The sequence below is a fragment of the Dendrobates tinctorius genome, unplaced genomic scaffold, assembly GCF_039654945.1.
Source record: "Dendrobates tinctorius isolate UK_male_01 unplaced genomic scaffold, ASM3965494v1 ptg000058l, whole genome shotgun sequence".
Lineage (NCBI taxonomy): Eukaryota > Metazoa > Chordata > Amphibia > Anura > Dendrobatidae > Dendrobates > Dendrobates tinctorius.
Window position 1 is genome coordinate 384,961 of NW_027361726.1, and position 121,896 is coordinate 506,856.

At 44.9% G+C, this 121,896-nt stretch overlaps 1 protein-coding gene and 1 long non-coding RNA gene across 3 annotated transcripts; one reads left to right on the forward strand and one right to left on the reverse strand.

Annotated features, from left to right (window-relative positions):
* Positions 1-50,769: 50,769 nt before the first annotated feature.
* Positions 50,770-51,188, reverse strand: LOC141092051 (uncharacterized). Its single transcript, XR_012232673.1, has 2 exons — positions 51,051-51,188; positions 50,770-50,899 (listed from the first exon to the last, which is right to left on the reverse strand). It is a non-coding gene; the product is annotated as an uncharacterized lncRNA (long non-coding RNA).
* FRMD6 (FERM domain containing 6) lies at positions 50,998-120,629 on the forward strand. Of its 2 annotated transcripts, XM_073577905.1 has the most exons (15): positions 50,998-51,341; positions 58,926-59,012; positions 88,638-88,880; positions 88,956-89,046; positions 95,875-95,954; positions 98,109-98,185; positions 98,876-99,062; positions 99,422-99,577; positions 100,126-100,191; positions 100,610-100,678; positions 100,980-101,154; positions 113,668-114,003; positions 115,566-115,685; positions 116,787-116,878; positions 116,975-120,629. In XM_073577905.1, exons 3-15 carry the CDS (start codon positions 88,782-88,784, stop codon positions 117,254-117,256), a joined length of 1,830 nt encoding a protein of 609 aa, XP_073434006.1. In that variant the 5' UTR covers positions 50,998-51,341; positions 58,926-59,012; positions 88,638-88,781; the 3' UTR covers positions 117,257-120,629. The 2 variants fall into 2 exon arrangements, with proteins under 2 accessions (XP_073434006.1, XP_073434007.1); XM_073577906.1 differs by lacking the exon at positions 58,926-59,012.
* The last annotated feature ends 1,267 nt before the right edge of the window (positions 120,630-121,896 follow it).

Here is a 121,896-nt window from a genome sequence, read left to right on the forward strand (position 1 = left end):
AGAGCCACGGCCCCTCGCCGATTAGATTCCTATCCTCTGGTTTTCTCTAGGAAGTGCATCTGTTTCGGAAATGCAGACTAAACATCTGGAAGAGGCAAAGACACAGGAGAAAAGCAGGAAAGGCTTTTATTTCACTGCAACAAATAACACGTTTCCTGGGAATTTATATCCAATGTTGACTTTCATTTGGAAAACCTGCACATTCCTCATGTCAATAAATGGGGACTCCAACCTCTGGAAAAAATAGGAACGCATTTGTATTTTGCCACCATTTTCATGCCAATGCGCAATTTATGCCTCAATATGAGAACTTTTGTTGACCATTGTTAAGAATTTTTAGAGGTAAAAAATGAGGATCTTTAAAGGAAAGGTCTAAATTGGACACAAATAATGAACTACAGGAGTATAGCTGTAGGAGAGACCATCCCTCAACAGTGCAAGTCCATGGCAAGATGGGTGACCAGTGCTACCTGTAATGGCTTTCACCTATTGCCCATGTGGGACGGCAAACTTTTTTGGAAATTATTAACTGAGATTTTGCTAATTCTTACGGGTGATCACAGATTCTAATAGACTGGGGCGCCATTAGAGGTCAGGACAGGGAAGCACGGAACCTTCTGGGGTCCTGCAGCTGAAGGCTAGGAAGCTGGAGTAGCCGTGGAGTCTAGCATGTCTCACAGGAGAAGTTTAGATCACCGTGGAGAGCACACAGACCTGAACCCTCCCCGAAACTGAAGTGACGAGCCATGCTAATGCGCTCCAGCGTGGAGCGCACGGGGATCTGGAATGAAAATATGGCATATTGCAAAAGGTCACATCCTAGGGTCCTACGCAAAATAACATATGGGCAATAATGTATTCATTATGTAGAGCCCAAACATCTGGTAATTATCATAAAAAGCAAAAGCATGATAGAACATATGTCTCAAAAATAAATACTATTTACCCAGAATAATAATTTATTATACCAACAATATTTAAAAACCAAGCAAGATAATTGAGGAAATTAAAACCATATCAAAGCGATCCATATATACCTAGCAGGGTATATATACAGTGTGTGTGTGTATATATATATATATATATATATATATATATATATATATATACAGTGGGGAAAAAAAGTATTTAGTCAGTCAGCAATAGTGCAAGTTCCACCACTTAAAAAGATGAGAGGCGTCTGTAATTTACATCATAGGTAGACCTCAACTATGGGAGACAAACTGAGAAAAAAAAATCCAGAAAATCACATTGTCTGTTTTTTTTTCATTTTATTTGCATATTATGGTGGAAAATAAGTATTTGGTCAGAAACAAAATTTCATCTCAATACTTTGTGATATATCCTTTGTTGGCAATGACAGAGGTCAAACGTTTTCTGTAAGTCTTCACAAGGTTGCCACACACTGTTGTTGGTATGTTGGCCCATTCCTCCATGCAGATCTCCTCTAGAGCAGTGATGTTTTTGGCTTTTCGCTTGGCAACACGGACTTTCAACTCCCTCCAAAGGTTTTCTATAGGGTTGAGATCTGGAGACTGGCTAGGCCACTCCAGGACCTTGAAATGCTTCTTACGAAGCCACTCCTTCGTTGCCCTGGCGGTGTGCTTTGGATCATTGTCATGTTGAAAGACCCAGCCACGTTTCATCTTCAATGCCCTTGCTGATGGAAGGAGGTTTGCACTCAAAATCTCACGATACATGGCCCCATTCATTCTTTCATGTACCCGGATCAGTCGTCCTGGCCCCTTTGCAGAGAAACAGCCCCAAAGCATGATGTTTCCACCACCATGCTTTACAGTAGGTATGGTGTTTGGTGGATGCAACTCAGTATTCTTTTTCCTCCAAACACGACAAGTTGTGTTTCTACCAAACAGTTCCAGTTTGGTTTCATCAGACCATAGGACATTCTCCCAAAACTCCTCTGGATCATCCAAATGCTCTCTAGCAAACTTCAGACGGGCCCGGACATGTACAGGCTTAAGCAGTGGGACACGTCTGGCACTGCAGGATCTGAGTCCATGGTGGCGTAGTGTGTTACTTATGGTAGGCCTTGTTACATTGGTCCCAGCTCTCTGCAGTTCATTCACTAGGTCCCCCCGCGTGGTTCTGGGATTTTTGCTCACCGTTCTTGTGATCATTCTGACCCCACGGGGTGGGATTTTGCGTGGAGCACCAGATCGAGGGAGATTATCAGTGGTCTTGTATGTCTTCCATTTTCTAATTATTGCTCCCACAGTTGATTTCTTCACTCCAAGCTGGTTGGTTATTGCAGATTCAGTCTTCCCAGCCTGGTGCAGGGCTACAATTTTGTTTCTGGTGTCCTTTGACAGTTCTTTGGTCTTCACCATAGTGGAGTTTGGAGTCAGACTGTTTGAGGGTGTGCACAGGTGTCTTTTTATACTGATAACAAGTTTAAACAGGTGCCATTACTACAGGTAATGAGTGGAGGAAAGAGGAGACTCTTAAAGAAGAAGTTACAGGTCTGTGAGAGCCAGAAATCTTGATTGCTTGTTTCTGACCAAATACTTATTTTCCACCATAATATGCAAATAAAATGAAAAAAAAACAGACAATGTGATTTTCTGGATTTTTTTTTCTCAGTTTGTCTCCCATAGTTGAGGTCTAACTATGATGTAAATTACAGACGCCTCTCATCTTTTTAAGTGGTGGAACTTGCACTATTGCTGACTGACTAAATACTTTTTTTCCCCACTGTATATAATAAGTGCATAGTCATAAAATCATGATAAGGTATATACAATGACATCCTATCAAATAAGTAAAAGAATATATAAATACACAAAATAATGAATATATAAATATTATAAAAGTGAAGAAAGTGCAGTGAACACACTGAAGTGTAATAAATGTAGATGGCTTGAGGACACTTGATTTGATGACAATATAGAACTTAAAAACAAAAAAAAAGTTAGAAAATAGAAGGAATAAAAACAAGAAAAATAAATAGAATTATAAAAAAAGAACTATAAGAAATGTATAGGCACTTATGGTTCGTGCTTTCTATACTACACTTTACCTAGGTTGCAGCGTTGCTCATCACTTCCGTTTACGGTGGTGCCCGGATCTGGGTGCATTCCACGGTGGAACGCATGGGCACTTCCGTTTCCCGCTTTCTATTCTGTGCCTTACTTAGGTTACAGCACAGCATGTCATTTCCAGTTCCGGGGGTTCTGCGGTGGCGTGTATTTCACCACGAAACGCATACCACTCGTGAAAGGAATTTACATGTGTCAGATTTATGTTATTTGCCATTATTTTGTTAGCCTTCCTCTGGTGATTTAGCTTATAATCATATGTTGCTTTGTCCAAGAATGAATTAATTATGCCACATCATTTTTTCTGGGAACCTTTGATTCATTATTGGTTTGTGTGACATATAAATGAGCCCCTCGTACTCCTTGTGAAAGCCACTAGGCGAAACGTGCATTGGAGTCACAGGAGCCACGGGGTACGGACTACTGGTATATATTTTTTACTCCATCATCTCTTCCCCCTCTTTTTACTTATGCCTTTTATATATAATACATGTTTGCAATATTTCCCTAAAATCAATTCATAGGCTACTTTTATGGGGCTTGCTTAAGTATGATTTTGTAATTTAGTCCTTGTACCAACTACAATTATCAGTGTGCTAAGGTTTCTGCATATTTTGTCATTTTGTTTCCCTCTTTTTATGTCATTTACATTTTAATATCATGATTTAATAAAAATTCTATATTTTATATATTTTTTTTCTCATTGGGTTTATTCACTCATTTTGAGTAGGTTTTATTATTGTTTTCAAGTGAATATCCTTATTTATATCCTAGTCTCATTTACAGTTGTGGCCAAAAGTATTGACACCCCTGCAATTCTGTCATATAATACTCAGTTTCTTCCTGAAAATGATTGCAAACACAAATTCTTTGGTATTATTATCTTCATTTAATTTGTCTTAAATGAAAAAGCACAAAAAGAATTGTCCTAAAGCCAAATTGGATATAATTCCACACCAAACATAAAAAAGAGGGTGGACAAAAGTATTGGCACTGTTCGAAAAATCATGTGATGCTTCTCTAATTTGTGTAATTCACCTGTGGCACCTAACAGGTGTTGGCAATAACTAAATCACACTTGCAGCCAGTTGACATGGATTAAAGTTGACTCAACCGCTGTCCTGTGTCCTTGTGTGTACCACATTGAGCATGGAGAAAAGAAAGAAGACCAAAGAACTGTCTGAGGACTTGTGAAACCAAATTGTGAGGAAGCATGAGCAATCTCAAGGCTACAAGTCCATCTCAAAGACCTGAATGTTCCTGTGTCTGTGTCTGTGTTCCTGTGTACCGTGCGCAGTGTCATCAAGAAGTTTAAAGCCCATGGCACTATGGCTAACCTCCCTAGATGTGGACGGAAAAGAAAAATTGACAAGAGATTTCAACGCTATGTAGTGCAGATGTTGGATAAAGAACCTCGACTAACATCCAAACAAGTTCAAGCTGCCCTGCAGTTCGAGGGTACAACAGTGCCAACCCATACTATCCATCGGCGTCTGAATGAAAAGGGACTGTATGGTAGGAGACCCAGGAAGACCCCACTTCTTACCCCGAGACATAAAAAAGCCAGCCTGGAGTTTGCCAAAACTTACCTGAAAAAGCCTAAAACGCTTTGGAAGAATGTTCTCTGGTCAGATGAGACAAAAGTAGAGCTTTTTGGGCAAAGGCATCAACATAGAGTTTACAGGAGAAAAAAAGAGGCATTCAAAGAAAAGAACACGGTCCCTACAGTCAAACATGGCGGAGGTTCCCTGATGTTTTGGGGTTGCTTTGCTGCCTCTGGCACTGGACTGCTTGACTGTGTGCATGGCATTATGAAGTCAGAAGACTACCAACAAATTTTGCAGCATAATGGAGGACCCAGTGTGAGAAAGCTGGGTCTCCCTCAGAGGTCATGAGTCTTCCAGCAGGACAATGACCCAAAACACACTTCAGAAAGCACTAGAAAATGGTTTGAGAGAAAGCACTGGAGACTTCTAAGGTGGCCAGCAATGAGTCCAGACCTGAATCCCATAGAACACCTGTGGAGAGATCTAAAAATAGCAGTTTGGAGAAGGCACCCTTCAAATATCAGGGACCTGGAGCAGTTTGCCAAAGAAGAATGGTATAAAATTCCAGCAGAGCATTGTAAGAAACTCATTGATGGTTACCGGAAGCGGTTGGTCGCAGTTATTTTGGCTAAAGGTTGTGCAACCAAGTATTAGGCTGAGGGTGCCAATACTTTTGTTTGGCCCATTTTTCGAGTTTTGTGTGAAATGATCAATGTTTTGCTTTTTGCTTCATTCTCTTTTGTGTTTTTTCATTTAAGACAAATTAAATGAAGATAATAATACCAAAGAATTTGTGTTTGCAATCATTTTCAGGAAGAAACTGAGTATTTTCTGACAGAATTGCAGGGGTGTCAATACTTTTGGCCACAACTGTAGGTGTTATATTATTGCTCCTGAATATGTGCTGCATAAAGACAGGAGAGCATGAATCTCTCATGTCTGGGAGACTTCATAGTAGCTGGTCTTTATCCACTAGCCTAGAGACGTCTGAAAATTAGAACCTGCAGAGGAGAAAAGTGATGAAAGAATCAGCATATAAATCATATAATGGCCAGAAAGTGTTATCCCTCATGTATACACACGACAGCTTATACTAAATGCCACCTGAGACGATCTGTACGTTTAAGCGATCAAACACATTGCAGAGTCCTGTGTATGCATTGTCTGTGTTGCAGTGCATGAAGACCATATGGCTTCTTAGTCAAGAACCTTATGGCCTCTGTGGCACCATATCAGCTCTACAGAGTGTTGAACAAGGTTCTTCCCATGAATATGGCATTCAGTAGTTCAGGTCAATGGAGATGAAGCAGTAAGGTTCCTCTAATGGATGGAGCCCTCCTGGCCACTGGATCAAACAGAAAGTAATCTGGCACCCACAGTTTAACTTATATCTATCAGCTGTCTTTGACCACTTTTAAATGAAACCAATAGGGGAACAGATGAAAAACATGGCTGTCACAGATGGCAAATAATCTTAGGCTAGCTTCACACTAGCGTTTGGCAGGGCTGTGGATGGCAGCCTACTTCCTTCTTTCTTCCTCCGTTATGCCCCGCACACTGCCGCACCTCTTCCTTCAGCTCTGCCTATGTCTGCATGCGTCCTGTGTACCTATTTTTAACATTGGGTACCCAGGCTATGCGGATGTATGCTGACGCATCCGCATGCGTCGCTTTGACGCTGCACCGAACGCAACAAAATGCCTGCGGAGCTGAAGGAAGGTGCAGCAGTGGGCGGGGCTTAACGGAGGAAGAAAGAAGGAACCCAGTTTCTATACATGGTAATTCACACTAAATCCCACCCTTCCCAAATCCGTTGTTCCACCCAAGAGGGCAGGAAGGAGGAGAAAAAAATGAGGCCTCCAGGAGTATGTTAGAGAATAAAGAAGATTTCAGCCAGGAGTATTGCTAGCTAAATTGCTAGAAACTCATTGACAGGAGACATGTTTAATATCTGCGGCAGATCTGTGTCTCCGTTAGGACAGGACTCGGCTGGGAGCATGGAGTAAACACTAATCCTTTAAGCTGCAATTACTTTTAATTAAACCTTTCAGTGTTGTCAGCAATTACCCGTTATGAGAGATGCAGTTAATGAGGTCAGTGCACTAAAATCATATCGTAAACTGCCCACGACATTTTGGAGATGTGAGAATTATCTCCGGCTCCGGCTTTGGAATGTGCTATTTAGCAAAGCTCATATTGCTGGCGTCCACTATATTCCTGGCTCGTTAGGATCTTGCCTTTTTATAACTGGACATGTGATATGTCAGTACCCAGCTCTCTGTTCCCGAGCTGTTGTTTTTTCCCTTTGGGTGTCTATTTTCAAAAACTATTCCAAGCTTATGTAAGAGCATAGGCATGAGGCTATTTATCAGCATCCCCAGGCTATATGGCTCCTTACTGCGGGTTTGTGACCAGATGGCATCTCCATATACTGCTGTATGGTAGGAATATTACCCCTGGAGGCAAAGCTACAGTTCAGGTGCCCCATTGAAGTCTATAAATGCCCTATTTCAGCTCCTCAGAGGCTGGATGAGGGATAGGAAGAGTAGGCGGCGGCCAATGTCGCCACTGTAAAGGAAAGAACAAATCATAGTTTTTTTTCTTGAAATTATAATCTACGGTACCTTTTTTTTTTTTTTTCCAATGTCTGATGAAACAACTGAACTTTAGGCACTAACGTTAGTGTCTTAAGTGACGGAATTTGTATACGGCTATTTATGATTCCTGACGTGTTTTTTTTTTTGTTTTCTTTCGTAAACACTTTTATTCCCCTAAACTATAAAAATTCTGGTTGGTGCTTTGGAGAGCACTTATGTTGTCATTCCTCTGTTATTTGTATTCATGAATAAATTTACAAATTTGTCAAAGGGGCTTGTCCTTACTCACTGATTTGTTAATGTCAGTGTGTGCATGGATACACCTACTACTGATAACACCCAATTATCCCTTTATTCATATATTTCCAGGGTGAATAACACAGGAACAGCACAATCCACATCATTTTGAACAACCGTTCTAAATCTCAGCACCTCTGTCACCAAGTAATGGTGTTTAATCCAGATGAACCTTTGTGGTTTACGCCTCATTTCCTCACCAAGAGCAAAGATCTTTGTTCTGTTATTAAAAAGAAAACTCTTCTTAAGGTGTAGGAACGTGAGCCGACTGGGGGGTGACCCCTTTCTTCGCCGTGAACAGACTGAGACGGAGACTGAAGTGTGTCCAACAGATCCTCTTTATTGGCCATACTATTGACGACTGCAGCAACATACAGGAGCAGCTAGACACTCTCCGCACACAGGCCCGGGTACCTTTGCTTCCTTCTTACTTCTGAATGACGGCCCTCGCGGCTCTTTCACTGCAGCTGCCCTAGGCCTATCCACTACAGCGCTTCGCCTGCCCGAGTCCGTCTTGTCTCTCTGTCTGCGGCTTCCACTGTCTCTCCGTCTGCGGCTTCTCCTGTCAGGGTCACCCACCTGACTGTCTCAGATGTCAGTCCCTTCTGGAGCTTCGCCACAGTACTTCTCTTACTCTTCTCCTCAGCTCCTCTCCCTGGACTGAACGCCTCTAGAACTTTCTACCTGCCTTTTTATCCCCCTTCTTAAGGATTCCTCCCAGAGTTCCTATAACCCCGCCCCCCATGACTTGTGCGGTTCCTTAGCCATAAGCTGATGTTAAGTTCTCTGCTCACAACTCTCTCTACTCCCATCTTTCGCCCAAACTTCAGTATTGCACCTATCGCCACTACTTCAGCTGTCTCTCATCTATAAATACAACAGTCACTCTATACCTTTACCTTCCCACTCCAGACAGGTCCGTACGTCAGTCCACCTCCCCTACAAAGGCTTCTTAGCAAAAGTGTTTAAACAAGTGTAAGGGGAGGCCAGGACCGTAGTCGTGACCAGAGACATGCATCTGCATCCTGACCTTCCCCTACAGAAAACTGTATTCCTCTTCTCAGCATACCTGCATCTCCAGGTTCAGCTCCCCCCAGGCACTTTCCAGGTGGTGACTTTCCCTCTTCCAGGCGACCCCCAGCAATGGTGACACAGTCCCGGATAACTTTAACTTGCTCTACTTAATACTTCACACGTTATATGCACAGTTGGCACATCATGGTATTCACTTGTTTCCTCATATTTCTCTGCCATGCTGTCGCTTCTTTGCAGTACACACCCAGACCAGACCGTCCTAGACTGCTCCCCAATTCCTTCCTGGCCGAACCCTGCCATGATGACAATTCCTTCTGCCCATTTCACCCCAGACTCAAAATCATCAGTCACCAGGTTTGGTTGCCTCTGGTAATGCATCCGGCCCGACTGTACTGTTTTCATCTCCTCAATCCAACCAACTCCTGCCCTAAAGGCATCCGACCAGGCGATGAAACGCCACATCCTTTCCCTGTTCTGGGCCACTGCTATGATGCACAATGGCCATGGATAACGTGGGCTGCAGCGATTTAATGTTACGTGGCTGCCAAGCTGTACGGGCCTATAGCTCATGTGGACACTTCGGGCACCCTGGTCCTGTGTGACCTAACTTCCTAGAAACTCCTGTCTTACCACCCAGCAGCCCCTCCTGCACTTAACCCTCTATATACTAGCTATAACTTATTCTAACTGTGCACACTAGTATGCCCCCACCTAGTAGGGTAAGTGTAGTCCCCATCAATAAGAACTATACTACTAAGGTGCCATCCTCTAATGTCCCAAAGGATGCACCTCACTTTCCCTAAACTGTACATAGACATTAGCACACATCATCACATTACGTTAAAGCAGGGGTGGGGAACCTCCGGCCCGTGGGCCACATGCGGCCCGCAGTGGCTTTTCATGCGGCCCGCGGGTAGGTCCCTGGAATCCTCAATGCTCGGGCGGCTGCTGTATCCTGTCAGCTGCCGGCCCTTTAACCCCCAAGTGCACGGGCACGCAGCGTTCATTACAAAACACTGCCTGCCCTGCACATGATGATGACGTTGTCTGGGTGGGCGGGGTTAGCATCTGGGTGGGCGGGACTAGCGCCCAATGCTCTCCCGTCCACATGTCCCGGAAGAGGAGATGCTGCCAGAGAGTCAGCGATCTCTGTGAGTGCGTGCCCGCAGCTCTGTGCCTCCCTTGGGATCTGTGCCCTCCAGCTATGTGCCCACCGTGATCTCTGTGCCCCCAGCTTTACTTCCACATGTGATCTGTGCCCCCCACCTTTATATATATACCCCATGATCTGTGCCCCAGCTATGTTTCCACATGTGATCTGTGCCCCCCACCTATATATACCCCGTGATCTGTGCCCTACAGCTATGTTTCCACATGTGATCTGTGCCCCCCACCTATATATACCCCGTGATCTGTGCCCCCAGCTATGTTTCCACATGTGATCTGTGCCTCCCACCTATATATACCCCATGATCTGTGCCCTTCAGCTATGTTTCCAAATGTGATCTGTGCCCCCACCTATATATACCCCATGATCTGTGTCCCCAGCTATGTTTCCACATGTGATCTGTGCCCCCCACCTATATATACCCCGTGATCTGTGCCCTTCAGCTATGTTTCCACATGTGATCTGTGCCCCCCACCTATATATACCCCATGATCTGTGCCCCCAGCTGTTTCCACATGTGATCTGTGCCCCCCAACTATATATACCCCGTGATCTGTGCTCTCCAGCTATGTTTCCACATGTGATCTGTGCCCCCCACCTATATATACCCCCTGTGATCTGTGCCCTACAGCTATGTTTCTACATGTGATCTGTGCCCCCCACCTATATATACCCCCTGTGATCTGTGCCCTAAATCTATGTGCCCCCTCAGCTGTTTCCCCATGTGATATCTATGCCCCCTGTGACCTGTGCCCCCCATGATCTCTGTGCCCCCAGCTATGTGCACTCCTGTGATATCTGTGGCTCCCAGCTTTGTGCCCCATGTTATCTATGTGCCCACCTGCTATGTACCACCTGTGATGTTTGTGCTCCCATGTGCCCCCTGTGATCTGTCACCCAAAGCTATGTGCACCCCTGTGATCTTTGTGTCACCTCTCAGTGATCTGTCCCCCCCCCCCCCGGTGATCTATGAGCCTCCCCGACGATCCCTGTCCCCCCTGGTGCTATATATCCCCCCACAGCTGCTGCATTTACCCCAAAATTGCTGTATATACCCCCGAGTACTATATATCCTACCACATGTGATATATATAGCCCCCAGTGATGGAGAAGCAGCTCCAGCCGTCACATTAAGGGTGAGTTATCGTAATTAATTGTTAGCCTGAAAATTACCCCGGTATATTTAGTCAATGTACCCACGTATGCAGAAAATTTCTGCATGAAAACCGGTCTCCTTCCCAGAAAACGCGCGGTTTTTTCCACGCGTTTTTGCGTGTTTTCCGCGCGTCCCCAGTCTCATAGAAAATAGCTAGAAATGCGGATCTTTCCGCAAAATTAATGAGCATGCTACGTTTGTTACTGCGATGCGTTTTTTTCGTGGAAAAAAACGCATCAATATGCACAAAAAGTGCGGAATTCATTAAAATGAATGGGATGCTTCTTTTAAGCATTTTTACTGGTAAAAAAACGCAAAAAAAACGCTTACGTGGGTACACAGCCTCAAGGTGATCATTTTTGTGTGGCCCTCGAATGATGGTAGAAATTTCCAAATGGCCCCCGGATGGAAAAAGGTTCCCCACCCCTGCATTAAAGGAACACAACACAATGTAATACAATTCTCCAAAGAATGGTAACACATGTATGAATGTGGCAATATCATAAATGTGAGCGATAATATATATTACTATGTAGCAGTCACGCAAATATTAATCATAGACATTACCAACATTAGCATATATAAACATCAACACATGGAAAACAATTAGGCTATGTGCACACGTATGCAGAAAATTCCTGACTGAAAACCGGACTCCTTCCCAGAACACGCGCATTTTTTCTGCGCGTTTTTTAAGCATTTTTTTCCGGAGCATCCCCAGTCTCATTAAAAAAAAGAAATGCGGAATTTTCCGCGAAATTAATGAGCATGCTGCGTTTTTTACTGCGATGCGTTTTTATTTGTGGAAAAAAACGCATCACTATGCACAAAAAGTGCGGAATTCATTAAAATGAATGGGATGCTTCTTTTAAGCTTTTTTTAAGCATTTTAATTGGTAAAAATGTGAAAAAAACGCTTACGTGTGCACACAGAAAAGAAGCAAGGAGGTAATTCTTTCTCACCCCCTTACACTAGGAAGAATAATGGAGAATATCGGATATTTTAACGCAGGTTCAGTTTACTTTAGTGTTTCACTAAAGATATAAGGGCACGTACTAAATACAGAGGTGGCTTATAGCAAAGAAAATTACCAACTAAAATATGCAATGTAGAAAAAACAAAAGCAAGGGGCTCTAAATACAGGGTCGGAGCATCATTGCCGCCACGTCGGGCTCCTGCTGTGTTCAGGGTCCCTTTCACCACCTTTTTCTGGCATTTTGGCATTCTTAAAGGGAGATTTTCAGTAGGATTTCACACCCCAAACTATTTATATACTCTTGTAGCTCTTTCAAAAGCGAGTCGAGCAATATCTTTACATGGCCAGTCCCATACTATGTTACTTTGAAATCAACATTTGAATTAATATGTAAATGAGGCTGAAGAGCTATTTGTAGGTCTGAAGCCTCCATCACTCCAGTTCTATTCCCCGACCAGCGCGCCTCCTCTTGCTTCACTGATTTGCTACTTTGCCTGAAGTCATGCACAGAGGCCGTCAGTAATGGAGGAACGGACTTTTCTTTGAAAAAGCTACATGCACAGAAACATACTTTTGGGTATGAAAAACAGATTCCCTTTAAAAATTGTAAAAATCTGAAAAGATGCTTATTCTTTTTTTATCTTTACATTTTTCACCGATTATTGTTTAAAAAAATGTGTAGAAAAATGAGACAAACATTATTTGAATAAGCAAACAAGAAAAAAAAAGTTACAGCTGTTAAACCCAGCCAAAAAAAAAAATGAAAAATGTGCCTAATCATCAACTGGGAAAAATTAATAACCCTGACTTGAACTGGTTAATAGTGTTGAGCGACTTTTGTTTTTTTAGGGTCGCGTTTCGTTTCATGAAACCCGACTTTTCCAAAAGTCGGGTCGAGCAAAATCGGCCGACTATAGGGAAAAGTCGGGGTCGTCCCGTAACACAAAACCCAATGTAAGTCAATGGAGAATTAAAGTCGGCAGTGAGAGGACAGGAAACACACCAACAGTGCCCATTTGAATGCCAAAAGCATAAATTCTTGTTACTGAAGCTTGCCAACCTTAATTAACTTCATAATACTAGTTACGCACTGAAAAATGGGGGTTATTTGGTTACAGTTGTGGGGGGGAGGGCTGGCTCCAGGTTTTCGTGGGCCCAGGGCCAAAGAGCGCCCCTTTAACACATACCACAACTCATGATGCTCCGATACGGCAGAGAAATAGCAGTATAGTACAATGAAAAATACTTCACTTCTTACATCTCATGACTGATATCCATTTTAAATTCTCCAATACCTCCAAAAACGGACAGTATATAACTCCATACAGTATTATGGCCAGCGCTTAGTGTGCTATACAGAGTAATGAGGCCCATATATTTCTCCATACGGAATCATTATTCCCATATAATGTTTCAAACCGTATATGATGAGCTCCACATAATGCTACAGTATATGTTGGTCCCAATGGATGAAGCTCCACTGTCTTATGGGCCCAAATAATGCTCCATATATAATGGGCCCCATTTCTACTGCTCTAGTGTATAATGGGCCCTGTAAATGCTGCTCCAGTGTCTGATGTCCACCTTTGGAATGCTCCAGTGTATGGTGGGCCCCATATATCATTCACCAGAGTATAGTGCTCCCCAAAAATTGTTGTCCCAACATTGAAAACAATTACATAAGTCTCCTTGCTAGGGAATCCCTGCACTACTCTGAACTCCTTGTCGTCCCCATCTTCCATCTCACTGCACTTGGCTGTTTAGGCCCTCCCACCGGCAGAGACACTTTTGCGTACTATGCGGTGCCCTGTGCCAGTGCCATCGCCCATGAGTATGCCCCCCACCTGCTCAAGGAACCTGCACTTTCATCTGCACCTTCCTCTTTGTCACCGTATAAGGTGGTAGAGTATGCGGGAAGGGGAACCTGAGTTTCCTCTGGGTCAGATTCTGGCTGTGTAGAGTGTGAGGGGAATGTAGTGGTCTGGGTGAATGTACCAGCAGCATCATCCAGCAGTGGCTGGGCCTCAGTGCACTTGTGGCGTCCCCAAGAGTACGGTCACCACTGTGGCATTGCCTTCCTCCTAGGGAGTGTGTTGTCAAGCTTGGGAGCAACGAAGGATCTCTCTAGCAGTGAAACCAACACACAACACATTTCCCACTCCAGGCCAGCAGGGAGACCTCTGAACCTGACTGCTGAGGAGCTGCTCTCTGTGGTCGGGAGGAGGTAAGTTAGGGCACTCTGTGCAGGGAAGGGGAAGTGTGTGGACGTGAGAAGGGGAGCTGGAGGATGAGCAGAGTTAAGGCTCACTCCTAGCTGGAGCGCATGGTCCGGATTCCAGTCTCCGAGTTTGTAGGGACACTGACGTTCCTGCAGCAGAAACCGGGGGAAGTAGCAGCTATAAATGCTCTGTACCCAACTAAGGCTCGGAGGCCCCAGCATCGATGTGTGCGAGGCAGAAGGAAAAGGCTACAGTTGTCTGCCATACAAGTAAAGTCTGAGGAACATCTGTTAAACAGGAGGCGTTTCAGTGAACCACGGTCTTGTGAGTGCTTCCCCCACAAGCGCTAGAAAGGAGACGTTCAGGAAGGTACATGTTGGCGGAGTGTTGGAAGGGAGCTTTCCATTCTGGTCCCGGAGGTTGGCAGAGGTCCTGACCCGAAGGACACAGCACGGAGGCAGGCATCTGTGTAACCTGCAGACTGTGAGTAAAGCTTTGGAACTGCACGCTCTGGTGTCCTACAGTTATTCCAGCACCGCTACATCTGGGTACCAGCACCTACACCGCCTGTGCCTTTCCCCCATCACTACATCTACACTTCCCTGGGACTCCAGCTCCACCTGTGGGGAGCTTCACCATCTTTGCTGCACAACACCATCAGTCCCAGAGGATCTGCATGCAGCGTCGGCCTAACATCTATGTTGCTGAACACCACAGGTGGCGTCAAACTATATAAACTCTTTACCATTATACCACGCCATTTACATGGGCGCCCAGGGCCACCGTCCGGGTCACCGCTGCTGTGATACATCCCACTGACACCGGCCCGGTACCGAGTACCCCACAGCCCTGGGAGGGCGACCCATATGCCGATTGCTGATCGGGCGGCGTTATTCCCACGAACCTCCAAACAGCGTCCCTGAAGGCAAAGTTTTTGGTTTCCGGGGGCAGTATGATTGCAAAGCTGAACCTTAAAGGAATGTCCAAAAGGGCACCACCAGGAGTGGAGCCTGTGGCTTAATTGGACTGCACCCGGGAAACCACTACCATACAAGCTACAGAAAAGATGGACAGATTGCAAGCTTTGTCGATTCTGTGTGTGGTGTGGTATGTCCGTTTGTAGTTGTGCTAGCGATTTCTCAGCTTTATTCCGTTAACGACCAAGACTCCGGCATGGCCCCGCGGTACGCGTCAAGCTTACTAGAGGGATACGCGAGGCTGTGGCACGTGGGGTCGAGCAATAACAGGTCTAGCATTCCAGTACATGTCCGGGGCTGCATGCACGCTACACTGAAAGGACCAGCTTTTGTCGCTTACAGGTGCAGATAACCTGCTGAACTCCGTTAGTGATGGGGATCTGGGATTCAGATTATTCCCCGCGAACGATGATTTCCCAGTAAGTTCAGGTCAACCGCAATTCCGGAGTTAGGCCTAACCGTCATTCCTGAAAAAATTACGTGTCCAAACCACAGGTGCTGTAGCTTGCTTAACAGCTCGGCAGCCATTCTCAGGCCCAGTGTAGAAAGTTGATAAAGGGTACAGTTTCACCGGATAACACGTATATATGTAGCCTAGTTTACACATTAAAAATATATGTCTATAGATCAGGAGGCAGACTCAGATGTTCTCAGGTCCAGTATGGATTTGACCAGATTGTACAAAGTTGAGAAAGGGTACTTTATCACTGGATAGCAGGTATATATAGCATAGTTTAAACATGTAAAATCTCCGTGTTCTCTGTATGGATTACACAGCAATCTAAAAAGTGGAAAAAAGGAAATGCATTTGAGGCGTACACAACTATATACTTTTGGTGTTATTTTTAAATCTTCATATATATTTCTGTCTCAGTAATACAGTCCAGCCTCTCCGCAATAGGAAATGAGATGCATACAATTAGTGACATAAAGGCTATTGAGTGCAGAAATCTAGGAATTATTATTCACGGGAAAAACTTCCGTCACAATTCTCATAGGCGATGCTGACCCTCAATTAATTTGTGTGTTGAGACAGTGAAAACATTTTTTGTGAATAAAGTCTTGCTGTATCGCACTTCCGTTGATTCCATCACTGTTACTCATCTCAATCCAATTTTTATCACAGGGAGCGATGTAAACATGGTGCTCACTGGCTATCATGATCTGTCACGTAACTTTGGAGTGCAAAAGACAGAAGCCACAGGCCGTAGGCGATTCTATTTGATTGGCATGAGAGGGCACATTTTGAAATGTGCGCCGGAATGTCACACGTTTGTGAGTAGGAAAACTGTGAAAGCTGATGATAAACCACCACTGCATGTAATTGTGAGTCGACGTACATAAGAAATGGAAGCCACTGATCATCTGGAGCTAGAGCCCGGCCAGCAGGATAGGGCATAGCTACATCTTAACCATCATCTTTGAGTTCAATCAATTTGTAGTGGCAGTCCCATTGAAGGATTTGACAGCCCAGACTACACAGCGGAGGAGCAGGGAGAGGTAAACATTGCAAATGCTGGGGCCCTGCCCAAGCAAGGGGGGCACACTCGTGGGCGTCGGTACTGGCACTGGGCCCCTCATAGTACGGCGGTGTGTCTGACGGCGGGTGTGCACCACCACTGTTAGTGCAATCAAGTGTCTCTATGAGGGACCCTATGCCAGTGCCCGCGCCCAAGAGTCAGTCTACCCACCTGTCCAGGGCAACGGCACTCGCACGGTTTTGTGCGCTAGGTGGTTACCCCGGCCATGGGGGGGCCGCCCACTTAGGGAGGTTTACAAAGTGGCATATGTAGATGTGGGTCATTCAGCTGCTGCAAAAGGCGAAATAGGTCAAGTTCGCAGAATAGGAGGAGGACCAAAGCAAGCCATTTTTCTGGCAACCTATGTGTCATCAAGGGAAGGTGGGACAAAATCCTTGGAAACCCATGCATAGTTCATTTTAATGAAGGTTAGATCATCCACATTTTGGGTTGACAGACGGGTTCTTTTTTCTGTCAGGATTGATCCAGCTGCACTGAAGACTCTTTCTGATAGCACACTTGCAGCTGGGCAAGCAAGCTCCTGTAAGGCATATTGTGCCAATTCAGGCCAGGTGTCAAGTTTAGCGGCCCAATAGTCAAAGGGGAATGACCTGTGTGGGAGAACATCGATATGGGAGGAAAAGTAGTTGTTAACCATAGTTGACAACTGCTGTCTCCTGTCACTTTCCATCGATGCAGTATTACCAGTTGTGTGAGCGGTCCGTGAAAAATCAGTCCACAACATTGTCATGAAACCCCTGTCTCCAACGCCACTTCTGCTGTGTGCACCACGAACACCTCTGCCAAGCTGCCCCCGGCCCGTACGGCTCGTGTGAGAACCATCACCGCTGCTGTGTGCTGGGAATGCCTCAACCAACCGGTTAACCAGAGTTGCTTGTTTAGTAGCCAATATTAGGTCAAGGTTCTCTTGTGGCATGATGTTTTGTAATTTGCCTTTATAGCGTGGATCCAGGATGCTGGCCAACCAGTAGTCGTCATCGTTCATCATTTTGGCAATGCGTGGGTCCCTTTTTAGGATCTGCAAGGCATAATCTGACATGTGGGCCAATGTTCCCGGTGTCAATGATGCACTGCGAGTGCTGGGTGGCGGAGCACTTTCTGGCAAATCCACATCCCTGCAGTCACACACAAACCCTGTACCAGACCTTGCCACGCCAACATTTTCACTTGCCCCACGAGATGCATCCTCCTCCCCTAAGTAATCATCCCCATCATCATCCTCCTCCTCCTCTTCTTCCTCCACCTCGTCCAGGAGAGGTCCCTGAGCAGACAATGGCTGAATGTCATCAAGGATTCCCTCCACCTCTTCCTCCTCGTCAATATTGGCTGCAGACACCTGCTCCTTAAGGTGCGTCAAAGTTTGCATGAGCAGACGCATAAGTGGGATGCTCATGCTTAGGATGGCGTCGGCTGCGCTTACCAGCCGTGTGCATTCCTCAAAACACTGAAGGACTTTACAGAGGTCTTTCAGCTTCGATCACTGCACACCTGTCAACTCCATGTCTGCTCTCAAAGTGCCTGGCCGTGTATCCTCCCACAAATGCATTATGGCCTGCCTCTGCTCGCACAGCCGCTCAGTGCAGGGTGGAGTTCCACCTTGTTGCAATGTCGATAATGAGGCGGTGGTTGGGAAGGTGGAGCAATCGCTGCAGCTTCTGCATACGAATGGAGTGTACAGGCGACCGGTGGATGTGCGCGCACAGTCTTCGCACCTTCTGGAGCAGGGCTGTTAACTCCGGATAATTATTGAGGAAGCACTGCACCACCAGGTTCAAGGTGTGAGCCAAGCAAAGTATGTGGCTGAGTTTTGAAAGGGCTTGCCACAAAATTACGGCCGTTATCACTAACTACCTTGCCTGCCTCAAGATGTACACTGCCCAGCCATGACTCAGTTTGTCGCTGAAAGTACTCGGCCAGCACCTCGGCGGTGTGTCTGTCGCCCAAACACATCATCTGCAACACAGCCTGCTGACGCTTTCCACTAGCTGTTCGATAGGGGGACACCTCATGTGCAACAGTGGCAGCTGCAGATGGAGTGCTCGTACGACTGCGCTCTGTGGACGAGCTTTCGCTTCTGGAGGAGGAGGAGGAGGGTCGAACGCCTACAGCCAACTGTTCCCTATACCGTGGGCTAGGCAGCACTGTCCCACCACCGCTGTCCCCTGTGGACCCTGCATCCACCACATTAACCCAGTGCGCAGTGATGGACACATAACGGCCCTGGCCATGCCGACTGTACCATGCATCAGTTGTGAGGTGCACCTTTCCACTCACTGACTGCTTGAGTGCATGGACAATGCGGTCTTTCACATGATGGTGGAGGGCTGGGATGGCTTTGCGAGAGAAGAAGTGGCGACTGGGTAGGTCATAGCGTGGTACTGCATAGGCCATGAGTTCGCGGAAAGCTGCGCTTTCCTCCAACTGATAGGGCATCATCTCTAACTAGATTAGTTTGGCAATGTGGGCGTTCAAACCCAGTGTACGGGGATGAGAGACTGAGTACTTTCTTGACCTACTCATAGTGTCTCGGAGGGTGAGCTGGACTTGAGAGCTGCATATGGTGGAAGTAGCGGTGGACAGGGCGGACTGAGAGAGGGTTGATGATGGTGATGGAGTTGGTGTTCTTTCTGATGGCCTAGATTCAGTCTTTCGTTGATATAACAGTGGGTTTCCCTGACTGCTGTGGCCTTGCAACGACACCTCAACATTTGCTGCTGTGCTAACCGATGGGCTTACAGTGGGGGAAACAATGTAGCGTTGCTGACTACCTTCTTTGTGATCAGTTGCACATGTGGTACTTGAGGTTTGGTGTTGTGTCCACGCTTACAAGTGCAAGCTGGTTAAATGTCTAAGCATGCAACTGGTATTCAAATTTTTCAGATTTTTCCCTCGGCTAAAGGTCTTTGCGCACTTCTTACAGATAACCTTGGCCTGATCATGAGGATTTTGTTCAAAAAAGTGCCACACTGCACTCTTCCTACTTTTGGCAGACATTTTGCAGCCTAGCACGCTGTGATATTTTGACCCTCTGGACAAGCTGTCCAGCAACTCTTTTGATTTTTGGAACCTGTCTTTGGAGTGCTCCGGGCCTGCCAGATAACAGCTGTTGCGATGTCGATGTCTGCTGGGTATGCTCCTCCTCCTCATCTGAGCTATTGGAAGCAGCACCCTCTTCCCCCAATGGATGCCAATCTGGGTCAACAACTGGGTCATCCATCACCTCCTCTTCAATGTCATGTGCACCTTCCTCTGTGGCCTTGTGGAGCCAGACGATGATGCAGGCTCAACACCTCCTGCATTTGGTCCTATTTTGCTTTTGCCACTACCATCAGATCCACCACCAACACCATCATTACCAGCTGCCAACCCCCGCCCAATTCCATGGCCTCTTCCACCAGCCTTCCTCATTTTTGGTAGAAATGTAGACAAAATCCAACAAACTATATAGTAATGTAAAACAAGGTACAAGGTGTCTATAGGACAGGGGAGATTTTGAATTTCTGCACACACTTGTGGACACTGGACACTTTTGGATTGTGTGAGGCCCACTGAATATCACAGTGCTATGTCACAGGCTGGATGTCGCAGGTGTAAAAAATGTCACTAGAGGATAACGGAGATTTTGAATTTCTGCACACACTTGTGGACACTGGACACTTTTGGATTGTGTGAGGCCCACTGAATATCACAGCGCTATGTCACAGGCTCGATGTCGCAGGTGTGAAAAATGTCACTAGAGGATAACAGAGATTTTGAATTTCTGCACAGACTTGTGGACACTGGACACTTTTGGATTGTGTGAGGCCCACTGAATATCACAGCGCTATGTCACAGGCTTGATGTCGCAGGTGTGAAAAATGTGACTAGAGGATAACGGAGATTTTGAATTTCAGCACACACTTGTGGACACTGGACACTTTTGGATTGTGTGAGGCCCAGTGAATATCACAGCGCTATGTCACAGGCTGAAATTGGCTAGTGTATGACAAACTACAAGGTGTATATAGAATTGGGCAGAATAGGAATCTCCCTAGAGTGTAGGTCTGTAAGAACGGAACAAGTCCTCGACTTATCCTTACAGAACGACACACAGCTTCACTGTGGCCGTGATAACAGCCGTTACACGGTACTGAGAGAGGAGTGGGCACGTACACGGCTGTCCGGTGTACGTAAAATTGTCAAGCTCCGTGTTTTTTAAGTATACGGACTGACACACGCTGTCTCTCTATAGTTTTGAATGTGATCAAACAGCAAATATATTTAACTGTTTGAAAACTAGACAAAACTAGAAGGTGCAGGTCTGTAAGAACGGAACATGTCCTCGACTTATCCTTACAGAGCGACACACAGCTTCACTGTGGCCGTGATAACAGCCTATACACGGTACTGAGAGAGGAGCGTGCACGTACACGGCTGTCCGGTGTACGTAAAATTGTCAAGCTCCGTGTTTTTTAAGTATACGGACTGACACACGCTGTCTCTCTATAGTTTTGAATGTGATCAAACAGCAAATATATTTAACTGTTTGAAAGCTAGACAAAACTAGAAGGTGCAGGTCTGTAAGAACGGAACATGTCCTCGACTTATCCTTACAGAGTGACACACAGCTTCACTGTGGCTGTGATAACAGCCGTTACACGGTACTGTGTGAGGAGTGTGCACCGCTGTATGGTGTAAAAAAATGCACGCTCAGTACCTCACCAGGACAAAAAAAAAAAAATTGGGATTGCTTTTAAAAAAGCAGTTTGCAGAGCAGTGGGTAAACAGCAATGCAGCCGTCAGGAAGCCTTAGAAGGCAGCCTAACAACCAACACCGCTGATCCAGCAAAATATAGCCTCCACTTGCACTGCACACACAGTGACTGGTGTGTTGTACAGGCAAAATCGCTAGCAGCAGAAGCAGTTTTTGGTGTCTTCTTCCCTGCCTAACGCTCTCCCTACAAAATCAGCAGCAGCTCTCCCTATTCTGAGATCAGCATGAGTAACATGGCGGTCGGCGTGCACGCCCTTTTATACCCCCTGTGACGCCCATCAAAGCAAGCCAATCACTTGCATGCCCTTCTGAAAGATGGTGGTGACCCCTGCCTATGTCATCACGTTGCCCACAGTGTCCGTGGATCCTGATTGGCTGAAAAAGAGTGCAAAACAAACTTTTGAAACGCGACTTTGGCGCTTAAGTCGCTGACCTCGTGGCCGACGTCATCCTAGGGTCGGGTTTCGTTTCATGAAACCCGACTTTGCCAAAAGTCGGTGACTTTTGAAATTTTTCGACTCGTTTCGCTCAACTCTACTAATAACACCTCTATATACAGTAGATAACACAGGATCCGCCATTCACAATAGGTGATATCACAGCTCACCTCCACCTCCTCCTCCTGTACAATGACTGATAACACCTCTCTATACAGTAGGTAACACAGGATCCACCATTCACAATAGTAACTTAGTATTTAGGTTGAAGGGAGACTTTCAGTCCATCTAGTTCCACCCATAGCCTAACATGTTGATCCAGAAGAAGGCAAAAAAATTCCCATGCGGCAAACACTAAGCTCCACATTGGAGAAAAAAATTCCTTCCAGACTCCACATACGGCAATCAGACTAGTTCCCTGGATCAACGCCCTATCAAGGAATCTAGTATATATACCCTGTAATATTATACTTTTCAAGAAAAGCATCCAGTCCCTTCTTAAATTTTAGTAGTGAATCACTCATTACAACACTGCTTGTATGCAGGGGGTGCCCGACATTTTTGTTCCGCTTGGCCCTGTGTTGCCTCACACAGGGAGTGCTCTGCGTTGCCTCACACAGGGAGTGCTCTGCAGACCAACTACTCTGTGTCTGTGCAAGACCAAAACTGACACACCCAAACTCTTCCTGCACTTTTCCTTCACTCCAATCTGTGGCCATAGGCCACTTAGAAGATCTGGGCTGGAGGAAACAGACCGGACCCCACTACCTTCCTGCAGTCCTTTTCAAAAATAAAAGCCCATGCCGGGTTTTCCTGAACAAGCTCCTTGATCAAAATAACTTGACCAGGTTCAAACTTACTTTTATTCTGCCTTGTGACTCAAAGGCATGCAGCTGTGACCACAAGGCAACCCAGCGGATCTAAGGCCTCTTTCACACATCAGTTTTTTGCCATCAGTCACAATCCGTCAAAATGTTAAAAAAACGGATCCAGTGAAGATTGCAAAAAACTGATGCACCGGATCCGTTTTTTGATGGAGCCGTTGAAGCTGGAGCTGTAGGAATTTAAAGGAACAGGATTCTAGAGAGAGAAAGAGAGAGAGAATCTCAGTTTTAAAAGACGGAATCCGTCACTGGATTCTGTTTTTTTAACGGACAGGGATGGATCCTACGCCCATAGGTTTCCATTATAGCCAACAACAGATGGTGCTGGATCCGTCGCTGTCTGACTTTTCGACACACAAAAAACGTTACTTTGTCCGTTGTCTCCGGCTGACGGACAAAGAATTTCCGTCGGATGACAGATGAAACGTGCGGCCATCTGTCACAATTCGTCACTAATACAAGTCTATGAGAAAAAAAATCATTTGCTGGATCCGTTTTTTTGACAAAACGACAGATTGTGACTGATGGCAAAAAACTGATGTGTGAAAGAGGCCTCATACGCTTCAGAGCGCATCCTGGGGGACACATAGCGACCCTCACATATGACTCTGGTCATTGCCTCACAACCTCTATATACAGGAGATAACACAGGATCCACCATTCACAATAGGTGATGTCACAGCTCACCTCCTCCTGCAGTATAACGACAGATAATAACGCTATATACAGCAGATAACACAGGATCCACCATTCACAATAGGTGATGTCACAGCTCAGCTCACCTCCTCCTCCTGTACAATGACTGATAACACCTCTATATAAAGTAAATAACACAGGAACTACCATTCATAGGTGATGTCACAGCTCACCTCTTCCTGTACAATGACTGATAACGCTTGTATATACAGTAGATAACACAGGATCCACCATTCGCAATAGGTGATGTCACAGCTCACCTCCTCCAATACAGTAACCTTTGCTAAGGTCGCAGGCCATGCCCACAACACTCTTCCATAGAAGTCATTTAACCTCTCCAGTCTATTGTTTGCTATGGTGTATGTGGTTGCCGTAAGTTATAGCTCTAAATGTTGGTACCAGCAACTCCAGTAAGAAGGTCGCCCCGTCATCACATACAGAGAATAAATATGAATTCCATTAGAATTTTTTGTAAGAAACAAAATATGTGGAATTGAAGTATCACCATGGGACTTCCATGAGGGTAAATAATCTAGGCTGCACATTCCTATTGATATGGTCCTCCAGAAATGATATGTGATTAAGAACCTTTGCACGAGATGCTGCAGCCTAAGCAGATGGTAACAGAGACAGTTTTATCTGTTGTTAACTCCAAATAAAGCTTCAAGTTTTATCCAATTTGGATTGCTGGATTCTTTCCTTATTGGATTTAGCAGGGATCCCCCGCTGCCGTGCACTTGGGGAGAAAACTGTGGCACGGCCAGCGGACAATCTTCGTTCCTGTGTCCTGAATGAATATAGAATTAAAATCAACTAAGGCTGTGTTCACATGCAGCGGTTCTGCTGCGTTTTTTCTGCTGCAAAAGTGCTTGTTGCAGCTTTTTACAGTGTTTTTTTTTCACCTTCTCATTGGTTCCTGTGGTTGAAAAACCGCAGCAAAAACACTGAAAGAATTAATATGCCTCAGATTTAAGACATTGCATATGAACATAGCCTTAAAATGCACTGGTCACTTCTGGTTACTCCTCAGAAAAAAACTATCATGAGTGTGTACATGAGGAAAAACACAATTTCTGGCCATTATGCCATTATATGACTTGTATTCTTCATCAGTTTCCCCCTCAGCAGGCTCTATCTATAGTTGTCTCTGAGTTATTGGGTGGCGACCAGCTGCCATGATGTCTCCCATTCTCAGCACACACAAACATGAGGGATTCCTGTTCTTCTGTCTTTATGTAGCACATGTTCAGAAACAACAGCAGCTTGGAGGATATTGCACATCAGTGCTGAGCATTGTAGCTGTGAATCCAGGTCTGTGGTGAATTAATCACTTACTAGATAGTAGTAGCAACATGGAGGATATTACAGATCAGTTCTGAGCAGTACAGCTGTGACTGCAGCTATGTGTTGAGATAAACACTTTCTAGAGAGTAGAAGCCTGAAGGATGTTACAGATCAACACTGAGCAGTGTAGCTGTGAATCCAGCATTGTGGTGAGATAAATACTTACTAGCGAGTAGTGGCTTTTGTATGTCTTTGCCTCTCTTCCCCATTTTATAGACATTGCAGTAAAACTTGTTTTGACCAAGACTGAGTTTAGCAGTGATGAACTATTGATTTATGCAAAGTTAATAGAAATTACTGGGACAATTTATTTGATAGAAACAATCCAAGCAAAAATAATACATGGAGTTATCACTATTTAAATAGAGTTTCTGAGAATACAGTCATGGCCAAAAGTTTTGAGAATGACACAAATATAATATTTTCACATGATCTGCTGCCCTCTGGTTTTTATGTGTGTTTGTCAGATGCTTTTATCACATACAGAAATATAATTGCAATCATATTATGAGTAACAAAAGGTTATATTGACAGTTAGAATGAGTTAATGCAGCAAGTCAATATTTGCAGTGTTGACCCTTCTTCTTCAGGACCTCAGCAATTCTCCCTGGCATGCTCTCAATCAACTTCTGGATCAAATCCTGACTGATAGCAGTCCATTCTTGCAAAATCAATGCTTTTATTTTGTCTGAATTTGAAGGTTTTTGTTTGTCCACCCGTCTCTTGATGATTGACCACAAGTTCTCAATGGGACTAAGATCTGGGGAGTTTCCATGCCATGGTCCCAAAATCTCTATGTTTTGTTCCCTGAGCCATTTAGTTATCACCTTTGATTTATGGCAAGGTGCTCCATCATGTTGAAAAAGGCATTGTTGATCGCCAAACTGCTCTTGGACGGTTGGGAGAAGTTGCTCTTGGAGGACATTCTGGTACCATTCTTTATTCATGGCTGTGTTTTTAGGCAAGACTGAGAGAGAGCCCATTCCCTTGGCTCAGAAGCAACCCCACACATGAATGGTTTCAGGATGCTTGACAGTTGGCATGAGACAAGACTGGTGGTAGCGCTCACCTGGTCTTCTCTGAATAAGCCGTTTTCCAGATGTCCCAAACAATCGAAAAGGGGATTCATCAGAGAAAATGACTTTACCCCAGTCCTCAGCAGTCCACTCCCTGTACCTCTTGCAGAATATCAGTCTGTCCATGATGTTTTTTCTGGAGAGAAGTGGCTTCTTTGCTGCCCTCCTTGAGACCAGGCCTTGATCCAAGAGTCTCCGCCTCACAGTGCGTGCAGATGCACTCACACCTGCCTGCTGCCATTCCTGAGCAAGCTCTGCACTGCTGGTAGCCCGATCCCGCAGCTGAAACACTTTTAAGAGACGGTCCTGGCGCTTGCTGGTCTTTCTTGGGTGTCCTGGAGCCTTTTTGGCAACAAGGGAACCTCTCTCCTTGAAGTTCTTGATGATGCGATAGATTGTTGACTGAGGTGCAATCTTTCTAGCTGCGATACTCTTCCCTGTTAGGCCATTTTTGTGCAGTGCAATGATGACTGCACGTGTTTCTTTAGAGATAACCATGGTTAACAGAAGAGAAGCAATGATGCCAAGCACCAGCCTCCTTTTAAAGTATCCAGTGGTGTCATTCTTACTTAATCATGACAGATTGATCTCCAGCCCTGTCCTCATCAACACCCACACCTGTGTTAATGGAGCAATCACTGAAACGATGTTAGCTGGTCCTTTTAAGGCAGGGCTTCAATGATGTTGAAATGAGTTTTGGGGGATAAAGTTAATTTTCTAGGCAAATATTGACTTTGCAAGTAATTGCTGTTAAGCTGATCACTCTTTAAAACATTCTGGAGTATATGCAAATTGCCTTTAGAAAAAATGAAGCAGTAGACTTTGTAAAAATTAATATTTGTGTCATTCTCAAAACTTTTGGCCATGACTGTACAAAAGGATCTTCTGTCAGATCAAGCACCCCTCGTGACCATGGTTGTATCGTGAATTGCAGCTTTGCAAAATGATTGCTGTAGTATCAAATACATCCTGTGGACAAGGAAGGCTCTGTTTCTGGATAAAAAGCAAAAATATGACGGGATCTGACTGCTCCTTTAAGTCCATAGTTGTGAAAGTGGTTACTGTACCTCTCACCTCCAAACAGTCATATTCTCTAATTTTTTAGGGTTTTGAAGTCACCAGTCAAATTATAAAGCGTTACTGGTGGCCCGTAGCCGTGTGATTCATTGAGGTACATACACTCACTGGCCACTTTATTAGGTACACCTGTCCAACTGTGTGTTAAGACTTAATTTCTAATCAGCCAATCACATGGCGGCAACTCAGTGCATTTAGGCATGTAGACATGGTCAAGACAATCTCCTGCAGTTCAAACCGAGCATCAGTATGGGGAAGAAAAGTGATTTGAATGCCTTTGAACGTGGCATGATTGTTGGTGCCAGAAGGGCTGGTCTGAGAATTTCAGAAACTGCTGATCTACTGGGATTTTCACGCACAACCATCTCTAGGGTTTACAGAGAATGGTCCGAAAAAGAAAAAAAATCCAGTGAGCGGCAGTTCTGTGGCCGGAAATGCCTTGTTGATGCCAGAGGTCAGAGGAGAATGGGCATACTGGTTCGAGCTGATAGAAAGGCAACAGTGACTCAAATTGCCACCCGTTACAACCAAGGTAGGCAGAAGAGCATCTCTGAACGCACAGTGCGTCGAACTTTGAGGCAGATGGGCTACAGCAGCAGAAGACCACACTGGGTACCACTCCTCTCAGCTAAGAACAGGCATCTGATGGCTACTTTCAGCAGGATAATGCGCCATGTCATAAAGCTCGAATCATCTCAGATTGGTTTCTTGAACATGACAATGAGTTCACTGTACTCAAATGGCCTCCTCAGTCACCAGATCTCAATCCAATAGAGCATCTTTGGGATGTGGTGGAACGGGAGATTCGCATCAGGGATGTGCAGCCGACAAATCTGCGCCAACTGTGTGATGCCATCATGTCAATATGGTCCAAAATCTCTGAGGAATGCTTCCAGCACCTTGTTGAATCTCTGCCACGAAGAATTGAGGCAGTTCTGAAGGCAAAAGGGGGTCCAACCCGTTACTAGCATGGTGTACCTAATAAAGTGGCCAGTGAGTGTATATACAGTATATCTTCCAAAGCCGCTGATGCTTCTATTTGAGCGCGCTTGGCCTGTCTTCAGAAGCTGAGTAACACATTTCAGGGATTATGCAGTATATGATTTCATTCTAGAACGTCTGCTCCTTTGGCTGTACAGTTCAGATTCTGGATGTGAAAAAAAGAGACGCAAATAATCCGATCTAATGACATCACTGTAATGAATATTTCACACCTCCAGACATTATATTCAGAGAGAATTCAAAATGCACATTCTCCGGGGGCGACTCATGTTCTAAAGGGAAATGTACCTTAACCTCAACACATAATGCTGAAATACTAATACCTGCTGGTTATAAATGCTTATACACTCGTGAATATTCAGGAAAATTATACGTTTAAAAGTATAAACATGTAAATTGTGAATTGCATTTGTATTCAGCCCACATGAGCCAATACTTTGTAGCACCTTCTTACATATGCTTGCGGTATCCCCTACATGGTATGTGGAAGGAGGTGCTCTGGTCAGATGATACCGAAGTAGAACTTTTTAGGCTAAGTGCAAAATGCTATGTGTGGTTGAAAACGAACATGGAACATCACCTTGAAAACACCATCCCCACCGTCACACATGGTGGTGGCAGCATCATACTGTCTGTGGGAAGGCTTTTCATTAGCAGAGACAGGGAAACTGGTCAGAGTTGATGGGAAGATGGACAATGACCCTAAACATACAATACTTTTGTAGGACCACCTTTCGCCGCAAATACTGCTGCAGTCTTTTGGAGTCTGTATCTCCAGCTTTGCACACCTAGAGTTGACATTTTGCCCCTTCTCCTTTGCACACTCACTCTCGCTCAGTGAGATTGGATGGAGATGTCAGTGAACAGCAATTTTTGAGTCTTGCCACAGATTCTCAGTGGAATTTTGGTCTGGACTGTGATTGGGCCATTCTCACCACATGAATATGCTTTGATCTAAACCATCCATTGTAGCTCTGGCAGGATGTTTAGGGTTGTTTTTCTGCTTGAGGGTGAAATTACACCCAGTCTCAAGTCTTTTGCAGCCTCTAATACGTTTCCCTCCAGGATTGCCCTGTATTTAGCTACATCCATGTTCCCATCAACTCTGACCAACTTTCCTGCCCTGCTGGAGAAAAGCCTCTCCACAACATGATGCTGCCACCATGTGTGATGGTTGGGATGGAGTTTTCAGGATGATGTGCAATGTTAGCACACATAGCATTTTTCATTTAGCCCAAAAAGTTATCCTATGGTCTCATATGTCCACACCCACTTCTTTCACATACTCTTTGTATCCCCAAACTTGCAAACTGCAAATGGAACTTCTTATAGCTTTATAAACTGGCTTTCTTTTTGCCACTCTTCAATCCAGGCCAGATTTGTGGAGCATAAGACTAAGGCTATGTGCACACGTCTGGAATTCCCGCGGAAATTTCTGCGGGAATTCCGGAATTCCATGCCGCGGGAAATATGCGAGAAATCCGCATTTTCAATTCCTGCGTATTTCCAGAGTTAAAACTTCACGAAACAATCAGTGACCTCAGGCAGACCAGTCAAAGAAAACACTTTGGCAGCCGGCAAAGGCGCTCAATCAGTGAAATCCTAGGTGCATAGCTCCCTGGGAAATATGAATATGCAAATAAAGTCCATGGAGCCTCATTTAAGAGTCTCAAACATGGTACTAGCCAGATCTTCCTCCAGGGATGGACCCAACCAAGGAGTGGCTCCTTTCGGAAACCACCATTACCACCATATTAAGTGGCCCTTTAAGTCAATATCCAGCTCTTTATGAGTTTACAGATATGACAAGGGAAATACCAAGGCCAGGTATCCATCCACAGACAGCTGTTTCGGGGTGTTGCCCCTCATCAGTGTGGAGTAGGATTCTGGCTGGGTTGGAGCGATGCCTAGTAGACCAACATCACGAAACAATCACTGACCTCAGGGAGACCAGTCAAAGAAAACCCTGCGGCAGCTGGCAAAGGCGCTCAATCAGTGAAATCCTAGGTGCATTGCTCCCTGGGAAATACGAATATGCAATATAAAGTCCATGGAGCCTCAATTAAGAGTCTCAAACACGGGACTAGCGAGATCTTCCTTCAGGGAAGGACCCAGCCAAGGAGCGGCTCCTTCAGAAACCACCATTACCACCATATTAAGTGGCCCTTTAAGTCTATATCCAGCTCTTTAAGAGTTTACAGATATGACAAGGGAAATACCAGAGTTAAAACTAGCATATTACAAGTGTAATTAGCTTGCAGAATGCTAGCGTTTTCCAAGCGATCTGTAGCATCGCTTGGAAAACTGATTGACAGGTTGGTCACACTCGTCAAACATACAGTTAGGTCCATATATACTTGGACAGATACAACATTTCTCTAATTTTGGCTCTAGACATTACCACAATGAATTTTAAACAAAACAATTCAGATGCAGTTGAAGTTCAGACTTTCAGCTTTCATTTGAGGGTATCCACATTAAAATTGGATGAAGGGTTTAGGAGTTTCAGCTACTTAACACGTGCCAGCCTGTTTTTAAAGGGACCAAAAGTAATTGGACAATTGACTCCAAGGCTATTTCATGGACAAGTGTGGGCAATCCCTTCATTATGTCATTCTCAATTAAGCAGATAAAAGGCCTGGAGTTGATTTGAGGTGTGGTGCTTGCATTTGGAAGGTTTTGCTGTGAAGGAAACATGCGGTCAAAGAAGCTCTCCATGCAGGTGAAACAAGCCATCCTTAAGCTGTAAAAACAGAAAAAAACATCCGAGAAATTGCTACAACATTAGGAGTGGCAAAATCTACAGTTTGGTACATCCTGAGAAAGAAAGAAAGCACTGGTGAACTCATCAATGCAAAAATACCTGGGCGCCCATGGAAGACAACAGTGGTGGATGATGGCAGAATAGTCTCCATGGTGAAGAGATACCCCTTCACAACAGCCAACCAAGTGAACCACACTCTCCAGGAGGTAGGCGTATCAATATCCAAATCTACCATAAAGAGAAGACTGCATGAAAGTAAATACAGAGGGTTCACTGCACGGTGCAAGCCACTCATAAGCATCAAGAATCAAAAGGCTAGACTGGACTTTACTAAAAAAAACAACTAAAAAAGCCAGCACAGTTCTGGAAGAACATTTTTTGGACAGATGAAACAAAGATCAATCTCTACCAGAATGATGGAAAGAGAAAAGTATGGTGAAGGCGAGGTACAGCTCATAATCCAAAGCATACCACATCATCTGTAAAACACAGCGGAGGCAGTGTGATGGCTTGGGCATGCATGGCTGCCAGTGGCACTGGGTCACTAGTGTTCATTGATGATGTGACACAGGACAGGAGCAGCCGAATGAATTCTGAGGTATTCAGAGCCATACTGTGTGCTCAGATCCAGCCAAATGCAGCCAAACTGATTGGTCGTCGCTTCATACTACAGATGGACAATGACCCAAAACATAAAGCCAAAGCAACCCAGGAGTTTATTAAAGCAAAGACGTGGAATATTCTTGAATGGCCAAATCAGTCACCTGATCTCAACCCAATTGAGCATGCATTTCACTTGTTAAAGACTAAACTTCAGACAGAAAGGCCCACAAACAAACAGCAGCTGAAAACCACCGCAGTGAAGGCCTGGCAGAGCATCAAAAAGGAGGAAACACAGTGTCTGGTGATGTCCATGAGTTCAAGACTTCAGGCAGTCATTGCCAACAAAGGGTTTTCAACCAAGTACTAGAAATGAACATTTTATTTACAATTATTTAATCTGTCCAGTTACTTTTGGTCCCTTTAAAAACAGAGTGGCACATGTTAAGGAGCTGAACATCCTAAACCCTTCATCCAATTTTAATGTGGATACCCTCAAATGAAAGCTGAAAGTCTGAACTTCAACTGCATCTGAATTGTTTGGTTTAAAATTCATTATGGTAATGTCTAGAACCAAAATTAGAAAAATGTTGTCTCTGTCCAAATATATATGGACCTAACTGTAGCGTTTGACTAGTGTGACCAACTGTTTGCTATTGAGGCTGCCTATGCAGCATCAGTAGTAAAAAGATATAAAGTTTAAAATAATTAAAAAAAAAAAAAGCATGTTATTCTCACCTTCCGGCGTCCCACGCAGCGCTCCCGAACCTCGCAATTTTCCCGGCAAGTCCCGTTCCCAGGGATGCCTTGCGACGATGACCTTTGATGACGTCGCGGTCTCGAAATGTGTCATCAAAGGTCATCGTCGCAAGGCATCCCTGGGAGCGGGACTTGCCTGGAGCATCGCTGACGCCTGGGGACGCTGTGTGGGATGCCGGAAGGTGAGACTAACACGATTTTTTATTTTAATTCTATTTTTAACAGGGATATGGTACCCAGAGCCTGGAGGAGAATCTCCTCTCCCCCAGACCGTGGGTACCATCCGCAAATGTTCCACTTACTTTTCGCATGGTGGGCATAGCCACATGCGGAAAGTAAGCAGAACAGTGCATTCCTATGTGTGCGGATTTTCTCGCGATTGCACATGCTGCATAGACTTACAGGTGCTTCTCAAGCAATTAAAATATCAAAAAGTGAATTTATTTCAGTTCATCAATACAAAAAATGAAACTCATATATAGAGTCATTACAAACAGAGTGATCTATTTCACGTGTTTATTTCAGTTAATGTTAATGATTATGGCTTACAGCTAATGAAAACCCAAAAGTCATTATCTCAGTAAATTAGAATACGTTATAACACCAGTTGAAAAATGATTTTAAAATCCGAAATGTTGGCCTACTGAAATGTATGTTCAGTAAATGCACTCAATACTTGGTCGGGGCTCCTTTTGCATCAATTACTGTATCAATGCGGAGTGGCATGGAGGAGATCTGCCTGTGCACTGCTGAGGAGTTATGGAAGCCCAGGTTGCTTTGATAGCAGCCTTCAGCTCGTCTGCATTGTTGGGTCTGGTGTCTCTCATCTTCCTCTTGACAATACCCCATATATTCTCTATGGGGTTAAGGTCAGGCGAGTTTTCTGGCCAATCAAGCACAGGGATGCTGTTGTTTGTAAACCAGGTATGGGTACTGCCAAGTCCTGCTGGAGAATTAAATTTCCATCTCCAAAAAGATTGTTGGCAGAGGGAAGCATGAAGTGCTCTAAAATTTCCTGGTAGACGGCTGTGCTGACTTTGGTCGTGATAAAACACAGTGGACCTATGTATGGGGAAAAGCAGTTCGTGGGGTTGCAGTGAGTAACTGGAGACAGACAAGGGGTTAACAAGGATTTACTGAACTGGCAATAACAACTAGTACTCCACGCAGGGAGAAAAAGACAATCAAAAAAAGAATATATAAAACAAGACAACTTATCGGCTGCAGTTCTGGCAGTGGTAAGGCTGGAAAATCTCTCGGCGGCATCTCAATTGATGTACAAAGTCTCTGGCTCTGCTATGGACAGTGCTGATGGATTCAGTTCTTCTTGACTTGGGTACGTGGAAACAGACCTTTACGTGGATTCCTCAAAAATGGCGCCGGGCACTGATCGTGAGTACATGCACAGGCCGCAACAGCCCGCGTTCTTACGGAATAGTCTCTGATCAGTTTGTCTCAGGTAAAACAGGGGTATCCAACAGTGCGGGAACAGATGGTAACTTAATAGCATCACGAGAAGTCTTAAGGTCAGCACATTGAGGTATGGGAAAAGTGGAGTTGTCAACTCGAGCAGCGGAGAGGGAGTCAACCGTCTCCTGTCACCTTCCCGTCAAGTTTGGCCCGTTCCTGCACTCAGGTCTCCTCATATACCCCGCACCCCCTGCTGTTTCACAGAAAGGACTCTCCCTTTCAGAGGAATACTCCCCCGCCAACAGTGGTGACAGCCCGGATAGTTCCAGCCTTAAAGGGCACTGCATACTGCTGACTCCGTCTCGACTCATCTTCTTACACCTACACCAGCATATGACAGGGCTCCCCAAACCATCACTGATTGTGGAAGCTTCACACTAGACCTCAAGCAGCTTGGATTGTGTGCCTCGCCATTCTTCCTCTTTGACTCTGGGACTTTGATTTCCAAATGAAATGCAAAATTTTCTTTCATCTGAAAACAACACCTTGGACCACTGAGCAACAGTCCAGTTCTTTTTCTCCTTGGCCCAGGTAAGAAGCTTCTGGCATTGTCTATTGGTCATGAGTGGCTTGACACAAGGAATGCGACACTTGTAGCCCACGTCCTGGATATCTGTGAGTGGTGGCTCTTGAAGCAATGTCTCCAGCAGCAGTCCACTCCTTATGAAACCCCCCAATTTTTGAATGGCCTTTTCTTAACAATCCTTTCAAGGCTGCGGTTATCCCGGTTGCTTGTTCACCTTTTTCTACCACACTGTTTCCTTCCATTCAACTTTCCATTAATATGCTTGGATACAGAACTCTGTGTACAGCCAGCTTCTTTACCAATGACCTTTTGTGGCTTACCCTCCTTGTGGAGTGTCAGTGACTACCTTCTGGACATTTGTAAAATCAGCAGTCTTCTGTAATCTGTAATGTATTTACACAGTGACTGCACCAGCAGAATAGTGAGTGCAGCTCTGGGGTATAATACAGGATGTAACTCAGGATCAGTAATGTAATGTATGTACACAGTGACTGCACCAGCAGAATAGTGAGTGCAGCTCTGGAGTATAATACAGGATGTAACTCAGGATCAGTAATGTAATGTATGTACACAGTGACTGCACCAGCAGAATAGTGATTGCAGCTCTGGGATATAATACAGGATATAACTCAGGATCAGTACAGGATCAGTAATGTAATGTATGTACACAGTGACTACACCAGCAGAATTGTGAGTGCAGCTCTGGAGTATAATACGGGATGTAACTCAGGATCAGTAATGTAATGCATGTACACAGTGACTGCACCAGCAGACTAGTGAGTGCAGCTCTGGGGTATAATACAGGATGTAACGCAGGATCAGTAATGTAATGTATGTTGTACACAGTGACTGCACCAGCAGAATAGTGAGTGCAGCTCTGGGGTATAATACAGGATGTAACTCAGGATCAGTAATGTAATGTATGTACACAGTGACTGCACCAGCAGAATAGTGAGTGCAGCTCTGGAGTATAATACAGGATGTAACTCAGGATCAGTAATGTAATGTATGCACACAGTGACTGCACCAGCAGAATAGTGATTGCAGCTCTGGGATATAATACAGGATATAACTCAGGATCAGTACAGGATCAGTAATGTAATGTATGTACACAGTGACTACACCAGCAGAATTGTGAGTGCAGCTCTGGAGTATAATACGGGATGTAACTCAGGATCAGTAATGTAATGCATGTACACAGTGACTGCACCAGCAGACTAGTGAGTGCAGCTCTGGGGTATAATACAGGATGTAACGCAGGATCAGTAATGTAATGTATGTTGTACACAGTGACTGCACCAGCAGAATAGTGAGTGCAGCTCTGGGGTATAATACAGGATGTAACTCAGGATCAGTAATGTAATGTATGTACACAGTGACTGCACCAGCAGAATAGTGACTGCAGCTCTGGGATATATTACAGGATATAACTCAGGATCAGTACAGGATCAGTAATGTATGTACACAGTGACTCCACCAGCAGAATAGTGAGTGCAGCTCTGGGGTATAACACAGGATGTATCTCAGGATCAGTAATGTAATGTACAGGTGCTTCTCACAAACTTAGAATATCATCAAAAAGTTAATTTATGTTCTTCAATACAAAAAGTGAAACTCATATATTTTATAGAGTCATTACAAACAGAGTGATCTATTTCAAGTGTTTATTTCTCCTTGTGGAGTGTGTTAATGACTGCTTTCTGGACATCTGTCAAGTCAGCAGTCTTCCCCATGATTGTGGAGCCTACTGAAATAGATTAAGGGACCTTTATAAATGCTTAGGAAGCCTTTGCAGGTGATATTTGTTAATTATTCTAATTTCCTGAGATAATCACTTTTGGGTTTTCGTTGGCTGTAAGCCAAAATCATCAACATTAACAGAATTAAACACTTGAAATATATTACTCTGTTTGTAATGATTCTATAGAATATGAGTTTCACTTTTTGTATTGAAGAACTGAAATAAACTAACTTTTTCCCGATATTCTAATTTTGTGAGATGCACTTGTGTATGGGTGCCTGCAATCCGATTGTCCGGTGCAATAGCAGCATGTTGCGATTATTTTGACATGCCGAATCGCAGATGTGAGCTGCACCATAGAGAAACATTGGGGTGAGTGCAATACGATTTTTATCAGATTGCGCTCCTCCAATTGCATCGCAAGTGGGAATGAGCCCTAATAGTCATCCTGCGGACAGATTCTCCCCCTAAGCTGTGGATCTCTGCAGCTCCTCCATTAACTATGGGCCTCTAGGCTGCTTCTCTAATATGTGCTCTCCTTGCTTGGAATGTCAGATTTGGTGGAGGACCCAGTCTTGGTAGGTTTGCAGTTGTGCCATACTCTTTCCTTTTTTAGATAATGGATTGAACAGCCCTCCGTGAGATGTTCAGAGCTTGGGCTATTTTTTTTGTAACCTAACCCTACTTTACTCTTCTCCACAACTTTATCCCTGACCTTTCTGGTGGGCTCCTTGGTTTTCATGATGGTGTTTGATCCGTAATGTTTTCACACAAACCTCTGAGGCCTTCACAGAACAGCTGTAGTTATACTGAGAAGAAAATCTACCCAGGTGGAAGCAATATACTAATTATGTGACTTCTGGGGGTTTTGGTCACTCAGGATTTTATTTAGAGGTATTAGACTATAGGGGGCTGAATATAAACGTAAGGTGCAATTTTCAGATCTATATTGTTAAAATAATTAGAAAACCACATATCATTTCCTTCCACTTGCTACTTAGTATTATCACATAAAATCCCCATAAAAAACATTGTCTGTGGGTTTAACATTAAAAAATATGGAAATGTTGTTGGGGTATGAAGACTTTTTCCAAGCACTGTAGAGAATAGATAGATTGATATTAGGTAGAAATATAGAAATTCTGATTATTCTGATTAATTTTGGGGAGACAAGAACAGAAAAAAATCTTCATGGTTGTTTTGGTGTTTTCAGTGATTCCCATCATTTAATAATGATTACATCGTAGTGTTTGTCGCTTTAAGTATAGAAATAAGAGAATTCTGTTTGGTGTTAATAGTACAATATGTAACTGTGTCATTTCTAAAATTATTTTCCATGATGTGGTGTATCTAAGCCTGTCGCATGTGATACTGTCTGATCTGCTGTATCAAAGCATACGTGATGCCAGACTTAGATACACAATCTTAGATTCACTATCTCACCTTAATTTATCACACTTGACAATGTGTGATACTGTGCCGCTGACCATTGTACCTAAGCCTGTGGGGAAGGTGACTTGATGGACAGACTTGACTGGAAGTAGGAGGGGACGATTTGTGCACTACAGACGGAGATTGGCAATGACAGAAAGGTAACAGCAGGGAAAGACAGAAAAGGGAGTGCAGTACCTAGAAATGACCACAAGATGGCAGGGGGGAGTAGTTCAGGACTCAACAGCAGCTTAGGGCTTGAGAAACGCTTAGTCATGGGGGGGCGGGGAGATAGGAACCCAGGAGGGGAATTCCCGGTGAGAGAGCGGATAAATAGGACTGGTTGGGGTTCCAGGCAGGCTAGTCCTGGGAGGAGCAGAAGATGGAGAACAGCGAAGAGCTCGACTAGGGGACAGACAGGAAAGAGACAGTCAGGGGGGTGGCCCTGACCTGACGGACCGCAGAACAGACGAGGCCCCGGGGGTACGGATTGGACGACGACCTCGAGCAGGTGAAGCGCTGGCGGTAGATTGGTCTAGGACAGCCCCAGCGAAAGATCCGCGAGGGACGTTACTTCGACTGGAGGAAAGGTGCAGGTACCCGGGCATGGAGACGGAGAACTGAAAGGAGGCTGCGGTGCGTGGTTGTGGTCGTCAGGAGGATGACGAATAAATCCGGAACTGTTACTATTGAAATCTGTCTCTGAAACACATAGGTAGCCATCATACCCGGCTCTGAGGCTGGAGGGTGTAAGAAATTGAGATCAGTGAGCTTCATGTTACATCTCTGATGCTTTCTGATGAGCCACTGTACTGTACTCACACTGCGGGGCTGGGTATCTGGCGCCTGCGCAGAGAGATAATAATAATAAATTTTATTTCTATAGCACTGACATATTCCGCAGCACTTTACATTTCAGAGGGGACTTGTACAGACAATAGACATTACAGCATAACAATAATCACATAGATTATAACAAATACCAAGAGGAATGAGGGCCCTGCTCGCAAGCTTACAATCTATGAGGGAAATCCAGTGTATGGGGAGCACAGCTCACTAGATGCTGCAGAGGGAGGAAACAGGAGGCGGGGGAGATAGATGCTCACTGAGCTGGTGCCAGATACCAGCCCCCCAGTGTGAATACATCATAACACACAGCAGGGCGGGATCTGGGGCCTCGCATCGAGAGAGCATTACATGAAGGCATGATGTTAGTTCCCAGACAGCGGGCACGGCGCATGCCGGAGAACTGTTGTCAGAGCGCAGGCGCCGGGCATGTAAGGAGCAGAGGAGACGGCGTAACAACGCAAAAGGGGGATGATGGACGGCTCTGAGATGCTGGACACCGGAGGAGAAAACACAACTCCCGGACACACAAGAGGTATGGCAGGGAATTTCTAAAAGTCTGTATTTCAGCGTTACTAGGGATCAGAAACATAAGAGCCACCTTCACAGAGTGCAGCCTTAATGCTGCTGAAGGTGGCTCTTTTACTTAAAAATGCCCAGGGGGATGACTGGCTCCCTTTAAGTAATGGACAGGAGTTTGGAGGCTGTTGACTGAAGGGTATCAGTGGGGATGTTGAAGTCATCCATGTCAGTGGAAAGAAAGTGAAGAAGCCAGGTAGAGAATTGATCAATAAAGGCAGTGGCCGGGCCCGGAGGTCGGTATATGACAGACACTTGGAGGGAGAGTAGATGCGGACAGTGGACATCAAAAGAGGGGAGAATTAAGGAGGGAAGAGGTGGGATTGGGTTAAAGGTGCAGTTAGAAGAAAGGAGAAGACCCACTCCTACACCGTGTCTGTTGCCGGGGCGAGGAGCGTGGATGAAATGGAGGCCGCCGTAACACAGCGCAGCAGGGGAGGCAGTGTCAGAGGGTGTTAGCCATGTTTCTGTGAGGCCGAGGAAGGCAAGATTGCGAGAAAGAGGTCATGAATCACATGAAGCTTATTGCAGATGGAGCAGGCATTCCAGAGTGCCCCAGAGAGAGGAAGCAGGGGGGTACCCCATTTTTCTCCATCCACCGTAACATCTCCGCCTGCACCTCTCTCACAGTCCAGCAGCTTGTCATGTTCACCCTACTCCACACTGTGTCATCACAGCAGAAATCCCATGTTTTACAGTTGTGCTCATGCTAAAATATTCTTTACTTCTACACACGGCAAAGTTAACAGCTTGAGTTTCACCATCTTCAATCTACTAATAATAACAACCTTTATTCATATATTGCAAACACATTTCACATAGCTTTACAAGTCAGCAGTTCATATAAAACAGTCAAAAGTTACTAAGTTTAAGATAATCAAAACAATTAAAGCAAAAATAATGACGACCCTGCTCTTCAGAGCTTACAATCTACAATGAGGTGGGGGTGACACAAAGTACAGGTGCTTATTTCCAATGATGGTACAACCATCTTGAGGAAATGGGGGTAGATAAAGGCTGCATGAGCTTTTTGGGTACGGTTGAGTTTGATGATGAATTATGTTCAGAGAAGTAGAGAATAAGCTATATATATAAAAAGGACTTTGATTAGGGAAAGTGATAGGTCGCCCTAAACAGATGTGTTTTTAGGGAGCACTTAAAAATGTCTAAGTTGTGGTTATACTCCTAATGTCATGGGGGACAAAGTGTAAGAGGTGTGTCATCTAGGTAGGAGATTGAACTGAACTGGACAAAGTCCAGATCAGGGGTGTTACCGTCTTTGTGTGTCTCAGAGTTTGAAAGTTGTGAGAGGCCACCAGGGCAAGACTGGGACAAAAAAACAGCCCTGCCACACAAACCCCACCAGCCCATATGCTATAACACTCCCCTCACACCCAATCAATGGATTTTGTAATACTTTGTTCTGCCCATCAATACTCTCTTTAAGGAGTTATTTGAAGAGCCATGTGTGAAGAGCACGCCATTGGGTACAATCGACCACAGCTCCATTTACAGGTGCTTCTCACAAAATTAGAATGTCATCAAAAAGCCAATCCATCTCAGCTCTTCAACACAAAAAGTGAAACTCATACTACACAGAGTCATTACAAACGGAGTGATCCATCTCAAGCATTCACCTCCGTCAATGTTGATGAACATGGCCCACAGCCAATGAAAACCCAAAAGTCATGATCTCAGCAAATCAGAATAATTAACAAAAAACACCTGCAAAGGCTTCCTAAACATTTAAAAAGGTCCATTAGTCTGTTTCAGTAGGCTCCATAATCATGGGGAAGACTGCTGACTTGACAGGTGTCCAGAAGGAAGTCATTGACACACTCCACAAGGAGGGTAAGCCACAAAAGGTCATTGCTAAAAAAGCTGACTGTTCACAGAGTCATGTATCCAAGCATAGTAATGGAAAATTGAGTGGAAGGAAAAAGTGTGGTAGAAAAAGGTGCACAAGCAACCGGGATAACTGCAGCCTTGAAAGGATTGTAAAGAAAAGGTCATTCAAAAATTTGGGGGAGATTCACAATGTGCCCAGTGTGGGGGAGATGCTTATCAAGTGCTGCGGTGTCATTTGCTTGTTGGGCGTTCAGCAGTTTTTACAAAGCACCTACCTCAATATAGGTAATTACCCATTCATATTAATTACTACATCTCCTCATATTAATTACTACATCTCCCTGTCCTGGCAGCAGCGAGAAAACCTTTTATCTTCTTAGCCTAATGAGGCTCTAAAAACTCTTTAATTTTGTAATCTTTGAATTCAGGGTTATGTGCACGCAGCTCAGATTTACTGCAGAATTTCTGTTGCAGAAATTCACACACACAAGTTGGCCTGTGCAAAATTTTCGCACATTGGTCGTCGGGGGCGCAGGCAATTTCAGAAAAAGCAAGCTGGTCAAATGTAAATGTATTTCATGAGCTGATGAACACAGACAGGTATTTATACAGTCATGGCCAAAAGTATTGACACCCCTGCAATTCTGTCAGATAATACTCAGTTTCTTCCTGAAAATGATTGCAAACACAAATTCTTTGGTATTATTATCTTCATTTAATTTGTCTTAAATGAAAAAACACAAAAAGAATTGTCCTAAAGCCAAATTGGATATAATTCCACACCAAACATAACAAAGAGGGTGGACAAAAGTATTGGCACTGTTCAAAAAATCATGTGATGCTTCTCTAATTTGTGTAATTAACAGCACCTGTAACTTACCTGTGGCACCTAACAGGTGTTGGCAATAACTAAATCACACTTGCAGCCAGTTGACATGGATTAAAGTTGACTCAACCTCTGTCTTGTGTCCTTGTGTGTACCACATTGAGCATGGAGAAAAGAAAGAAGACCAAAGAACTGTCTGAGGACTTGAGAAACCAAATTGTGAGGAAGCATGAGCAATCTCAAGGCTACAAGTCCATCTCCAAAGACCTGAATGTTCCTGTGTCTACTGTGCGCAGTGTCATCAAGAAGTTTAAAGCCCATGGCACTGTCGCTAACCTCCCTAGATGTGACCGGAAAAGAAAAATTGACAAGAGATTTCAACGCAAGATTGTGCGGATGTTGGATAAAGAACCTCCACTAACATCCAAACAAGTTCAAGCTGCCCTGCAGTCCGAGGGTACAACGGTGTCAACCCGTACTATCCGTCGGCATCTTAATGAAAAGGGACTGTATGGTAGGAGACCCAGGAAGACTCCACTTCTTACCCCGAGACATAAAAAAGCCAGGCTGGAGTTTGCCAAAACTTACCTGAAAAAGCCTAAAACATTTAGGAAGAATTTTCTTTGGTCAGATGAGACAAAAGTAGAGCTTTTAGGGCAAAAGCATCAACATAGAGTTTACAGGAGAAAAAAGAGGCATTCAAAGAAAAGTACATGGTCCCTACAGTCAAACATGGCGGAGGTTCCCTGATGTTTGGGGGTTGCTTTGCTGCCTCTGGCACTGGACTGCTTGACCATGTGCATGGCATTATGAAGTCAGAAGACTACCAACAAATTTTGCAGCATAATTTAGGGCCCAGTGTGAGAAAGCTGGGTCTACCTCAGAGGTCATGGGTCTTCCAGCAGGACAATAACCCAAAACACACTTCAAAAAGCACTAGAAAATGGTTTGAGAGAAAGCACTGGAGACTTCTAAGGTGGCCGGCAATGAGTCCAGACCTGAATCCCATAGAACACCTTTGGAGAGATCTAAAAATGGCAGTTTGAAGAAGGCACCCTTCAAATATCAGGGACCTGGAGTAGTTTGCCAAAGAAGAATGGTCCAAAATTCCAGTAGAGCATTGTAAGAAACTCATTGATGGTTACCGGAAGCGGTTGGTCGCAGTTATTTTGGCTAAAGGTTGTGCAACCAAGTATTAGGCTCAGGGTGCCAATACTTTTGTCCGGCCCATTTTTGGAGTTTTGTGTGAATTGATCAATGTTTTGCTTTTTGCTTCATTCTCTTTTGAGTTTTTTCATTTAAGACAAATTAAATGAAGATAATAATACCAAAGAATTTGTGTTTGCAATCATTTTCAGGAAGAAACTGAATATTATCTGACAGAATTGCAGGGGTGTCAATACTTTTGGCCATGACTGTATATGTAGATTGGTAAAACAATAAATTGGTTTGATAAGTAGAGGCCAAAAAATGTTTTCCGGTTGAGGTGGCACCCGAAGGTCATTGTGTCTTTCTGCAGGTTTATGAAAATGAATGTTTAAACTGTATTTAGTAATAAAATTGTAAATGTGTGGTTTGTTGGGTGTTTTCTTGCTGAAGGGAGCAAGTTTACCTTTCAAATGGTGTATCATGTATGTGTGTGGGGCGAAGTAATCACCAAAAAGGAGTGCATGTTTATAAATGGTTTGGTAGTGTGCTTTTGGGGTACTGTGCCACCTGCAGGTCATTTTTCCTTACAGCAGGTTTATGAAAATTAATGTTAAACTGTATTTTGTGATCAAATTGTGGATGTGATTATTTTCTTGCTGAAGTGGGCAAGTTTACCTTTCAAAAGGTGTATCATTTGTGTGTGTGTGGGTGCAGTATGAACGGGGATACAAAGTAATCACCGAAAAACAGTGTTTAGAAATAATAGAATAGATTTCAACTTTTGCATCGTGAGAATGAAAATTTGTAGAAAAAATGTTTCATACTGTTGATTTAAAATTTGCAGCACCACACAATTTATGAATTTTCTCTGCAGTGGGGGACAATCACAACCACAATACTGTATATCCCAAAATTGTGAATCTACTGTGTGTGTACCCTGCGACCACATATCCTGAGTGTACATAAGAATTTTACAGACTGAATTCAGTAGTGACCCTACTTCAGTATCTCCACAAGATAATAACTTGGGGAAAGGGGATTTGGGGCGATGCATCCATTCCTATATCCATCTCCCCTCGTTCCGGCAGTCCTAGACTTGTACTCTTACGGGGGCTGCTCAGACAAAGTCCTGATTTTGAGGTAAGTATCTTAGCTCTTTTTGGTGCCTCACAGCTTAGGATAGGTCATCAATGTCTGTTTGGGGGTGCAACATCTGGCAACCCCACCCATAAGCTGTTCCCGGTGTTAGCGGTGGCTGGAACTGCTCAGTTATGGAGCTCTGAAATTCACGTTTGCTTATTTTTTGTTTTGACCAGTTATGGAGCTGCAGGCGTTGACTAGTGGCCGCGGCTGGGTACTGCACATGCATCCCCTATTCCAATCAATAGGGTGCAGTACGTGGCCGCAGCCACTATCAGTAGAAAGAGCAGCTCCATAACTGATCAGTTCCAGCCTCTGCCGACAGCGGGAACAGCTGATCGGCAAGGGTGCCGGGGGTCGCACTGCCAGGGATCAAACATTAATAACCGCGCCTAAGGATAGGTCATCAGTGTTAAAATTCTGGACAACCCCTTTAAGAGTTTCCTCTGTTATTTCTTAAAAGTTAGCAGCTTTGCTTTTATCTCACGTGTACTGCCCATACTCTATAAGAAGACCTGAAAGAATTCCAGGAACTCACGGTCGGTCTTAAGGCCCTGCCATAATTCCCCCATGAGCTCAGTGTCGCATGCTATTTCAATTCGCAAGACTAATAATAAGCTTCCGTCATTGTTTTGTGTGGAGAATGGAAGGATTAATTAGAATGAGGGTACTCGTGTTTGTTTGGGTCTGAAGGTTGCGGAGAGACAACATAACTCCCACTACAATCTGTTCCATCAGAAAAAAGGTAACCATGCAATCAATTTTCCCCAAAGCTTTTTTCTGATCTGTTCAAACTCAGTGAATGTAAAATGGCTTTACGATTTTGAGTATTGGCTGAATGAACTGGGCTCCTCCACAGAACTGATCATCTTTAACCTTGCAACAGTTTTGATACATTTCAGTTAAAGGGGTTTTCTCGTCTTCATAAGTGGATATAATTACAATTTTCTTGTTAAAACAAACAACTTTGCAATTTACCTCTTATTAAAAAAATCTCAAGAACGGAGAGGTTTTTAATTTAGTTTACTGCCAAGAGCCTTAGTTACAGGCTGCAGAGGTGGCCGGTCAGTGTTGGTCGCTCACCTAGGCAAGGAGTGCAGCACTTACAAGGTCTTTGCTTCACTTAATCCATGTGGATCGCTGTGTAGGAGAGCGTAAGTGATGCCGCCTTGCCAACACACGAAGTGTCAAAAATCAGGAGCGCGCAATCAGGAACTTGGGGCGTTATGCGCTCCCGAAGAAAGAAAATGAGACCACCCCTTTAATGTGCTGTCATGAGTCCAAAATTGTGGGATAATTTTACCTAATCACCCTTGTCTAGGCAGATTAACCAGAAATGTGATCAAGTCATTCCCTGGTTCGCGAGACAAGCCTTCAAAAAACAAAATTATTTGCAAGTTTGCACTCGTGGGTGCTGCCAGAGAAGCCAACTTTACATTAGCGGCTGCAAGGTCTTGGACCGTCCTTGAGTCTCCTAGTTTATTAGTTCATTTTTAGATATTAGATTTAGTGGCTGGACCGCAGTAATTATTAGCCCTTGAAGTTTTGGAAGCCAAACACCAGCCCTGCACTTTGCACTTTATTCATGTTGCGATTTGCCCTAGAATTTCAGACAATGATTAGAGATGATAGACTGGTCGTCTATAAGTCTCCATGCCCCCCAAGACTGCAGTTATTAATTGTTAGCACCCTGGGGAGACTTCAGCTCCATTACTGATGGTCACATCCCACGTGTGGTTGATAAGAATCACTGGCATGTGTGGAATTACCCAAGTATTTCTAGGAGGGAGAGGAGACATTGTTCTCCTGTCCAAGAATCACAGCTGAAATCTGCTGCCACAAAGTGTCACAGGGGAGAAGGAAGATTTCTTTTTTTTACTGCAGTTGTAGCAGAGATCTAAATCTAGAAGGATGTCATAACTTTGCAGGGCGACCTGATAACTCAGTGTGAAAACGACGGACTGCGACTTCTGCTACATTGCTATGATGTTACATTTCCTGGAGATGGATTTGCTCTTTTCTGGGTCACACTTGGTTCGATTATAGCTCTATTTTCAATAGTGAAATCTGTACAAATAGTAATAATGTTTTGTGTAAACATTTACTTTCTGTATCTCAGATATTTGTAAACATAAATATATAACATTCAAATTAAAGTCTGAAGCCAGAAATCAGGGTGCTATACTGTCCCCCATGCTTTACACTGCTGCTCTGCATACACTGGCTGCTGTGTATAAGCTGCACAGGTTCACAAGCCTCCTGCTCAGCTCTCCATGGTTACAGACTATGAACGAATCCTGTGTAGTCTGATCCTGCAGTCATGTACACCTTTCCTCCCATTTCTATGCACAAGGACTTTGTGTTGTGTGCTCATTTTCTCGTTCACCTTTGATGTCCGATGAACTCCCTCTGCTGGTGAAAGGAGGTGGTGAAACTGATTTGAATGGGAGAAACCTGTCACCTGAACAGGTGGATTGCGATTGGACATCCGGAATCTCTGAGTGGTTATAAGGCAGCCGACGCCCTGTAGGGTTGCTGGTGATTTCTCTGCTCTGAGCTCTGGCCTCCAGTTCAGTTCCTGTCTTCTAAAGCTAAGTTTTGCTCTGTTATTGTTCCATGAGATTTTGTCTGATTTGCTTAGTTTTGTGTTCTGCCAGCCCCGGCAGGGGGTTCTGCTGAATTTCCATTTTAGTCCCTGATCGGTTAAATCTCTTTTGCTCTGTCTTCAGAATATATCGGAGTGCTGATATAGGGATTTTGAAGTCTAGTGACTTCAGGGCCGTTTTTCCTATCAGACGTGTTGGGACATTTTTGGTAGGGTTTTTGCGGATTGCAGCCAGCATCTTTTCTGTCCTTTCCTATCTAGTTAGTTGGGCCCCATCGTTTGCTCTGCCTGTATTTCTGTCTGTGTTTGTGTTTTCATCTGTTTTCACCGACAATACATGTTGGGGGCTGTCTATTGCTTTGGGGTCTGCTCTGGGGCAGTTTAGATTTCCCCTTTCTTTAGGCTTATTTCGTTTTCTGGCTGTGAAGAGGCATCTAGGACCACCGTAGGAACGCTCCACGGCTACTGTTAGTTGTTGTGAATAGGATCAGGGGTCTGCAATCCGCTAGCTACCAACCTCTCCGGTTTTCTGGACTTAGCTTGCATTTTTGTTTTTTGCTCCTCCGGTGACTCATTCATAACACTTTGACTAGAAAAGAAGAGATTTTTTCATTCCAAACCATTAACAGTGTTGCTTCCTTTTTCACTTTAGATGCAATGGGACAAAACAAAAATAATATCTGTGAACGTATACACAGCCTTTAAAGGAGATCTGTCAGCAGGATTTCATCCACCACCCTATTTCTATGTGCATGTAGCTCTCTAAAAGACAAGCTCAGCAACACCTTTACATGGCCGGTCCGTTCCTTCGTTACTGAGAAATCAGTGTTTGAATATACTGCTCAAAAAATAAGGGGAACACTCAGGGGCGTAACTAGAACTGATTGGGCCCCATAGCAAACTTTTAAATGGGGCCCCCTGAAAGACACACACCCTCAAAGACACACCTCTCCAGGAACTACATTTCCCAGAGGTCCATGTGGAAGGCAGCTCTGCAGAGAGCTAATAGACAGCGAGGGCTCAGGGAAGGGGCGGGACTGAACTAGTCTGAAGCAATACACTCTGTGACTGGCTGCAGTCAGGGAGGCGGGCCCAATATGTGCTTCGCTCCGCACAGCAGGTACAGAAATGCAGCGTAGTCTGCAAAATCATACTGTACATTTTTTTCCGCCGGGGCCCCGGATCCCCTACACCACTGGTCCCCAACCTTTTTTGCACCAGGGACCGGCTTCAAGCAAGACCATTCTTCCATGGCCCGGCAGGGCGGGGATGGTGGTGTGACAGGGGCGGGGCTTTGGTCATAAGGGGGGCGTGGCTATGGACGCGGTTGTAGTTTAGCAGTGCATACTTATCATTTAATTATAACATTTATAATGTGACTCAACTCACCATAGGTTTTGAATGAGTGGGAGCACCTGGCTTGTTTCTCTGTTTCAGTGGGAGCACTGGGCTACCTCTACTGATGACCGTCACTGCTAATGATGATTGGAACCTACAAGGAAATGGAGCATTGAGCACGTAAGAAAAATTGTACTGGAGTACTGTACATGCTGATTATTTTCTATTCATCAGAAAATGTATGTGTTTTTCCCCCCGTCCTGTCCAGCTCTGTGTGGCTCCCCCTGTTGTATGCATGGCTCCCCTGTCCCATCCTTGTATACATGGCTCTGCTCCCATCCTCCCATCCTTGTATACATGGCTCTGCTCCCATTCTCCCATCCTGTATACATGGCTCTGCTCCCATCCTGTATACATGGCTCCGCTCCCACCCTCCCATCCTGTATACATGGCTCTGCTCCCACTCTCCCATCCTGTATACATGGCTCTGCTCCCACTCTCCCATCCTGTATGCATGGCTCTGCTCCCACTCTCCCATCCTGTATGCATGGCTCCGCTCCCACCCTCCCATCCTTGTATGCATGGCTCTGCTCCCACCCTCCCATCCTTGTATGCATGGCTCTGCTCCCACTCTCCCATCCTGTATACATGGCTCTGCTCCCACTCTCCCATCCTGTATACATGGCTTTGCTTCCACTCTCCCATCCTGTATACATGGCTCTGCTCCCAATCTCCCATCCTGTATACATGGCTCTGCTCCCACTCTCCCATCCTGTATGCATGACTCTGCTCCCACTCTCCCATCCTGTATGCATGGCTCTGCTCCCACTCTCCCATCCTGTATACATGTCTCTGCTCCCATCTTCCCATCCTTGTATACATGGCTCTACTCCCATTCTCCCATCCTGTATACATGGCTCTACTCCCACTCACCCATCCTGTATACATGGCTCTGCTCCCACTCTCCCATCCTGTATACATGGCTCAGCTCCCATCCTGTACACATGGCTCTACTCCCATTCTCCCATCCTGTATACATGTCTCTGCTCCCATCCTCTATACATGGCTCTGCTCCCACCCTCCCTTCCTGTATTCATGGCTCTGCTCCCACCCTCCCTTCCTGTATTCATGGCTCTACTCCCACCCTCCCATCCGGTATACATGGCTCTGCTCCCACTCTCCCATCCTGTATACATGGCACTGCTCCCACTCTCCCATCCTGTATATATGGCTCTGCTTCCACTCTCCCTCCCTTGTATATATGGCTCTGCTCCCACTCTCCCTCCCTTGTATATATGGCTCTGCTCCCACTCTCCCTCCCTTGTATATATGGCTCTGCTCCCACTGTCCCTCCCTTGTATATATGGCTCTGCTCCCACTCTCCCTCCCTTGTATATATGGCTCTGCTCCCACTCTCCCTCCCCTGTATATATGGCTCCGCTCCCACTCTCCCTCCCTTGTATATATGGCTCTGCTCCCATTCTCCCTCCCTTGTATATATGGCTCTGCTCCCATTCTCCCTCCCTTGTATATATGGCTCTGCTTCCACTCTCCCTCCCTTGTATATATGGCTCCGCTCCCATTCTCCCTCCCCTGTATATATGGCTCCGCTCCCACTCTCCCTCCCCTGTATATATGGCTCTGCTCCCACTCTCCCTCCCCTGTATATATGGCTCCGTTCCCACTCTCCCTCCCCTGTATATATGGCTCTGCTCCCACTCTCCCTCCCCTGTATATATGGCTCCACTCCCACTCTCCCTCCCCTGTATATATGGCTCTGCTCCCACTCTCCCTCCCTTGTATATATGGCTCCGCTCCCATTCTCCCTCCCCTGTATATATGGCTCCGCTCCCACTCTCCCTCCCTTGTATATATGGCTCCGCTCCCACTCTCCCTCCCTTGTATTTATGGCTCCGCTCCCACTCTCCCTCCCCTGTATATATGGCTCCGCTCCCACTCTCCCTCCCTTGTATATATGGCTCCGCTCCCACTCTCCCTCCCTTGTTTATATGGCTCTGCTTCCACTCTCCCGGCTTCCCTTGTATATATGGCTCCGCTCGGCTCCCCCATCATACTTACCCTCACGTCGCTGAACTTCCCTCCCTGCATCTCGCGGCGCTTCAGCTTCTTCCTGTGCGGAGCGGTCACGTGCTACCGCTCATTAAGGTGCATGAATATGGACGCCACGCCTATGGGAGAGGAGTGGCGTCCATATTCATGACCTTACATGAGCGGTACACTTGACAGCTCAGCGATGGAATCTGGATGAAGCTGCCGCACCGACAGGGACCGCTATGCAGGGTATCAGCTGCTACACAGCCGCCGGCTCCCCTTATGTCCGCGGACCGGCAAGAGCACTGCTGCAGCCCGGTGCTGGGCCGCGGACCGGTGGTTGGGGTAATTAAATTGCACTACCGGGTAGCGCCGATCGGAGCAGGGAACCCGGGCGCCGGGCCCCAAATCAACCGCTCCGGCTGCTACCCCGGTAGTTACGCCCCTGGGAACACTTAAACAACAGAATATAACTCCAAGTAAATCAATCTTTTGTGAAATCAAACTGTCCACTTAGGAAGCAACACTGATTGACAATCAATTTCACATGTTGTTGTGCAAATGGAATAGACAACAGATGGAAATTATTGGCAATTATCGAGACACCCTCAATAAAGGAGTGGTTCTGCAGGTGGGACCACAGACCACATCTCAGTATCAATGCTTTCTGGCTGATGTTTTTGTCTCTTTTGAATGTTGGTGGTGCTTTCACACTTGTGGTAGTTTGAGACAGACTCTACAACCCACACAAGTGGCTGAGGTAGTGTAGCTCATCCGGGATGGCACATCAATGTGAGCTGTGACAAGAAGGATTGCTGTGTCTGTCAGCGCATTGTCCAGAGGCTGGAGGCGCTACCAGGAGACAGGCCAGTACACCATTAGACGTGGAGGGGGCTATAGGAGGGCAACAACCCAGCTGCAGGACCACTACCTCTGCCTTTGTGTAAGGAAGAACACGAGGAGCACAACCAGAGCCTTGCAAAATGACCACCAGCAGGCCACAAATGTGCATGTGTCTGCACAAATGGTTAGAAACCGACTCCTTGAGGATGGTCTGAGGGCCTGACATCCACAGACACATGACGTCAGCAATCACACCCATCAACAGAGCGGCTCTGTCGATGTGACGTAAGTGGAAGCCGCTGAATTGCCCTCAGGAACGGTCTGCGATTGTTCTGAGCCCACAGCAAAAAATTAAATATTCCTGGATAATCCCTTTAAAAACGTAACAAATCCAATCCTGAAATACTGCTCATTCTATCAGTTAATTTCTGTTTTTTTATTATCTTTTATCCCCCTGAGTGACAAACATGGGAGCGAATGATACATTGTTATTGTTCAAAAGGTAGAAGTTTCTTTTTCAGTCCTTCTGGGTGTTTGTTCCTTCCTAATAAAGCAAGTACAAAAAAAAGGAGTGGAAGAAAAAAATCATCAACATCATCATCAGAGCAGCAATAGTAATGCTTTCATTCCAGAGCTGAGATCTGGGAGGGAGGAAATGGGGGAGGGAGGATCTGGGAGTGTGGAAGTGCTCACACCGGTTCAGGCAGCGATCGGGAGGCTCAGCGGATCCGGAGGCTCTGGGGGTCGGGAGGCTCAGGCAGCGGATCCGGAGGCTCAGGCAGCGGGTCGGAAGGCTCAGGCAGCGGATCCGGAGGCTCAGGCAGCGGGTCGGGAGGCTCAGGCAGCGGATCCGGAGGCTCAGCGGGTCGGGAGGCTCAGGCTCTGCCTCACTCCAACTTTCTCTTCTCCTTGGTGTGAACCTCTGCTGGCTGCTCCGATGAGTCTGTAGGCGGACAGGCAGCCATCCAGCTCCTGCCAGGACTGAAGTAAGTGCCTGACTTCCCTTGCGTGCAGTAACTCTGCATGTAATGTGCATTAGTCTATGCTCCCCTATGACAAATACATGATTGTACATTACTACATCGCATTTATGGAGATGTAGCAGAGCTGGATCTGTCATATCGTGATGAATTGTAGGACACGATAAACTAGATTGTCACAATGCAGTGTGTTCAATGCATTAGTTTATGCACCCCTCACCCAATATTATTTTGTATTGTACATTTTATGCACCCCTGTGATACACCGACCCAGGTGTTGACAATTTCCATGATTGCCATCGGTATATACAGATGTAGCAGGGCTGAGGCTGTTTATCTTTTTCATCATGCACCAAATGAAAAATTCCACATTTTCCACCAACATTGGATGTCCGGCATGTTACACAGCACTGTGTGCTGGGCTCATACAGATGTTGCAGAGCTGGATTTGTCATTTAGCTCTTTGTGCCTATACTCTTATAGTGTAGAGTATCCCTGGATTTCCATTGTGTTACAAAGTGGCATGTTGTGTATGTGGCTCATTTCTGGATCCGCCACGCTTAGATTCAAAATATAGAATTATGCCCTTTGATCGATGTTGTGAACTTGCATTTGTGCCAGATGACAACTTCAGCTCTGCTCCATCTGCAGTGCAATACCAGATTTTCAGCACATTGCCAGGCCTAGCGTAAATTAAATGATGTCTTCCTATTCAGTTTTGCATAAGCAGTAATTGTGGGTTTGCTCCATGCCGCTGGGCAGTGTGCTCTTGGTGCAGCACCCACTGTGTGCCCACCATACATACTTGTTGATGCCCATCATACATACCTGTTGGTGCATCACTCAGTGTGTGCCCGCCTTACCCCTGGCAGTGCAGCATACGGTGTACGCACATCATACGGTGTGCACCCGTCATACATACCTGGTGGTGCAGCACACGTTGTGCGCCCATCATACATACCTGGCGGTGCAGCATATTGTGTGCGCCTGTCATACATACCTGGCGGTGCAGCACACGTTGTGACCCCATCATACATACAGTGCCTACAAGTAGTATTCAACCCCCTGCAGATTTAGCAGGTTTACACATTCGGAATTAACTTGGCATTGTGACATTTGGACTGTAGATCAGCCTGGAAGTGTGAAATGCACTGCAGCAAAAAAGAATGTTATTTCTTTGTTTAATTTTTTTTTAAATTGTGAAAAGTTTATTCAGAGGGTCATTTATTATTCAACCCCTCAAACCACCAGAATTCTGTTTGGTTCCCCTAAAGTATTAAGAAGTATTTCAGGCACAAAGAACAATGAGCTTCACATGTTTGGATTAATTATCTCTTTTTCCAGCCTTTTCTTACTATTTAAGACCCTCCCCAAACTTGTGAACAGCACTCATACATGGTCAACATGGGAAAGACAAAGGAGCATTCCAAGGCCATCAGAGACAAGATCATGGAGGGTCACAAGGCTGGCAAGGGGTACAAAACCCTTTCCAAGGAGTTGGGCCTACCTGTCTCCACTGTTGGGAGCATCATCCGGAAGTGGAAGGCTTATGGAACTACTGTTAGCCTTCCACGGCCTGGACAGCCTTTGAAAGTTTCCTCCCGTGCCGAGGCCAGGCTTGTCCGAAGAGTCAAGGCTAACCCAAGGACAACAAGGAAGGAGCTCCGGGAAGATCTCATGGCAGTGGGGACATTGGTTTCAGTCAATACCATAAGTAACGTACTCCACCGCAATGGTCTCCGTTCCAGACGAGCCCGTAAGGTACCTTTACTTTCAAAGCGTCATGTCAAGGCTCGTCTACAGTTTACTCATGATCACTTGGAGGACTCTGAGACTGACTGGTTCAAGGTTCTCTGGTCTGATGAGACCAAGATCGAGATCTTTAGTGCCAACCACACACGTGACGTTTGGAGACTGGATGGCACTGCATACGACCCCAAGAATACCATCCCTACAGTCAAGCATGGTGGTGGCAGCATCATGCTGTGGGGCTATTTCTCAGCCAAGGGGCCTGGCCATCTGGTCCGCATCCATGGGAAGATGGATAGCACGGCCTACCTGGAGATTTTGGCCAAGAACCTCCGCTCCTCCATCAAGGATCTTAAGATGGGTCGTCATTTCATCTTCCAACAAGACAACGACCCAAAGCACACAGCCAAGAAAACCAAGGCCTGGTTCAAGAGGGAAAAAAATCAAGGTGTTGGAGTGGCCTAGTCAGTCTCCTGACCTTAACCCAATTGAAAACTTGTGGAAGGAGCTCAAGATTAAAGTCCACATGAGACACCCAAAGAACCTAGATAACTTGGAGAAGTTCTGCATGGAGGAGTGGGCCAAGATAACTCCAGAGACCTGTGCCGGCCTGATCAGGTCTTATAAAAGACGATTATTAGCTGTAATTGCAAACAAGGGTTATTCCACAAAATATTAAACCTAGGGGTTGAATAATAATTGACCCACACTTTTATGTTTAAAATTTATTAAAATTTAACTGAGCAACATAACTTTTTGGTTTGTAAGATTTATGCATCTGTTAATAAATCCTGCTCTTGTGTGAAGTTTGAAGGCTCTAACTTATTTGCATCTTATCAAACCTGCTAAATCTGCAGGGGGTTGAATACTACTTGTAGGCACTGTACCTGGGGGTGCAGCATACGGCGTGCACGCGTCATACATACCTGGTGGTGCAGCATACGGTGTGCGCGCGTCATACATATCTGGCGGTGCAGCATACGGTGTGCGCGCGTCATGCATACCTGGCGGTGCAGCATACGGTGTGCGCGCGTCATGCATATCTGGCGGTGCAGCATACGGTGTGCGCGCGTCATGCATACCTGGCGGTGCAGCATACTGTGTGCGCGCGTCATGCATACCTGGCGGTGCAGCATACTGTGTGCGCGCGTCATGCATACCTGGCGGTGCAGCATACTGTGTGCGCGCGTCATGCATACCTGGCGGTGCAGCATACTGTGTGCGCGCGTCATGCATACCTGGCGGTGCAGCATACTGTGTGCGCGCGTCATGCATACCTGGCGGTGCAGCATACTGTGTGCGCGCGTCATGCATACCTGGCGGTGCAGCATACTGTGTGCGCGCGTCATGCATACCTGGCGGTGCAGCATACGGTGTGCGCGCGTCATACATACCAGGCGGTGCAGCATACGGTGTACGCGCGTCATACATACCTGGGGGTGCAGCATACGGTGTACGCGCGTCATACATACCAGGCGGTGCAGCATACGGTGTGCGCGCGTCATACATACCTGGCGGTGCAGCATACGGTGTGCGCGCGTCATACATACCTGGCGGTGCAGCATACGGTGTGCGCGCGTCATACATACCTGGGGGTGCAGCATACGGTGTGCGCCCGTCATACATACCTGGTGGTGCAGCATACGGTGTGCGCGCGTCATACATACCTGGGGGTGCAGCATACGGTGTGCGCCCGTCATACATACCTGGCGGTGCAGCATACGGTGTGCGCCCGTCATGCATACCTGGCGGTGCAGCATACGGTGTGCGCCCATCATGCATACCTGGCGGTGCAGCATACGGTGTGCGCGCGTCATGCATACCTGGCGGTGCAGCATACTGTGTGCGCGCGTCATGCATACCTGGCGGTGCAGCATACGGTGTGCGCGCGTCATGCATACCTGGGGGTGCAGCATACGGTGTACGCGCGTCATACATACCTGGGGGTGCAGCATACGGTGTACGCGCGTCATACATACCAGGCGGTGCAGCATACGGTGTGCGCGCGTCATACATACCTGGGGGTGCAGCATACGGTGTGCGCCCGTCATACATACCTGGCGGTGCAGCATACGGTGTGCGCCCGTCATACATACCTGGGGGTGCAGCATACGGTGTGCGCCCGTCATACATACCTGGGGGTGCAGCATACGGTGTGCGCCCGTCATACATACCTGGCGGTGCAGCATACGGTGTGCGCCCGTCATACATACCTGGCGGTGCAGCATACGTTGTGCGCGCGTCATACATACCTGGCGGTGCAGCATACGTTGTGCGCGCGTCATACATACCTGGCGGTGCAGCATACGTTGTGCGCGCGTCATACATACCTGGCGGTGCAGCATACGTTGTGCGCGCGTCATACATACCTGGCGGTGCAGCATACGGTGTGCGCGCGTCATACATACCTGGCGGTGCAGCATACGGTGTGCGCGCGTCATACATACCTGGCGGTGCAGCATACGGTGTGCGCGCGTCATACATACCTGGCGGTGCAGCATACGGTGTGCGCGCGTCATACATACCTGGCGGTGCAGCATACGTTGTGCGCGCGTCATACATACCTGGCGGTGCAGCATACGGTGTGCGCGCGTCATACATACCTGGCGGTGCAGCATACGGTGTGTGCGCGTCATACATACCTGGCGGTGCAGCATACGGTGTGCGCGCGTCATACATACCTGGCGGTGCAGCATACGTTGTGCGCGCGTCATACATACCTGGCGGTGCAGCATACGGTGTGCGCGCGTCCTACATACCTGGCGGTGCAGCATACGGTGTGCGCGCGTCATACATACCTGGCGGTGCAGCATACGGTGTGCGCGCGTCCTACATACCTGGCGGTGCAGCATACGGTGTGCGCGCGTCATACATACCTGGCGGTGCAGCATACGGTGTGCGTGCGTCATACATACCTGGCGGTGCAGCATACGGTGTGCGCGCGTCATATATACCTGGTGCAGCTGCAATAAGAGGAGAAGAGCAGGACAATATCCGACATCTCGTAACGCTGGGAGTTTGTGCATTGTTCATGTGTCAGTATGATTCCTGCCTGTGGGCATTACCATGTCTGAAGATCTGTCTGCAGGCTGGCAGGGCATGCTGAGAGTTGTAGTATAGCAGCAGTTACAATATTTCAGCCTTGGGTTATTTTTCTTTTTTTTTTCTTCCATAATTTGTCCAACAAAGTCCAGATTTTTTTTAGTGTTTTCTGGATTATACAAGGAAATTTCATGTGTTTGCACTTGAGAAATGTGTGACTGCCCGAAGTGGTTAACATCCAGCGTTATGACTCTGTGGTTCCCGGTCCCGGAGCCGAGCCTGTACATTTTCCATCCTGGTAACTATAGGATCGATTTGTTATTGTTGCCGTTTGTGACAAGAGGGACGGAGGGGACCTGGGCTCAGACACTGGAAGCGCAGCGCACACACGGAACGATGGCCGCCTTACTTAGTTGTATAATGGCAAAACCGTGAGGACGGAAACAGGCATTCGAAAACTGCAGCATTTGCGGTTAAACTGCCTGTCAGCAGTTGGCTTCGCCTTAGTCAGAATCTCAGCGTTGTTAGATCGTTTTCAAAATAAATGTGTGATGTTGCAAACACCGCCACTTCTGTGCACTGGTGGTTATGGTACACAAAAAAATGTTTGCGGTGTCATCAGTGTACCGTCTTTGTGTCCGTTTTTAATCTTCCGTGTGTCTGTTTTTACCATCAGTGTCATCAGTATACGGTCTGTGTCCATTTTCACCATCAGTGTTTGGTCAGTGTGTCAGTTTTTACCATTAGCGTATGGTCCATGTGTCAGGCTATGTGCACACGCTGCGGATTCTGCTGCTTATCTGCTGCGGATTTGGCCTCTGCGGATCCGCAGCAGTTCCACAGACAGTGTACAGTACCATGTTAGTCAATGGTATTTGAAATCTGCAGTGCACATGCTGCGGATTTTTCCCTGCGGAGAAGCTGTGGTTTGAAATCCGCAGCATGTCAATTCTTTCTGTGGATTCCGCGGCGGTTTGACACCATTCCATTGTCCAGGTGTCAAACCACTGGCCAATCTACAGGAAAACCACAGGTCACTTTACCTGCGGATCCGCACGGAAAAATCCGCAGGTGAATCCGCAGCGTCTGCACATAGCCTTAGTTTTTACCATCAGTGTTTGGTCCATATCATTTTTTACCAACAGTATAAAGTCCGTGTGTCCGTTTTTGCCATTAGCGTTTTTCCTGGATTGATAAATGACAAATCTTCTCTTTTATGCTTTGCAATGTTAAACACTGGCGGCACACGAACGGCAGAGTGGCGGCACACGAACGGCAGAGTGGCGGCACACGAACGGCAGAGTGGCGGCACACGAACGGCAGAGTGGCGGCACACGAACGGCAGAGTGGCGGCACACGAACGGCAGAGTGGCGGCACACGAACGGCAGAGTGGCGGCACACGAACGGCAGAGTGGCGGCACACGAACGGCAGAGTGGCCATAGGAGCTGGAGAAGATTGGAAGTTGGGACTACTTTTTTGTAGATTTTTTTTTTTTTTTTCTGCACCCGCCGATTTTGCTGCCACTCAGCAGGTGATCCCCAGGACGAGAATTTAATGGGGGGAAAATCTGCAACAAATAATTGCTCTTTCTGAAAAAGCACATACAATATAAAGTATAAAAATGTCTTCCTCAGGCATATTGTGATAAGTGTTCGAACATTGTGGATAGCTTTATAAGAAGTAGTATTATGCTAAATAGGGTGTGGACCACTGAAATGAGTTTCTAACACACCCACTATAGAACTGCTAAACAAGTTAGTTTACAAGAGGACATAATGATAGTAAAAGCAAATGCATTGTATAAATGTATTAAAAACATGATAAAATTAGATTATAACAGATAATATATAAAATATCTTAATGAATATCATAAAATTACAATATAATTATATAGCGAATTTAAGCGGTTATATGTGACTAAAATCCATTTAAAACACATAGATTGTAAAAACAGTGCTAATTAGAGTTATGGAAAACACTTTTATTTATTCATTTTTTATTTTTTTTATACTCAATGACTTCATTTAATCCGTGCGGATGTAAAGTCCCCATTTTAAAAATCCAATAGGATTCCTTGCGATTCAATTTCTCAGTACGGCTGGAGCAGTTCTCGGGAATTTGCTCAACTGGTGTAACTTTTATGTTGAATTGTTTGTTGTGCTTCAAACATAAGTGTCGAGACAAACTCTGTTTCATGAAGCCATTTTTTGCATTGTGTCTGGGGCCATTCATACGTGTTCTCAGGGACTGTGTCGTACGTCCCACGTATTGAACGCCACCGGCACATGTAATAACATATACCACAAATTGGCTGTCGCAGGATAATTTCTGTGTAATTGGGAAACATTCTCCCGTGCTGTAACAGTGAATCCCAGTCGCATTGTGATCTATGATTTTACAGCAACAGCACTTTTTTTGAATTACATCGCAAAACACCAGTTTTTTTGTTATTTTTATTCATTTTATCCATTTTTTTGTTAGATTAATTTTCTGTCCCCCCTCCCCGTGATAATTGTTTTAAGTGGCTGGGGGCAATAATGCCTCTTATAGTTTGTGCCCTACGGAACGTGATATTAGGTTTTTCTGGTATAATTTTTTTCAGATATACACCTTTTTTTCCATAGATACCAATATTTATTGAGTATCCTCCTAATATCATTATTGTTCCGAATGTATGATGTTATGAAATTGTATTGCCAGCTATTATTTTTCTTAATTCCATTATTGTTTTGATATATTTCATCCTTTCGTTTAAATAAACATTCGTCCTGCGTTTTTTTTCAAAATTGTTTCATAGGCACTCCAGGAATCCGATCCTACTCCCAGGATCTTCCAACACAGACCTTCCAGGACCTTGCAGGACCTTGCACCCTGAACCATTCAGGTACACACACTCTGACCATGTGACCAGACCTCAGTCACATTATATGGTTGTAACCACCCCCATGGATGGGCGGTACATGTGTGGGTAGTCAATTCCCGCCCTGCTCTCTGACTAACCCTATAAGCCCCCCTTATAAGTAATACACAAATACTTGTGGAACTATAAGTCCCAGCATAACCATATCATCTTGGCTTACAGCGCAGAGAACCTCTGCGACACATACCGGTCATTTACAATAATGCCAGTCCCTAATTCATCATAACTATACCTCCAAGCGCATCCTGAAGTGCATACACAGTGCCCCCTAGCTGTAACAGAGGTTACTGCATCACACCATGTATGAAAGGCCTCAATGTTTCGCTGCAGCTTAGCCCCTGATCCTAGAGGCTGCTGCTGGTTCCATACATCCGCCATATTAGCAGGATCACTACAGCTCTGAGTCTATGCACTCTGTATGTAGACAGTTGTCCCGTCCCCTTCGCCTCGTCCTTTGTGCATTTTCATACATAGTATATGAGTGGTGAACAGAACAACAAAAATATTGCATCCCTTTAAGTGTTAAAGGGATAGCTTTTTTTTATAATGAGATAATAGTCCAAGACATTAGGGCTTATTGCCAGAATATTAATGTAATGTAGCTAATTAAGGAAGGGAATTTATTATGGAAACCTAAGACCCCTGCAACGCCCTCCGCAAGAGAAAATAACCATTACACAGACTCCATTAAAAATAAACAGGCATGCAAATATCTTCGTAGCCGCTTTCCGCTGTCGCTAACAGATAAAGGTCCTCATTTAAAAGGGGTTGTCCCAACGTAGTGTACAAAAACATGGCTGGCTTCTTCCAATAACAGCGCCACCCCTATCTACAGGTTGGAACTGGTATTGTAGAATTGAGGTGAATGGGGCAGAGCTGCTGGCATCAGCCTGTACAGACATGGTACTGATAATGCATAATATATAAGGTGTTGTACTGATAATGGGGGATAACATGATGACAGGAGGCTGCTCTCTGCATGCAGCCGACCTTACTGAAAAGTGGCGCTTTTCTGGAGGTAATTGATCTGCTGTGGACGAGGTCCTGGGGAATGCCCAGGTCAAATTGAGGACAACTGCCCTTTTCTTAGGAAAACATTTTCTGGTTTGCTGCATCTTATATGCAAAGTGCCTGATGGGGGTAGTTGGAGGTCATTGGAATTGTCCTCCACAATATCTATTTTCCTTCAATTCTCCTGTTCCTTTCATTCTGTTGTATGGAGAAATGTCTGAATGGCTTTTATGTCTAGAGAAACATGTGGCCGAGGTTGTGGAGACATCACGGAACTTGTAGTTCCCAACTATTCCAGAGACTCCTTTTTACCCTCACCCCTGACCATGTTTTATACTAGGCGACATGACGCGCTTTGGGCTATTTTGCGGCTCCTTTTAGGACAAATGTCCCATGCACAATGGCAGAAGGGATGATTTATTAAGGGTAACCTTAGCTTTGCAAACACTGTATCTGTATGAAAAGAAAATATATATAGTTCAGCCAGATATTAACTACTAGTGAATAGAAAAATGCCTTTTTTTGTGGGCTCTTTTTATACGTTGTTCATTTTTGTTTCTTTTTCATAAAGAAGCATCCTCTAGGTATTGTGTAGTCTAAAGGGAATCGGACACCCCTCAAACTTTGCTTCAAAGACCAGTCTAGCGACACCTTTATATGACCGTCTGATCCTCCATTTTTGAGAAATTGGCGTTTGAATGGATAAACGAATGAGGCTGAAGTGCTTTGGGTATGTGGAAGCATTTCCCAAGCGTCTGTCACTCCGGCTCTATTCCACACCTAGCATCACCTCCTCTTGCTTGACTGTCGGCTCATTTTCTTGAAGTTGCTCAAGTCCTTCAAGTAGATAAATTGGGACAATTTGCGTTTAGCGTGAGTCTAAAAAAAAAAAATGCCCGCCACCATTTTACACAAAGCAAAAAATTGAATAGGTCAGAAGAAGCCCACATGGCCTCAAGCGCGGCCATATGGACTTCCTTATAATGCTTTGTACCTATCATATGACAAGATATAGCGCAGCCAATCAGGTGGGAATGTTATACCCTGTATAAAAGCAGAGGCAGGGAATGCGCAGCCTTTTTGTGGTGAATCTGGATAGTGAGAGGACGTCACAATTTAGTCATAGAGGTAGGAAGGAAGAAAAGGAGAGACCCATCAGTCAACTGAAGCAGGTCGGGGAGAAGCCGGCTTGGGACCATATTGGACTAATCAACCTTAGTCACTGGCCATGAAGTGCTAACCACTGAGCCACCGTGCCGCCCAGTTATCATTTCTCCCTCCCATGTGAATGGCCTAGTTGGTGTTTGCTGTGTTCTCTATTTCCACATGCACGGGCTGTCGTGTAGCCACAGGGCGCTGCTTGCTGGATTACTAAACGCTGAGTACACTGTCTCACTCACCAGGAATGTCAGTCATTTCCTGTTCTGAAGCTGCTGCCCCAATATGTTCAATCCAAACCCCCGTGTTTCCCTCTCTATATCTGGGATATTGAAACTTGCCTGAATTGATGACTTGTTCATTAAGAACAAAAGACACAGTTTGGAACAAATTCCGGACATTTTTATATGGTTAACGGGATAGTTTTCCAAGGGAGCAGAATTCTAATAGAAGCAATGTGGTTGTGGAATGATCGTGAAGGTTTTGATCAAGTTTCTCTAGTATTCGCTACTAAACTATGTTGGGTAAAAAAAGTTTTGGCTCAGGACACAAAAGCACTAATTACCGTAATGCCGCTGCACTTGTGTGGCATTGTGAGACTTGTAGTTCTTTTCTGGGAAGGGCCCTACACATGAAGTAAAGTAAATCCCTAAAGCTTTCTTATCAATATCTGATTATAGCAGATGTGTAAGTCCCATCATTATTAAACTTTATTACACCACAAAAAATGGTCATAATTGTATCACAATTTGCCCCTATTGTATATTTGAGAATGATCCTGGAGAATAAAAGTCTCAAAGATCGTGAGACTGGAGTCTGAACAAGTCCTGATGACAATACCAACCATATGAGGACACTTGTTACTGGCAGAAGACCATTTATTGTCACCTCTAACCGCATAAGAGCAATAGCCAAAGATGACAATCCAAAGTTGTTCCCATTCAATATCAGCAAGGGCATTTCCAGCACGATCTCTTATGGTGCTCCAGTCTGCTCTTCCAATGTCCTCCTTAGTGTACCAGCCTGTATGATTACATCTCCTCCTTCTGATGTCCCTGTCTGTCATTATGAATGCCCTCCATCCATCATGCTCTTTCATCTTCCTATTGGATGCCGCCGAGCCTAGCCAAAATGGTGCAGGAATGGTGGTGCCCCTATATCAAGGAATAGTGGAAGATATGGTTCTACTATGATGACATCGTCTTTAGGGAGTAAGGTCCTGGCAGGGCAATACCTAAATATGTACTATATCAATGTCTGCAGCTATTAGTAGATTACCAAAGGGAGGCGCGACGTGCAGCAGTATCCAGAGGAGACAGAAGGGAGTGACACAAATGGTCAAACACACTTTGTGCATCTGCCATCTTTGCAATGAAGATATAAGCACAGACAGTCGCTCAACTGCTCCATCACTGTCCATGCAAGGTTAACCTCTGTGGGTGTCTTGGCTGCTGGACCCCAACTAGTCAAACATTTTTCACATATTCTATAAGCAGTCTTATTTTTTCCTCAGCTCCATTGCCTTACAGGGCTGTGTCTCATCTTGAGATTTTGCCCCATGTTAACTTAATTCCTTTCTCTACCGTTAAGCAGCAATTTTAGGTCGTTTTTTTTTAACATTTTTGTAAAAATATTTACTTGCAAAACTTGTCGCCAACTTTAGTGTTACACACCTCTAACGGGTCTGGATTCCATTCCCTACACCCCAGTCCGCTACACTTTCTGCAAGTAGCACGGTGTGCTCCCATGTGTTGAACTTCCTAAGCCTCTATAAAGCTTCCCAAGACTCATACCTCTGTCTTGGTATTGAGTATCTCTGGTAAGTATCTCTGCTGGCTGTCTGTGGTCTGCAGGACGTCTCCTGATGGTCTGCGACTTCCAGTCCCCCAGTTAACTGTCTGTGTCCTGCGTGCATTACCCGTCTGCTGCACCGATGCCCTTGTGCCCACTCGGTCCTTGAGCTTAGAGGATCCACTTTACCTAATGAGCTCCTTCTTGGAACCTATAGATGTGAGAGGTCATGGGATAGAGACAGGAAATGTGGAGATCTACCCTATTGTGCTGTGCACAAACCCTGTGGTTACAGATAGGTCTTTGGGGTATCAGAGCTGCATTGGAACAAAGAGCTGTGTATCATGGAAGTCTTCAGATACTTTGTCTGGATGTCAGTGCAGTGGTTTCCTTCATTACAATGCTGTATTTTATCATTTCATCCTGTCATGTTCTTGTTTTTACACCAGCCAATTAAGATGTCGCGAGACATATGGTGAAATTACTTTCCGTACATTAAGACCTTTTATGTTACGTGAAGAATTTGAGATGGACGGAAATCTGCTCTGTGCCTAGGATCTTCTAATTTGTGTTTTGTGGAACTTTGTGTCCCTCAGAACATGGTTAGGGGCTTCCTGAAAGAAGGCAACTTCTTCAACGGCCAACTTTACAGCAGGAGCGGGGTAACGGTAGAGATTTTCCAAGAGGGTCTTCTTCGAAGTTCTAAATAGTTGAAGGACCTTGCAGTTTTCTAATTTTTATCTGATGAATCTCTTTCGAATGTGTAAACCATGAAGCGAGCATCTGGTCTCGTATGGACATGGAGAGGTCTATCTAGGTGTCACAATTTTAAAGCTTAAAAAAGCTGAAGATTCGAAGGAGTGCAGTTCTCTTATATCTTAGAATATGTAGAAGAGCAACTCCGAGTGGATCACGTCTTCATCTGTTTCTAACAGTTTTCACAACTTTTTTTTTTTTTATTGTTCCGATATATCACTGTCCTCCCTCCCCCACTGCATCTAGCTCACTCTCTGATTTTGAACCAGTCACAGAAGAAGAAGTAAGCAGGCTCCTTGCATCTTCTCTCCCAACCACTTGCTACCAGTCCCTTTCCCCTGCTGTCACCCCTTACCTAGCTAAAATATTTAACCTCTCTCTTCTGGTATCTTTCCCTCCTCATTTAAGCATGCCATTATACATCCACTACTTAAAAAAACCATCCCTCGACCAAAACTGTGCCGCTAACTATAGACCTGTCTCTAATCTTCCCTTCATCTCTAAACTCCTGGAACTCCTGGTCCACTCCCGTCTTATCCGCTATCGCTTTGATAATTCTCTTCTCGACCCTCTCCAATCCGGTTTCCGCTCTCTACACTCTACTGAAACTGCCCTCATTAAAGTCTCTAATGATCTACTAACAGCTAAATCAAATGGTCATTACTCCATGCTAATTCTCTTGGATCTCTCTGCAGCATTCGACACTCCTCCTCACTATGTTCCGTTCCATTGGCCGCGAGGACACCTTTCTCTCCTGGTTCTCCTCCTATCTCTCTGACCGCTCCTTTACTGTATCTTTTTCTGGTTACCCCTCCTCTCATCTTCCCCTTACTGTTGGGGTTCCTCAAGGATCAGTCCTAGGCCCCCTCCTCTTCTCTTTGAACACTGCCCCTATTGGTTAAACAATCAGTAGATTTGTTTTCCAGTACCATCTCTATACTGATGACACCCAATTATACGCTTCTTCACCTGATATCACGACAGCCTTTCTAGAAAACGGCAGCGATTGTCTAAATGCTGTCTAACATCATGTCCTCACTATATCATAAACTGAACCTGTCAAAGACCGAACTCCTTGTGTTTCCTCCCGCTACTAATGTACCTATACCCGACATTGCCATTTCCGTGTGTGGTTCCACTATTACTCCCACAACATGCCCGCTGTCTTGGGGTCATACTTGACTACGAGCTTTCCTTTGCCCCCCACATCCAATCACTGGCTCGCTCTTGTTATCTGCACCTCAAAACCTTTCTAGAATTCGACCTTTTCTTACTTTTGACTCCGCAAAAACTCTTACTGTTTCTCTAATTCATTCTCGTCTCAACTATTGTGACTCTCTTCTAATCCGTCTCCCTCTTACCAAACTCTCCCCTCTCCAATCTGTCTTGAATGCTGCAGCCAGGATCATATTCCTCACCAATCGTTACACCGACGCCTCTACCTTGTGCCAGTCATTACACTGGCTACCCATCCACTCCAGAATTCAGTATAAACTTGTTACCCTCACCCACAAAGCCCTCCATGGCTCAGCACCACCCTACATCTCCCTTGTTTCAGTATACCACCCTACCCGTGCCCTCCGTTCTGCTGATGACCTGAGATTAGCATCCTCAATAATCAGAACCTCCCACTCCCCTCTCCAAGACTTTTCACGTGCTGCGCCAATTCTTTGGAATGCACTTCCCAGGTCAATACGATTAGTTCCCAATCCCCACAATTTTAATCGTGCCCTGAAAACTCATTTATTCATACTGGCCTACCGCCTCAACACATTAACTTAATCTATCCCTGTGTGGCACAAAAGTTTTACCATAACCAGGTTCCCCGCATCATGTTCCCACATGCTTTATGCGTCTATCAGCCCTCTGTGTCTGTACTGTGTCTGTACTGTTACACACTTAACATTATGGCTGGTCCATACAATCAGGGCAACTGTTACCACCCACCTTTCGTGTCTACCTTTTCCCTCATAGATTGTAAGCTTGCGAGCAGGGCCCTCATTCCTTTTGGTATCTGGGGTTCCTAATCCAGTCCTAGGCCCCCTCCTCTTCTCTTTGTATACTGCCCCTATTGGTAAAACAATCAGTAGATTTGGTTTCCAGTACCATCTCTATACTGACTACACCCAATTATACGCTTCTTCTCCTGACATCACGCCAGCCTTTCTAGAAAACACCGGCAATTGTCTAAACGCTGTGTCTAACATCATGCCCTCACTATATCTGAAACTGAACCTGTCAAAGACTGAACTCCTTGTGTTTCTTCCCGCTACTAATGTACCTATACCCGACATTGCCATTTCCGTGTGTGGTTCTACTATTACTCCCCAGCAACATGCCTGCTGTCTTGGGATCATACTTGACTCCGAGCTTTCCTTTGTCCCCCACATCCGATCACTGGCTTGCTCTTGTTATCTGCACCTCAAAAACATTTCTAGAATTCGACCTTTTCTTACTTTTAACCCTGCAAAAACGCTGACTATTTCTCTTATTCATTCTCGTCTCGACTATTGTAACTCCCTTCTAATCGGTCTCCCTCTTACCAAACTCTCCCCCCTCCAATCTGTCTTGAATGCTGCTGCCAGGATCATATTCCTCGCCAATCATTACACCGATGCCTCTACCTTGTGCCAGTCATTACACTGGCTACCCATCCACTCCAGAATCGAGTACAAACTTATTACCCTCACCCACAAAGCTCTTCATGGCTCAGCACCACCCTACATCTCCTCCCTTGTTTCAGTGTACCATCCTAACCGCGCCCTCCGTTCTGCTGATGACCTGAGGTTAGCATCCTCAATAATCAGAACCTTCCACTCCCGTCTTCAAGACTATACACGTGCTGTGCCAATTCTTTGGAATGCACTTCCCAGGTCAATACGATTAGTCCCCATTCCCCACAATTTTAAGCGTGCCCTGAAAACTCATTTATTCAGACTGGCCTACCGCCTCAACACATTAACTTAATCTATCCCTATGTGGCACAGCCAAAAGTTTTTTACCATAACCATGTTCCCCGCATCATGTTCCCACATGCTTTATGCATCCATTAGCCCTCTGTGTCTGTACTGTTACACACTTAACATTATGGCTGATCCATACAATCAGGGCAACTGTTACCACCCACCTTTCGGGTCTCCCCTTTTTTCCTCATAGATTGTAAGCTTGCGAGCAGGGCCCTCATTCCTCTTGGTATCTGTTATGATCTATGTGATTATTGTTATGCTGTAATGTCTATCGTCTGTACAAGTCCCCTCTGAAATGTAAAGCGCTGCGGAATATGTCGGCGCTATAGAAATAAAATTTATTATTATCATCATAGATGACAATTGAAACGTCTTTTGAAATATCTACAACTTGTGCTTTGTGTGTTCAGACTTGTGTGCTTCCATAATACCAGACTATAATGTTTAGTGATAGTGATTTCAGATGGTCTGAAACTTGGGGAACGATCCTTGCCTGTAACACTTGTTACTGACCGGTCTGAACAAACCAGCAATCACCCGACGAATGAGCAAAACGTTTATTTATTGATGCAATGTTTTTTGTTGTTTTTTTTTTAGCTAGCTTAAAAGTCATCGTTCTTGACAGCACATCATCCTGGACCGAAGTGCAGATTCTTAATTAAGATGCTTTATTCTTCATTCTAGATATATTGGAGCAAAAAATGGTTACTAAGGGGGGCATTGCTGTTAAATTTGACATCTGTATCCTGAGTGGGACGCATTTGACCGGCTGGCTACTAGGTTGCAAAGTATCACATCTCCTAGAAGATTCCGTTGCCTGTGAATGAACAGGGTGTTTTTATTTATTTATCCCGTAGACATGTAATATATCCAGAACGAGCTGGAAAAATGAATGTGAAGCCAAATGTGAATTATCCCTAATGTGTAACAGATGTGGAGTTGTCGTTGAATTTTACATGATTCGGATGATCTGAGCTTTTTTTTTTTTTTGTCCATTTCGGGACCCCAAATGGGAAATGCAGACATCTCTGTGGTTACCAAATCCTCACATTCCTATGGTTTTATTTCCACCTTGTTTTTTGTGTTGTCTTTACTGAGTTCAGCTTTTTACTTTTTGGTTGTAGGCAAATTGTTTTCCATGTTTACTAAGAGGTCATTAAGGTCATTGTAGGGTGGTCGTAAGGGTAGAGGTGCGACACTGGATGTGAAGGATCAGCTTGAACGGTAAATAACCTATTTTGGTCAGCCATAATGGGCAATTTGTTGGCTCATGATTAGCTGGAAATGTTATGTGATCATACACAGATCATGTTGTTGGGAATTTTTTTGGTTCTCTACTGATTTAGGGTCATCAATATTTGTCCTTGGTGGCCAAAGGATAGATGATCATCCTGTGGGAAACAATTTAGGGGTTGCTGTCTTGCCGGTGTCATGCACCATGTCATCTTAATAGAAAGCCACTACCAGACATATTTGGCTTTGGGTTATCTGCAGCAAAAATAAAAAATCTAACACGCCCAACCCTCCTTTCCCTCGACATCTGTTAAGAAAGGAAGAGTTGGGACAGCCCCAAACATGTTAGATGGTCAACCAGTAAATTTGGCCACCATCCAATTTGTATGGCTACCTTCAAATATTGGCAGGCATTTGTTTTCCAAGGGTATGTTCACACTCTTTTATTGCCTGTTTTTTGAGCAGGTCCTTTAAAAAAAAATAATGGAGGAAACAATGCTAAAAAACCATGATCAGAAGAACGGTACTATTAATTTATATGGAAAAACATGTTCAGTCTTTTAAATCGCCAAGCATTTATAAGAAGTGACCGTCCATTCTGCAGGAGTTTTCTGCTAGGAAGACGCTCAATACTTTACAATAGAAGCCAAAACGAAGGCTCAAAAGACGTCGAGTTGATGCGTCTGCCCTAAGAACAGCAAAGTGTATCAGGAAGTTAGATTTCTAAGAGTTCTCAGGTTATTTTTTGTGGCTTCTATATAACCTCGGAGACCACTATCCACGAATACAGAGACCCCGCCCTCCCCCTGTATACGAAGACCGCTCTCCCCCTATATACAGAACATCTGTATAATGTATCCTGCTGACAGCGGATAGTCTCAGCCGTCTGTACACAATGGTGGTGAGTCATCTCACTTTGTCTGTCACCAGCAATTTTCCAGCAGATGTAACAACCATTCGACTGTATCTTGCACCCGTCATTGCGTGTAACAATTAAAATCTGATGAAAATCTGCTCAATCTGTGAAAAAAAAAAGATAATCAGCATTTTGTAAATTTTCCTCCCCAATTTCCGATGAAGCTGGAAATGTGTAAAAGGCAGCAGAGAAAATGTCTGTCTGGTGATGTAATCAAATAATAATTACCAGATTTCACAGATCATGTTGATAGATTTTGGCAGATTGGACCAAAAAATTATCACCTCTGGTGGGAGTCAGACCCTTAGCTGATGGATAAATCTGGAGGCCCTAGACCCCTAGTACAGAGGGGTATTATACAATGCAACTGCCGGACTGCTATCTGAGGCCAGAGCTGAGTAATAACACGAAAATATGCAAAGGAAGATTTTCCTGAAATCACCAACCAACAGCCAGCCATCATGAATAACCGTGCACCTGGGTAATTTTTATTTTATCCTAAGTCAGTTCCCTAACTTCACCTCGTTTCTTCTTTCCTTTCATCCACGCAGAAATGTACTTTTGGTGGAGCCCAGTAGTGTTCCCACAGATGGTGACCCCTTTAATGACTTCCCACAGTGCTCAACAATCACAGAATGATGTCCCACAGTCACATTCCTCACCGTCCCACAGTCACATTCCTCACCGTCCCACAGTCACATTCCTCACGGTCCCACAGTTACATTCCTCACCGTCCCACAGTTACATTCCTCACCGCCCCCCCGCACACACTATGATGCCCCTATAGTACCCTCCATACAGTATGATGTCGCTCACCATTAATTCCCCCATCTCCACACACAGTAAAATGACCCCAGTGTCTACGTTACACAGTATTATGCCTCACAGTAAATGCTCCATAGTGCCCCCATACAGTATGATGTCTCTCACCGTGACTTCCCTCTATCTAAACCTGAATCTGTCAAAAACTGACCTCCTTGTGTTTTGTCCGTCTACTAACCTACCTATGCCTGATATTGCCTTTTTTGTGTGTGGTTCTACCATTACTCCCTAGCAAAATGCCCGCTGTCTTGGGGGTCACTCTTGATTCAGATCTTTCTTTCAATCCTACATACGATCACTCACTCGCTCCTGTCACATACACCTCAAAAACATTTCTAGAACTCAACCATTTCTTACTTTTTGACTCTGCAAAATCTCTTACTGTAGCTTATATTCATTCTCAACAGGACTATTGCAACTCTTTATTAATCAGTCTCCCTCTTAATAGACTCTCCCCTCTCCAATCTGTCTTGAATGCTTCAGCCAGGATCATATTCCACACCAACCGTTACACCGATGCCTCTACCCTGTGCCAGCCATTGCACTGGTTACCCATCCGATACAGTCTCCAATATAAACATATCACTCTCACCCACAAAGTGCTCCGTGTTTGAGCACCACCCTACATCTCCTCCCTCATCCGTCTACCACCCTACCTGTGCCCTTTGTTCTGCTAATGACCTAAGATTCAGAGAGGAAGACAGAGGTATCATTCATGTGCTGCTGATATCCAAATATTGGTAAAATTAAAACGTCTTTCTCTCTGCATCTTTGGTCGTCCTTTTGACCGGTGTCTGTGCAGCAACTGTTTTATATGCTCATTATGTGTTGCCATTCAGCAACATAGCAAGGTGAGTGTATCTCCCCTTTCTCTGACACCCCATTGTCATTGGATAAGACCCTATTGCGCTTTTTCATTCCCAGTTTCTTTCTTTTGCAATGACCTAAGATTAACATCCTCAATAATCTGAACCTCCCACTCCCGCCTGCAAGACTTCTCATGTGCTGCACCAGTTCTTTGGAATGCACTACCCAGGACAATTCTATTAGTTCCCAATATGCACAGTTTTAAGCATGCCCTAATAACCCATTTCTTTAGACTGGCCTATCACCTCACCACATCTAACTATCCCCGTTTTGCCCATACAGAATTTCTTCACAATCAGGACCCTTGTATCCTCTGTTCACACACTTTATGCATTTAATAGCTCTTTACCTGTACTGTACACATACTGGCTGGTGAGCAATTTGTGCAGGATTGCGTGAATACCCGATTTTATTATATTATGGCTGGTCCGTACACTACAAACACCTTTTACCATTTTACCTTTTGCATCTCACCTATTTTCTCATAAATTATGGCTTGCGAGCAGGGCCCTCACTCCTTTGGTATCTGAGTTATGTGTTTATTCTGTAATGTCTTTATTGTCTGTACACGTCCCCTCTGAATAGCACAGTGCAGTTTTGTGTACTGTATGTTGGCGCTATAGAAATAAACTTTATTATCATTCTTCCATCTTCATACACATTAAGATGACCCCAGTATCCACCCTACATAGTATGATGTCCCCACAGTACCCACCATACAGTAGGATGCCTCAAACCCTGGATTCATCAACAGCTCTCCACACACAGTAAGATGACCTCAGTATCCACCTTACACAGTATGATGTCCCCACACTTCCTTACTTCTTGACAGTGTTCTGCTTGTCTGATGAGCTGCTGGTGTATGCTGTCAGTCAAGTGGCCTGAGAATATAACGTGGCTGAAAGCTCCTTCAGTCTCAACCCAGACTAAACCATGGCGAAGGACCTTGCCTGTTCCTTTCTCCACCATTGTACTCGGCTGAATCAGCAGTTGAACTAAAGACATACCCCTACCTCCCAGAACAGCTCCCCAATTACAGTACTGTCCTGCAGGATCCAAAAAGGCTGAGAAGTAGGAATAGCCATTAGTGATGAGCGAGCACTGAAATGCTCAGGTGCTCGCTACTCGGGCCGAGCAAACTGAAATGCCCAGGTCCTCGACCGGAGCAACGAGCCCAATGTAAGTCTATGGGACAACGGAGCATCTTTGCCATGAACTCCCCCCCAGGGAACCTTTTAGGGTCTAAACACATCTGAAATCGATGGGAACTGTGCTCAAATGACATGGGAACATCATGGGGAAGGACCCCTGGAAGCATTTCTGACTTAAATGTCACAGCTGTGAACAATGTTGTCAGTCACTTTTACAGGCGCACAATAGAACATACAAAAATTAAACCAAATTGTATTTTCCTGGGAAATATGTTAAGGAACATCCTTTCCAGGGTATTGATTTTTATGAAAGGCAAAATAAATAACCCAAAACAAAATTGTTCCTCCGCCACTTGGGCTATGTTCACACGTAGCGTTTTTGATGTGTTTGTCAACTTTAGGATTGCTTTCAACCAAGAGAAATGAATTCACTGGGAAATGTCATTTGAACATTTTACAACTTTATCTGGCCATATGGTGTGTGACACATCGTCAGGCACATCCTGTATCATTTATGAAAGCGGGACTCTGAAAATCACAAAGCCAATTTTTATAGGGCCAGCACTCGTCCCTCACTATCCTAATAGCGCCATCAGCCAGCTATGCTTTGTTGTTTCCATTATTAAACAGTGGGTCTCTTATACTGTTATTGCGTATGCAGTGAGTGGCAGGGCTGCTCCAAATTTGGACACACTCCAATAACCCTTTGAACATACGTTCTGGATGACCACATGAAACCAAAGTTCCCATTATTATTCATTTGGTCTTCCCATACTGTTTGCTTATGCATTGAATGCAAGGCCTGCCCTACCCAAAGTTACACGCACCCCAATAAGCCTTTGAACCGGGGTACTGGATGGCCACATGAAAACAAAGTTCCCATTATTCATTTGGTCTTCCCATACTGTTTGCCTATGCATTGAATGCACGGCCTGTCCCAAATTTGCACGCACCCCAATCCCCCTTGGAATAAATGTGGAGGATGGCCTCCGAGAAATGTTTTCCCAGTTTAAAGGAGCGGTTCTCCTATACTTGTAATGCCCATACATAAAGTGTATGGGCTGACAAACACTTCAACATACTGTGTAAAGAATTTTTGTACAGGCATCATAAACACCCTTGAAAACCAATAACGTGGCTGTTGCATCACGGAACACGTTCACCCTGGTGATCTAGTGGTGGTGGATGAGGAGGAGGATAACAGCAAATAGCCAAAATCAGGAAGTGTATACCCATGTGTAGGTGTGAAGAGATGCATGGGAATATACCGCCCAAAAAAGATACTGTATTTGAGGTTATGTTTCGCTGTTATCATTCGGTGGTGTCGAGAAGTCTGGCCCAATCCAGCCCTTGTTCATTTTTAATGAAATGTCAGCCTGTCAGCATTTTCAGTTGACAGCGGATGGCGTTTATCAGTTATATTTCCACCAGCGGCACTAAAAACCCGCACTGACAAAACGCTAGCAGCAGGGCAGGCCAGGACCTCCAAGGCGTAGAGAGCCAGTTCATGCCACATGTCCAGCTTGGATACTCAATAATTATAAGGCACAGTGAAATCACGGAGGATGTTGGTACTGTCAGCAAGATACTTCCTCAGCATCTTCCAAAGCCTTGCACTCCTTGTGAGAGTACCCTGTGCCTCAGTGCCACTGCGATGGAAGGGTCTGAGAAAACTGTCCCAGAACTTTGCCAGTGTTTTCCTGCCTCTGCTGGATTGGAGTTGTCCCTTGGTTGTCCAAAGATCTGTGACCTCTGCCACCAGCGTTTTCAGATGGGAATTTTTTTTAATAATTCTTCAACAAGGGCCCTCTGGTACTGCACCATTTTAGTAGACCTGTCTGCCTCTGGAATAAGAGATAGAAAGTTTTAATTGTAGCGTGGGTCTAGAAGTGTCACCAACCAGTAATGACTGACACCCAAAATTTTGAGAATACGAGGGTCACTGGAAAGGCAGAGTAACATAAACTCAGCCATATGTGCCTGACTGCTAACAGGCAAGACTTCTGTCCTCACCAAGAGGATGACTGACCATGCTCTCTTTCCTGTCCTCAGGCCATCCACACTGAACAGTCTAGAGCACATGAAAGTAGCTCCTGTTCCTCCTCCTCCTCCTCCTCTTCCTCATTGTCACCCAATCCACCTTGGCATGAGATGAGGCTGGGCTGTGTGTGATCACCCTGTATGGTTCCTTGCTCCGTCTCATCAATCTCCGCCCGCAATGCATCCTCTTTGATTGTGAGCAGAGAGCATTTCAGAACACAGAGAAGTGGCCTGGTTACGTTAATTATGGCATCATCGCCACCCACCATCTTGGTGGAGCCCTCAAATGACACAATTTGCAGCCCACAGATAGATGAGGCGTGTGACAGAGATACCACACTGTAAAATATATGGCCTGTATTTTTATTTTTATTTTTTTACAGGAAAATAGTGTCAAGAACTAGAGTAGCACACAGCAAAAACAGTTGAATGGAGGCCTCAAATGTCACAATTTGTAGCCCACAGATAGATGAAGCGTGTGACGGAGATAATACCACACTGTAAAATATGTGCAATTTTTGTATGTGCCATTCCCGGTGACACCAATCTACCATGCGTTACCTAAAATTCACAAGAACATTTTCCCACCAGTGTTTCGACCAGTCATTTCAGGTATAGGGTCGTTAACAGAAAGATTAGGAGCGTGGATAGATCATCTACTGCCACCAATGGTAAAGGATATTCCTGGGTTTATTAAAGACACTAAATAAGTGATACAAACCATTGAAAAATTTTGAGTGGGAAAATAACATGACTTGGATTACTGCAGATGTGGTAGCACTATACCACTCAATACCCCGCAAAAAAAGCTTGGAAGCTTTAGAATATTTCCTAAAAAACTATAGCGGTTTAAAACAAGAAATCCAAACCTTTGCCATCCAAGCTGTAGATTTTTTATTAACTAAAAACTATTTTTCCTTTAATAAAGAGTTCTATATCCAGAAAAGAGGCATCAGTATGGGGGGGCGGGGAGGGATTTTCCCCTTCGCTGGCCAATCTTACAATGGCGCTATGGGAAGAAAAATGTTTTCCATTACGAATTCATACTACAATGGATGGGGAGGTATATTGATGATTTTTTGTTTGTGTGGAGGGTAAGTGAGGTGGAAGCAAATGGATTTGTACAGTATATGAATACTAATACTTTCAATCTCAATTTTACATACACATACAATAAGTATAGAATCAACTTCCTAGATGTCACTTTATCAGTGGAGAAAGACAAGAATAAAGTTCTCATCATTCCCTTCAGGAAAGACACAGACAGTAATACGATTCTCAGAGCAAGTTCAAGCCATCCTGCCCATGTAGTGAGTAATATTCCCAAGGGAGAATTTATAAGAACAAGGAGAAATTGCTCAAACACCGCTGCATTGGAAAAATGGATATAGTGCAAAAACGTTTGGTGGAAAGGGCACAAACAAAAGTGACTAGAAAAAAATAAAAAAAAGTGATCTTGACAAATAGAGAAAATTTCATTGCAAATAAAACCAAAGAGAAATCAGGAGATTATAAGAATATCACATTTAGTACACAATATAGCACAGAGTATAATGAGATTACAAAAATCATTAAAAAAATATGTCCCCATGTTGAACCAAGATGAAAAATTGAGAAAAATCATAGATACAAACACAATTAGATATGTAGCAAAAAAAGCAACCGCAATTTGGTTCTATGGTATCACCAAGTCTCTTTTTGAAAAATCAGGACGAATAAAAGCAGACATGGTTGGAAATAAAAGGTTTTTACAGATGTGGACACACGGTGTCTGTAAAGCACTGAATTTCCTTCCTTTTCCACAGGTATGACATATAAAAAAAATTAATTTATGAATTGTAATGCGAAATGAGTGCCGGCGGTAGCGCCGGTTGTTGATGTGAGAGACTCGTGCGAGTTTCTCGCGTCACACACGGTAGTGTGATCGCGGTCTAAGACTTCTAAACAGATATACAGATGCAACTCCGTGATTAAGACCTGTACAGGTCGAAACATGTTGGTTTCTATGCCTTTTTTACAATCATGAGTGTATCCAAACTGCCTGACCTTTTCACTACCTGTTTTTAACATGAAGAAATAAATAGAAGTTTTTTTTAAGAAACTTTGGATTTCCTGGGATCATTTGTCCAAAGAGGCGCTGGATGTTAGCTATTTGTTTCACTGTAAAATATATGGCCTGTATTTTTTTCTTTTTACAGCAAAGCGGTGTTACTAACTAGGGTAGCACGCAGCAAAAACAGTTCAATGTAGGCTTGAAATGCCACATTTTTTCGCTCAGATAGATGAGGCGTGTGATGGAGATACCAGACTGTAAAATGTGGCCTGTATTTTTATTTTTTTACAGAAAAATAGTTTCAAGAACTAGGGTAACACACAGCCAAAGCAGTTGAATGGAGGCCTCAAATGCCACAATTTGTAGCCCACAGATGATGAGGCGTGTGACGAAGATACCTCACTTTGCAATATCTGGCCTGTATTTTTGTTTTTGGCCAGTAAAATTGTGTCAATAAGTAGGCTAAGACGCAAAGAAAATAAAATTCTATGGAGGCCTGAAATGGCACAATTTTGAGAGCAATGATATGCAATCCGTGTGGCGTACAAAACCCCGTGGAAAATATCAGCCCTTTAGCTAAACATTTTTTGCCAGCAAAATGGTGTCAAGAAATTGTATAAGACACTACAAAAACATTTTACAGTAACACAAAAATGGCAAAGTTTTTTTGTGCACTCAGATGTGATCGCTGGGATGGGCAAACACATTTAAAATAGCTAGATCTTCACGATGTACTATGAAAAGGATCTGACTGTATTCTGCTGTGTCAACAAGCAAATGGAGAAAAAAAACAAGTGCTCTGGATTGCTTTTGAATAAAGGTACATTTCCACGTACCGTAATCAGTGCACTTTGGACGGAGCGGAAACCCCGCTCCGCCCAAAGCCCCGCCCCCTTCTGTACGCGCGGTGGTTCCGGATGTGCTCATTGAACACATCCGGAATCGCCGCAGCATATTCATAGAGTAGGCTGTTTACGTTGCGGAGACTGAGCGTCTCCGCAAGGTAAACAGACATGCTGCGGGCTAAAAAGATGCGCCACATGTCCGGTTTAGCAGGTGTGTCACCCGCGTATTCGGACGCATAATGGAGACGGGATTTCATAAAATCCCCTCCACTATGCTGGAACATCTGGCCGCTGCAGATTAAATGCTGCGGTAGGATGCAGCATTCAATCTGCAGCAAATACTGAATGTTTCCGCTACGTGGAAACATGCCCTAAAATAATCAGGATTAAAATACCCCAAAAAATATTCCTGGCCACCGATACCTGGGTCTATGTATATACGGTCAATATACACTGCGTTCCAAATTATTATGCAAATTGGATTTAAGTGTCATAAAGATGTAATTTTTTGTTTTTCAAATAAACTCATAGATGGTATTGTGTATCAGGGCTCTTTGGATCACTGAAATCAATCTCAAATGCCTGTGATAATTAGTTTACCAGGTGAGCCCAATTAAAGGAAAGCTACTTAAGAATGATGTTCCACATTATTAAGCAGGGCACAGGTTTCAAGGAATTTAGGAAAGAAAAAGGATCTCTCTGCTGCTGAAAAGCATCAAATAGTGCAATGCCTTGGTCAAGACATGAAAACATTAGATATTTCCCAAACATTTAAATGTGACCATAGGTACTGTTAAGAGATTTGTGGTTGATTCTGAGCACAGACATGTTTGTGCTGATAAAGGCAGAATGAGGAAGGTTTCTGCCAGGCAAGTTCATCGGATTAAGAGAGCAGCTGCTAAAAAGCCATTACAAACCAGCAAACAGATATTTAAAGCTGCTGGTGCCTCTGGAGTCCCTCGAACCTCATGGTGTAGGATCCTTCAAAGACTTGTGTGGTGCATAAACCTACTATTTGGCCACCCCTAAAAAGTGTTCACAAGCAGAAATTGTAGCAGTAGGTCCAGACATACATGAAGACTATTTTTCATACAGTCTTGTTTACTGATGAGTGTCGAGCAACCCTGGATGGTCCAGATGGATGGTTGGTGGATGGCCACTATGTCCCAACAAGGCTGCGACTTCAGCAAGGAGGAGGAGGAGTCATGTTTTGGGCCGGAATCATGGGGAAATAGCTGGTAGGGCTCTTTAAGGTTCCTGAAGGTGTGAAAATGACCTCTGCAAAGTACTGTATATAGAGTTTCTGACTGACAGCTGTCTTCCATGGTATAAAAAGCAGAAATGTGCCTTCAGGAGCAAAATCCTCTTCATGCATGACAATGCACCATCTCATGCTGCAAAGAATACCTCTGAGTCATTGACTGCTATAGGCATAAAAGGAGATAAACTCATGGTGTGGCCACCATCTTCCCCTGACCTCAACCCTGTAGAGAACCTTTGGAGTATCATCAAGCAAAAGATCTATGAGGGAGGCAGTTCACATCAAAACAGCAACTCTGGGAGGCTATTCTGACTTCATGTAAAGAAATCCAAGCAGAAACTCTCCAAAAAATCCCAAGTTCAATGGATGCAAGAATTGTGAAGGTGATGTCACAGAAGGGTTCCTATGATAGCATGTAACTTGGCCTGTTAGGATGTTTTGGAGTTAAATAGCTTTTTTGTTCAGTGAATGTGACCTCCTAATGCTGCATTTCCACAAATGAACATTTTCAGTTCTTTAAAACAGATCAAATGTTTAGAAATTCTACTGTGCCTAATAATTTGGAACAGTGCAATTTGAGTTTTTATTCATTTTGGAGATTATACTGTTATCATTGGGAGGTTTCTTCAATAAAATTTGATGTATACTCTAACGGGTGATGACTTTTATTAGACTGACTGTCATTTGTACTGACTATTTAGGAAAATCATAGAAAAATATAATTTGCATGGTAATTTGGAACACAGTGTATGTAATAGTCAGCAGACAGTAATGGAATGGACCCTCTTGATGTATGCAATAAAGTATGCCACATGCAATGCCTGCCTGACGAGCACTGATGTCTGTATACCCATATACACTGCCTGCCTTGCACTGATATGTATATGTACCTAGCACTGCAATCTATATACCCCGTAATTAGTCCTTAGAAGGACTGTTGATTTAGCTGGATTTGTTGATTCAATTATGGTATACCCATAGTAACTGTATACCCAACCTATTCTGTCCCTATCACTGCAGCAACTCTCCCTACAATGGTGATTCTGGAGCTGACTGGGACAAGTAGGGCGGCGCCAGGTCTGATATAGACCTGATGATGCTGTGCGGCCAGCCAATCACTGTAATGCCACAAACAACATGGCTGCAGCATTACAGTGTCTGGCAGACAGTCCCTGCAATATTGATTGGCGCTCTAAAGAGTGCCAGACATGCAGGGTGGGGACCCAAGCTCCCGCTGAATAATCCCTGAAATGCTCGGCGCTCGCCAAGCACCGCGAGTACAGCGATGCTTTGGGGAGTACCGAGCATTACAGAGTATGCTCGCTCATCACTAATAGCCATGTCAGTCACATGGCTACTAAGCAGGCAAGGTGTTGCTCACTGCTTTTTTTATCAGATTTTTTAAATAATACATTTGATTGGAGGATACTTTGAAGTAAGTACATTTTTCATTGCCATTAGGGATGATGTTTTGTAGCCTCAAGCTGATGCAAATCTACAACCCCCAGCATGGTATGACAGCTGCAGGCAACAGATGTGGTCAACCATTATAGTGGCCTCATGGTTTCCCCCCAGATTTCTGCACAGACAAGGTCACATTAATCAATTATTTTCCCTGAGACTTTACGATCTTTGTTGTTGCATCAGGGGTCAAAGGATAGGGTACCGTTACACTAAGCGATGCACCAGCGATCCCGACAACGATATGGATCGCTGGTGCATCACTAAGTGGTCGCTAGTGAACTGCCACACAGGCAGATCTCACCAGCGACATAGCAGGGGTCGGGGGTCGTTACTTACCTGTCAGACGCGGCGATCCTGACGTCCTCCCGCATGCGTCGCTCGTCGGCGCCATAGGAAGCCCAGCAGGAAGCGCCCGACGAGAAATGATCCAGGATGTTCTCGCGCGACCAGTGATGAGCAGCGGGGGAGCCGGTCGGAGGTAAGTATCAGACATAGCGATATCGCTAGCAATATCGCTGCTACATCACAAAATCGGTGACGTTACAGCGATATTGCTAGCAATATCGCTGTGTGTAACGGGGGCTATAGACCGTACAGGTCAGACCCCAGGTCAGGAGGGCACCCGCATTACACATGTCTGAATGTGGCCTAAATTTGATTACTAACACCCCAAGTGCCACATACTATGACTGATTGTAGGTGCAGCCGAAAATCTATAAATCCACCCTATTATACCAACAGCCGCCATTAATAGTGCTTGCCCACATGCATAATACACCAGCTGGGCAATGCTCGCTGCCGTAGTAATCAGATTTTTTTTTTTTTTTAAAGTGTGGTAGGGGCCAGGATTGGGGGGGGTGGACCACTGCTTACCCTGTTCGTACACCGCAGACACCAGGCGACTCAAAGGATGAGGCGGAGACAGATTTCACATGTAACAGTTCCGGATTTATTCGTCGTTCTCCTGACGACCACCAAACACGCACCGCAGCTTCTTCACATTGTCTCCAGGCCCGGGTACCGGCACCTTCGTTCCAGTCACAGTAACGCACCTCGCGGGTCTTTCACTGGGGGCTGTCCTAGACCAATCTACCCCAGCGCTTCACCTGTCCGAGGTCGTCGTCCAGTCGGTACCCCCCGGGGCCTCGTCTGTCCTGTGGTCCGTCTGGTCAGGGCCACCCCCCTGTCTCCTCTCTGTCCGTCCCCTGGCCGAGCTCTTCTCTCTTCCCTGTCGTCTTCTGAGCTCCTCCCGGGACTAAACTAAACTCGAGCCCCGCCTACTACTATTTATCCACTCTCTCACAGGGGAATTCCCCTCCTGGGCACCTATCTCCCCGCCCCCCATGACTAAGCATATCCTGAGCCATAAGCTGATGTACAGTCCTGCACCACTCTCCCCTGCCATCTTGTGGTCATTTCTCAGTACTACACCCTCCTATTCTGCCTTTCCTAGCTGTCACCCTTCTATCCTGTCAATCTCCGTCTTTGGTGTACAAACCGTCCCCTCCTACTGCCAGTCACGTCTGTCCGTCAAGTCCCCTTCCCCACACTCCTCCCTCCTTTTGTCCATTGTCGTCCTGACAATCATCCTACCTACGTCGTTCTAAAGCTTATCCACAGTCTGTTGTCGGACTGGTCGTTGGCCACACCCGCCACCCACGGAAGCCGAACTAAACCGGGAGCACCATGCTCTGAGCAGCCTACCGCTACTCGCCAGCGCGCACGCCAAGTGACAACGTCTTTCGGGTGTACAAACCGTCCCCTCCTACTGCCAGCCACGTCTGTCCGTCAAGTCACCTTCCCCACACTAGGATGCATGCAGTTAGAAGTTAATGCTCATTAATCATTTGTAACAGAGTCTCAAAACCAGTCGTCTCAAGCTACTGCAAATCTACAACCCGTCTATCAAGAGAATGCTGGGAGTTGTCGTTTTGGCACAGCTGCAGACTTATAGGGTGGAAATTTCCGTGGTGATTCCTAACATGTCCAGTATTTCTGTCTATTATGTATAATCCTAACTAGTGCTGAGCGGCCGTGCTCAGATAAGGCGTTATCATGCTCGGGTGCTAACAGAGTGACTTCGGCATGCTCTAATAATGTGTTTGGGTCCCCACGGCTGCATGTCTCGAAGCTATTCGACAGCTGCAACACATGCAGGGATTGCCTGTTTGTATTGTCTCATGATCCTGTCTTCAGGAGCACACTGCTCTCCTGTCTTCTGCTTGCCGGGGGTAGTGCGCTCTTGATGGTTAACAGTTAATGCTGATGGCATAGCTAAGTCGCTGGGCCAAAGTGTGTGCTCTCCCATGCTGTAAGTCTAGGTAGGTTTGCCTCTGTAACAAAGGTGGAGCACAGAGGCGGTAATCCATTGCAAGTGTGTTCTCCTTGCCTGGAGAACCTTCCACCAATGATAAACTGCAGAGGTAGCCGGTAACCTAGGCAATAAACTACAGTGCCTACAAGTAGTATTCAACTCCCTGCAGATTTAGCAGGTTTACACATTCGGAATTAACTTGGCATTTGGACTGTAGATCAGCCTGGAAGTGTGAAATGCACTGCAGCAAAAAGAATGTTATTTCTTTGTTTAATTTTTTTTTAAATTGTGAAAAGTTTATTCAGAGGGTCATTTATTATTCAACCCCTCAAACCACCAGAATTCTGTTTGGTTCCCCTAAAGTATTAAGAAGTATTTCAGGCACAAAGAACAATGAGCTTCACATGTTTGGATTAATTATCTCTTTTTCCAGCCTTTTCTGACTATTTAAGACCCTCCCCAAACTTGTGAACAGCACTCATACATGGTCAACATGGGAAAGACAAAGGAGCATTCCAAGGCCATCAGAGACAAGATCGTGGAGGGTCACAAGGCTGGCAAGGGGTACAAAACCCTTTCCAAGGAGTTGGGCCTACCTGTCTCCACTGTTGGGAGCATCATCCGGAAGTGGAAGGCTTATGGAACTACTGTCAGCCTTCCACGGCCTGGACAGCCTTTGAAAGTTTCCTCCCGTGCCGAGGCCAGGCTTGTCCGAAGAGTCAAGGCTAACCCAAGGACAACAAGGAAGGAGCTCCGGGAAGATCTCATGGCAGTGGGGACATTGGTTTCAGTCAATACCATAAGTAACGTACTCCACCGCATTGGTCTCCGTTCCAGACGAGCCCGTAAGGTACCTTTACTTTCAAAGCGTCATGTCAAGGCTCGTCTGCAGTTTGCTCATGATCACTTGGAGGACTCTGAGACAGACTGGTTCAAGGTTCTCTGGTCTGATGAGACCAAGATCGAGATCTTTGATGCCAACCACACACGTGACGTTTGGAGACTGGATGGCACTGCATACGACCCCAAGAATACCATCCCTACAGTCAAGCATGGTGGTGGCAGTTGTTTCTCAGCCAAGGGGCCTGGCCATCTGGTCCGCATCCATGGGAAGATGGATAGCATGGCCTACCTGGAGATTTTGGCCAAGAACCTCCGCTCATCCATCAAGGATCTTAAGATGGGTCGTCATTTCATCTTCCAACAAGACAACGACCCAAAGCACACAGCCAAGAAAACCAAGGCCTGGTTCAAGAGGGAAAAAATCAAGGTGTTGGAGTGGCCTAGTCAGTCTCCTGACCTTAACCCAATTGAAAACTTGTGGAAGGAGCTCAAGATTAAAGTCCACATGAGACACCCAAAGAACCTAGATAACTTGGAGAAGATCTGCATGGAGGAGTGGGCCAAGATAACTCCAGAGACCTGTGCCGGCCTGATCAGGTCTTATAAAAGACGATTATTAGCTGTAATTGCAAACAAGGGTTATTCCACAAAATATTAAACCTAGGGGTTGAATAATAATTGACCCACACTTTTATGTTTAAAATTTATTAAAATTTAACTGAGCAACATAACTTTTTGGTTTGTAAGATTTATGCATCTGTTAATAAATCCTGCTCTTGTGTGAAGTTTGAAGGCTCTAACTTATTTGCATCTTATCAAACCTGCTAAATCTGCAGGGGGTTGAATACTACTTGTAGGCACTGTATATATAAACTATAGAATTAAGAATCCCTCCATTCTTCAGGACACAGAGGGTTTTGCAAAGTTATTGTTGCTTTAATTGCATAAGACAGCCCCTCTAATCAGTGACTAGGACCCGGCTAGACTGCCATGATGTGGGGAGGGAGAGGGGGCTGTGGACGACTCTTGTAGGAATATGAGTTCCTGAGTCAGATCAGGTTACTTAATATGAGATATTAACATAATTACTAAGTCATGTTCTTCATCACATCCTCATGTAGAGATGCCCCGGACTCATTTGGATATGGAAACGCGTTGCGTGCAACATCAGGTCGCCAATGGATTAATGGATAATTAAGGGCAAATGTGACGAGGTGCTGCGATAGTCACCACTGCGATCGGGTGTAAGGCGCCATTAGTAAGTTGTCAAGTATGTCGTCCTAATCTCATGATGGCCGCAGCAATTTGTTCCTTTGGTGCGGCACATTTGTTGGGACTTGTTGCATTTGATAACATCTATTACATGCCCGGCGAGCTCTACTTCTGCGTGCTAAGCAGAAGTTGGACAGTTTTTCTTGTAGAGCGGGGAATGGGGCACAATTTACAAAAAAATAATACATATAATCAGCACAGAGTTATACGTCATTCAGGGTTTGTGGAAAGCTGGGTAACCACCACTAGGGACATTATATTGCAGTTTAATTTAGTTTTGACCTATTTCTGTTACCCCAAAAAATTGTCTTTTTTTTCTGCAGCACAATTGCTTTCGCAGAGAGGGATATTACCTGTACATGGGGTATATGCACTTCCAGTGGTCGGGCCATGTTAGAGGTTGTAGTGTCTATCTATAGAGTACATTTGCAGTAAGCTCATGCTGGATGTTGTAGTGTTTTCAGTGATTTAAAAAGTCCAGTGATCAGTCCTGACTATCGACTCTCTATAACAGATTCCTTGCACTAAGCACATTGTTTTTTTCCTCCCTGGGGAAAAAAAAATTCTGCTTGATGCATCAGAAATGAGGAAAAACTTTTGCGCTTACTCACTAAATCTGACATGTCTTCAGATCGCAGGCAGCAGTGGAATGGAAAGATAATGGAAAAAAAAACTTTTGATATTTACACCCGACATATATCCAGCTAATAACATCTGATTATTCACAGCTTGGTAGAAAAACGTCAGTCTCACAGTCAGATGCGAGGTGAAGTTCTCACTCGCTCCTCGCAGCTCCCCAAGATCTGTCTACGCAGCCAGATTTATAATACATTATTTAAAGCCGCTCCTTTATCAAGCTAGAATGTGAGAAGGTGCCGAGAGCAGCAAGAAGTGAGAAAAAAGACAGCACAACACCATTGAGGGTTAACCCCATCAGCACCCTGCGTGTTGTGCTATGATTGGATCAAGTGGCTTAAGATAGGTATTGGTGCTCTATTGTTGAGAATTTAATTTGACTTATTTGACCCCTAACAATTCCTAAAATAAAGTGGTCTGGAGGTAGCAACATATCATACACTGGCAGATCTGCCACACTTTTTTTTGAAGGAGGCATGATTACCCCACTCCAATTATTGGTAGACCTTCCAAATTACCTACAACCAATTCCAGTGGGAGCCAACAGGAGATGTTCTAGAGATCACAGTTGCAGACTGTACTACTAAACCTCTGACTCCAGGTGTATGTGGACCCTTTCCTAATCCACCATTGACTTGCCAAGCATAGATCAAGTTTAGGGAGATCCCCATGGACCTCCAAAGCTCAAAGGGTCCTGACATCTGCCCAGGGTTTGCTTGGTTTTGTCTTCGACCCTACATCCAAGTGGGTGTAGGAAAATATTCGATCTGACTATATAATAATTTAGCTTTCACTGTTACTGCAAAGGTTTGAATGTTGTTCTTGGCTGAGGGCACTGAACACGAGAAACATTATGTAATGTGGGACGATCGCTCCCTAGTTGCTCATTCTGGCAACAGTAACGGGGACTGGATCCATCTTCTCACTGGAGGTTGGGTGTGACCAACAGATGTTCCACTTGTGTGGGAAACCAAAGGGTTGAGGATTAGGGGGCTGAAAACCCACAGCATTAGCCACAAGAACCAAGAGTAATGAGCCTGGCAAAGAATAGTTAAACGTGGCCACATCAGGAAGTGTGAGGAGTCATTTATTCCACCATACTAGTCATCCATGGCCGACATGAAGGATAGCTATAACGAACAGTCAAGGAACATCTCTTTAGGTTCCATGCAAGTTTTCTTTTCCAAAGCTAAAAATGTTTAGATGGTGGATAATATGTGAAATTTACACAATAAGTGTGGATGATGGGGTGTTTTTAGAAATTCTGATGATGTACAAAAAGTTTTCAAATGAAAAACATGGAGGATGTCACAGTATGAGGGTAGAGGATGAGGAGGTCGCAGTATGAGGGTAGAAAAAGGGAAGGTTTCACCATATGGAGGGAGAGAATGAGAAGGTTTCACCGTATGGAGGGAGAGGATGAGGAGGTCTCACCGTTTGGAGGAAGAGGAGGTCTCACCATATGGAGGGAGAGGATGAGGAGGTCTCACCGTATGGAGGGAGAGGATGAGGAGGTCTCGCCGTATGGAGGGAGAGGATGAGAAGGTCTTGCCGTATTGAGGGAGAGGATGAGGAGGTCACAGTATGAAGGTAGAGGATGAGGATGTTCTATGTACCACAGCGGAGAACAAGGAGATCCTACAGTACGTGGAGAGATGTGTACAATTTACATTATAACACTTCAGGATAATGTGTTCTTATCAACCATCGCGAATGACTGGTGTAAAGTGCCATCATTATGATCTTTATATGACCATAAACAACCTGCATTACTATAAATCACCCTAAAACAGTAATTAAAAAACACAGTATACGTAATATTACCAAGAGCATATTTATATCAAGCTGACTGAATGTGGCCTAACAGTATCTCTTTGTCATTGCTCATAAGTCATCCTTTATAACTATTGTCTGAGTCATGTCCATTCACACCTTTCTTCCTCCCACAGTCTCATTGCCTCCTGGTAGTTGTACTGTCTGTCACGTTGAGCTGCGATAATACCCTCACAATAGCATAGTTGAAGAGGCAGCGTCTACTGGAAACAATAAAGGGTGAAATCACTGTGGATGAGAAATAATGTCCTTTCGGTGGTGTGACTTTTACTGGATGCAAAAAAAAAAAAGAGATTACAATCACTCAGAAAGCATAAATATGGAATACGCAGAGTACAATCTGCAGATGCTTCTAAGCCATCGATACCTGAGGGGCTACTATGCTCCATTAGAGGACACCATTATTTATAAATGTCAAATCATGATTTAGAAGGAATTTATTTGGATTTTTGGATTTGACATTTGAGCCCCAAAATATCAGCTACACCTCTGATAACCTTCAAGTAAGGTGCATTAGACCTTGTGTAATACTTGTTGGTCAACGATTTTGAAACTTTATAAAGTTACTACATCATTATGGCCATTTGGTTATTAAGGTCCCAGCTATATAGGGCTCATAGGCAGCATCTGACTTGAGATGTTTACAATCATGTTGGTCTTTCCCTTGTTCCCTATAACTTTTCTCCTCCAACTGTCATCATCCATTATTCATGGTGTTGACTGCACCTCTTAAGTGGATGTGGCCCCCTACATTTCTGAATTTCTGGGCTCCATAGCTGCTCTTATTTCTTGTAGTTCTGCCTATTGGGTATCCTATCGATCTGCCCAAGACTTAATTTAAAACAAAAGCAAATGGCCATGGCCTAGAGATAAAAGCTGACATTGGCATGGACCTAACTGGCTGCCCTACCAGTGCCATGCTGACATTGACTTGACATTTGACATCTCTTCGGGACAGACCTTGAGTCCTCCAAAGCATTGCCAAAAATATTTCTGTTAAACAAACCAAATCCTACAAGTTAAAAACACCCGATGTGTTTGCATAACTTTATTGGACACAACTGGGGATCTGAGCTTCGTCTTCCTTTGAACTTAAGATCATGAATATTCAGCATTCTTTTAGCAAGCATTGGCATTCTGGACATATTCATGTGCGGAAAAGATGTCTTGCTATGTTAAAGGGCAAAAGGGCAAAATATCTCTAGGAAAAAGTTAATAAAATAAAGCATGGGGAAGGCTGCCAACTTCTCAAAAACGGGGTCACCAAAAAGTCAACTGGTTGGGGTTCTGTGGAGTCTTCATGTGTTTGTACAAAAAAGAAAAACACACAGCGATAATAAGCTGAACTATGTCCTTCCTGTTGGATCACCGGGGCTGAAATCAAGGGTTTACCTTCTACAGAGATAGCAGCTACATGGAAAGGACAACGTCTTGTGTTGGATCGATCCACCTTCACCAAGAATGGTGGTAAGTATCCAAATGAGGCTACAGCTGAAAACATGGGAATGGGACTTGTTTGAGGGTCCTACCATTACTTTGCTCAATGATGGGACCATAAACATGCACGGAGTCTCTCTATGGCGGTGGGATGCGAGTAAACAGCATCTCATGGACTTTACCACCTTGAGTTTTTGCTGCCTTAGACTATGCTCTTGCTGCAAAATTGCATTCTTCTTCCAAGCAACAAATGTAATATTTTGAGTACCTGTAGATGGGTGGATAGCTGATGTAAAAAGGTGAGCAGTGACTACATAGCTTCAAAAACATGGGAACTATCGGTTTTTAAAAGATCTTGAGCTCACTGATATTTTGATTTTTATTTACATATGTTGCTCTCTCTTTGTATTGAAAATTCTTAACATGAAAAATAATCCTCTAAATAAGGATCTGCTGGTGATCGACTCATTTTTTTTTTTTTCTAGAGGAAAGCTGCATATTTTCCCTGCAGCAGCCACTACAGGGGAAATGTAGTATTACATTATGGCGCTATCCGACTGAATAGCTGACCATATAAAACGTGATTAATCCAAGTCCTCCAGAAACGGAGGCTCACGTTTTAGTTTCGACTAATCCCCATACCACCTTTAAAGAGAACTTCCTCCTGAAATGTGATAAATGTGAACAATAAAGTTAATATTCTGCTGGGTGACTTCCAATAGTGGCGCTGTTAGAGCTGCCATAAGGGACAACCTGGGTCTACATGGGTATAAAGTGATCCGTTCTGTCCGGCACAGTGAGGTAGAAGGTAATTCAGGGGTCTGGTAGTGTTGGGTTGGAGATGTAATGGCCTCCATTTATTGACTGCCACATATCTGGATACAATAATGAACTCTTGGCATATCTCTGTCTCTTTGTAGTGATAATTCCTTGAGCTGAGAAGAACTTTCTGATGATGATGATGACGGACTATGGGCGATCGGTCAGCGCTGAATATTTGATAGGTCGCAGGGGGCTCGGCGCTGCACAGTGACCTCCCCCTGAAAAAGTGGGCGAAACAAAAAATGAGCAAGCTCGGCTTCCAGAATAACAGAGTCATGCAGGATCGGCGGAGCGTGTGTGTCTTCCTTCCAAGTGATGAGACTCTGAATATCATCATTAATGTAAGTACCCCCCTGAGACATAGTGCATTATGGGAACTTTAGCATCTATAGTTAACATCACGTTGTGCATTCCAGGTTAAAGCACTTTGTCAGGAGTTACTGGATCAGATTTGCGATCTTCTCCAGCTGAAGGATTGCCATCTGTTTGGGCTCAGCGTTATCCAAAGTAAGTGACAGCTCACAGGTCATTTCCCCAAAAATAATCCTATTAAATGTCGCTTGATAAAACAAACCCCAAATCATTAACCTCCTCATTGCTGGGTTACTTTGCATGCATAGAGGTCAGTGCTTACCAGTCTGAACACGTCTGATCTCTCAGTTAGACAAGCCGCTCATATCGCCACACAGGATCGCACCGGCAGCTCTCCCATCATCCCAAACTGACAAGTTCACATACTTTACACAGATAAGATCTTTACTTCTCACCTTTCAGCTACCCAGTACAAAGATAGCGGGAAAGTGAGGGGTAAAGATGTAGAGGCAGGTAATCGCTGTGGAACTGTAATAGAAAGGTCAGAGGGAGGACAAATGCCATAGATATTGCAAAGTCCTAGTGTGCGGATAAGGAGCGTCCCCCGAAAGCACAGCTGGTGCTGGGTAGTGGACGTTAGTACATCTATACTGAAAACCATCCTGCAAGATGACGTACTACTCCTCGAAAAGAGGGCACTATGCCAGCGCACAGGACAATGCAAGTATTGCGCCCACTAAGTCAGTTATAATGCCCACCACTGTCCCCTCCAAAAGTAATAATGCACTTTTCTGACACCCCCCTTAATGAATTACAGTTAATGCTCAGCTATTCTGAGGGACAGAGTCCTCTTTTTCAGAGCGGGAGGCAACAGGGGCGCCATGCAGTGATGGTATTGTGCCACCTGACACAGACCACGACATCTTGTGGGCTGTAGGATGGAGAGTGGTGGGGCCGGTGGCTCCCTGCTCCTCCACTGGAAAAACTTTATCAGCGTCATGTTGACACATATGAAACATGGAAAGTTTATGGTCTATGTCTGCGCCGACGGCTTGTGAAGAAACGTCGGACGCCAGAAGTTTCTTTTATTTTTCTGCACGTTTCAAAGTGTAACAATCTTCTCCTTCATGGAACAGCAAACCATATACACATACATGGAATTGCAGGGTTTGTACAGAGGTGAGGTCTGAAATAGGGCCCTGAAAAAAGGCTGCATGATGGTGGGTTATACTTAGAAACGCGCAGAAAAATAAAAGAAACCCTTATTTCAGAATACTTCTGGGTCCCGACGCTTCTTCACAAGCCGGCAGCGCAGACATGGACCACAAACCTTTCAAGTTTTATTTGCTCTTCTGGTGAAATCACCTATGGAGCCGCAGAAGCTTTTCCACCCTGGATCAGGTCAACACATATCGATACAATTTCTGATATTAAAGGGGATCAAAAACTTTTCTTTTTCCTTTTATTGAAATTTTGCGCAAAACGCAACTGCTCCTATGAACTCCTCATTCCCCCTCAATCTCCTCCACTGCTACAGAGATCTATGTATGTACTATGTGTAGGGTCAACAATAGGGAGTTTCACTTTGGTGGATGAAGAGGTTGTATACTCAGTTATGACTGAAAAGAAGGAAGTAATTGGCTCTAATGGTCGGCACATCCGGATGCGACTCCATGTCCCCATTTTATTGACTGTATGGCTATATTAATACGGTGAATTAAGAAGGATGGAATCCACAGAAGTTATGGCATCAAAGTAAAAAAAAAACAACTTAGAAATGAGGGATTAAAGTAAACACCTTGGTGATCTGCTGCAAACAGAGTAATGGGAGAAAGCTCCTGCTGCAAATGGAGCGGTGGTGGGAGGCTTCTGCTGCAAACGGAGTGGTGGGGTGAGGCTCCTGCTGCACACGGAGTGGTGGGGTGAGGCTCCTGCTGCACACGGAGCGGTGGTGGGAGGCTTCTGCTGCAAACGGGAGCGGTGGGGGGAGGCTCCTGCTGCACACTGAGCGGTGGGGGGAGGCTCCTGCTGCACACTGAGCGGTGGGGGGAGGCTCCTGCTGCACACTGAGCGGTGGGGGGAGGCTCCTGCTGCACACTGAGCGGTGGGGGGAGGCTCCTGCTGCACACGGAGCGGTGGGGGGAGGCTCCTGCTGCACACGGAGCGGTGGGGGGAGGCTCCTGCTGCACACGGAGCGGTGGGGGGAGGCTCCTGCTGCACACGGAGCGGTGGGGGGAGGCTCCTGCTGCACACGGCGCGGTGGGGGGAGGCTCCTGCTGCACACGGAGCGGTGGGGGGAGGCTCCTGCTGCACACGGAGCGGTGGGGGGAGGCTCCTGCTGCACACGGAGCGGTGGGGGGAGGCTCCTGCTGCACACGGAGTGGTGGGGGGAGGCTCCTGCTGCAGCCAGTTATTTTAAAACCACATAGCTCTTTCAGGTCTGCAGCCAGTCCTGACACTATGACGAAGCAACGTACATCGATGACCCATGTCTTGCCACCTTAATAATTCTTCTATCTATATTGAAACGGTGGCGCTCCCAGCTTTCACTTTTCTCCAGTTTTGCCCCTGAGTGCCACAGTGTTGATTTAAAGTAACAGCTTACCACGTGGAGTTGAGTGTGATGGATGGGGACAGCTGAGGTCGGCCCTGATAGATGCCTCCTCTGCTCCTGCAGGGCTCGCATTCCTCAGCCTTCACATTCCTGAACAAGAGCTAACACCAAGAACATCAAGAGCTACGATTTCTTTTAAATGGGCTTCAAAAACTGAAGGCAACAGGGCAGTTAAACAAACAAGAAGGCCCATGTGGGAGTGAGAAAAAATGACGAGCGGCTCTTTACATGATACGCACATTGTGGACTCTAAGCAAATTTGCAAATGTTTCACACAGAAAATTTAAAAGGAGGAGTGAACCTCAAAGGGAGCATGTACTCGGAAAATGACCTGTGGAACTGAACAGGTGCGAAACTTGCAGATAGGACCTTGCAGGCATTGACGTAGTATCAAAGGCGTCACTCGCCTCCTCATGTGGAAGTTAGCAGCGCAAGACTGCCCCTTTAAATATATTCAATCCTTATTCGGAATAACACCCAAAGGTATCCGAAAATCAAGAGATCCAGCAATATTACAAAAAATATTAATTTTATTATTACAATATTTTCAAAAATAGTAAACAGCAATGCCCAGTAGAAGACACGAAAAAACACTGATAGGATTATGTATCGCCACTACAATCTATTGTATATAAATATACCAAATCATGCAGCAAAATAAAAAGCGCTAATCTAAATAGCCAGGGTAATTCCGATGTAAGTATAAATAATGGGACACCTATGATATTACCTCAATTAGTGGAACATTGGTGTAGCGTGTCCTCCCTCACCCCTACGTGCGTTTCGCACGGGACGCCCCCGGAAGAAGCCTGTGCGAAATGCGCGTAGGGGTGAGGGAGGACACGTTACACTGCAGCACCAATGCTCCACTAATTGAGGTAATATCATAGGTGTCCCATTGTTTATACTTACATCGGAATTACCCTGGCTATTTAGATTAGCGCTTTTTATTTTCATGGCCGTGATATTTCTTAAAGTATAGCTATATGGGTATATTGATTGATTCTTAATGATAATGGGTACCGCTTTGGAAGTGATATGTATTTGGTCCCTTTATATCAGGGAAAATGTGGCACATGAATTAAGTTTTTACAGACATTGTTCTTTAATATTTATATCCATTCAAGTTGTAAAATATTTATGCTGCATGATTTGGTATACTTATATTCAATAGATTGTAGTGGCGATACATAATCCTATCAGTGTTTTTTCGTGTCTTCTACTGGGCATTGCTGTTTACTATTTTTGAAAATATTGTAATAATAAAATTAATATTTTTTGTAATATTGCTGGATCTCTTGATTTTTGGGTACCTTTGGGTGTTATTCCGAATAAGGATTGAATTTATGCGTTTAAGTGCCATCTTTTGGTCAGTATTTATTGGGACATCTTGAATTTAATATCTCCCTTTAAATATATATTTTTCGGTGATTTTTCTTTTCTTTAGATTTCTTATAACCATTTATATTAACAATAAATCTTGCAGTTTTCACTCTGACTTCTAAGCCTTATATATGTTATAATACGTGTGTGTGTATGCGGAATATGTTTGTGTGTGTGTATGTATGTGTGTGTGTGTGTATGTATATATATATATATATATATTATTATTATTATTATTATTATTATTATTATTATTATTATTATTATTTATTTTTTTTTTTTCCATTTTGTTACAATTACACATATCTTGTTATATACATTTATTTCCTTTGGGATAACAGAGAAAAAAGACAAATTGGATATAATTTCACACAAAACCCGAACAGTTGGCCAGAAAAAATTATAGGCACCCTAAACTGAATATTTGGTCGCAGACCCTTTGGAATAAATAAATGCAATCCGTCGCTTCCTTTGACCATCCACAGACTTCTTACACCTCTCCCCTGGAATTCTTCACCACTCTCCTTTTGGAAACTGCTCCCGGTCTCTCATATTTGAAGGCGTCTTCTCCCAACAGCAGTCCTAAGATCACTTGACAGGTGATCAATGGCATTATACCTGGACTGGCCACTTCAGAACTCTTGAGTGCTTTGTTTCCATCTAGTTCTGGGGGCTTCTTGAAGTATCAACAGCAAAGCAGGAAGTAGAATCCAGCGAAGTTAGTAGCAGTTAAATAACTTTTAATCCATTTGCAATAAAACATGGGAACAGGCATGAATTGTTGGGTATATTGCACATTGATGACAGATCAACGCGTTTCGACTATAAAAAGTCTTTGTCAAGATCTGATCTCAGAATGCAAAGAACACAATCTTTTAGTATGGTATAAAAAAGTCATTGGACAAGCAGTAGACAAATTACATATGCTAATACTAATTATGTTAATTAAGAAACAAGCTGTTAACAAAAAAAGGAAAATCAGAATAAAGAAAACTATGCACAAAAAAAATAAAAAATACACAAAAAATATACATACACTACACATTATTGGAAATATATAATCAAATCCTGTCTACTGTTTAAACCAAGTGATGTTCTCATATTTAATGTGTTTAATGTGAAAATCCAATAAGATTCCCTGCTTAGTAACTTGCGCTTATAATTACCTCCAAGGTAATGTTTATGGACTTCCTCAATAGCATTAAACTTAAAAGAATTAACATTACCTTTATGGCAAATGGCAAAATGCTTTGAGGCAATTGCAGTGATTCACAGACATTTGAGAATGAGTTTGTGAAAATGTGACATTTCATGATGTTTTGCACACGGTCAAGGCACCCAGTGCCAGAGGCCACAAAACAAGCCCGAAACCTCTTTGAACCTCCACCATATCTGACTGTAGGTACTGTGTTCTTTTCTTTGTAGGCCTCATTTCTTTTTTGGTAAACAGTAGAATGATATGCTTTACTAAAAAGCTCTATCTTTGTCTCGTCTGTCCAAAAGACGCTTTCCCGGAAGGATTTTGCTTACTTGCATACATTTTGGCAAATTACTGTCTAGCTTTTTATGTCCCTGTGTCAGCAGTGGGGTCCTCCTGGGTCTCCTGTCATAGTTTTATTTAATTCAAATGTGGACGTAGAGTTCAGACTGACACGGATGCACCCTGAGCCTGCAGGACAGCTTGAATTTCTTTGGAAATTGATTGGGGCTTATCCACCACCTGGACTTTCCTGCATTGCAACCTTTCATACATTTTTCTCTGGTGTCCACGTCCAGGGAGATTAGCTACAGTGCAAGTGTAAACTTCTTAATTATGTTGTGCACTGTGGACAAAGTAACTTCAAGATTTCTGGAGATGGTTGTGAACCAAAATTATTGAACAATATCAACAATCTGAAGGTTACAAGTCCAGATCTCTTGTCCTCTTTTTGTTCTCCATGCTTAGTGTGGCACACACAGACACATAATGCCAAGATTTAGTGAACGAAAGTTCATTTTAAAAAATTGTCTGTGTCTGACCGTGTACAGAACATACTACTGCTCCTGAGCAGGGGAGAAAGCAAAACACAATAGTGACATAACAGCAGGAGATTGCAGAGAATACATTTTGTGAGGTAAAATATTGTTTAAAAACAGTCAGTGAAATATTTTACCTCACAAAATGAATCCTCTGTGATCCCCTGCTGTAATGTCAGTATTGTCTTTTGCTTCCTCCCCTGCCCAGGAGATGTGGTATGCTCCATACATGATCAGACACAGACAATTTTTAAAATGAACTTTTGTTCATGGGAAAACCCATTTAATGTGACTGGCTTCCTCTGCTTGTAGACACGTCGCACATCTGCCGCCGGGATCAGTTGAATGATTCACTGCGCCTGCACAGAATTCGAGCAGGCGCAGTGCAACAGTGTTCTGCTGGTGGTGCCACGCAAGAGGCTGTGTGAGTTGCGTACGGCATATAGAGTGTGTGTGTGTGTGGTGCGACGGAGCTCCGCTGGTGGTACCGTGCAATAGGTTGGTACCAGTAGCAATTTCCATATTGAGACACCCATCACTTGGGTGCCCCAATATGGCGGTCGGTGAACTTCCTCCACTTGGGATTCGGGGATACAGTGACATCTGGATAGAACAGGAAATGAAAACATTACAAGGCAAATATATATATATATATATATATATATATATATATATATATATATATATATATATATAATAATTTTTGTGTATATGGCAGATAATCTGAATTTCTGGATTGAATGAATTTTGTTATTGTATTATTGAATTCTATTTCTGTATTTTACGCTCACATATATAATATTTCTGTATTTGATATAGTTTATGGGATCACAATTATAACAGGAGCTCTGTGATGTTTTGTCTAATCATTTTATTATCATTGTATTTATTGGTAGTAATTTAATCTGTGCTGATTATTGTTATTTATAACATTTATTATATTTTTATTTTGTATTATTGTTTTCTGCTTCCTATTTATTTCCTCAATCTTGGTCTTTCTCTCGACTCAGACAATGAACATGTGTACATGGAACTTTCCCAGAAGCTTTATAAATACTGTCCCAAGGAGTGGAAGAAGGAGGCCAGTAAAGTAAGTCAGGTGACGGCGGGTGTTTGTGCTTTTCTTGGCCGGGGATCCCGGGGAATGTTGCCGTTGGCATAATCCGGAGGAGACGTATTTCATCCTGAAGTCAGATGGCTTGTGTATATATAGTCTGACTGCTGGAGAAAGTGACTGGGACAAGTGCTGATTCTAAATTTGTATGGCTGTGGCCATCTGGCCGACATTGTAGACGGGGGAGCGTGAAATGTGGGCACCGACGCATGCAAAGGGGCGCTGTGCAGGTCCAGGCAAAGCATGCTCCATCCAGATACAACATGGGCATACCCCTGCCCACTTAGCATTGCAGGCAGGACAGGTATTTAACCCTTTACTTGTGACATTTTTCATCACAAGTTGCATGGAACAGGCTGAGGTGCTGAGTCCGCTCCTTAGACAGCAGGTGCCGGCTGTATTTTACAGCCTGCACCTGCCTTTACCAGCAGCGACCTAAGTGAGCACATATTGCTGCCATTTAACCAGTTTAATGGTGCTGTCAATCAATGGCTTGCTCAGGTTGGGCACCCATTGACCAACCCCATAGTTGAGATGGAGAGGTGCTTATGGGTTACAGTTGCAGCCAGGGCCTCTGAAGGCTCCCGTCTCTGACATCTTAGGGTTCCTCCTGCATCACCAAAGCTATAAGCTGGGCTGTATGGGAGACAATGATTTGCAATATATACAGCAGTACCAAAGTATTACTAGATCTCTGGATCCCATGATGAATCAGACTGGTCACCAGCGCTTACGCCCTCGGCCCATGACATTGTATGTGCTGTGATTGTACCCGGAGCCCCCTAACATGACTGCTCCGCTTATATAAGGGAGAAATGCTTGTGATCCTGCAGGCTGGGTATAATTGTATGAGGAGCTGTGTGATTTACAGGCCGCATACATTAGAAACACTTGGATCTTATTAATCCCATAGTCGTTTAACACTCGGGTGTCTGGTTTCACATTGACCCATTACTAGCGGAGAACCAAGTCTGCGCCAACTGTCACCGCCTGTGGGAATGAATCACAAGTGTGAGATCAGCTGCCTGCCTCTCGGCATGCGGACGTTGCTGTCTTGTTACACAGTTGTCAGATTTTTGTCCTGTTACCCGGCGGAGGCTCGCTGCCTGTAGTATCGTGATGTACAATGAGGTGCCCGTAATTGTGTAGGCAAGCGTTAGTCAAAGTGGGTCCCGTTTTGGGATCCCCGTGGTTCATGGACTGGGGCCATCTACTAATAACATCTAGAGCCACAGACAAAGCGGAGAGAGCCATGGTACCCCAAACATTGACTGTCACTGTGGCCCATAACCCTGGGAACCATGGTTTCTCAAACATTGGCAGCCACAGTGCCACAAACAGCCACTTTGGCCCATAGCAATGACAGCCACTTTGTCCCAAAGATTGACAGCCATGGTGCCGTAACATTGGCTTATAGCCTTGCCAGCGATGGTAGCCATAAGCTTCACAGTAACAGTGCCTACCGTCGTGCCCCGGTAGCAGACATGACCGCGGTGCCCCGGTAGCAGAGATATGACCGCTGTGCCCCGGTAGCAGAGATGACAACTGTGCCCACATTGAGGGCAGTAACTATGCCCATAACACCACCAGCCACACTGATGCCTCTGTAGCCCAGTTACAGTATGTATACGCACCCCATCATACATGACACTGAGGCCATGTGCACACGTTGTGGATTCTGCTGCAGATCTGCAGCGTTTCAGGCTCTGCGGGTCCGCAGCAGATTTAGGTGCGTTGCACAGTAGCTTTGTTTTCAATGGTAAACTGAAGAACGCTGTGCACAAGCTGCAGATTTTTCCACGCGGATTTGCTGCGGGTTGAAATCCGCAGCATGTCAATTCTTTATGCAGAATCCGCAGCGGTTTCACACCTTCTCCATTGTAGAGGTGCTAAACCGCAGGGCTAAACCGCAGGCTAATCCGCAGGTAAACCGCAGGTCTTTTGACCTGAGAATTTACCAGCGGATTTTTCCAAATCCGCGCGGAAAAATCCGCAGCACGTAAAACTACGTGTGCACATAGCCTAATGTCTTTATTACATGAGAGGGCATTCAGTGCAAGAAATCTGCGCACAGCATCCACAACGTGCTCGTGTGCAGTGCTGATGATCATGATGCTCCTTCTCTTCCAGGGTATTGACCAGTTCGGCCCTCCGATGATCATCCATTTCCGAGTGCAGTACTATGTGGAGAATGGCCGATTAATAAGGTATGAGCCTCCGTTATATCAATTTTCCCTATTGAAAACCTACATTTTTTTTTTTTTTTAAAGTGTCCCACAACTTTGTATAATTCATTTTTGCTGAAAGGGTCACAGAATAAAAAGCTGATCACAGGGTGTCCTGCTGCTGGGACCTCTGCCTATCATGTGTATGAATTTTCCTGCAGCGTCTCCACAGGGGAGATTAAGTATTACACGACCTCCTTTGAAATTATTTGAAATGATTGGTCTATTTGTGGACATGCTGGGTCCTGAAGAGCAAGGGAGACTTTTTGTCGGCGCTTTCTGCTCTGGATAATGTGTGCCCTTAGCCTGATGGCACGATAAGGCCTCTTCTGATCAGTTACACACATACAGATGTGCTCTGGGTGTGGTGCGGTCACAATGGCTGCTTTGTTATTTAGGCGCCAGTTTCCTCATCTGGATCTCATTAAATAAATGAGATACAGAAAATGTAAAAATTCCAAAGGAGAAAGCTAAAAAGAGGGAAATAAATGTATTACAGGCACTAAAAACATGATCCTACATCCAGCCACATGCTGAAAGCCGAGCTATGAGGAGCTGTTTGCACAGTGGATCCCTCCCTGCATTATGGGAGTGCAGCTTAGCAGAGTCCAGGGGTCGGGGATGTGGAAATTTGGCTTGTATATTATATTTGGTTGTGGTGTCGCCCTCTAGTGACAGAATGGCGCGGCACTATTACTACTGCCACCTAAGGAAGCAAGTCTTGCTATCCCAGAGCACAACCAGGGAGGAGGTTTACTTTCTACTGGCCGCCTTCGCCCTACAAGCTGACCTGGGTAACTTCAAAAGGAACAAGCACTATGGAAAGTACTTTGAACCAGAAGCCTACTTCCCTCCTTGGGTAAGGCTGACTGTTTCCAATTTTCGGCACTTGGTATTTAGTGATTAAGGATGTAGTTCAATATTTTTCGACTGATTGATTTTTCTAACTCTTCATATTCTCTGTAAGAAAGTGTTCAGTTTGCCTGCAGCACCCCCGCAGGGCAAAGGAAGGATTGCATCAATTTCGCTGACTCGTGTACCATATGGATGTTCTGGGTCTTCCATGGGAGACACTTTTTGTAGCCGTTCTCCAGGGCCCATCCTCCACATTAATTGAGTGTTTGACAATAGATTTTAAGACTTCTTTGCTGTTTGCAACTTGTTCACTCTGATTTTTAAGTTTTTTTTAATTCACTTTCTGGTTTCACGTTTCGGCAGGTAATTAAAAAGAGGGGGAAAGATTATATATTAAAGCACATTCCCAATATCCACCGCGACCAATTTTCACTGAACGTATCGGAAGCACAACTGCTGTATATTAAGGAGGCAGCGAGACTGGAGGACGTCGCTGTCCATTACTACAGGTTGTACAAGGTGAGCGACAGCCGTTCACACATGGAAAAACACATGCACAGGAAGTGTAAGATTTTTGGGGGAGAGAATTACATGGAGGTTCATATAACGCTTTGCTGCGTTTTTTGGACATAAAGCATATCACTTTTTGCAGCATTTTTCACCCATTGACTTAAATGGGTGTTGAAAAACGCAGGTATCATTATAAGCAGCGTTTTTTGTGCAGAAAAGTCATGGACATTAGCATGGACAAAGAGACACAAAAAAACGCACCAAAAAAAACAGACCAAATCTGCACCAAAAACGCAACTAACCCTGCGTTTTTGCTGCAGCTTCTTTCCTGCCAAGAAAATCAGGTTTTGCTGCAGCAAAAACGCCCAGTGTGAACTTACCCTAAAGGTTGAACCGATTATGGGGTAGGAAGTGTTGTCATGAGGACACATACATAAACTGTATGCAGATATCATGTCTGTTACCTAAATCCTTGGTAAACAGCAGACATTTCTATTGTACATGATTCCAGTGTTTCCCTTGTACTTGGCTAAATTTGCTAAATTCTTACATTTTAGGATAAGAGGGAGGTGGACGCCTCATTGATTCTTGGACTTACGTTAAGAGGAATCCAAATCTTCCAGGTCAGTATTGCTCCAGATATAAGCGCACGTGTTGAAAGCCTGGTGTACAACTTCAGTTTTGAAGATTATGGGGATGATGGCAGCAGCACAGAGTATTTCAGGAGAGAAGCATACCTGTCTACTCATATCAATAAGATAGTGAGGACGGGGCTGTATGTGCCAAGGATGATGGATGTAGAGGGAAGGAGGAAATCATACACAGGTACTTAAGGCAGGATCTCCAGCAGCACAGAGTATTTTAGAAAATGAATGTACTTTAGTGTAGGTGTATGGTGACTTTGTAAGGAGACTTGTGCAGATATGTGACTGGGATGAATGGAAAAACTCAGGGAGATGGTGTCCACAGCGCAGAGTATTTCAGGACATATGACTGTAATGTGTCGATTCTTATTAAGTTGGCGTTTCTATCATTTTCTAGAGTCTTGGCGATGAGAAGCAGCTTCTTTATGATTTCCCTTGGACTAACGTAGGAAAGTTAGTGTTTGTGGTGAGTAACCGGCAGCTGGATGTGTAATGTAACGAGCCAGCAGGATCATCCATTATGTATGAAGGCTGAGCTCTCCCGACAAAGGTGCTGTCAGCACGACACGGCGACGGGATTACAGCTCATGACAACTTAATGAGGATATACCTGTTCGCACTGCGCCTCCCTCACCTGTGATGTGCAGTGGGGTCGTATCTGCACTCAGGACCTGTTGCCATAGTGGCACATTGTGGGGGATGAGAACAATCGTTTCCGTGGTTACGGTGATACATTGTAACTTTGTGACCTGTCTGATACTTCACAGGGAAAGAAGTTTGAGATTCTGCCGGACGGTTTACCCTCGGCTAGGAAATTGATGTACTACACGGGCTGCCCGGCGCGCTCTCGGCACCTGCTGCAGCTGCTCAGCAATAGTCATCGATTATACATGAATCTCCAGCCGGTCCTGAGACAAGTCCGGAAACTGGAGGAAAACGAGGGTGAGACGGATCAACCACCGGCTCAGGATAAGGGGCTCCGGCTCATGTCGTGCCCACTGAACAGTCGAGCTTATAATTATATAATCTGGTTCTAAATGATATCTGTGCAGTTACAGCTATGAGCCCCTGGTTAAAGGGGTTGTCTCCTTCTCAACATCTCCTTTAATGTAAGGGACACTTTCCCCGGGGGATCCCTAGCATAAATCCACGAGCCCGGACCATCCAATCTGCTGTTGGGAAAGGAGTACAGAGTTGGGTTTCTCGCTTTTTGACGTCCATATCCCCTCCATTATGCCATATTAAAGATGCTTTTTATCATACGTTATAACTTATGTGAAGGGAAATGAGAAGGATTCCAGAGGGAGGAATAGAGAGCAGCATCCACATCGCACAGCCAGACCATTTATAGGGGTCCAGCCAGCAAGCACCATTTGGATCGCAAATGATGCATGAAAGTATTTTAGCACACCCGGAAAATGAAGACAGATTACATAGGAGACCATCTAAATACATATGCAGACCCCAGAACACACACACTAGCTAAATACAGACTCAAGGCTATACCCCTTTTAACACATAGAAAGCGCAGAAGAGACCCCCTATACACATGCAATCTTCAGACCAGACAACTAATGAAGTCTAGGCTACCTAATCAAATACAGACTCTACATCTGCCAACAAAAGTAATAACACCCTAGAAATTGTTCCAGAAAATGAAGTATTTCTCCCAGAAATTTCTTGCAATTCCCCATTTTTGTTATACACATGTTTATTTCCTTTGTATGCATTGGAACAATGCAAAAAAAAAAAACACAGGAAAAAATGCAAATTGGACATAATTTCACACAAAACCCCAAAAAATGGGAAAGGCAAAATTGTTGGCACCATCAACTTAATATTTGGTCATGCCCTTTGTAATAAAGAACTGCAATCAATCGCTTCCTATAACCATCCACAGGCTTCTTACTCCTCTCACATGGAATTCTTCACCACTCTCTTCTTTTACAAACTGCTCCCGGTCTCTCACATCTGAAGACGTCTTCTCCCAACAGCAATTATAAGATCTCTCCACAGGTGATCAATGGGAATTAGATACGGACTCATTGCTGCCTCTTCAGAACTCTCCAGTGCTTTGTTTCCTTCCATTTCTGTTGCTTGTTGAAGTACGTTTGGTGTCATTGTCCTGTTGGAAAACCCCTGACCTGAGAAGCAAACCCAGCTTTTTGGCACTGAACACTACATTACCACCCAAAATCCTTTGGTATTCTTCTGATTTCATGATGCCTTGCACACAGACAAGGCCCTCAGTGCCAGACGCAGCAGACCAACCCCAAAACATACATCTATGAAAATTTTTTGGCACATCCAGCTCACCGCTTTGAAGAAAACCAGGAATAAGTCCAGCCTGTGGTAGCAGTTCGCACGGAAAACGGATTGGGATAAATCCTTGCATGTAAAAGAAATAGTATGGTTTCTCCAGCGATCAGTCCAATGGTGGGGTAAAATATAACTTTTATTTTTCCATTAAAAAGGTTCCATGTTTCTTCAGTAACAATTTTACAGATAGTCAATCCCTTTTGGACGACATGTTTCGACACTACATGTGTCTTCCTTCCTTCTCACGCCTCAATGGGGGTGGTCTTTGCTGTCCTTTCTCATTCTTGGGTCCTCTACTACGGGCCTGGGAGTTTGAGGGTTCTGCGCAGGGTCTTAGTTGTTCCCAGTATTGTGCTTTTCTGGACAGAGCACTCAGATGTTGCTCCTGGGATCTGTTGTAGCCATTCTTCCAACTTAGGGGTCATTGCTCCAAGTGCTCCTATCACCACTGGAATCACTGTTGCCTTCACCTTCCACATCTTCTCCAGTTTCCCTTTGAGGCCCTGGTATTTCTCTAGCTTCTCATATTCCTTCTTTCTGATGTTGCTGTCACTTGGCACTGCCACCTCTATTATCATTGCTGTCTTCTGATCCTTGTCTACTATGACAATATCTGGTTGGTTGGCCAACACTTGCTTATCTGTCTGGATCTTGAAGTCCCACAGGATTTTAGCCCTTTCATTTTCCACCACTTTTTTCCCGTCTCCCATGACGGCACACATGAGAGAGGGGATCCGCCCAGTCAGGACAGGAACCCTACTGAAGATAAAAGGGGTGGTACCTCTCCCTCGCTTCAGTTGAGTTTCCTGTCCTGACAGGGACCCGTGTTCTGAAGATCACGTACCTGCCCCTCTCTTGTGCCGGCTTGGAAGATCAGGCTGGTTCCTGAGCGCTGTGTGTCGGGAGGGGGAAGCGCCGTCCGCGGGTCCCCCCAGGGGCTCAGCGTCCGAGCGGGCGCAGAAGCAGCACGGCTGGGGTCCTGGGGCTCTGCCGTGCCGCCCTCTCTCCCTCTGCCGCATCCAGAAGCAGCGCAGGAGCGTCAGGGAGCGGCCGCTTCCGGGTCACGCCCCTCTGATGTCACACGCAGGGCACGCTGGGAAAGGGGCATGCCCCCGTGACGTCGGGAGGCGGCTCCGGTGATCCAAGATGGCGGCGCCCATAGCAAACAACGCCGGCCGGCGAAAGGAGATCCCGGCGGCATGGCGGGGGGGGGAGGGGCTGTGGCGGTAACCGGAGAGACGGAGAGTGCAGTGGATCCCCCTTACATAAGGAGGATGACCACAGAAGACGCACTCATGCCCAAGGCTTCATGATGGAAGTGGGGCAAGACGAGCAGCGTCAGCAGCAAGAGCTCTCGCCAGATGCCAGGCCGAGCCGCCAGCATACCAGGAGCAGTTGCTCGAGTGGTGGGAGCGGCAGTCATAAACGCAACCGACATGACTCTGAGACGTCCAGGACAAACGTCACAAGTGCATCTGAGGAGCATCCGAGATCGGTACCCCTGATTGACAGCGGTGGTGAGTGATCTACGTGAATGTCACCCTTATGGTAATGGGGTCCATTTTCTCTGTTTGATCACTAGGGGTCGAGGAAGGCTAGCAGCAAAACCAAGAATAGAGAATGCGCCCTTTGCAAACATAGGGTTGATATTGGACTCCGAGCAACAACGCTGCCTCCTACCAGAGAGCAAAGTGACCAAGATAAGAGGCCTAGCTCGCACAGCAATACAAAGACCAAATATGACACTGAGGAACGCAATGTCCCTTTTAGGCTCGTTGACATCATGCATCCCCGCAGTAGCATGGGCGCAGTACCACTTAAGGCAACTACAGTGGGAAGTTCTGTCAGCACAGAAACAATTAAAAGGGCATTTAGAAGGCAAACTATGTCTCTCAGTGGCTGTAAGAGATTCCCTGCTCTGTTGGACTGTAGAAAAGAATCTAACAGCTGGTGTCCCGTGGCAAAAACCAGTCGAGGACATCATTACAACAGACGCGAGTGCCACAGGATGAGGAGCACACCTGGTCCTCGCTAGAAAAGGATCACGGTTCAAATGTAAAAGAACTAAGGGCAGTGTAAAAAGCAGTGAAACATTTCCTTCCTTTACTTTGGGGCCGCCACACCCGAGTCATAACGGACAATCAGGCAGTAGTAGCCTACATCAATCACGAGATCTCGGGGCCTCATGCAAATATCGGATCTACTCTTCCAGCTAGCAGAACAACATCTGTTATCCATCACAGCACTTCACATAAAGGGGGTAGAAAATATACAGGCAGACTTCCTGAGTCGCAGGCACCTAAGACAAGGGGAATGGTCCCTAAACCCCCAAGTCTTCCAACAAATAGTTCAGGCCTGGGGCAAACCAGAAATAGACCTGTTCGCTACCGCACACAACCGGAAGGTCAGGAAGTTCTGCTCACTAAATCCAAGGGAAAACCCCTTCGCAGTAGATGCCCTACAAATACCCTGGAAGTTCATCCTGGCCTATGCATTTCCCCTGATAACAATGATCCCAGTAGTGGTCAGGAAAATCAGGGAGGATCGAGCGAGAATAAGCCTTATAGCTCCGTTTTGGCCGAGGAGACCTTGGTTCTCCCTTCTGAGACTCATGTCGGTGACAGATCCATGGATATTACCGGAGATTCCAGACCTGCTTTCCCAGGGACCAGTGGTCCACTCTCAGGTGAAGGGCTTCCATCTAGCAGCCTGGAATTTGAGAGGGCGCTACTGAGTCGCTAGAGATTCTCTCCAGGGTTAGTCTCCACCCTGTTGAAAAGTAGGAAGCCTATAACATCCCAAATCTACGGTAGAACGTGGAAAAAGTTCCTAGACTTCCTGGGGGAACCCTTGGGGGATGTAGCGCCAGTGGGACCTATCCTAGAATTCTTACAGTCGGGGCTACAACTGGGGTTAGCCACTAACACACTCAAAGTCCAAGTCTCAGCTTTGGGGGCCCTATATAACTGCAACTTAGCAGCCAATAGGTGGGTGTCCCGATTCATAAAGTCCTGTGGCAGGTCAAGGCCGGTCATTATCCCAAAGATACCACCCTGGGAACTCAACCTAGTCTTAGAGGCCTTAACCAAAGATCCCTTTGAACCACTACTAGAGCTGTCACCAAAGCTACTTACACTTAAAACTGTCTTACTGGTAGCCTTAACATCAGCCCGAAGAGTGAGCGACCTACAAGCTCTATCTATATGTCCTCCATATACACAGATTTTGGATGACCGAGTGGTTCTAAGACCAGACCTGTCCTATCTCCCCAAGGTAGTCCAAAAGTTTCATAGGACTCAGGAGATCTCCTTGCCATCTTTCTGTAACAATCCTAGAAACCCTGGGGAGCAAAAGTTCCATACATTAGATTTAAGAAGAGCCATAGCACAATATATGTCAGTAACTAGTCAGTGGAAGAAAGATCAGTCCCTTTTTGTAGTCTTTCAGGGTAGTAGAAAAGGGCACGGGGTAGCTAAGAGTACCATTGCCAGATGGATCAGGGAGGCCATTATGTTATCCTGCTCTGCAAGTGGCGCTCCGGTTCCAGAAGGCATCAAGGCTCACTCCACCAGAGCCGTGGCTACCTCCTGGGCAGAGAAACCTGAGGTATCGATTGAACAAATTTGTAAAGCCGCTACTTGGACCTCACCTTCCACCTTTTTTAAGCACTACCGACTTGATCTGTCTTCCTCTACTGACCTAACCTTTGGTAGAAAGGTGCTGCAAGCGGTGGTCCCTCCCTAAGGTGTCTTATTCTACAAAAGTCTCTCATGTGTGCCGTCATGGGAGACGGGAAAACACCAAGGTTACTTACCGGTAGCCGTTTTTTCCGGAGCCCATGACGGCACCTGTATATTACCTCCCTTTTTCACTTCTTTGGTGTGCACTATAGTTTGGGTGCTTTTTTTAGTTAGATATAATGTGGTGATAGTTTTACCATGTGTACTAACCCGGGGGGCCTCTCATGCTCTGTAAACCAACTGAAGCGAGGGAGAGGTACCGCCCCTTTTATCTTCAGTAGAGTTCCTGTCCTGACTTGGCGGATCCCCTCTCTCATGTGTGCCGTCATGGGCTCTGGAAAAACCGGCTACCGGTAAGTAACCTTAGTGTTTATGGGGTCTCCCACCTGGACTTAGGGGGGTTTAGCCCATATGCTGCGCAGATGTTCCTGTATACAATTCCCGTTACTTGGTTGTGGCGTTCAGTATACGCTTTTCCTGCTTGCATTTTGCATCCTGCCACTATGTGTTAGACTGTTTCTGAGGTTTCTTTGCATAGTCTGCACCTTGGGTCTTGTCTTGTGTGGTAGATTCCTTCTTCTATGGATCTTGTACTTACTGCTTGCTCTTGTGCCTCTATGATTAGTGCCTTTGTGCTGTCTCGGAGTCCAGCTTTCTCCAGCCATTGGTAGGATTTCTCCATTTCAGCCACTTCCATTATATGTCGGTGGTACATCCCATGCAGCGGCTTGTCTTGCCATGGCGCTTCATGTTCCTGTTCTTCCTTCCAGATCTGTTGTTGTTGCTGCCTTAGGCTTTCTCTCAGCATCTCATCTTCTGGCGCCATTCTTCTGGTGTAATCCTGGATACTCCTTGTTTCATCCATGATGGTGGCTTGGACGCTTATCAAGCCTCGACCACCCTCCTTTCTGTTGGTATACAATCTTTGGGTGCTACACTTAGGGTGTAGCTTTCGTGTCTTCACATCTGCAGCTTCCATCTCTTCTTTTGGCCAGCACACTATGCCAGCAGGGTATCTGATAACTGGCAGCGCATATGCATTGATGGTGCAGAGTTTATTCTTCCCATTGAGCTGGCTCTTCAGGACCTGTCTTATCCTTTGATGGTATTTGAATGTTGCTGGTTTCCTTGACTCCTCATCATGGTTACCGTATCCCTGTGGGATGCCGGGGTACTTGTAGCATGTCTGTACATCTGCTATATGCCCTGCTGGTAATTCCACTCCATCGGTCTTGACTACCTTTCCGCTCTTTATTACCTACCGGCTGCACTTCTCCAGTCCGAAGGACATCCCGATGTCTTCACTGTAGATCCTTGTCAGGTGGATCAGTGAATCGATGTTTTGTTCGTTTTTCGCATACAGCTTGATATAATCCATGTAGAGGAGGTGTCTGATGGTGCTTCCACCCTTGAACTTGTATCCATAGCTCTGTAATTATCTGACTGAGGGGATTCAAACCGATGCAGAACACCAATGGGGACAGTGCATCACCTTGGTATATGCCGCATTTGATGGTCACTTGTGCTAGTTGTCTTAAGTTGACTTCCAATGTTGTTCTCCATAGCCCCATTGAGTTTCTGAGGAAGGTTCTTAATTTCCTGTTGACATTGTAGAGAGCCAAGCATTCACAGATCCATTTGTGTGGCATTGAGTCATAGGCTTTCCTGTAGTCAATGCAGGCTGTGCTGAGATTGGTCTGTCTGGATTTTGATTCTTGAGCGACTGCTCTATCTAATAGGAGCTGGTGCTTAGAGCCACTGGTGTCGGTCCCAATGTCTTTCTGAGCTGGATTCATGTACTGGTTCATATGGTTCTGTACCTTGGTGGCTATGATGCCTGACAGGAGTTTCCATGTTGTTGTGAGGCAGATTATAGGGTGGTAGTTGGATGGAACTGTTCCTTTATGAGGATCCTTCAAGATCAGCACTGTTCTACCTTGTGTTAGCCAAGCTGGGTGGTAGCCTTCTTCTAGCAGTTGGTTCATCTGCTTTGCCATGCGTTCATGTACCGCTGTTAATTTCTTTAGCCAGTAGGTGTGGATCATGTCTGGGTCAGGTGCTGTCCAGCTCTTCATGTTCTTGACCCGATGTTGGATGTCTGCTTCTGTAATGGTGACTGGTTCTTGCTCTAGGTGGTTGCTGTGTTTCATTCTCAGATCTTGCAGCCACATTGCATTGGTGTTGTGCAACCCCCTGAAGATCCTGATCCAATCCTGCAACTAGAGAGCACTGCAGCTGGTCTGAAACAGAAGATCTTAGATAATCTAAATTTTATATATATCGCATAGCCACATTCTCTATAATATCCCACATCATCCCGTCAGCTAGAGCCACCAGACTACTACCCCTAATATCCCACATCATCCCATCAGCCAGAGCCACTGGACTACTAGAACCAGAGCTCTGAGTGGAACGGTCCTAACTTACATACCGGGGATCCCTTTAAGAGAGGCCTGGGATCAGAACCAGAGCGCTGAGTGGATTTGCCCTGACTTCCACACCAATGATCCCTTTAATAGAAGCCTGGGGTGAGAATCAGAGCGCTGTGGGATTTACCCTAACTTCCATACCGGAGATCCCTGTAATAGAGGCCTGGGGTCAGAACCAGAGAGCTGAGTGGATTTGCCCTGACTTGCATACCAATGATCCCTTTAACAGAATCCTGGGGTCAGAACCACAGCGCTGAGTGAAACGGTCTTAACTTCCATACCGGGGGATAACTTTAAGAGAGGCCTGGGGTCAGAACCAAAGCTCTGGATGGATTTGCCCTGATTTCCATACCAATGATCCCTTTAATAGAAGCCTTGGGTCAGAATCAGAGCACTGAGGGATTTGCCCTATCTTCCATACCGGAGATCCCTTTAAGATACCCTGGAGTCAGAACCACAGCGCTGAGTGGAATGGTCCTAACTTCCATACCAGGGATCCCTTTAAGAGAGACCTGGGGTCAAAACCAAAGTGCGAGATGGATTTGCCCTAACTTCCATACCAATGATCCCTTTAAGAGAGGCCTGGAGTCAGTATCAGAGCGCTGAGGGATTTGCTGTAACTTCCATACCGGAGATCCCTTTAACAGGGAAGATGTGACTATGGGATGGAGGATGTGTATATGGGCACAGGAGGGGGGGATTCATTTCTGTCATGCGCTCTCTGCTCCTTTTTGGGGGGCAGAAAATGGCTGGGAGCTTATGTTCCCGGGGATGCTAGATTTCTCCCACCATGTCAGTGTCTGCTGAGGTGTTGTTTAGTGGGAAAACTGTTGCTCATCGCAACCCATCAATCACAGCTCAGCTTCTTTTAAACAGCTCTGGTGAAATGAAAGATGCTTCATGATTGATTGGAGATACGCACACACACGCACACACACGCGCGCACACACACACACACACACACATTCAAATATATATAATAAATATATATTATGTATGTATGTGTGTATATATATATATAGGTCGCCCTCCCAGGGCTGTGGGGTACTCGGTACCGGGCCCGATGAGCTTCAATAGGAGATGTCACGGCAGCTGTGACCCGGCCCGTGGCCCTGGGCGCCCATTGTAGAAGGGGTTGTTTCAGTGTGCTTGTTGTGATGAAAGTTTATAAGTGAGTCGTGACGCCACCTGTGGTGTTCGGCAATGAAGATGTAAGCCGACGCTGCAGACAGATCCTCTGGGACAGATGGTGTGGTGCAGCAGTGATGGTATAGCTCTCCACAGGCAGGGCTGTAGTCCCAGGGCAGAGTAAATGTAGTGTCAGGTACAAGGGGTGTAGTAGTGTTGGGCAGGTTGGCGCAGGAATAAGCGGAGGACACCAAGGCATGTAGTTCCAAAGCTTTACTCACAGTTGTACAAACAGGTGCCTGCCTCCGTGCCGTGTCCTCCCGGGTCAGGGACTCTGTCAACCTCCAGGCCAGATGGAATACTCCTTTCCAACACTCTGCCAACATGTACATTTCTGAACGTCTCCTCTTATGGCGCCTTTAGGTGAAGTACTCCTAGTACTGAGTTACACGGGAGTTCCTCCTGTCCGATGTTCTTATGAACTCTACTTGTACGGCAGACAGCTGTAGCCTGCTTCGGGGACTCCTTGCTACTAAGTCCCGGCTCACTATTATGTTGCTGTTGTGCCCCCAAGTCTTGTGTGAGAATAAAGTGGTCACTACTTCTATTTCTCCGGTGTCTGCTGCAGGACCATTAGTATTTGTACAACCTCGGGAACCGGGCCCCGGCCTTGCGCTTAGAACTTCTAGGAAGGGTTCTCTTCTAACCCACGTCCTCTGTTCTCTTTACTCCTCACGTTCCGCACTGATCTTCCTCTCTATGGAGAGTCAGGCTTCCAGTCTACGTTGCGCTCTCTCTCTCTCTCTTCCTTTCCCGTGCCAGCAGACCCAGGTCACTGGGATCTGCTGCAGCACTTCCATCCATCTATCCCTCTCTCCATGGATCTTCTTCTCTCCAACTCTCTAACCATCTGACTGACCCAACTCAACTAACTGTCGTCCTAAACTCTTCCCGCTCTTTGTAATGTCATCTAACCACCCACCTCCCAGGACGTTTCGTGTTCCAAGCAGGGAGCCACCAATGGGTGCTTTGCAATACTCCAAGCAGGGAGCCGCCAAAGGTGCTTTGCTATACTACTTTGTGGTGTGGGGTGCAGGTGTTGGAGTATGGTCAGGAGTCTCCACCTTACCTGGATGGTGGGATACCACACCTCAGGAGGCGGTGCAGTATCTCTGTGGCGACTGAGCCTCAGGGGCGCCACATATATATAATGTCCCTCATCCTAGCCCCATCCTGGTATATACAGCGAAGGAAATAATTCTTTGATCCCTTGCTGGTTTTGTAAGTTTGCCCATTGACAAAGACATACCGTAAACAGTCTATAATTTTAAGGGTAGGTTAATTTTAACATTGAGAGATAGAATATCAAAAATAAAATCCAGAAAATCACATTGTATAAATTATATAAATTTATTTGCATTTTTCAGTCAGAAATAATTATTTATTTGATCTTTCTGGCAAACAAGACTTAATACTTGGTGGAAAAAACCCTTGTTGCCAAGCACAGCAGTCAGACATTTTTTGTAGTTGATGAGGTTTGCGCACATGTCAGGAAGAATTTTGGTCCACCCCTCTTTGCAGATCATCTCTAATTCATTAAGATTTTGAAGCTGTTGCTTGGCAACTCGGAGCTTCAACTCCCTCCATAAGCTTTCTATGGCAGAGTTCCCCAACTCCAGTCCTCAAGGCCCACCAACAGATCATGTTTTCAGGATTTCCTTAGTATTGCTCAGGTGATAATTTCTTCACCTGTGCAATACAAAGGAAATCCTGAAAACATGATCTGTTGGTGGGCCTTGATGACTGGAGTTGGGGAACCGTGTTCTATGGGATTAAAGCCTGGAGACTGACTAGGCCACTCCATGACCTTGTTGTGCTTCTTTTTGAGTCACTCCTTTGTTGCCTTGGCTGTATGCTTTGTGTCATTGTCTTGCTGGAAGACCCAGCCACGACTGAATTTTTAATGTACTGGCGGAGGGAAGGAGTTTGTCACTCAGGATTTTACGGTACATGGCTCCATCCATTCTCCCATTGATGCGGTGAAGTAGTCCTGTGCCCTTAGCAGAGAAACACCCCCAAAACATGTTTCCACGTCCATGCTTGACAGTGGGGACGGTGATCTTTGGGTCATAGGCAGCTTTTCTCTTCCTCCAAACACGGCGAGTTGAGTTAATGCCCAAGAGTTCAATTTTTGTCTCATCTGACCACAGCACCTTCTCCCAGTCACTCACAGAATCATCCAGGTGTTCATTTATCAAGCTTGTCACCAAGATGGTCACCACCTATCTTGAAAAGTTCCCCCCTCCCATATACTAATGTGCCACGAACAGGAAGTTGATATCACCCACCATTCCCATTTTATTTAGGTGTATCCATATAAATGGCCCACCCTGTATAATACACCGCCCATAGTCATCCATAAAGTATAATGCATGGCCCATAGTCATCCATAAAGTATAATGCACAGCCCATATTTATTCATAAAGTATAATGTACAGCCTATAGTCATCCACAAAGTATAATGCACAGCCCATAGTCATCCATGTACTAGTATGGCCACTGATTTTTTTTTTTTTTTTTTCTGTTAAATGCTCCCCTTCGCTTCAGCGTGTATCGTCCTGTGAAGTCTGCTGTTGACTTCGGCATTCAATGGCAGCGTGCCATATGCCTTGTCACATGCACGCTGACGTCACCTGCTGGCCTCTGATTGGCCGGCAGTGTGTATCGTGGGTGTGCACCCAATGTGTCTGCCTGCAATACTTTTCCACTAGATGTGTGTCGTCATATGCACATCCACTTGAAGTTTCCTGGTCGCAGTGACCACGGTTGTTACACTGTTGGGTGCTAAAAATTTCGTCTGACCCATTTTTGGGGGTTTTGTGTGAAATTATGCCCAATTTGCCCTTTTTTCACTTTTTTTTTTGTGTTCCAATGCACACAAAGGAAATAAACCCATGTATAACAAAACATGGGGAATTGCAAGAAGTTTCTGGGAGACATGCTTCTTTTTCTGAAACCATTTCAAGGGTGCCAATACTTTCAGCCATGACTGTAGATCCCAGACGAGACCACCTAAACATATGTAGTCTTCAGACTAGACCCCTATACAAATACAGACCAGACCTCCTAAACAAATACATATGAGCCCCTAAACACTTACAGACCCAAGACCAGACCCTCTCAACACCTACAGACTCCAGACCCCTTATACACATACAGATGTGTACATAAATGTTTCTTTCAGATCCATTACACTACCGTAATAGGGGGAACCAAGATCTGAGCATCCAAAAATGCAGACCCCAAAGCCAAACTTTGTAAAAAAAAAAAAAAAAAGTAGACAGCTTAAAAAAAGTTACCTCAGAACAGACCCCCTTGCATGTTTATAGACCCCCATATTAATGACCTTAGACTGGACCCTTAGCCGCCCTTTCACAGACCTCACGCTCTTGTTCACGTACTGATCTCTCCTCCTTCTCCATCAGCACTTTGTCTGCAGTGCCTGGGAGCAGAGGGGTGCAGGAACGGGGGAAGAGGTGGCGTGCACAGCTATTTGACAACTTTTAGGGGGAAGATCCCATCCTTTTTTTCCTGGAAGTCTCCTTGTCATTGCTGGGAGATTTGACAAGTACAGTCACACCAGACATAAGATCTCATAAAACTTGGTAGCTTAGTGCCTGCCTCCATCCATTGCCCATCAGCCATGAGCGACGGAAGGACACCCTCTCTTATGGCTTCCCCAGAGTTAGAGGGGATGTTTAGCAGGTGCTACTACAACCCTATTTGAAGATAATCTCTGTCAAAATGGTAGAAAATGAGAATTGTTATTGATTTTACAGAGCAGAAGCAATACAGGGAGTCGTACATCAGCGACACATTGGATCACGACATGGATCAGCTGGAAAAGAGGTTGAGAGCGAGTGGAAGCAGCGCAGGGAGCGTGAAACACAAGAGGCTCTCCTGGCACTCCACGGCCAGTCACAGCAGCTCGCACACCTCAGGGATAGAGGCGGACACCAAGCACAGGGACATCGGAGCAGAGGACAGCTTCTCTGGGACATTACTGCACCGCAAGCTGAAAACCTGCAGCTCCATGACTTCTCACAGCAGCTCCCACACCTCCGGGGCAGAGAGTGCCGGCAAGGACAGGCTGGAGGATGACTCGCAAGATGACGGTAATCTACGCTGATGGCCTTACCGCCTCATTCACATCATTCACATCCACACTGCTAGCATGGGCCCCAACATAAAAAAAATTAGCTTCAAATTGGAGTATAGTAAATCTCCCAAAATCTGATTTTGGTAGATTAGCTCAAGTCACGGGGAGGGGAGCAAATTTGATTTGTATCAAATGATTATTGGAGACTGAAATAATTTCAACCTATGATTATGAGTTGATTGCTACCAAAAGTTGCTGTGAAGAAAGGCAGCAGATCTGCTGTGTGTGGCAAAGTACAATTCTTTTATTAGGACTCATTAAACTGCCCTATAAACACTTTACTACAGTCATGTGCTCACAAAGCAAGGTAGAAAGGCACATCACTGGTATACACTACCAGTATGTCACAGGTGAGAGTGCTGGCCGAGGTACACTGACTGATGATACACAAACTGGTAATATTTATTATTTTTTTTTCTTAAATTTACTCATTTTTGTTTCTATTCAGAAAAAAATGCAGAAACCGCCATGGGTACCTGACAAACCCCATTATAAGCCAATATAATCTACAGTACCAGGATTCATTCAGATCTTTCTGAAAATCGTTCATCATGATGCTAACGTGACCTGCATCTGCTGATTGTATTAAATTAATTCATAAAAAAATAAATTGATGTAAATTAGATCATCCAGGACAGGGTTAGAAAAAAAAAATTATACTTGTCTTTCCTCTGCCCTCCACATACTTGACACAATCAGCTCTGCTATGTTTTATCTTCGATTCAGCCTGGACTTACATTGACTGGGTCCCATGTCGTCACATGGAGCGCAGTGAACTTCACTGCCGTGCATCGCTTCCACATGACATTGTGGTGCATGCCTAATGATTGGAAGACCTGGCCAGAAAGAACACGGAAGACTCAGTCGGGGGTCCTTCTTCCAAAATAAACTGCAAAGAATTCTATTTCCGGTGAATCCAAATTTGTTTGTATCATTTGAGGCCATTTCGACTCTGAACCCTTCCATGGGATGTCATGGGTAGGATTTACCTGCTTCTAGAAGTGCCAGAAACTGGCCAATTGCCCCTGTCCTTGGAGAGGCAAAAAAGACTAATTGGGTACGTTCCCATTGGTCACATGCAGCATTGGCAAAACGTAGATGTGGAATTTGTTGCAGTAATGACACATTTTTGCACTGATAAAATATGGCAGATTTTTCTCCAAGTGTTTGGATGAAATTTTCATAAAATCCACAAAGGTATTAAGATGGTGCGGATTTTCCATCTTAGAGAAAATCTGCAGTGGATGTGAAATTGAGTCAATTTATGCTGCAGATTTTCACTGCAATTTCACCCATTGCAGCAAAATCTGCACCATATGGTGTGTGTTTTACTCCATGTGCGCAGAGCCAAAGTGTGGCAGGGAACGACAGACGGACGTCTGGTAAGTGACCAACTAGAGGGCTTTTTTGGCAAACTTATGTAACCTGTGGGGTCTTCTATGTAAAATTCCTAGGTGGGGGAAGAAGCCTTTGGAATATATTAGTACCTTTAATAAACTATTGCGATTTTTCTCGCAGAGATCGAGATGCTGGTAGATGACCCTAAGGACATGGATCTGCCTCTGGATGTTAGTCCTGACCTGTGTATTTACATCACGGAAGACATGTTGGTCTCGCAGCAAGCAAATGGATATTCTGGTGCGTGTGCAATAAGTGGCTTTATTTTCGGAAGGTTCACTACCCTTTCGCTATCACCATCTGAAAGTCTTTCATATACTAGGTCCCACCGATGCCAAATGAAAGGAATTGCACCTTAGTTTTACTCTAAATCAAGCTGAGCTGCAATACCAGACTCAACCTGTGGGCAGGTGAGCCGCTGTTTCTTGGAGAAAGCAGCCACCTATCCATGACTATGTATTAAATTGTGTTAAAAAATTTATTTTTTTTATTATGAAGTGGTTTAAAAATAAAGCTACAAGCAAGAAAAGAGATGTCAGGGGCCCATTCCCTATTTTTGGTGAAGCGACTGTCACACATGTATGGCGCCCTCTATTGAAATCAGTAAATGGAACAAACAAATGTCATCTGACTTATTTGGACTGTCTGTTGGGATCCCTACATCAGGGGTCACAGGGGTCTGAGCAGTCTGAGCATCTCTTCTCTGTGACTGCCTTTTGGGATCCCTACATCAGGGGTCTGTGCATCTCTTCTCTGTGACCGCCTGTTGGGATCCCTACATCAAGGGTCACATGGGTCTGATCATCTCTTCTCTGTGATCGCCTGTTGGGATTCCTACATCAGGGGTCTGACCATCTTTTCTCTGTGACCGCCTGTTGGGATCCCTACAACATTAGTCTGAGCATCTATTCTCTGTGATCGCCTGTTGGGATCCCTACATCAAGGGTCACAGGGGTCTGAGCATCTCTTCTCTATGACTGGCTTTTGGGATCCCTACATCATTGGTCACAGGGTTCTGAGCATCTCTTCTCTGTGACCACCTGTTGGGATCCTTACCACATTGGTCTGAACATCTGTTCTTTGTGATCGCCTGTTGGGATCCCTACATCAATGGTCACAGGGGTCTGAGCATCTCTTCTCTGTGACCACCTGTTGGGATCCCTACCACATTTGTCTGAACATCTGTTCTTTGTGATCGCCTGTTGGGATCCCTACATCAAGGGTCACAGGGGTCTGAGCATCTCTTCTCTGTGGCTCATGTTCTGAATGCCATAGTAGTCATTTAATGGAGATATAGGAATCTGGCGTGGTATTAATATGGGCCCACCTTCTCTTTTGTAGGATTAGTAGTCAAAGAAGTAAACTCGTCCACCTCCAGCTCTTCAGAAACCGTGGTGAAGCTCCGAGGTCAGAGCATTGACTCGTTGCCACAGGTGAGTAATGGCGACCTCCTGCCTCATTGCATCCAGCCTTGGTTCTCTGATGATGCGCGATGAAGTTGTATCCCTAAACTCAATGTTGCTTTCCAGACTGCTTGTAGGAAACCTAAGACCTCGAAGGATCGGCACAGCCAGAGCCTGGACGACATCCGCCTGTACCAGAAGGACTTTCTGCAGATGGCCGGCCTGTGCCAGGACACTACCCAGAGCTTCACCTTTGGCTGTGGCCATGACGCAGACAACAGAGGCCTTTACTGTAACGGGTGCTCCCAGCAGTGCGTCACCATGCAGGAGCCTTTCGTGGCCAAGAAAGCTAGCAAATACTTTTCTTTGGACCTTACCCACGATGAAGTCCCGGAGTTTGTAGTGTGAACTGTCCTCTAATATCCCAGGCCTGGATGTCTGCAATCCCCTTCATTATCCTGTAGGAAGATTGGATCTTTCTACCTTTTTTATTTTATTTTTTTTTGCTTTATACTTTTTATATTTTTTGATACTAAAATGAAAGCCGAGGGGACTTTACTTGTGTACAGCTCAATATTGTGTGTTGTATCGCATCAATACTAGGTACGGTGTCCACGCCAACGTCGACTCGCCACGTATGCCAAAGAGCCGCCGACTGCGCCATAGCGGCGGGAGACTAGTGGTCTTCTCATATTCCTTGGAGTGAAAAGTATTTTTGTAAGTAAAAAGGACAACAGTGGGTTAGCAAGAATATTAATTATAGGGGCCTATATGAGGGGGCATATAGGGGCCTATTTACTGTTCTGGACCCCTACACAGACCCCGGGATCTGGATGATAAATGGATGCCTAATGCTCGGAATTCTGGCTCTGGATTGGAAGTTGTTGGGGCAGATTAATGTGGTTGCGATGCGTTATCATAGCTAAATCGTGATTTAAAAAAAAACAGCGTGAGGACGTGCCCTTTGGCCATATTCACACTATGCAATCTGGAATCGCAGATCAAAAGGCTGAAAATTTTTCTATTTTTCAGTGATTTTTAATTATTTTTTCCCTTTTTTTCTGGGAGAAAAAAACTGCAGCTCAAACATATCGTGTGAACATGGTCATAATAGTAAAATTATTTTTTGTTGCCCAAAGCAAATAATCGCAGCGCAACTCCCGTTTTACCAGAGCAGTTAAAGAAATGACAGCGAATCTGAATTTTTTTCAGAATTTTTAATTTTGCAAGTAAAAGGGGCAGTCAATCCAGACATTATTTTAATGAATTATTTTGAGGGTCAGAAATGGAGTTAAAATAATTAAAACCCCTTTTTTTAGTTTAGATTTGGACTGAATCGAATTTTAGAGAAATCTATCCGAATTACATTTTTGGGAGATTCACTCATTCTTGATTGCTATGATCAGCAAAGACAAGTTTTTCTTGATAAATTGGCCCCAACATCTTGGTCACGTCCTACAATGTAACAGAGTCCAGGCAGTGAAATTCTTTAATAGTAGTGGCCCCCTCTTACCTCTCGGGCCCCTGTTCAGGTTGTACATGTAGTAGGAGTTGACCCTGCTCCCCATATGGATATCTCTCCTAAAAAAAAAGAAAAAAAAGTGCCAAAAGTTTTTCTCATTCAGAGCCATAGAGATTGCAACATCGCCACCTAGGGGGAGAAATCTGTAAGAAAAGGATTTTGTATAAGGGTGTTTTATAGGGGTCCAGGAGTCCGTCTCAGACCTCGATGTCACTGTGCCAAGACGTTTCTCTACATCAGGGATCGTTTCACGTTTATTGCTCTTTAAAATTGTGAAAAATAAGGGAAAAAAATGTGGAATATTTTTCATGGTCATTTTTTGGTATTTTCTACCTCTCTCGCCATCCAGCCGCTAAAAGCTAAGATCCACCTGTTCCAGGGACTGCGACATGACACAACGCTAGATCTGTGCATCAGCCGCTATACTTTGTATGATATATGCAATGTCAAATTTGGTAGAAAAGTTGGGTAATTATCTTGGCTGAAATTTAAAGGGAACCTGTCAGCAGTTTTGGCCGCCATAAGATGCAGCCACTGCCTTTCAGGGCTGATATACAGCATTCTATAATGCTGGAGATAAGCCCCCGATCCGACCTGAAAGATAAGATAAATATGTTTTATTATACTCACCCCGGGGGGGCGGTCCGGTCCGATGGGTGTCGCAGGTCCGGGTCCGGCGCCTGCCATCTTCTTGCGATGCCGCCCTCCTGCTTGCTTCATCGAGCTCCTGCGCAGGCCTACTGATCTGCCCTGTTGAGGGTCGTGTAAAGTACTGCAGTGCGCAGGTGCTGCTGGGTCTTTCTGACCTTTATTTTTCTTCTCTTGCAGGTTGGATCGGGGGCTTATCTAGAGCATTATAGAATGCTGTAAATAAGCCCTGAAAGGTAGTGGCCGTATTTTATATCGGCCAAAACTGCTGACAGGTTCCCTTTAAAGCGACACTTCACCTTTAATGTAAATCAGAAAAAATGTTAATTGGAAACCGTCAGCAAGCAGAAAACATTGATGGATTTTAGTTATTTTTTATTATAATTATGGCTTGTGTAAACAGTTCATTCCATCGATACCTGATGGTGGCTAATACTGACCTATCCAGGTAATCTTATAACCAGGGGCCATTAGGGCCCTAAGGGTATATGACAAGAAGGTGGTAGACGGCCCCTTAATCACTCACACTTTGCTTTTAATCATAGCTGTAGCTTAAATTTCTGTAGTCAAGTCTAGTAGTTTTTAAAGGGCCCCTTACCTTTAACCCTTGGGGAGCCCCGATCGGTCTCATTAGGCCCTTGATTATGACATATTTTTGCACTTATCAATAGCATATCTCATCCTTTTACCTTCTCTGCTGTTTTCATTATTAGTTTTAATTTGGAAACCATCAACAAGCTGATATTGGCTGTTTTTCTATTTTACAAGATCAGTCACCATCAGCTTGCTGATAGCCGTTTTTCAATTTAGAAACTGTTTTCATTCCTTTTTAGCAGTTTTCTAACTTGGAGACCACCAACAAGCTGCTGTTGACTGATCGTGTAAGCTCTTTGTAGTCAGTACAGCACATCTGTAATACTTCCACATTCCCTTCTTTGCTGTTTTCATTCATTTTTTTTTTAACCAAAGAAGCTAATGTGGATGTACTACAGATGAGCTGCATTGACTACAAAGAGAACATATAATATCAGTCAACAGCAGCTTGTTGCTGGTCTCCAAGTTAGAAAAATGCTAAAAATGAATGAAAACGGTTGCCAAGATGAAAAACGGCAAAAAGTGAATGAAAACGGCAGAGAAAATAATGAGGATGTATTACAGATGTTCTGCATTGACTATGAAGAGAGCATAGATCTGTCAGCAGCTGCTTGTTGATTGTTTCCAAGTTGAAAAACTGTTAAAAAGTAGGCAAAACAGGTGAGAAAGTAATGAGGATGTATTACAGATATACATTGGCTATAAGGGGTGTAATTAAAGGTGAAGTTTCACTTAAAGATGTATTTCTGTTCCTGTATACATATATACCGCACTTGGCCATTGTTGCCTGCTCTTTTCTTACTTCTGATCCTTCTCTGACTGTAACCCGGAGCCCTGCAGTGTTTTATGATATATTGTAGTTTGCAGATATCTCGCTTGTAGTATAGCTGTATATACTTATGGGTCTTATAGATCCTATATTAAAGTCACCTATCCCACCCCTTTTATATTCAATTAAAGGGATAATATATTTTATATATTGTGCAGACAATCCATTAAATGATATTTGTACAAGAAGACTAACAACTTTTTTTTTGCACAAAATCAATACTGAACCCATCAGGATACGTCGAGTTGTGAAGCTTCCAGCGAGGGTCCCTAAATGTGGTCACTTAAAGGGACACTAAATGTGCAAGATATGAATGGTTATTTTAAAGGGACACTAAAACTCCAAGCTCAACCAATCTACTGTTCCCTGGTATCAGCCATGAAGCCCCCCTCCCCCTGTGATCAGTGCTAAGAATCTCCCAATGGTTACAGCGGCTTGTCTTATGGCACAGTTCGCCGTTTTAGTGGCTCTTTAAAAGATTGGAAAAATATGCGTCCAAAAACAACGCCACACCCGTAGATAGGTTTTAAGGGTATTGCAGCTCGGCCCCATTTACTTCCTTGGCACTTAGGTGCAATACCAGACCCAACCTGTTGATAAAGGTGGCGCTGTTTTTTTTGGAAAAAAAAAAAGCAATAACTATTATTTATATGTGAGAAGGGGAAGTGTCTGTTTACATTTTTTTATTTGACTTGTTCGGTGTTTTTTGAGTTGTCCATTTTTGTGTGTTCAGGCGTAGAGCAGATCTTCTGTTGCTCTGTGCGCCATCTATAGGCATTTTTTAAATTAGCTGCCATTGTCCTGCCACAGCTGTGCGGCTGCTTGCCGTGCCGGTGTCACCACCAGGAATGGGGGGGAATGGAGTGAGTGTGAACAGTTGCCATTGTTTCGGGACATTCCCCGGAGTCAGTGCCGCCTCCGCAGCTGCTGTTGATGACTGTGTTATGTTCGACAGTTACATGGGAGAGCACAATGGATGCGTACGCTCATCGGAAAGCCGTCAGCCGTCCTCTCCACACTTTTTTTTTTGTCTGGTCTTGCAGTATTAACCCCTTTACCCCAAGGGTGGTTTGCACGTTTATGACCGGGCCAATTTTTGCAATTCTGTCCCTTTATGAGGTCATAACTCTGGAACACTTCCATGGATCCCGGTGATTCTGACATTGTTTTCTTGTGACATATTGTACTTCATGATAGTGGTAGCATTTATTTGATATAACGTGTGTTTATTTGGGAAAAAATAGAAATTTGGCAAAAATTTAGCAATTTTCCAACTTTGAATTTTCATGCCTTTTAAATCACAGAGAGCTGTAACACAAAACACTTAATAAGTAACATTTCCCACATGTCTACTTTACATCAGCACAATTTTGGAAACAACGGTTTTTTTATATAAAGGGTTAAAAGTTAAACAGTGATTTCTCATTTTTACAACACTTTTTTTTTTTTAGGGAC

Excerpts from the sequence above, each read along its gene's own strand:
- FRMD6 (XM_073577905.1), top strand. The coding sequence starts at position 88,782 with ATGAGCAAGCTCGGCTTCCAGAATAACAGAGTCATGCAGGATCGGCGG. Across the intron at positions 95,955-98,108 it reads GGAAGAAGGAGGCCAGTAAA|GGTATTGACCAGTTCGGCCC; the intron begins GTAAGTCAGGTG and ends CTTCTCTTCCAG. Across the intron at positions 115,686-116,786 it reads GCAAGCAAATGGATATTCTG|GATTAGTAGTCAAAGAAGTA; the intron begins GTGCGTGTGCAA and ends TCTCTTTTGTAG.